Source organism: Spea bombifrons, chromosome 1 (assembly GCF_027358695.1).
Source record: "Spea bombifrons isolate aSpeBom1 chromosome 1, aSpeBom1.2.pri, whole genome shotgun sequence".
In the NCBI taxonomy this organism is placed as follows: domain Eukaryota; kingdom Metazoa; phylum Chordata; class Amphibia; order Anura; family Pelobatidae; genus Spea; species Spea bombifrons.
In genome coordinates this window covers 62,330,190-62,474,368 of record NC_071087.1, presented here as the reverse complement: position 1 = coordinate 62,474,368, position 144,179 = coordinate 62,330,190, and the positions used below count along the sequence as shown (strand labels likewise).

General features: G+C 41.3%; 6 protein-coding genes across 11 annotated transcripts in view; 3 read left to right on the top strand and 3 right to left on the bottom strand.

Annotated features, from left to right (window-relative positions):
• MOB3A (MOB kinase activator 3A) overlaps nt 1-6,703 on the bottom strand; it is a 7,344-nt gene extending 641 nt beyond the window's left edge. Inside the window, exons 1-4 of one of the 2 annotated variants that reach the window (XM_053462586.1) lie at nt 6,416-6,703; nt 2,960-3,503; nt 2,350-2,552; nt 1-1,875 (exon numbers count right to left, since the gene is read on the bottom strand). The exon at nt 1-1,875 is cut by the window's left edge and continues 641 nt beyond it. In XM_053462586.1, coding sequence (XP_053318561.1) covers nt 1,846-1,875; nt 2,350-2,552; nt 2,960-3,377 — 651 coding nt within the window. In that variant the 5' untranslated portion in view covers nt 3,378-3,503; nt 6,416-6,703 and the 3' untranslated portion in view covers nt 1-1,845. The remainder of the gene's footprint in view (nt 1,876-2,349; nt 2,553-2,959; nt 3,504-6,415) is intronic. The other variant, XM_053462576.1, reaches the window with a different exon arrangement.
• Nucleotides 6,704-12,746: 6,043 nt separating this feature from the next.
• AP3D1 (adaptor related protein complex 3 subunit delta 1) lies at nt 12,747-45,363 on the bottom strand. The gene is made up of 33 exons (XM_053462563.1): nt 45,196-45,363; nt 39,266-39,361; nt 38,379-38,459; nt 38,192-38,272; nt 36,547-36,654; nt 35,545-35,674; nt 35,307-35,446; nt 34,710-34,783; nt 33,995-34,044; nt 33,784-33,833; nt 33,652-33,700; nt 33,400-33,545; nt 31,585-31,733; nt 31,229-31,459; nt 30,240-30,471; nt 28,154-28,299; nt 27,680-27,821; nt 26,997-27,068; nt 26,804-26,879; nt 26,358-26,557; nt 25,536-25,609; nt 24,487-24,652; nt 22,694-22,822; nt 22,217-22,264; nt 21,678-21,767; nt 21,101-21,262; nt 20,623-20,670; nt 20,203-20,392; nt 18,598-18,686; nt 18,325-18,410; nt 15,358-15,479; nt 15,190-15,269; nt 12,747-14,990 (listed from the first exon to the last, which is right to left on the bottom strand). The coding sequence occupies exons 1-33, from the start codon at nt 45,289-45,291 to the stop codon at nt 14,895-14,897; spliced, it is 3,729 nt and encodes a 1,242-aa protein (XP_053318538.1). The 5' UTR covers nt 45,292-45,363; the 3' UTR covers nt 12,747-14,894.
• Nucleotides 45,364-69,039: 23,676 nt separating this feature from the next.
• Nucleotides 69,040-108,830, top strand: DOT1L (DOT1 like histone lysine methyltransferase). 3 transcript variants are annotated; one of them, XM_053462553.1, is made up of 28 exons: nt 69,040-69,282; nt 81,531-81,574; nt 83,025-83,099; nt 83,925-83,988; nt 86,772-87,000; nt 88,337-88,431; nt 88,828-88,890; nt 89,645-89,700; nt 90,069-90,148; nt 91,148-91,216; nt 92,929-93,035; nt 93,190-93,231; nt 93,670-93,753; nt 94,194-94,428; nt 95,160-95,273; nt 96,909-97,000; nt 97,558-97,659; nt 97,910-98,047; nt 98,183-98,308; nt 98,695-99,164; nt 99,360-99,492; nt 99,608-99,751; nt 100,487-100,604; nt 100,885-101,411; nt 101,715-101,920; nt 105,811-105,881; nt 105,994-106,644; nt 108,160-108,830. In XM_053462553.1, the coding sequence occupies exons 1-28, from the start codon at nt 69,202-69,204 to the stop codon at nt 108,165-108,167; spliced, it is 4,224 nt and encodes a 1,407-aa protein (XP_053318528.1). In that variant the 5' UTR covers nt 69,040-69,201; the 3' UTR covers nt 108,168-108,830. The 3 variants fall into 3 exon arrangements, with proteins under 3 accessions (XP_053318528.1, XP_053318519.1, XP_053318512.1); XM_053462544.1 differs by lacking the exons at nt 69,040-69,282; nt 81,531-81,574; nt 83,025-83,099; ... (3 more) ...; nt 88,828-88,890; nt 89,645-89,700 and having other exon boundaries at nt 89,989-90,148; nt 99,363-99,492; nt 105,808-105,881; XM_053462537.1 differs by lacking the exons at nt 69,040-69,282; nt 81,531-81,574; nt 83,025-83,099; ... (3 more) ...; nt 88,828-88,890; nt 89,645-89,700 and having other exon boundaries at nt 89,989-90,148; nt 105,808-105,881.
• A 14,572-nt stretch (nt 108,831-123,402) lies between these two features.
• PLEKHJ1 (pleckstrin homology domain containing J1) lies at nt 123,403-130,042 on the bottom strand. Of its 3 annotated transcripts, none has more exons than XM_053462507.1 (7): nt 129,970-130,042; nt 129,045-129,183; nt 125,189-125,256; nt 124,947-125,013; nt 124,005-124,095; nt 123,763-123,826; nt 123,403-123,679 (listed from the first exon to the last, which is right to left on the bottom strand). In XM_053462507.1, exons 2-7 carry the CDS (start codon nt 129,136-129,138, stop codon nt 123,614-123,616), a joined length of 450 nt encoding a protein of 149 aa, XP_053318482.1. In that variant the 5' UTR covers nt 129,139-129,183; nt 129,970-130,042; the 3' UTR covers nt 123,403-123,613. The 3 variants fall into 3 exon arrangements, with proteins under 3 accessions (XP_053318482.1, XP_053318498.1, XP_053318490.1); XM_053462523.1 differs by lacking the exon at nt 129,970-130,042 and adding an exon at nt 129,851-129,887; XM_053462515.1 differs by lacking the exon at nt 129,970-130,042 and adding an exon at nt 129,731-129,808.
• Nucleotides 130,043-130,056: 14 nt separating this feature from the next.
• On the top strand, nt 130,057-136,057 carry SF3A2 (splicing factor 3a subunit 2). Its single transcript, XM_053462495.1, has 9 exons — nt 130,057-130,140; nt 131,009-131,172; nt 132,216-132,287; nt 132,580-132,626; nt 133,321-133,430; nt 133,594-133,643; nt 133,822-133,962; nt 134,741-134,809; nt 135,410-136,057. The coding sequence occupies exons 2-9, from the start codon at nt 131,047-131,049 to the stop codon at nt 135,968-135,970; spliced, it is 1,176 nt and encodes a 391-aa protein (XP_053318470.1). The 5' UTR covers nt 130,057-130,140; nt 131,009-131,046; the 3' UTR covers nt 135,971-136,057.
• Nucleotides 136,058-137,035: 978 nt separating this feature from the next.
• Nucleotides 137,036-142,036, top strand: AMH (anti-Mullerian hormone). Its single transcript, XM_053464567.1, has 5 exons — nt 137,036-137,477; nt 138,971-139,149; nt 139,743-139,863; nt 140,760-140,922; nt 141,145-142,036. Exons 1-5 carry the CDS (start codon nt 137,036-137,038, stop codon nt 142,034-142,036), a joined length of 1,797 nt encoding a protein of 598 aa, XP_053320542.1.
• Nucleotides 142,037-144,179: the final 2,143 nt, after the last annotated feature.

Genomic DNA, 144,179 nt, shown 5'->3' with positions numbered 1-144,179 from the left:
AGCATTTTGCCTGCATATATTCTTGGACTAAATGTTATTGTTTACTAGCTCTCCAAGCTATATATACACAAGTTAATTCAAGACTATAGACATCTTATATACATTTGTAGGCCACAACAAATGAAGTGAGAAGACCAGGAAATGCTAGTATGACATCAATAAAATGTACTGTATTTGCAAGCACGTGATTTAAAAAGTAACTCATTTGAGCTAAACCACGTTCCATTAAAGGCAAATCGCTTTAATATAATGTAATAACTTTCAATGCATTACAACAGTTCTGTAGTTACAGGGATTGCACATCGTTAGGTTTTTAAGGGATCGGAAGGAATGATGCTCTGCGTTTGAAAATGCATTTTTTTTCAATCTATGCGCTAGCATTTATGAATCACAGATAAAGTATCTAAACACAAGAATGTTTTGCTGTTTCCACAAATTAGTATAAATGTATAATTGTCCCAATGAAATCTAAGGGAATAGTCGTCAGCACCCTTTTCTTTAACTGATTTTTTAAATAAAAGGATAGGAAGGATGTTATTTCAGAGATGGGATACTTAAGGAAGTTATTCGCGTGACATTGTGGAGTGCCTGGTACTCTCTCAGCTAAGGATTCCCACGCTGCTGGTGATCGTTTCTCACTGCTCCTACAAGCTTTCACGAGGACCTTAAAAGTACAAGCTATTTTTGTAAGAATTCGGACACATGAATAAAAAGCAATGCAAAATGGCGTACCGCTCTTCGGGATGCTTTTAAATAGTATTTTGTTTAGTTTCTGTACAACAGCTTTAAAAATAAAACAACCGAGATCCATGACAAGCAGTTTTAATCTGCCATAAACACCGCAAGACAGTAAAGATGACTAAAGAATCCTACAAAACCTCATATTAGCTAACCATCCAGAGGAATGTGCCTCCAATCACAAACTAGGAAAAAAGAGGAAGGAGGGAGCAGTCAGAGATGAAGCCATGTATGTGTGGTTTCCGTGACAACAGCACGAAAAGCCTACATGAAGCTCTCAGGTCACTTGGATGTACAGTGCTAAATGACTAGGAACAAAGCTTAAGGTGCTTGTTAAATGCTGCAGCAAACTTATATGCAGAGCTGCCACGGCCACTCTCTAGTGAACATCCGATGATGGTATAAAATGAATTGCAGAGCATACAATCAGTTTTTTTTTTTTATAATATCCGACGCCATTCCTCCAATCCTACACAAATATCTAAGACCTCTTTAAACTGAATCTCATAAGTTTAAACATTCATTTTTTTAACGGGTTCGTCTCACAGGAAGAACTAGGTGGCGTTGGAACTTCGCAAGCCATGGTGAAGTCGGTGGGATTAAAACATTCCACCTCACGAATAAAGGAGTAAAGTTGCTCTTCAGTGCATTAACCCTCTTTGCCAACACAAACACTGGCTGTATTATAATGAATGTACCATAGTGAACTGGAAAGAAGTACTTCTGGAATTCAGGTGCCAGATAAAAGATACAAGAAAGAGGAATTAAACAGTATTTCAAAAGGATGAATATAAGTGTAAAGCAAAGTATACTCTAAATAGAAGAGTAGACCAATGGGGGTTACCAAGTTACAAAAATATATTTAGAAACCGATACATTTTTGTAAACAGTATAGAAAAAAAAAAAGTTTTTTCTAGAAGTATCACAGCTTGGATGAAGTGCTAGCTATTCGAAAAATACATTTTAAAAATAAAACATCTATGCTTATGAAAAAACCGCAAAGTGTCTTATCCCATGTGACCTTCCTGGCATCAGGCAGGTACACATTCAGCAGTTGACCGACAGGCTCCACAGGCAAACATTAAGTGAGAGGAAGGACATCCCACCTCAGTGGCACATCTTCGATGTCATTTCTTTCTGTGAATAATACAACACAAAAGGGTGATTAATAGCGGGGGAAAAAATAGGTCAATTGTTTATTTTCAATTAAAACATTCTAGATAATACCTAAATCTGGGCTATATTAAAAACACACATTTATGATCAGGCGATGACCTGGAGCAAATTTTGAAATTCATCCTCCAAGGTCAGCACGACCAAACCCTGCACTTGAGGGTAAACACAAGGATCATTCTTCATATCAGAGAGAGGATTAAAATAGCATTGCCTTCTGACAGAAGCAACGAGATTTATCCAAAACGCGTCAAAAATCAGTCTGTGCAAAGTTAAATTAATCCCAAACGTCTACAGACCATTATTATTTTGTGGCCACCTGGAATTTGACCACTTCATGCTGTCAATACTATACCTAGATTACTTAATTTTACAGGGGAGGAAACAAGTGATCTGATTGCCACGTAATGCATTATTGTCCATATATTGCATACTCACCAATGGCTCAAGTTCCTTTGTGTCAATAAGATTAAATTCTGTGACAAAGTAATAAAAATGCTTGTAGCAGGTGTTCACGTGAGCCTCTGCTCCCATCTGGATGATTCTGTCAAAATGGTGAATGTAGACATGGACAAATACCCGGAACAGCCTGGATAGAATCTTTTTCACTACCTGCAGGAAGTTCTTTGGGAAGGGGGTACCTGTTAGGTTAAGAGAGATTTTATAAAGGTACGACCAATAAGTAACTGAGACAAGCTCGCTATAAATATATTCAATTTAGTTCTGGAATACCAAGCAACACCAATTGGGGAAAAAACTGATTTTTAATGTTAATTTATTTAGTTTGCATGTAAACTATTTCTTTGAATATAAACATATGCCAAGCTTGATAATCGTAATTCTAATCAATACTTAAGTCACAAAGGATATGAAAATTAGACAACCCCATGCAGAGGACAACAATAGGTCAGAAAGTAAAAAAAAAAAAAAAAAAATCCAGAAGGGTAACCAACAAGTGGGGCTGCAGAAACAGTAAGTTTTAAAGAGCAGGATTATTTTCCCCTCCAGTGGGACAAAATGTAGTACAAAAAAACCCCCCAAAACTCACCAACATTTGTAGGGAATATTCCTTCGTTGTTTATTTGAACTTCTATCCAGTCCATCAGAAGATTCATGTATTTCGGAGCAGACAGAGCAGTGGGTTTTCGGTACCGGTTATCGTCTTGCCATCTGTATTCATACTTTGGACCACCAGACATGACAGGACAAGATTGCTCTGTGCAACTATCACTGATTGTACCATAGATCAGATTGATGCGGTTAAAGAAGTCAACTACATGGACTGCCACCCAATCATTCTGGTCCTCCCCGTGTGGCAGCTGGACAGCCACCTTTAAATCAAGTCCAGCATTGAGGGATGCTTGAGCTTTCTTATGCAGTTCAAAGCGCTGTGTACCAGGCTCAAATTTCCGTTTTGGACGGAAGGTCCTGTCCTTGTTGAACACTTGCTTTAGTGGGTTAGACATGATGGAAGCAGAGAAAACGTACCCTTTTTTCTTTTATGTTTTGGTGAATGATAATATCCAAATTCGTTAACACTGTAATTTGAACAAGATGGAACAGTATCATGTAGACTCTAGATGGAATCAAACCTGTAATAAAAAAAAACTTGTTATATAAACGTTATATCTGTGCAAAAGTCAACAATGACACTACACAATTTAAGACAAAGAACACAAAGCTTTTTTGGTGTACAATTCAGACAGTGAAGGGAAATCTTAATGCTTCAGCATACCAATACATTCTGGACAATGCTGTGCTTCCAACTTTGTGAGAACAGTTTGGGGAAGGCCCTTTTCTATTCCAGCATGACTGTGCCGCAGTGGACAAATGAAGGTCCATAAAGACATGGTAGGATGAGTTGATGTGGAAGAACTTGACTGGCCCGCACAGAACCTCGACCTCAACCCCATCAGACGCCTTTGGGATGAACTGGAGCGGAGATCGCGAGCCGGAACTTCTCATCCAACATCAGTGCCTGACCCCACAAATGGTCTACTGGATGAAAGGGCAAAACTTCCCACAGAAACACTCTGAAGTCTTGTGGAAAGCCTTCCCAGAAGAATGGAAGTTGTAAAGGGGGGCTACATAATAATGTCTATGTATTGAGAATGCAATGTCATAAAAGTTCCTGTTGGTGTAATGGTCAGGTGGACCATATAGTGCTGGGGTCCCCAACCTCCGACCCTCCAGCTGTTGCAGGACTACGTCTTCCATTATGGGAGATGTTGTACTGCAGAAGCTGATATAGCGTGTAGAATATGGCATTTGGCAATCAAGAGATCTAGAAAGAGTGGTTGGAGTGGTGGATTAAACCCCTGTAACATACTACATGATGTTCAGAGCTTTATGCTCACATATGAACTCTACAGGTTTAAAAGCTAATATGTCACATTCCCTGTATATGGTTAAAATATATTTGCCTTTAAAAGGGCTAACAATAGCAGGTCCCTCCAGCTAGAAGGGCTGAGCTGGCCCTGTGTAACACACGATGTGAAGATTTTAGAGAAATCTTACTGATTTACCAAGTTCTTCATAATGTACAGTGACGTCAAGGAGCTGAAACCACAACTTCCCTACTAGCTCCCCAACTAGCGAATAACCCAGACGTTTTAATCTACGTTATAAAGAACTTGTAGTGCAGAGGACTGCCTCACACTCAGGCAGTCCTCGGGAACCGCTATCCATGATCCCCACGTCACACAAGACTTCCTTTATGAATGGATGCATTGCATTCTCAATTAACGCGTTGCTCCATTCATGTAAAGTGAGGGCTCCTGATTGTTCAGAGATCGAGAACAGGAGCTTCAGAAACGGCTGATCCTTGCCGTCATGCAGCGGATCAGACATTATGGCACAGCCATAAATAAAATCAATAACATTTACAAACACATAAAAATATCCCACATATTTTATTTATTTTTATAGAACAGGCTGATGCCTTTTGCTTTTCTTATGCAACTGCTTTGGTGGATTACCACTCCCATCACCATCAGCCAAGCTGATGAGCGTAATGAGATGTAGCCCACAAAAGCAAGATGCTGGAATACTATATGTAAAATATATTATTTTTCCATGGGCAAAGTGAAAGCTTCTGTCAGGAATAATGGTAAGATAAAAGGTTAAAGAATGCTAAAATGCCAGCATGGCTTAGAGGCAACCCTAGTGACTGTAGAATATGTGGATGGCAACGCTGTTGGATTTAGAACAAGCTGATATATTGTCTCCAAGGAAGACGAAATATCCCATGCAGGATGCAAAAAAGGGAAGCCAGATGACAGCCGGAAACAAGTGACAGGATATGCAGTATTAAAACTGTTCCACTGATATGCTAAAGTTACATAGTCCAGACCCACAGACCAAAAAAAAATGAAAAAAAAGCACATTTAAAGCTGGAAGCCAAAAGTAATACATTAGGATTTTTCTTACTTCACATCAAATAAAGCTCGACCGGTTTGTTTAATGTGCAACACGTTGTAGACAGAATGCACAAATTCAACTTATTTGCGCACTATATCTAGTAACGTAAGTGTTACAACGTAAAAGAAGCCATGAAAGGCGCTTTGGATTTTACTTTATAACAACCTAGAGAGTTACCGTGTACAGTATTAGTTTTCCATTGATTTATCATTTTTTGTTACTCTTATACTTGATAAGTATAGACAAATGAGCCAAAGCGCTAAGATTTTGCCCATCAGCGTAATTAATACGCAATTAGCAGCTCTATTCCTGCGCCAGCTCAAGTAAGTCAAGCGTGAATACACAAAATGACTCTGGGTATAAAGGCACGCAGCACATCTCCACCTCCTTTGCAGCTACATTATCTTTGACTATCGATCCACAACCAGATGATAATTAAATGTCGCAATTCCAACAACCGTAGTCATTGAACAGCGATACAAACCAACACACTAAGCGCAGCGTGTCACAAGCATAGTCTTCACTGAAAGCGAAAGCACAATAACTTATTAAATCTTTCCTGCGCCAAAGAACGGAAAACACCTGGAATTTGCTTCTTTATTTAAATTGACCCCACTGAATGACGGGCGGCGGAGCAAATTCTGAGCCTTTCCTACTGATTTATTAATGGCTTTGTTAGCTTGCACACAGGTATACCAGCTGCTGTCATATCATACAGGCAGCTCCTCCCTACCAGAGCATGTCAGGGGCCGGAGACTGGGGCTGCCCCCTACCCAACAGCAAGAGGGCCTGGGTCAGCCAGCAGGCAGGGGAGCGAGGTGGGGACGGGGCCCTCGCGGGAGACAGCGGAAGAAGAGTCAAGGAAACAAGCATCTTCCGGAGTACCGCAAACACATTCAAACCAGCTAACGGAACGGGCATTTCCGTGTCCCCACCCCATCCTATAGACGTATAGAGACCTAAGACGCACGCTCGGTGGATTTTAACTCGCTTCCCCATTAAACGCTCGCACTGGGTGTTTATAAAGCTCCTACCGCCGCAAATAACATGATTTAAGATGCCTTCGAACTATTGCGACACACACCGTGTGTCCTCACCTACGACTCGCCTCCCTATGTGACCGCAGCTTCCGTTTTCCAGCGCACGGATGCTTTAGTCTCTCCGCTCCGCCGCCGGCCTGGGTGTATCGCGCCCTCTCCGTGTCTGCCTTCTTGAAACGCGTTCTCCCGCCCAAAGTGTCAGGGCACGCAGTTTGCGGCTCTCGCGTATCCTGTGCTCGGGGCTCCTCCGCTGCCGGGAACTGCGAGGAGGAGACGAGTGAGGGAGGGGAGAGCGGCTTCCGCCCCGGGATCTGCCCCTTACTGATGGGAGGGCGGGGGACAGTGCCCGGTACTTCTTCCTGCTTCATCCATGTCACTTCGCCAAGTATGAAGACAGAGTCAATTGGCGATCCAGTTTAATTATGAGAGATTCTTTTTTTTTTAAATATAAAACTTAAAAAGTTTATATATAAAATTAAAAAGTTTCTTTTTATGAGCAGGCCCTAAAATTAGTGCTGTATCCTCACAAAAGTCCTGGCACGAAAAGAGTTACCTGAAGTACAATTTGTGTGAAAAAAAAACCAGACACAACAATAGTAGGGTTATTTTCATTAGCTTTTATAGATGAGTAAAAGATTTGTCAAATAGCAGTCAGAAAAAGTACTTTTTAATTTTTTTTTTTTACTATATTTAATATTTTAAGATATGACCAAAATAATAGCATCTAAAGAAAGTCATTCATGTACTGAAAAAAAGGCAATTTATAATATGGGTACATTGAATGAGAAAGAAGAACGTTACAGCTAAACACACACACAGCGGAAATGTTTAAACATTGTCCGGAATGATACAACCCTCCCCCCCAAACAAAGTGAAAATACACTTACTCCAATATGAACATATTCGGGATATGTAAAGACACAAGGTATATCACTATTCTGCATATAGCGGTTTTGATCTCATGAGTGCTAAATAGCGAACGTTTTGGCCCTTGCAAGTGAATCTTACACTGATGTCTACACGATAATTCTATATGCGTATGGTAAGCAGAAAAGTGACAAAAGTCCTCCACTGTACAGAGCACAGTAAACATAATAAAAATTAGACTTGCGCATTCGTATTTGGGAGAACATGAAAATGAACACGAATATCGAATGAACTAATATGGTGACGGGTAAACGTACATGAAGACGAAGAAGAACACAAAGAATCGTCTTCCTAAATATTTCCTAGCTAATCTCCCTGGTGCCTTCCCCCCATACAAGTCACTGCCTCTAGCCTACCTTAAGTCTTCGTAGAATCGCAGGGGTTAACGGGAATCAGTAGGATCGTGCCAGGAGTTAAAGGTCCATAAGAACGACTCTATTAGGTAGCTGCCCTTCATTGGTTGATGCCAGAAGAGGCCCCTGCCGGCAACCAATAGAGTCACTCTGGCATCATCCCACCCCACTTCCACTGCGTATGAGGAGCTGTGTGTGTTAAAGGGCCCACAATGACATCTGCTCTCACAGGTACACACTCTACTTACTGCCTCCGACTCAAAACATTTCTACTTATGGCTTTGGGAAGGCGACTTAAAGATCACCTTTCTAACAACCAATGGCGCAAGGTATTAATACTTACTGCCAGGCGTCACATGGAGATCTTATCCAAATTTGGCAGCCCCTTGCTTTCCCCATTTTAGGACAGTCCTGACAGTAGTACGACAAGTAGGTGACTCTTTAGATAACTCGCCAACCAGGATTTTACTCCACTGCACTCTATCTCTAAGTAGAAAAAATCCCTGATAATACACCTACCAAAAGCCACGAAGAATGACATACCAGTGTATTGGAAACAAAATATCATGCCTTCCTTCCAACATTGGTTAGGTACGGTTGAGTTCATTAAAAACATGGTACACACCACTCAGGGTCGAGGGGCTCAACATGAAATGAATGGTTTTACTGGAATGCCTTCATGACAACTGAGGCTCTGAAATCCATTCTATGAACATATTTTCAGAAAAAAATAATATTGCTGTGGCCTCCCCCCAGGCCAACTGAGAACTATCCAGGCCTCTAAGGCCTTATGAAGTACCCCTCAGTCTGGTGGCCTCTAACTGGTTTCATCAACATTTCCCCTCTTGCCCTTTTTTCTCCCTTATTCTTTTTTGAGTCTCCTTTTTTCTGTTTTATATAAACCAATAAACATGAGAATATAAAAAAATATATCTGGGGCTTCCTTCCTTCACATTGTTTTACCCCTAGCAATGCCTGCCATTATTATTTACAGTGAGAACAAACTGTGTAATACAACCTATGTTTCTTCATTGTTTAGTCTCAGCCACTTAGAGACACAAAATGAGGTTGATGTAATGTGATGTCACGTTTGGGGGGAGTAAATGCTATCATACATTATATGACCAAAAGCATGTGGAGACCTGACCATCATCCAGATATGAGCTTGCTGTACATCCCATTCAAAAACCATGCGCATCACTAAAGAGTTTTTCCCCACTTTGGGGCTATAGTATTCTGGGAAAATGTTCCACAAGATTTTGGAGTATGTCTGATGTTGGGTGAGAAGGTATGGCTCACAATCAGTGTTACAATTCATCCCAAATATGTACAATGGGGATAAGGTCCAGCCACTCCAGTTCCTCCACGTCAAACACGTTAAACCATGTCTTTATTTACCTTGCTTTGTGCACAGGGACACAGTTGCTGGAACAGGAAACGGCCTTCTCCAAACTGGAGCTGCAAAGTTGGAAGCATACAATTGTCTAAAATGTCTTAGTATCCTGTAGGATTAACATTACCCTTCATTAAAACAAAAGAACCAAGCCCAAACCCTGAAACACAGTCCCCAGCAATTATCTATCCTCAAAACTCTACAGTAGGCTCTATGCATTCTATTAGGTAGCATCCGGGGCATCTGTTATACCTAGCTTTGTTCATCAGACTTCCAGTGCAACATGATTCATCATGCCAGAGAACACATTTCCACTGCTCCAGAGTCCTATGGCAGTGTGTTTTTCACAACTCCAGCCGACAATTGGCATTGAGCATATTCGGCTTGTGTGCACCTGCCTGGCCATGGAAACCCATTTCATAAAGCTCCCGACGCACAGTGCTTGTAAGGGCACAGACCAGCTGTTGAAGTTAGGTGACCCCTGGGCATTTTTTGCACCAGGGCCATGTGGTTTCTTGATACACTACTGGCGCCATGAAATAACTGATGATAATAAATTGCCACAATTTGCTTCAAAATAAGAATCTAGTTGTTTATCTCTATTGTATCTGCCACAAATAACTCTCTGAAAATGGAAAATCATTTCTATTTCATGGTTATAAGCAGAAAATATGTTTCTTATGTTTATGAACTGACATAAGGTCCTTTTACAGGTTTTAAACGGAAATGTTCTGGGTGTTATCCACTGGCAGGAGTTGTGACATCATACAGAGATCTGCTAGAATTTCTACACATTGAATTCTTTCCATTAGCAAAACGTTAATTATTCATACACTATCATGTTAACTAGCCACTTCCACACTGTTTGAAAACCACAAATGAACATGTCATAGTAAACCCCTGAAGACACATGGGGGTAGGTTTGAGTTTGGGAGGGGGGCACTGATGGATTCATGGACTCCTTGCCTGCCTGCCCAGTCCCCTCTTATGTCTAAGTCACCCTGTGCTCATTGTGGGGCACAGGCAAGGAGTTTCCCCATGAATCTGTCGGAACCAGACTCTCATGGACTAGCCGGCTATGGGGGCTCTGTATGGGCAGAAACGGCTGATGTGGAACTGTACAGCGACTAGGAACCGCGGTGATGTCTGACAATTGGAACTGTGTTGATACGAACATCAGTTGTCCCACCAAAAGCAAAGTTGCACCCCCCATCTTGGTTAGCAAGATCACCCTTTACAGGCTTTGGAGCCCATCAGGACTTGTATCTCACGGCTAAGACAGCTGGGGGCATGAAATGTTTTTAACTATTTTGTTAGAGGGGATCTAAATAGATTTCCTCTAGTGTTTGCGAGTCCAAACAGGAGCTCCTCATTCCTTTTAGTGAAGATGTTCCATTAGTCCCTGCTTTTTTAACTGCACAGCAAGGTAAATTCTAAGCCTTGGTATAAATGAAAACTTATAAGTGAAAACCAAGAGGAGGGGGGGTCCGGGTAGCTGGAGCCAGAAAGTTCCCAGGTGTGATCTTATATATTGCTCCACCAATTGCTCCAGGGCCAGCGTCAGTCCTGACAGGTCCATACACCTCAACTATTCCACAAAGCGACGATGAGGTTTTGTGAGGTGCAGCAATCACCCTCCCTAACCGACACTGTGCACCTGGAAATTACTTCTCAGAGTGTAGCGTCAGTGAGGGAAGATCATTGCTGGATCCTACTCGGATCACCGCTCAGTGAAAGAGCTACAGGCTACAAGCAACATACAAGAGTTGCTGGGAGGATGCTGGGAGTGTGATGGTGTGTGTATATATATATATATATATATATATATATATATATAGATAGATATATATCTATATATCTATATATCTATATATATATATATATATACACACACTAACTGGCCACTTTATTAGCTACACCTGTTCAATTGCTTGTTAATACAAATAGCTAATCAGCCAATCAGATGGCAGCAACTCAATGCATTTAGGCATGCAGACATGGTCAAGACAACTTGCTTAAGTTCAAACCAAGCATCAGAATGGGGAAGAAAGGGGATTTAAGTGACTTTGAACGTGGCATGGTTGTTGGTGCCAGACAGGCTAATCTGAGTATTTCAGAAACCGCTGATCTACTGGAATTTTCACGCACAACCATCTCTAGGGTTTACAGAGAACGGTCAGAAAAAGAGAAAATATCTAGTCAGCAGCATTTGCGTGGACAAAAAAGCCTTGTCTATGTCTGAGGTCAGAGGAGAATGGGCAGACTGGTTCGAGATGGCAGAAAGGCAACAGCAACTCAAATAACCCCTCATTACAACCAAGGAATGCAGAACACCATCTCTGAGCGCACGTTGAACCTTGAAGCAGAAGGGCTACAGCAGCAGAAGACCACACCGGGTGCCACTCCTGTCAGCTAAGAACAGGAAACGGAGGCTACAATTCGCACAGGCTCACCAAAATTGGGCAATGGAAGACTGAAAGAACTTTGCCTGGTCTGTAGAGTCTCGATTCAGATGGAAGGGTCAGAGTTTGGCATAAACAACATGAAAGCATGGATCCATCCTGTCTATTATCAACGGTTCAGTCTGGTAGTGGTGGTGTAATGGTGTGGGGGACAGTTTCTTGGCACACTTTGGGCCCCTTAGTACTAAATGAGCATCGTTTAAACACAGCAGCCCGAGTATAGCTGCTGACCATGTCCATGTCACAAAGCTCACATGATCTCAAACTGGTTTCTTGAACATGACAATGAGTTCACTGTACTCCAATGACCTCCAGTCACCAGTTCTTAATCCAATAGAGCACCTTTGGGATGTGGTGGGATTGGAGATTCGCATCATGGATGTACAGCCGACAAATCTGCAGCAACTGCGTGATGCCATCATGTCCATATGGACCAAAATTTCTGAGGAATGTTTCCAGCACCCTGTAGAAAGTATGCCACGAGGAATGAAGGCAGTTCTGAAGGCAAAAGGGGGTCCAACCCAGTACTAGGAAGGTGTATCTAATAAAGTGGCCAGTGTGTGTGTGTGTATATATATATACACATATATACACATATTATATATCTCACACACACGTGTCTGGTCAGGCTCTGATGTTGGATGAGAGGGCTTGGCTCCAATGTAGTTGATGGGTCCGTTCCCCCCTTGGTATTGGTCTCTCAAGATTGGTTCCTTTGCACCTCATCAAATTAAGAACATGGCATGCACAGGTATTGAAACTCATTCAGTTTGTCAGATGTCTTATGCTCCTGGATTATCTGCATGCTCCTGTTACCCAGTTTGACCTGTATTTTTTGTTCTGTTTCTTGCATAACCCATCTGGATTGTTTGCTTGGACTCTGTTGATAACTGGTTCAGACCTGGCTCCTGGATTATCACTTGCCTTGGTGTTCTGGAATGGACTGACTCAAACCAATTTCTTACTTTCACTTCTGGTTTGCCAGTGCCGACCAATAACTGGATGGACCTGGTTTTAATCTGGGATAAATCCAATTTAAAATATGCTTATCAGTTGTAATGTCACAATGCCTTTATATCTTGAGACAGGAGTGGTTCTTGAGGAAATGCATTCAAGTAAATATGTGCTTAATCTCTTGACTAGATACCAATGTATCACTGGGGTTACTTTTATATATATATTTTTTTCATATAACCAATATAAAAAGGTATGCAAAATACCCATAATGAGGAAAGAAAAAAAACTTGAACATTGTGATACTTTATTGTGGATCATCTTGATACAATTACAGCAGCTTTAGTGGTACCATTTCTGTCCTTCAAGGGAATGTTGAAAACATTTTTTTTTTAAACACATACAGACTGCAAACTTCTAGTTCACCACACGGGGTTCTGGGAAAGAACATATTTTACATGCGAATGTAACCAACCAAAGAGTGGCAAAACAAAATAGACATTTTGTGACATGTTTGAAATCTAAGACAAGATAATAGAGTGGGCAAAACTAAGAAAACCATGTTACTGATGTCAGATGAAGTGTACTAGGGAGGGATACAGTATTATCTGGCCATTTTAGATGGCTTGTGTACAAGATGGATGATATATGGAGATTGCTACAATACTGAATTATATATAGCGTAGATCTATGACCCTGTTCGACCTATCAGTCCTCAGCATCTATCATTTTATGTCTATTTTACAATTTTGTCTTCAAATAAAACTCTCTCAGTAAGCAATGTAAAGCTCCAAGTCTTAATTTTTGTAAAGTTTATAGACATTAATGCTCCACCTGATGACACACCTTGAAAATGTCTAGAGAGATTAAGATACACACCTTCACAAACGTCTCCAATACACAGAGGAACTTGTTGGGTCGCCTGAAGATGCATTAGCCTTTACTGGAAAGCAGGGTTTTAGTGTTTCTAAGTATACAGTATTCCCCTTTTCTATTGCACACTGACAGATTCTCCCTGTGTCCACTGTTATGCTCAATGTGCAGTGACTGTACAGGTAAATAACCCAGGAATCAGAGCACACTTCTTTTAATCGAAGGGAACTTTTGGGACCAGCAAGCTACTCCAACTTCTATTCTTTGATGCACTGAACATGTAACATTTCCATAGCCATTTATTGTCAATAAATAATTGAATATTGGTCTCACGATCCAAGAGTGCTGTCCTTGTTGCACTTGGGTCACGCCTGGGTCACAGAACACTTGAATAAAGAATTTAATAAAGGTTACACATTACAGTAGTGCACTTAGTCCATCTGAAAAGATTAGGAGTTACATTAAGGCACCACCAGTTAGATTTCCCCAGAATTCACATGATTACTAGTTTTGCAGTTAAAAGACCTGCAACTTGCTTAAGAATGGATTGCCGAATGCCTATTTAAAAGCAAAAAAAAGTGTAGAACCATTAATTTAATGATACTTGGACTGTACAACACAGACTATAGTATTTTCCAAATATATATAGTTGGACTTAAGGAGAATAGCAAAAGTGAGAGCACACAAAAACAAAAGAACGAGAATCAACACAAAAAAAAACCAAAAACAAAATCACACAAATAAGACACTCAAAAATAACTGAGATATGGGTTTCCAGTTACTGGAGGTAAAAGTTCCCCTTAAAGGAATGTCTTGTTGACCTTCTTACTTTAGGGAGGCCATCTAATACAGAGGGAACATAGAGCACAAGAGAGGGTGCAAGGCTTGTGGCAAATAAAGGAAGGAAAATAAACAGTAACATAATGCAGTATTCTTTTTCCTACAAGCAGTTCATGTATGACACGGAAAACTGCAAGACAGGTTGAGGGAAGTTTCTTGTTGCATTGTGAACACTTCTACTGAGCTCCTCCTCAACATTGGTAGACACTTCATATATAGGTTTAAATATATGCCTTCTATCCAAACCATAGCTGCACCGTTGTTGTTTTTTTCATTCTTAAAAAAAGGATAGCAGCCTTTGCATATTGCAGGTCATCGTTTCATATGTAGGAGGGCCCAGTGAGCTTCACTGCAAGTTCACAATCCATAATAAAAGCAGAGTTAACAATTTCGGTCAAGTACAGCTCCTACACGGCAGCAAAAAAGTTAAATGAATGGGATCGTAATTAAAACAGCACCCACTAGGCACTGTGGGGTTAACATTGAGATCTTAAAAAAGGGGTAGGGGTGAGGAAAGAAAAAAAATAGAATTAGAATCCACTTTCAGGGGGACAGAATCATATTTGGGCCTCCTGCTGCATAGAGCTGCAGAGACAGAACATGCATTTGGATCAGAACAATTACATTAATATTTTTGGGTCTTTTGACTTTCTGTTCTATTGAGTGCTTCTGGCAGGAGATGCAGAGAAGAGAGGCGGTAAAACAAGAGAGATCCTTCTGTTCAAGATTCTATCAGTGTCGCTTTGATTTCGCTGAGAAGGCTGCTTAGTAGAGATGCTTCATTGCATTTCCCATCAATGGATATTGACTTCTCACCCTTTAAAGACATGAGAAAAAGTAATCAACATAAAGAAATGAGCAAACAAGGCTCGCTTGTGCTATCAGTGCAGAAAATGCAGTAAAACTGAAGTTTAATATTCAGACCTCAAAAGGACAAGGTAGGTCACATCTTAATAAACTGAAGCTGCAAGTCTCTTGTGTTATTAGTACTTAAACGTTGTATTATGACTGCTCACCTTTTTCACCAGTAGACAAACGTGGTGCCCCTGAATAGACCTGCTGTACATTGACGCACACGAGTCAACTCGCTCAATTACTAGAAAAAGAACAGTGAGATGTAACTTTGGTTAAAAACAATAAAAACATTTTGTTGGTTTTTTTTGCCAGAAACCTCTGACAGCTACCTGTGAAATGATGATAAAAGCAAATCTTTGCTAGCAGATGGTGGAAAGACAGACTAGTGGAATCAACTTGGAGAGAGTTCATCTTCAGGTCTCCTGATTCCAAAAGCTTGGCATATGCATCACTGTGGATGGAAGAGCAGGACATTTTATGACTACAAATTCCACACCCACCAGACCTAAACGTTTAGATCTATTGGCCTACACAGCTACCTAACTAAATTCAGGCCTCCACTGCCACTAGATGCATTCACCATGATCATGACTAAAGGTAATCTGCAGTCCTTTAAAAACTTGCTTACACTTCACCACATAATTTGAAGTAGGTTATTGTCATCAGCAATGCACTTGCTTATTGTTTAATGAAGGATTTTAAGTACTTTTGTTCAGAGAAAATAGGTTATGGCATTGCTGATGAGAATAACAGACTTACGGTCCCCTACTGATTCTACAATGGATTCATGCAAGATACACCTAAACCCTCATGGACAGATACTGCATTCTCTGAGGCCCTTAGTAGTGGCGACCGTGAGTTGGGTTTGACCTACTTATTTTAATCCGAGGCAGTTTCCTCAGACTTCTGGTACATGTTCTTCTTGGAATACTCCTATTACCAGGCCTATTGAGTCTATATATATATATATGTTGTACGTATCGATAGCTTTTCTATTTTTAAGGATCTCTCATATTGTCAGCTCCAAAGGTAAACAGTCTGTATAATTTAAAATTCAACCAACCCAATGATACCATTTTCTTATCCTAATAAGAGTGATTTATAGGTCTTAAAATGCTGTTGCTTAATTATGGGCTTTAAGGATATTTTCACTCTCCTGGGTCAACACTATATGATTTTTTTTTTTTTTTAACATCTGCTCTATTTTATATATTATACAGTGCCCTCCACTAATATTGGCTGCCTCGGTAAATATGTGCAAAAAAATGCAGTGAAAATGTGTCTTTGTTATTTAACAAAGATCCTCTTGCTCTCATTGATATCAAACAATTGCACACAAAACACAGGTTTTAGCAAAAATATAAAGTTAAATGTGTGGCACAATTATTGGCACCCCTAATAATTCACATGAGAAGTATATTCCCATTGATATTTTTAGTACACCTTGGTGACTAGAAACAGGAAATTGTTCAACCATGACTTCCTGTTTCACAGGGGTATAAATATTAGGTAAAATTCCCTTAGTCACAACGGGTAAGACCAAGGAACATAGCTGTGATGTCCGACAGAAGGTTGTTGAGCCTCACAGAATGGGAAGCAGCTATAAGAAAAAAATGCCCATTTCCATCAGGACAATTATTAAGAAGTTCCAGTCAAGTGGAAATGTTATGAAACAACCAGGAAGAGGACACCATGAGGCGGATGGTTCAATGGCCAAAAAATCTCCAAATATCAAGACTGAAAAATTGCTGAAGTTAGTTGCGTCTTAGGACCAGTAAGTCTTCAAAACTACAACTCGACGTCACCATCATCACCACAAGTTGTTTGGAAGAGTTTAAAGAAAAGGTATCTACTCTCATCCAAAAACCAAAAACTCAACTGTCTTTAGATTGCCAGACACTACTGGAACATCAAATGGGACCATGTTCTATGGTCAGATGGTACCAAAAAAAGCTTTTTGGCAATAAACACCAGAGGTGGGTTTGGATCACAGTAAAATAGCCATATGGAAATGTACCTTATGCCCATGGTTAAATATGGTGGTGCTTCTTTAATGTTTTGGGGCTGTTTTTCTGCCAGGGGACCTGGACATTTTCTTACGATACATAGCATCATGAACTCTACCAAATATCAACAGATATTAAATGAACACCTGACTGCCTCTTCCTCCAGGAAGCTTAAAACATGCCATGGTTGGATCTTCCAAAACAATGATCCAAAACATACATCAAAATCAACACAAAAATAAACCTGACCATAAAATCAAGGTCTTACCATGGCCATCCCACTCCCCTGACTTGAACACCACAGAAAACATGTGGGGTGAACTGGAGAGGAGAGTCCACCAGCATTGACCTCAAAATTCGAAGAATCTGGGGAGATTCTGTATGAAAAAATGGTCTTGGCTCCCTTGCCCCGTATTCTCCAATCAGGCAATATAGAAGAATACTCGGACCTGTAATCTTGGCAAAAGGGATTGGCTAAAAGGATTGACTAAAAGGGTGCCAATAATTGTGCCATGCATACATGTAACTTATTTTCCTTTTCTTTGATAAATCTGTGTGCAATTGTTTGATAATCATGGAGCAGAGTATTGTGTATTGTTTGAAGCTCAAAAGGTTAAACTTTTCACAGCATTCTTTGCTCATATTTACCAAGGGTGCCAATATTGGTATACTGGACATGGTATAGAATACCATTGGTATAGAGCTCTTGTATCAGCAGTTAATGTGGATGTGATTCCCTGTATATAAAATAACTAAGGGATTTTCTTTACTTTCTGATTACCTTGGAACCACAGCTCTAGGAATAAATTGTGCATGTGGAGTCGGTACAATTTACATTACATTATTTTGATGCATGTCTAATCATGTCTGTATGCCATCGTCATACACTTTGTGACCTATTGTTCATATTTTATTTTGTTTACTCATTATATCGCACATGTGGTTTCTCGTTGACATGAAGGACAGCGTGACGTCATAATGTGCACCTTAGTGTTGGCAGCTGCCAATCAAGATGGATTATATTTATCTGCAATACTACCTGCACTAATTATATCCTTTATTCCCTTCACAAATGCATTTTGTGCCAAAAAGTCAGGTAAAGGACTCACAGTTACAGTCTCTATTAAACTTTGTTGTGCTTATTTAGTACCTTTGTATATTATTGCTATATTCTCTCTTTACTGTTGCTGACCTCTCTCTACACCTTTGGGTCTTAAAAACACAAAATTAAATTAAAACAAAACCATGCCTTAGAGTTATTTCAGAGGTTTATGAATGTATAACACGCACCTGTAGCAAGGGGTCATAATTAGGTAAGAGGAACAGCTGAAGAGTAGCTTGAAGTCCAATTTCTCATGGGATGATCCTTCCTCATCCTGTATAAGAGGTAAGCGATTAAGATATTTCAGGGGAAAAAAAAATGTGATCCTACTTCTAGAACTATCATTACAAATAATAATAAAAAGGGGCGTGGTTAATTGAGCGCACTAATCAAATAAAGAATGGGCAGACATGCCCTATAAAAGTTTAAAAACCAGGGTTTTTAACACAAGAAAACCTCACCTTTGCTATAAAGGACAACGTTCCTTTAAGATTTTGGGGCATGATAATACTCTGGACTGTGAACACAAACTGAGCTTCATTTGAGACACCTGCAAGCAAAAACAAGAGATTCTTTCATTTCATGATTTAAAGGACAGTTTTTGTTTTTCTGCACCCTTCGTGACAATGGCTGTTTGTAACAGTGTTCGCTATTAGCTGTAATTTGTTCTCTCTAATTTACTGTACCCACCCATATATGTTTTTTTTCAGGACAAGAAGGGATTTCGTTTGATATTCTAATTTCTAATTTACTATAAAATATGGTGACTTTTTTTTTAGAAACTTATTTGAAAAACCTTTTACTCTTCTACAAAAGTTGAAGAAAAAAATATTTTACAAGATGTAGGGCAGTAAGTACAAGTAGTATTTTAATATTTATTTTTTAAATCTGGTAATTCTACCCCCATGATCTATTTGAGGCATCTTTGAAGCCGGTCAGTTAAATTTATCATATCAACAGGGCATTTCAAATGCTAGTTGTTTTAACGTTTTCCAAGTTGATGGTAGTAATTTCGTGGGGCTAAAAGGCCACATTTAAGAGGTATAAATGTACAGCTCTTGGTGTTACTGTCAAACACCACCTCCTATTTATTGGTTGGCCCGGTTGTTTGGGGCTAAAAGGCCATATTTGAGGCATGAGCAATTCAGCTTTTCATTCTGGAAATCTGGTCATCCTTCCTCTATGTCCTATTGGGGACATCTTTGAAGTTGCCCAATTCGGTTTACCCCATGAAACCATATACTTTGAAGAACTATACATATATACACAAATATATATATATATATATATTTTTTTTTTTTTTTTAAGGGGGAAGGATTTTGACATCTGGTCAGTCTGCACCCATGTGTTATTTGTGACATCTTAGACCACACATTTTTGAAAAACTAGACTTTTACATTTTAACTGCTAGTATTTCATAACTCTTTCAAAGCTAGAATTTTTGTGAAGATACAGCACTAATTTTAGAAGTTAGCTCATAAAAAAAAAAAAAATATTTTTACATTTAGTCGTAACGGGGTGGTTCCCCTGATGGCGACATCACTAGATATTTTTATACGTTACTACATTCTGATTTTATTTTAACCATTTTTTATTTTTTTTCTTATAGTTTTTTTCTATTAATTTAATTTTACTTATCACTAAGCTGGGCTCTATTGACTGGCTAAGTGAAGCGACAGGGGCCTTTGCAGCAGTTTTTGATATACATGTTTAACCCCATGACATGCCAGGCACATCAACTGTTGTTAAGGGCAAGCATTTCCGTCATGTGATTGGCATGCTAATGGTCAACAGGTTAATAAAATGATAATACAGAATGCTAACAAATTATCCATATCAAGGGTAGACTACTGACTTTTTGGCTACTGCCCAAAAGCAGTTCTCATGGGTCTCACTGGAGAGTTACAAGTTCAGAATGAGACCATTAGCACAGGGAGAAAGAAAGCTGAGGACAGACAACAGAAAGTATGTCAGTTCTAGATACGCTTAGTACGAGCCACAACCATATTTTGGGGTCATTTTAAGAAGTATAAGACTGGACTTTGCTAGCTAAGATTAAGACTCACCTGGGGGCAGTTGGAATGGCACAGGGATCCCATCATGAACATTGGTTCCCTCTGGCCTTAGCATTTTGGTATTTAGAGAGTCTAGAACATTAATTTCCATGTTCTTTAGGAAGCTCTGACTTTGATTTTCCAGAATGATGGAAACTGTGACCTGGCTCTGCTTCTGTAGATCTGCTTGAACATCATACATCTGAAACAGGAGAAGTGAAATTTCTTGACACTGATATTTCAGGACATTTTAGGAATATTCTATATTTCTGCTGGTTCTGTGTCATTATACTTTAATGTATGAAATGTCACAATAAGCCATATAGTAATGTCTACAGACTGACATTTTATTATACTCTAAACTACGATGATATGTACTGGTACACCTGTTAGTCCTTAATAAATATATACATACATACAAGTACCACTCACCATCTTGATGTATGAGTTTTCAGCCAAAATTCTATAACTGGACATTGGCTAAAAGACAATAAAAACATCAAATGTTGGTTGTGCAAACTGAATAGAGGCAATGGATTCCTATATAGGTTATGTCAATGACAAAAAATGGCACCCTGGAAATTTAAAAAAGTAACAGCTCTTATTAATTGCATGAGTTTACATTTTACCCCAACTTCCACTCTATATGTGTGGGGTGGTAAACAGGAAAAATAGATATTGCCATATTAGAAATGGAGAAAATGGAGACTGTCATTTTTTGTATTAGCTCAGTAAATGTATGTTAAGTTATATAAGCTTTCGGGCCCTCAGAGGTCTCTTCTTCAGATGGAATTATGGTGCTTAACAGATAATATCTGTGGCTCCACACCAGTATTTATTCTTTCCTTTCAAAGTACAATTATAGCGACCCCCCCCCTCCTTTAAGTAGTTGATCCCCGACTTCTCTTACCGGCAGAGGCTCCTCTTCATCCAGGGTTCCATTTTGCACCGACTCTGTCTGCTCTTCCTGAGAATGGCGGTGATGATGATGGTGCTTCTTCTTGCGAGCTTTCTTATCCTCCTTCACCTCATCTTTCTCCTTCTTATGCTTCTTCTTGTGTCGGTGGGATTTCTGCAAGAATGAGATTGTGTAGCACAGGAACATACATAGTACACATCTTAGGACCCAACTTCACAGTGTTTAACAAATTAATGTATGAACTGCATACAGTGTGGTTCAGTTTGGTAGCAGCTGGTGAAGTCTATGAAACTCAGAAGTTCAGTTTTCTTATATTTTAGTAATAAAGGTCAATGATATCTTGGTTCACACACGTCTCATGTATTAGTGGGATGATCCCAAAACGAATTGAACTATAAATGTTATTCTCCAATGGTTCTCACGCTACTAATCATGGGAATAATATTGTTGCTATGGTTCAGTTTTCTGACCTAATGCAGCCATATCATGCTTGTAAGAAATGCGGCTTATGTGTGTAAGTAACATCAAGAAAAATATGATCAAGGATAATGTGGGGAGCGCAAGTTACCTTTTCTTTTTCCTGTTCCTCTTCGTTTGCTTCACCTACTTGCTCTTCATGTTGGGGTTCCTCTATCTTGGAATTGATGGCAGAAGGAGGCTGTAAATGAAGACTTACAATATAACCTGACCCTAGAAAAGTACACCCAGGACCCCCAGAGCTAGACCATATCTAATGTTACTGCAGCTTAAATATACAATGCATTAGAGCAGCTGGAATATTATATTATTTACATACATCAGAGTACAAATAAAATACCCAGTGTACAGACAAGGAGTGCTTAATATTTATACAACTGTGAAATTGCTACAGAGCTTTTGTCATTTTTACCATGTTTGCTAAACCACATAATCTGGCTCTCTATTCTTCTCCTCCATGCTGCCAGAAGATGTCAGCATTGACACCTGCCGGAAGGGAATGCCCAGGCAATTAGGCATTCAAAATAGTAATTGTTACACCATTGGAGAGTCTAGGTCTGTCATTCATACTAATATATCTTAAGAGTGATACCTTGATACTAATATCTACAGATGACTCTACCTACTAACCTGAGCCTGTGCAGGTGTCTGGGTGTCAGCAAGCCAGAAATCCATGTCCTGAAAGGCAAAGACAGATCTGAGGAATGGGTTGACTGCATACAGAAGGAAGTTGTAGTCAGACAGTGCAAAGAAACAGACGATGACAGCAGAAATTTTTTTTTTAAATTTAATGGCCAATGTGACTCCCTTGGTCATGCCATATGTTCAGGATGGATCACCCTACTTATGCGACACCCCCTCAACAAAATATCGAAATCTCTGATGTTTACATTGCAGTTTTCAACAGCCTCCCGTACATTCATATTCCACTGAGAAACCAACCTGAGCAAACAGCTTGCAGGAAGCATAACACAGCATTATACCAACACCTGAGAGAAGCGTCCAGAAACCTAGGGCAGATACCTTACTGCCAACAAACTGCATTTCACTAACCAATTGTTATCGTCTGACATTTTTAAAAAGACCATATAAGTTTCAGTATCTTACATTAGACGGGTCCTCTGCTGTTTTCTTCTCCTCTATGGCCTCGTCTTCCCTCACAATGACCTCATCTTCCTTGGCTTTGCTAGGGACAGATTTCTTGCGTTTGATTTTCTCTTCTTTCTCTTTGCTTTTCTGCTTTGACACACACACACACACGGGAGAACGCAAGGGAAAAAACTTCAGTTAGGAGTGGAAAAAAAAAGAAATCAACATTTAACTTTGTGATGGTGGGAATCAGAGATGAAGACTATGCAGCCGCAACTTGTAAGAGACAGGATTGGGACAGTAATGTTGTGATGAATATTATTGTTGATGGATGCATGCCTCAAAACGCTTAACTATAACGTTCAAGCAGTTTTTCAAATAACATGCATTGCCGGTTCTGCTGAGCTAGACACCAAATTCGGACTAAAATCAAATTGTGGTCTTGGTCAATCCACAAGAACAAAAAGCCAATAGTCACTGGCACACTCCAAGAGTTACAGATCATCTCAGCAGGGTACACAGCTGTATGATAGAGATGTTGTATCCACTATGACAGGGCTTGACAAATTTGTTGTGAATCTAGGCGCCAAGTAAAAAAGTTAGGAGCCAGGATTTTTTTAAACTAACACTTGGTCAGGAGGGATCCGATCATCATCAGCCCACTTACTAAACTCACAGCGCTTGACCTGGAAGCACCCTGGACTTTCAGGTCAGTGCTGGGATTTTTCATTAATTTTTTAATTTTATTTTTTAACTCTTTCGATGCTGATGTTCCATTGGAGCACAGCATTGATTGATATTTAGTCCCCACAAGCTTGTGGGGACAAATGTTAACCTCTGCAATGCCACAAATGTGTCATACACAATTGTGGCATTGAAGGGGTTAACGCTGCACTGTCGCTCTCATGGAGCGATCAGGCAGCAGGGGGGTGTTGAGGCTGGTGTCCACACTCATGTGGAGACCAAAGAACCCTCTCCCCCTGTCCCTGAAGCTGCCTCTGGCAGCTGGGACTCAATTGCTGGTCTATGGACCAGCCATTGCAGGGAGGGGAGTCTTTGATGACTGCTGTAGGCTTCCATGCCTACAGGAATCATCAAAGGGCTTGTGGGGGCTCGTTTTTGCTGTTGCTGGTCTGCCTGGGCTTCCAGGCAGACCACCAGCAGCAGAGTCCCGTACAAAACGGGAATTAACCCCTAAATGCTGCGATCGCGGCACTGAAGGGGTTAACGCTGCACTGTCGCTCTCATGGAGCGATCAGGCAGCTGGGGGGTGTTGGGTCCGGTCCCCACACTTGTGTGGGGACCCAATCAACACACAACCCCCTTCCCTGAAGCTGCCTGTGGCAGCTGAAAACACGATTGCTGGTTTTGCAGCAACCGCGTTTTCAGCCTACAGGCTCACTCCGTGGGAGTGATCTCAGGCTCGGGGGCGGGCTCTGAGTGGCTGTGCTGTCTGCCCAGACTCCTGGGCAGACAGCAGCAGCGCCCCCGTGTGGTGACTCAGCCTCTTACATCCACAATTTTTTCTGGATGTAAGAGGCTGACAAAACCTAGGCGCCAGGACAAAATTCTCTGTCGCCATGGCGACCTGGCGCCTGGGATTTGTCGAGCCCTGCACTATGAAATACACAAAATTTAGAATTTCTTTAATGGCTTTACCAGAAAAAAAGTAGGATACACAAATATTACTGCTTGCTTTCACAATCTTGAGCAAGCATATTAATAATGCATTATTGCATACATACTTAACACTTTATTAATGTATTATATAAAATTATATTTCTCAGCACAGTTGTGTATCGCAGACTTACTTTCTTTTCTTTTTTCTTCACTTTGTCTGTTTCTGACTGCTTTTTCTCCTTCCTGTTGGATTTCTTTGTTTTTTGGTCTAACACATTGGTTTCATTTTCTGGTGACTTGAGACTTTCTGCATTTCTGTGTCTTTGAACCGGAAGCTTCTCTGTGTCTGCTAGAGGCCTGAGAGGTAGTATAACAAAAATTAGCATCCCAAAAGCTAGCAAAAGTTGAAATCGAAATTTGTCTTTTGTAGACTTGGAAGATCACAATTTCGGAGTCCTTGTTTGCACAATATATACATTTCCATTGATTCAGCATTGTTTCCGGCTGATGGTATGTAAGCCCATTCAGCAGAATTACACTGGTACCAACGGCTACCATCAATGTTAAGTACCTCACAAAGAACACACACACACATAATATATATATATATATATATATATATATATATATATATATATATATATATATATATATATATATATATATATACACACACACGAAAATATAAGAAATAGGTATCCGAGATCCCTGATGTTTCTGTGAATAAATAAAATGTTGGGGGGGTAGTTTTTCCCTCCATTTACAGATATTTATGTGCACATTTAGCATTCATATGTAGCATTACCCTTATGTAGGGCAAGCATAACTTTTCGTTCCCATATTTCTTAGGGTTCTGCCAAGCACAGTGGATTGTGTCATAAGCTTCATAAAACCTCGCAATAATGATCAGGGGTTAACAAGAATATTTAATACCAATGTTTCAAAGTCATAAAAGTGGGTCATGCATATGATTTTTATTTAATTGGAAGATTTGCAGGCCAATCCTTTGTAACTATTATAAAAAAAATAAGAAGCTAAAGAGGTGCAGATCATTTCTTCAATTAAAAAAAAAAAAAAAAAATGCATGACAAATCTGTAGGCATTCACTGGGAAAATAGAAAACCAGGCAAAATATTATATTATAAACGCATTTGGAGACAGGTTTTGATTTTCCAACCGTAACAGGGATGATTATGTAAAAGAAAAAGAAACATAACATTAATGTAATTTGGGTACTTACTTATCCAAATCTATATCTAGAGCTCTATAAGGGTCATTTGGGTCCTTATCATCATCATCACTGGGCAAGGCATTCTGAAACGATAGAATGATAAATATTCAGCTGCTGAACAGAAAAAAATGTCGTGATTACGCAGACGTCTATGGAAGACAATTAAAAAAATTAAAATGTAGAATACAAGAACATAAACTGAAATAAATCATCTAGACTAGAGTGCATGTTACTACACACTCATAATTTGATGCACACCGCATTTAGTAAAACTAAAACAAAACAATACCTTGTTCCATAATCACTCAAGTTAAATTGATTTCAAGTTAAGTTGTGGTACTGTAGACAATATTTTAACCTTTTTCAAGAGGTCATGTAAAACGGTAATACACCTCTCATGGATTTTTAGCCAATAAATACATGAACTGCCCCCGCCAAAAAAAATCCCCCCCAAAACCACAACAAACTTCAGATGTCATACTCATACAGATAATGGTGTGTCTGGTAAATTGGTATCCATATTTATTCTATTGATTTCAGATAACAGGATACAATTTCTACAAATGACTTCCCCATTCCACTTAAGAGCATACATATTTTTTTGGAATTCTCCAATAAAACGTTCCCACACTTTGCTGTCGTAAGCAACGATCTAGTGTACAGAATGTGTCTCATGTCCCAAGCTAAAGTCATTCAGTCTTCATGTAGCTTAAAGAAAATCACATTAAAGTTCAATATAATTTACATAAACTATGGGGTGGCTTGGAAAAGTTTGCGCTTACACAGTTCCCACCACATTGTAATTGGGAAAAGCAGCAGATAAATTCTGACCTCTGGCATCTCCTCAGTTAGGATGTCCACATGATGGGCAGGGGTGATATCCTCATCACTTTCTGTATGCAGTGAGCGATGTCTCCTTGTCTTCCCTCCTTTCTTTTCTTTTTCTTTCTTGCGTTTCTTATCCTTCTCTTGACGTTGCTTGCTCCGCCGCTCCTCTTCCAGTTTCACATACTGATCAGACATTGGGAGTCCTGTCCAAGAAAAGTAAGAGGCGTTACAAGCATATGACCAGTCAGGTGACTGATGTCCAGCAGCCATCCTTAAAATAAAAATACCAAGGATCATCAGAATGGAGCCAGATTAAAGCGCCACCTGGCAATAGTCAAGGTTCACAAATACACCACTAGATTGGTGTGTGTAGACAGTATGCATACCCATGTAACAAATACTGTGGTGGTAGTTTAGATGGCTTTGTAGACAGTCTACTTTTTACAAACCTGGGACTTTGAGGGGCACAGTGAGATCTATCTGTACCACGGGGATGTGATCAACACCAGGAGATTCTTGATAAAGCTGAGAAATGGAAGAACAATATGATCTTGAAATATCACTTGAGGTTGTTTGCTTAATTAAGCATAGGTAAGAAATCTCTACAATACACATAAAATGTTTATATATAAATCAAACTACCTTGTGTTGGGACGGAGAACTCTTGATGTAAAATGGATTATTGGCTTGTTCTTCCTTACGGACTGCTCGTCTCTACAGGGGGGGAAAATTCTTGCCTTTACAAAATTCGTATGTTATATATTACTATACACTTTAGAAGAAACTACATGATCATAGCTTGTTTTCTACTTTTCAGAAAAATTATTTTTGTGATTTTTCACACAATTAGGATTACCTCTTTTGTTAGAGAAAATTACAGAACACGATGATTACCTGGTAATATTTGCCCAACAACAAATCACTTGGCATATGAGACTCAACAACTAAACTGATATTTGTTTCCTCATTAGCATTAATCGGTGTAGAATTTATAATGGATAAAAAAAAAAAAAAACGTTCCCAATATTTCTGCGATAAGATCCAATACATAGTTAACATATGGATATGGTTTCAAAATAAAACCCTTTGTTCAAAAAGATTGAACAAAGACAGAAAAATTGCTGCAGATGCTTCCTTATGTGTAGATTAGGATTATTGTGGCTACATACACCATCTATTTGGCACGTTAGGCATTTCTACCTGAACACTGCCAAAACATAAATGTAACCTGAAAAATTTAGATTAACCCCTTAAGGACAATGGGCGGTCCCTAAACCCATTGAAAACAATGCATTTTACTCCACGAATACTCCACGAATCCATACCCGTGCCAGCTCCTCCTCATCTACTTCTGGCCGAGTTGACCTTCCATGTGTTTGCTTTTCCTCATGGAAGATGGCCTTGGGTTTTTCATCTTCAGATTCACTATCAGATGGTGGTTCATTGATCCACGCGTCCAGGTCTAGGCTGAGGAACAATAATAAGTAAATATCTAACATTTAAAGACGTTCACTCAGAGAAGCCATAATCTCTTGCACGCTACAAGTCTAGTGAGTGCAACCAGTATTTCAGGCTACAAAAATATCCTAGCGTTTTGTCTGTAAGACGATTCTTTTTTTGAAGTACGGGATGGATTAGTCTGAATATTTTTTTTTCTAGCTGGTGTGTTTTGTATTCTGAAAACAAATCATGGCCTGTTCTTTACATTAAAAAAAAATACTTCCATGTATCACAGGTTTGATCATCTAAACAGTTGCCCAAATCCCTAAAGCAAACTGGTATTAAGTAAATCTACATACCCCTCTGGAACTGGGACCTTTTTCTGGGCTTTGGGGGCAACAGGATTTAACTCTCCTTCAAACAAAGCCATCACCTCCTCTGCAACTGGGACCTCCTTGGCCTGAAGCTTCTGGATATATTTGATAAGTTGCAATATACATGAAGCCTGTAATAATAAAAATAACAGGTTATGTACAGCAGTCTGTAGGAAAGACATTTAAGTTGTTTTGGTAGTTTATAGACAGGGGCAATTGTAACTTCAACCAACATTTTCAAAGTTCTGCTTACAGTTACACAAGGAGGTGCTTACAGCATTCAACTACCATATTTGCTCGATTATAAGACGACCCTGATTATAAGACGAACCCCCAAATCTTAATATTAATTTAGGAAAAAAAGAAAAAGCCTGAATATAAGACGACCCTATAGGAAAAGAGTTTTACCAGTAAATGTTAATTCATTTAAACACTTTTTTTAATAAAAGGTATGCTTGAGAAAATTTTTTTTTTTTTATTTCCTTCTATTTTCCAACCTGCCCCCCAGTTATGCACATCTGCCCCAGAAGTGCCTTTTACCCCCTATATGCCACTGTGCCCCATGATATGCCTTTTAACCCTCTAAATGCCACAGTGCCCCATGATATGCCTTTTAACCCTATATGCCACTGTGCCCCATGATATGCCTTTTAACCCTATCTGGCACTTAGAGGGTTAAAAGGCATATTATGGGGAAGAGTGGCATATAGGGAGGTTTAAGGCATTTCAGGAGGCAGAGTGGCATTAAAGGGGTTAAAAGGCATTTCAAAGAGCACTCTGCCTCCAGAAATGCCTTACACCCCCCATTTAACACTCCCCCTCCCTCCTCCAAACTTACCGGTGCTTCTGAGTTGGGGGGGGCGCATAACACAGGAGGGTCCAGGTCCCCTGCATCTGAGCCCCAGGTGCTTAGTCCGGGCAGCATGTAGAGCTCCACGCGAATCGCGTAGAGCTCTACACGCTGCCCGGACTAAGCACCGGGGACTCAGAAGCACCGGTAAGTTGGAGGGGGCATAACACAGGAGGATGCAGGTCCCCTGCATCCTCTTGTGTTATGCCCCCCTCCCCTCCAGCTTACCGGTGCTTCTGAGTCCCCAGTGCTTAGTCCGGGCAGCGTGTAGAGCTCTACGCGATTGTATCGTGTAGAGCTCTACGCGATTATATCGCGTAGAGCTCTACACGCAGCCCGGACTAAGCACCGGGGACTCAGATGCACCGGTAAATTGGAGGGGGCATAACACAGGAGGATGCAGGTCCCCTGCATCCTCCTGTGTTATGCCCCCCCTCCCCTCCAGCTTACCGGTGCTTCTGAGTCCCCAGTGCTTAGTCTGGGCAGCGTGTAGAGCTCTACGCGATTGTATCGTGTAGAGCTCTACGCGCAGCCCGGACTAAGCACTGGGGACTCAGATGCACCGGTAAGTTGGGTCGGGGGTTAACACAGGAGGATCCAGGTCCCCTGCATCTGGGTCCCCAGTGCTTAGTCCGGGAAGCGTGTAGAGCTCTACGCGATTGTATCGGGGGGGGAGGGGGTTAACAGAGGAGGATCCAGGTCCTCTGCATCGCTGCGGGGGATCTGGATCTTAGTCTCATAATCAGACCTATTTGAGGTCTGATTATAAGACGACCCTGATTATAAGACGAGGGGTATTTTTCAGAGCATTTGCTCTGGAAAAAACCTCGTCTTATAATCGAGCAAATACGGTATTTATCAAGTCTGGTTTAAAACCAAGCATTTGATTTTTTTTCCTTTTATCATACACATTTTGTATAAAATGTTCTAAAAACTGAACCATTAATAACCAAAAATTTCTTTGTGTTCAGTACGATGGCTTACAGTAAAAGTGATGAAGACAGACTACATGGTGGCGGGACAAACTCTGCATTTCAGTTATTAGAACAAATTTATAGGAGGTATACATGTCTGGCAGATGGTTTGGAAAATACCAATCTGTACCAATACCTATACAGGGACAATGTCTTTATAATACAGTTTTATTAGTCTAACTCCCTCATAAAATTTTATATCTAAAATGCACTTTGCATAGCCCGCCAAAAGAAAAATCTGTATTACCCTCTCCTGAACTTCAAGGTCTGCATTCTGCACAAACTGAGGGAGACGCTCAATCATAAGCTGTGTGATCTCTTGGGCGCCTTCGTGGTCTCCTTCATGCTCTTTGCGCTGTAGGATACAGGAATACAGCTTCACCACATTCTGCACATACACTGCCTGGATGTGTCCTGGCAGAGTAGTGACCTTCGGCCTCAGCATGGCCTCCAGCGTCTGTTGTGGTTCAGCCAGGTGTCTGAAGGAGGAGATGCAGGAAATATATTTAAGAAACTACCAATTTAGCAGCATGAATCGTTTATTACTATCCACTAGTGATGCAGCGAAATGAAAGTTCTGGACCGAAACCGAAAATTCAGCATTCACTTTGCCGAAATGACCCCCCCTTAACAAAAAACCCAACACACTTTTATTAAAAGTAAGCACACCAAAATTGTACCATAAAACATTCAAAAAAAAAAAAATATATATATATATATATATATATATATATATATATATATATATATAATATAATTGCTAAAAGCAATCACACTTCTATAATGCTGGAACCTGGGCATGATAGGAGTGTGATTACAGCCTAATCACGCATACTTGCTCATACAACCTCCCCCACCCCCTTACCTGAACTGCAGATCTCTCATTGGCAGACTTCTGCAGGGGCCCTGCTGTTTCCCATTGTGTTTCTCGTACTCAGTATGAACAACTTCTCTTTTCCCGCATAGGGGAAGAAGGAACGGAACAGAGTTATGGGTTCCTGCTTCTCCTGGCAGGTACAAGGTACACACAGCTAAGCAGCAGGGCCCCTGCAGACGACTATTTTTGGCCTTTTGCCGATAATGCCCTTTTTGGCAGATACATTTCACAGATAAAATGTGCTATTTTAATTTTACTGGCTGATAGCTAACATACCAGTGATAAACCCAGCAAACATATGAATGTGCCGATTTCAACTCAATTCGTTGTAAACTACTTGTAAATTAGTAAAGTCTTACTCTGCAAACTCTCCACAGATCCAAGCAGCAGCATAGAGGACCTCACAAATTCCATTCCGCTGGGTGTTACTGGCCAGCAGATGTGCGTTGTCCAGGAGTGTTGCCATCTGAGATACAGCAAACATGCGAATGGCCTTCACTCTGATGGCCACATCAAGCATCTGAGCTGCAATCAAATGGCCATGACGAGTGCCTTCCAGGCGAGTGAGCTCAACAAGGATGCTAATATACCTATAAAATAATAGTCAGACATTAAGTCTTTTCTAAAACATCAAACATCCATGTCAACTGTTCTATATGTACTGACAAACCACAAACAAAAGCATAAAAACAAACAACCAGAGAAAAGTACTAACCACTCAAAGTTAGTGATATACTGATAGTTGGACTGGCTACAGATATCAATGATTTTGGTCAATAGCTCATCCCTGTATGCAGTGCCTTCTGCTTTGTCAACATGAATCATTAGCTTCTTGACTATCTCCATCAGGTTCTTTTTGGACACCTATATGTAGAAACATGGAAGAATCAAGCAATGAGCGAAAGCACAGTGTAAAAAGTATTACAAAATACTAAAATTGTCAATTGGTTGGAAATATTTTACAGTACCGATAAGCAGAATACTGTGAATAAATCAATTATAGGCAACAAATGCACAACATCTAACTGTAAAACAAACACAATGGTGTTTTGAGTAGGCTTCTCTAAATGTGTCAACCAGCCAAGATGGGTCCATACTGTCTGCCATATTGGCAACATGACAAACTTTGGTCTGCAGCACAAGTATGAACCGTATAAAAATAGAACAATATCCAATAAGTGTTGGTGTTGTATAAAGGTCTACAGAATCACCATGTTTACAGCCAGTAAACTAGAAAACAGATTTTTTTTTTTATTTTTTATCTTGTAGCGATACAGATGATTTAACTACTAAATTAAGAGACAGTTCTCTAATCCAGACACATTTATGAAATGCAACATTAGTATTAGCCTAGTTAAAAACTCCATGCAGGCAGACCCCACATTAACCTACACAAGTGTCAGGAGGAGCATGTATGTAAAATGAAAATGTAGAAAACAAAAGAAAAAACTTTCATTATAAAGACCTGTAATTTTGTATATTTATATTTAACTTGACGGAAGCGGCTTCTGGAATACTGTTTAGATCTCTCTTCCAACATGCCACAAAAGCCATTTCAATGATTACAAGACTGCTCTATTGTAAACAATACAAACCAGGGTATAAATCAACAGCATCTGTTTGGCCAGAATGGAAAAAAAGTCTTGCAGAACTATGAAGCCACCTTAATTTTCTTGGAGCTTGACTTCTGTTGGGGTTTACTTACAAAAGGTAGGAATTTGTTTCAGCTCATCAATTTCACTATGGATTATGAAGGGCTGCCTCCTGTGAGCTTATACTAAATTATTATTATTATCTTTTATTTATATAGCACCAACAGGTTACGCAGCGCTTAATACAATACATAAGTTCAAGGGGTATGACAAGACAAGAATTGACAGACTAAGACAAACCGATACATTTGGTGGAGAGAGCCCTGCTCGCAAGCTTACAGTCTTGAGGGAATGGGGTGACAAACATAAGGCACAGAAAAAGGGTGAAAGGTAGTGTGGTGGTTGTATCAATGACAAGGATGTTCTAGCAGCTAAGATGGTATGCTTCTCTGAAGAAGTGGGTTTTTAGATGTTTCTTGAATGTTGGGAAGGAGGGTGAATGCTGAAGGTTGGTTGGGAGTAGATTGCAGAGATATTGGGCAGCTTGAATGAAATCTTGTAGACCGGAAAAGGAAGAGGTGATAAGTGAGGAGGAAAGCCTTAACCCATGGGAAGAACGGAGGGATCGAGTAGGAGAGTATTTGCTTACTAAAAGCTGGTCCTGCACATGTATAAAGCCTTTTTGGAAGAGACAAGTGCCAGGTTTTGGCCATTCATAATGTATAATAAATTTGGTGAAATCTAATTAAAATTCTCCCGGAAACTCCCACGTTAGTGAACAAATCCAACTGATTTTTGTAAGTACTAAGATGTACTTTACAGCACAAGAAAGCAGACTGATATATAAGCAACAATGAAATACAACCAAAAAATGAATCACTGAAGTACTCCATATTTCATAATATGCAAGCACATAAAATAACGTTAGTTCATCGTACCATTCCGTACAGCAGATCAAGTGCTCTAAGTCGGATTGACTCGTCCTTGTCATCCAAACACTGTAGGATTAGATCCTTGTGGGACTGAACAGATTTGGGATGAGTCTTCAGAATCTTTGACATGGCTAGTAAGCCAAGGTACTTCACTAAGGAAAGAAAACTATGGTCAAACAAAGAAAGAACAAAAATACAGCCGATTTAGTCCCACCCAAAACAAGTGTCATACTGGGATGTGCTTCAAAATTCACTCACAGTTCTGATCAGAATCTTCAATCAGAATTCTTAACTTCTGCACACAGAGCTATAAGAGAGTGAAGCAAATAAATTAGCTTTTATCTCTCTAGTGGTATAGTTGAAATTGGGAATAAAATATTAAGAATATACCTGTATACTAGCGCTGTGGTTGGGCATTCCCGATGAGAGAGATATCAAAACTTAAAAAAAAAGAAAGAATATTTTAAGTATATAGTACATAACACATACACAGTTACATGGTCAGGCCTTGCTGCACAGAGAAGGATAAGGAAGGAATATCCCATGTCAAACACAAAAGTGACACTATTCAAACAGGTCTGCTGGATCCAAAGTTTCTTACCTACTATGACAGTGTTCACACATTCATACAGAAGAGACATCGCAGATGTGCTGTAAAAGGAGATATAATGATTAAAAGATATATATATATATAGGGAAAAGTGAAATACCGAAAGGATGCCTGGGGCGTCATTAGAAGAAACATTGAGAGCCAAGCTGTCGATGCCCCTCTTCCCTTTCATTACTTTAACGGCAGGTCACATTTGTTGTGAACCCAAGATAAGTAAGAATTCTGCAGCTTTGGGCAGCTCAGTGTTGGACTTTTAACACAGAGAATTAGACTCCGAGCTTGGCAAGTTTATTGTAGATGCATCACAAAGTTTAAGGGCAATACACAGAGGTCTGAATGATATGCAGGCCAGGACTGGCCATCCAGCACACTTAGCAAACAGCCAGCGCCCTACAAGCTCACTCGCCATCAATACTGCACGTCTACATCCAGTAAGGGTATGATATGAAAGAGCGGCGTGCAGTTGTGCGTATCGAGCATGGGACAACTTTTGGCTACATGCACACAATGAGGAGGGAATGAAGCACCCATACATTAGCTGTGTAACCAGGCTGAAGCGAGAGTGGGTGCCCAAGCCCAACAATTAACAGTAATAGTGAAGTGTAAAATATCACTTTTATTCCAAAGAGAAACTTTGGTTACAGTCTAGTCCCCGATTATCTGTATCACACAGAAAAATAAGAGTAAATGTACAAGGACAATTCACCTGTGTATTAGGTTCGTGAGTGGTTCAATCAGTTTCTTCCCCAGCCTTGGCTCCAAAGGAGTTAGTGCACCAAACTAACGCAAGGGAAAAGGTAAGGTCAGACATCAGGAAAAAAATGTTATTTTTATAAAATTAATAAATAAAACTTAGTAATAGTGTCTTATTTATAGATGTAACAATATCTTTACCAAGAGGTTAAATTCTTTTAAAATGTATTATTACAGTGCTGTGGAGCTGCAAGTTCACAGGGGATTCTTGGCCTTTTATCAAGAGCTTGTCTGATTTGGCCAAGGGTACAACATGAAGAACGACCGGTGACGTGTTGCAACTAAACAGCGGTTCAATGCACAAAATGATTAACTGGCAACCATTGCACCCAAGAAAAATTACCTTGGTGGATCCATGCTAAAAAGTTTGGCTTTTGTGTGTGGCCAGCTTTAGCAAATTGGTTAAAAGCAAGCTAAATGCTAATCTAAGACATAGAAACACTCTACGTGTGGTTCTTATTTCTGTCTCACTTTTGATGCAATGTGTGAATATAACACCTTGCAGTGAAACTGTTAATTAGGAACAAGACAAGTATGCCACTGTGCTTACCAGCTTTATTATTTTAATAAGAACCCAGTTGTTGGTAGAAGAAGTCATCAACTTAAAGAACAGAGGCGCCAAGGACAGGTAGTTTTTAGGGTTTCGGCGTGCAAGTTCACATATTACATTAACAGCAGCAGACTGGACACCTAGAAGACAGGAGTGAAACATTTTACAGAATTCAACCTTTGTTAAACAGAAATGACTAAAAGGTTACGGGGTTCTGGATGAGACTTGTGATGCCCACCTGGGTCAGGGTCTTCTAGCTTCTCCTTAAGGCGAGGGAAAGCGGGACGTAGGGACTCTGGGTACTTCAGAAACACTTTGTACATTATCAGAACTGATTTCTTCCTTATATAAGGCTTAGTGTGGGACATCTGAAAGGCACAAAACAGTAGCTAGGTAGAGAGATATCCAAAATTTACTAATATTGGTCAAGGCTTGGTAGATATAAAGGGTTTGATAAGTAATCTAGCCTCTGTAAAGAACTGGGTCCACACCAATTACACTCTCCTTGAAAGGTTGTAGGTGCTATACAATTCTGATGTATAACCCACGTTTTATGATGTCTTTGAGCTAGAACTTATTTGTTTTAATTGCTTTAGTAAAAATTAATGTGCATAAAAATAAAAATCCATGTAAAAAATGTCAGCTAAACACTTATAAACCACTTTAGCTATAATGATGCTACAGCCCCCTTTTAGATATGCACTGTACCTGGAATTAAGCAGCAAACAATACTGCACTTAATAAGTTACTTCATAAAGAAATATCAAAACACTAAACTGAACTAAAACAAAAAAAACCCTCAATGGTTTCCTATACATTCTGACAAATTTTGAAAATGTCAAACGACTATTATATGAAATTACCATAAAACAGCATGTGAAAGATGCAATTTATTGTTTCAGCGTATTTATTATGGAAGATACCGAAGAAATCCAAAAACTTACTAGCTAAATTTTAGTAGCCAGATAATAAGATAGGGGAGGCGGGGGACAGCCATGCTGCAGTTGGGGGCTCCCCTACCTACCTCCCCTAGGCGCAAGGAAGCAAGGTAGCTAGCCCTCAGGCAACTCTTCTGGAACAACCAGTGTTCCTTAGTTGCGATATTTAGCTAATCACACATTTTTTAGGGTGATTTCTAAGAGTTATAGGGGTTTTAGTTTCAGAACAGTTTGAGAGCCGCTTGCAGTGATTCAGTATATAGTTTTAACAGTCATATTTGTTTGAATATCTTTACACTTACCAACGTCATGATGTCGTTAGCCAAATCCCTGGCCAGATCAGGAGTGACAAAGCATGACAAACCAGTAAGGGCAACTCCCGTATCATACTGATTTGGGCTGCTCAGATCCTGGAACGAAAGGATGAAGTTTAGCACAGACACAGAACCATTTAACAGCATCATATCGTCCGCTCCACATCAAAGCCAGGTGGCGCCAGGCACAATCTACTACATGCCAGTTGTGGCAATCAGAGATGTCACTTCTAAGTGGTACCTTGAGCAGCACACAGTGATCATGATCACCCACAAGGGCAATTTGGCCCCTTGTTTTGTAGACAAGGACCTGCCTCTGTGTAAGTCAGTATTCTCAACTTGGACAGAGAGGTTCTATGTTATGGCCATTCAACTTGGAGCACTAGTGAGAACTGAGTAGGTCAGACTGACAATGCTACATCTGATGCCTCTGTGTGGTAGAACACTGCACACGGTGCCAGTCCAGCCCAGGTCAGAAGGAAAACTGCTATTTGCCAGTAGGAAACACCAATGAATTACCGTATATTCCGGCGTATAAGACGACTTTTTAACCCCCAAAAATCTTCTTAAAAGTGGGGGGTCGTCTTATACGCCGGGTACTTACCAAGCCGGAGGTTCCCACGAAGCCACCAATCTCTCTAATCACTACGCGCCGGCTATTGATCCCGAGCGCAGGGATGCCGTCATGTCCCGGCGCCCGGCATCAATTGCCGGCGCGTAGTGATGAGGGAGCAGGGAAGCCCGAGGTCTGGCACTTGAGACCTCGGCTTCCCTGCTCTCTAATCACTAGGCGCCGGCTATTGATGTCGAGCGCAGGGATGACGTCATGTCCCGGCGCCCGGCATCAATAGCCGGCGCGTAGTGATTAGAGAGCAGGGAAGCCGAGGTCTGAAGTGCCAGACATCGGGCTCCCACAACTGGATGGAAGAAAGAAGATAAGGTAAGAGATGGGGAGAAAGGGACAAAGGGGGGAGAAATATATATATATATATATATATATATATATATATATATATATATATATATATATATATATATATATATATATATATATATATATATATATACATATATACATACACACACACACACACTGGTGTGTATATATATATATATATATATATATATATATATATATATATATATATATATACACACACACACACACACACACACACACACGTGTGTGTGTGTATATATAAATATATACATACGTGTGTGTGTGTGTGTATATATATATATACATATACATATACATATACATGTGTGTGTAAAGGCAGGGGTGTGTGGTGAGGGCAGTGTATAAATGTGTATGTATGGACAGGCATATGTGTAGATATATATATATATATAGATATATATATTATATATATGTGTGTGTGTGTGTGTAAGGGCAGTGCATGTATGTATATGTCAGCAAATCAACCAGCAAATCACCGCTTGCCGTGATTGGCCTGTTTGTTGTACGCTGGGTAGAGGGGTAGTCTTATACGGTGAGTATAGTCCAAACTCTATATTTGGACTGTAAAAGTTGGGGGTCGTCTTATACGCCCAGTCGTCTTATACGCCGGAATATACGGTAGTCATTTATTTAGCCCAGACAAACTGTGTATGTGTTAGCTGGAGCAATCACCTTCCTAATCTGGTTTGTGGTCAGCATGATCACATCTGTCCCCTCGTGAAAGCACTGTGAGGCAGCAAGGTATCCGATCCTCTGTCAAAACAGGAATATATACAGTCAGGACCATAGAACCCTTACTATATAGTAATAAGGCAGTGTCACATGGACAAATATATGAAAAAATCTATTGGTTACTTACCTTAAATGTAAACTTCGATGCACTCATCACTTCGATGATATTGAAGGCAGCCCAGCTGATGTCATAGCCCAGCATTTGTAACTGTTAAAACACAAAATATTCCCCAGAGGCATACAAATTAGCAAGCAACTGATTTGCACCTCCCAACTCTTCTCGTGATTATATTTCCTGCAAAAGCAATTTACACTTTTCAAAAGACGGGAACAAGGCTGAGGACAGAGACATACAAAGGGGAGAAAAATACAGACGGAAAGGCGGCTGTTTAATCTTAATAAATATTGTAAGCTTTTTACACACACATTTTTTTATTATATATATATATATATATATATATATATATATATATATATATATATATATATATATATATATATATATATATATATATATATATATAAAAATTAAGGGGTAGGTAACTCTAAAGTTTTAGTTCTCCATTACATGACTCCAACAGAGAAACAGAACAGGATTTTGGAGACACCCAAATAAGAACAAGTGTTACGCTCATAAATAACATTTCTTCTTACCCACTTTTGGCACCGAAACTTAAGTGTAGACATTTTTTTCTCGAATTTCATCTCACTCCTATAACAATACATGATGCAGGGCCAACAGCTCATCGTGCAGGGGAAGCTCAGTGTAGTTGATCAACAATACGCTTCACCTTACTGCTACCTGCTCATGGTTTAGTGAATAAAGCCTACTGTGCTCTAAAAGTTGAATATTTTTTTTTATAAAACGATTCAAATGTTTCATTGATATTCGATACATGGCAACAGAACATGAAAGAAACAGATTAGCAAACCTATATAAACCTTTCCTGCCAATACGTCACAGTAACGACGACGATCCTGACGAGAAAATGAATACAAATAAGAAATACTCACATATGTAAGCTTGCAGACGGCATTGGCTTTCACGGCGATGTTGTCCTGCTTAAGCTCCTGTTTGATTTCATCGATACAATGCGATATATATTTTGCCTGACAGAATAAAAAAAAACGGAATCATTGATAAATATATACATTCTTTCACTGACCAAAGACAAAAGACCATTGCTTAAACTGACATTCCAGTAAAGATAAATTAGAATCATCACATGTCCTGCTTCCCTGACCCTCCTCCAACAAAAGTCTTATTACACAGAATAAGATTATGAATGCACAATAACATTTGGACCAAAAATACAAAAAAGGGACAAATATTCTGTACATGCACATAAACACATCCCAAGACTAAATGTCATTAAACAATGAAGGTACAAGAGCAAAAGGAAATACTTCTTGAAACACTTATATAAAGTTTTTGTTCTTCATTTTTAACCTAGGCGAATAAGTAGAAGAAGGAATCTGATCTGCATGTGTGAGATTGGGTGACATTTGTTCTCTTGGCAACATTCAGCTGTCATGAAATATTCACACCAACTCTCATCTGTTCAGGAAGAAAACCGAGTGCCAGATCGGGACAGGGGTCTCACAGCGAAGGAAGGATTTTTGTTCCTCACTGCTGGAAAAACATCGATAAAGTCATTACCAATGCCAAAACACTGGCAATGTCACCATTTGGGCTAGAAGAAGGTCTTATGTCATCAATGACTCTAGCCATCATATGAACTACTGCATATGATAGCTGAGCGGTCTCTTCAAATGTTCATAATGTTGCCAAATGGAGGGTTGGGGTTAGTCTGCAGAATTTGAACCTTTTGTATTTGCCCACATCCACTCCCCATATCAATTTGCTGCCAATTATAACAAACTCTAGTTACAATATTATCACCAGGTGGTTAACTTAAAAATTGGCACGTCACAAAATACATTTTCATAAACATAGCTGACAAGTGATTAAAGTAGGAACTTAACTTAATTATCTGGAGCTCGTGTTTTTTCTTTTCTATTTTCGTTATTTTTTTTTAAGCGACCCCCATAGGCTCCAGTAAAGCCCTAAGGCACCCAGCGAGGTCAGGTAGTGTGCATTATGAGACAACAAGGTAGAAGACATGTGTTACAGGTCTGCTTGAGGTGAAAAGAGGATGGAAAATAGTGCATGTGTGTATACACTGTAGTGTCAGAGTCAGTGTCTGTATGTGTATATGTATAGTGATGCAGCGTGTCTACCGTATTCTGGTTCCAAATTCAGTAGTGTTAAAGTCTGTGTGTTTTATATATGTATAGTGCTAGTGTGTGTATGTGGATAAGTGTTGTCTTGGCGTAGATGGTGATGTGTGTGTTATCATAAGGCATTGGCATATGTGTATGTTGGCATACGGTGTGTGTCACCACATGGTGTTAGAATGTGTAAGTATGTGTTAGTGTATGGCGTTAGTGTTAGGTCCGTACAGAATGTGTGTGGATGTCAGTGCATGGTATTATCGTAAGTAAGCAGTGGCCCTGGGAGATGGAGAACAGTTGCGCAATATACGTGGTCACGCAGCATCACGTGACGCAGGCAAGCATGAAGGATACACAGTATAGCGAGCTGCATTCCCAAAAAAATCATATTGCTTCATTTATGTTATACTAATTATATACTAATGCAATTATCAATTGTATCTGATGATCGATTAACCACCAATTATTTCATGTAATATTTTTAAATTCTTAACTTGATTTACCAATAATTTAATGTATTAGTTTATCAGCTTATTAAATAGATTGTTTAAACCAACATATATTTGCAAAATGTTTAATGTATTGATCAATACATGAGACCTGGACATAAAAAAAATTATATATTTTATATATTATATTAAATATATATTATATATATTTATATTATATATTAAAAGAAATTTAAAAGAAATTTGATGGTGGGGTTTCACCTTAGAGAGAAAGGAGGGGGAGATATGATCGAAACTTACATTCACCTGCCTTAAATATAACAATATGGAAAATGTGACTTTAATAGTCTTTTAGGTTCTTCCAAATGGTGTTCTTTCACCACAAATCACCATAATTAGGAAACAAATGATAGGGTCTTTCCTTTTAATGAGAGGCCAAACATCTCTGGAAAACTTTACATGGTTCAAACTCGAGACCGCGGGCACGGAAGAGTGACCACTGAAGAAACCTAGTAATTTTGTTAAACAGTAGACAGCTCAGAAGCAGAGAAAAATACACAGGCAGCAACCGGTACTAGAGTCGTAGCCAGCAAAGCAATTATGTATTACTATTATCAACGATCCAAGGACTAAACAAAATAAAAAAAAAAAAATTACAACAAATGCACTCATCGCTGCCATCAACATACAGCGAAAAAGTCAACAGAACACACAGCTTTCTACAACACGGTTATCTCCCACAATTACATTAGTGAAACCGACGGCTGATGGTTCACCTTAAGGAACTGAACATTAAACGCCCACGGCAGGGACATTGTAACCCGGGGGTTAACCGGGCTATGTATGCTGAACGTCTCTGTTCTGACCATTAAAATAATTCAATTAGTCTAATTAAAATCATCTTAAACCCAGCCAAAACATAATTCTATCCCTGAGTTCTCATTAGGGCAGCAAAAACTAAAGATTATATAGTTTATATGGGGTAGAAAAATAACAGTGGTGCTAGACAACCATATTTGTAGAAAAAAAAAAATACTATAAATTTATTAGACTATACAGAGCTATATAGATTGGCGACACGGAGAATTGGAATCATTTAAAGACAGGAACTAGAAGAAAAGATGAAATTGGAATACAGAAAAAAAATGTTAAATTGCGGGTGTTGCGAAAAAATACGCATCGCTGACTGTTTAAAATAAAAAAGTCATATTTCAAAGAGCGTGAACTCGCTCCTATTGTATGAACACCCTTTGAACTTATTCTATGAAACACACAACTATACTTATCACTTGGTGTATTATACTGTTGTATTTGTAAAGCTGACTATATCCATTAGCATAATAAACCTAAAATTCATTTATATGACTCCGTAAGTACTTTCTTATGGGCATAGTGGACCCTGTCACTCTGAATAGCACACCGTCCATGGAGATAAACATTATTCTAAAATGCTTCTTAGAGTTACCGGTGGCTTTATTTCTATCTTAAGGACAGAAATCATTTAATTAAAAAATAGATAAAAGCAGGAATGTACAGATTAGCACCTAATTTCCATGAAAATATAACTTAATGACTGTTTAAAGGGGCGACATAGGCCTTGTTTCCCCTTCAGACATTGTACCCAAATGGAAACTAAATGTGTATGTTCTGACAGCCGCCACCTGACTGTGGCAGCCGTCAGCTGTGGCAGGCTAGACAAACCAAAAGGTAAATCTTTTTATGCATATGGCTCTTTATCACAAACCAGATTCATTGTAAGCTGTAGGTGTGAGAGAAAAAAAAAAGAGTAATAATTCAAATTATTATAAGAACATATGGGTTTGGGAATTAGTCGCGTACACACAGACACACACACTAACACCTAATTTTAGAAATATACGGTAATAAACTATTTTTTTTTTTATTAAACAGAAAAAAGGGCCAGAAGTTACATTAGCGGACCACTTGACTCTGGTATTGTCAAGTCACATACTTCCAAACTGTCAGCACACGAGAGTTGATTGGGAAGGTGGGTTTTTCTGTGAAGAAGTACACCAAGAAATTGTCACTGAGCTTCCAGGACATACTAAGCAAGAGTACTCTTGGAGCGGAGAACCTGTCTAAATCTGTCAGAAAGCGGACAATACCATAAAAACCTGAAATTGTACAAATGCTGTTCAAACAATACATACATTCTTCAACTGTGTTGGTTTAGCCACGTCAGCCATCACTATAAAGAGAATTTCCGCTGTCACTATAAGTAGACTATTGCATGGCTGGGCCATTTAAATGGCGCACGATTACAAAGAAACCAGTCTAATGACTGCTGCAACTAGAAGCCGGACACTGTTAAAGAGGTGTATCCAACTGTTGCCTGCAGGCAAACGATACAAAATATAGTGTGTATTTTTATGACGGGTGCCATTTGCTAACAAAATATATATTAAACTCAAAAAACCCAAATAAAACCTAAATTTGTAGTAAGCAGTTTATGACCAGTTTCAATAATCACAGCTCTCAAAAGTGGATTTTTTAAAGGTCTAAATATCAAAATTTACGATAATCTCTCATTCTTTTACTACTAGTATCAGACTAAAAATATATGTTTGAAAATATTGTTTGTGTGTCTTTTTTTTTTTTTTTTAACGAATTAAAAAAAAAAAAAAAAAAAGAGAAAGAAAGGAAACGTCTTAGGAATGAAACCTTTGTCCTCATGTTTGTTACTCCATGGGGGTTTTGGAAAGCCTGATGCTGGCTCTGATAGCATTAGAATACAAGTAAGGAAATAGGGAGGCAGGATCAGGACCGGGATACATTTAATTACGCAGGTTTTTCCACTAAATGAAACTGAACCCCGCTGCCGTAGTATTTTTAATGATACGTCTCCAGCAATTACATTAACAGCGACATAATATCCACAGGCCATTATTATTTCTAATAAAATGGATTAGCGATGCTTAAACATTGTCTAGGTGGCAGGTGTGTTTATGAGCTACCTAGCAGTATAAACAAAGGCTGATTGTGTGTGTGAACATTTCACACATATTATATTATATATATATATATATATATATTTTATTTTTTTTTTTTTAAACTCAAATTCCGTTTATTGATGGTACATTTTTTTATTTTTTTTTGCAGTACTTAGCAGGAATTTTTTTTTACTTGTTAAGAAATGGATGACGCTATAAGACCTACTTTAGGTTTCAACGAGAATTACAGGCTAACAAATTAAAACATGCAAGATTTTGGATTATTGCATGATGACAGTATCGAGCAGGTGTAATGTGAAGAGCACAGAACGGATTATACTAGAAGAAAGGTAGAAAGAAAGATTATTCTGCATATGATTTGCACTATATTAGTTTGGAAACATAAATCAGACAGGAGATAGTGTGTGAACTATATGACACATGGGTTATCCGGATACGGAATGTAATAATACGTCCAGCAAAAGAAAAAAAGATGTAATGATCGGAGGGTAAACATTGATATTGTAGTAACTGGGGATATGCCAATGGAATTACGGGTGTCGTACAACTCCTTTGAGTACTGCAAGTAAAAACATTACATTTTTGGATTTCAACCGGAAAAAAGTACAAAAGGCCCAATTTCGGACAAATAAAAAACAGAATAAAATATACACTCAGCAGAATATACCGTATGGAGTGAATAGCCAAGCACTGCTGACTTACTGTAGCCATCTAAAGGCACTAATTGCGTGCCATATGTAGCCTTCCCTGCAAATTAGTGGCATCAAGTAAATAACTGGGTGTTAATGGTCCCATATCAATGTGCATTTTCAGAATTATTATAATATCTGGCCAACTGCGTGTGTGTGTGTGTTTGTGTGTGTGTGGCCTGCCTGCAGATCTTCATTCAATTCTTCCAATAGGGTGTCTTGCATTAAGACCAGAAACAAGCCCCTATAGTCTATCCTACACAGAGACTGCAGCCACATCTTACAAGCCACCCTTCTGTATGTAACACTTTTAGGACCGATCGCAGTATTAATACTCCCCAGAAACAATTCGTTCTGCACGTAAGACATCCCCACACTCTACCAGCCTTTCCATCTAATCTGATGCCTTTTCGCCTCCACCTTACTTCCCCTACAGACAGATGCGGTGTGCAGACTGCCGCTCCGTCCTCTCCCAGCATTACCTGGTACCTGCACACCCTCACACCCCACCTGTCAGATCTATCAGCCCAAACTGCACTCAGATCTGCCCATTTCCCCACCGAAGCCCATCATTCCCTACCCACTCTCCCTTCACTCACTTCATCCTCCTTGTGATTTCTGATCCCCCGCACCAAGTCCTGCAGGTTCTTATCGAACATGCGATCAATGCTACCCTTCACAATGCGGAGAGCCATGTCCGATTAACGGGCCGAACCCCGCCGGATGCTGCTGTCACCGGACACGGACGCACAAAATGGCCGCCACTCAGCTGACTGTGCGCCACGCCCCCAGAACCACGTGACTGTCAGCGATTGGGCGGAGCTTCTAGAACGGGCGGCGTGTCTAACATTCGCCGACTTCTGAAAGCCTGGGGAATGTCGTGACGTCATGAAGGCAGATTAAACAACGGACGGTGGATGATGGAGAACATTCGAAGCAGGTTGGGTGCGAAAATGGGCCACGTTAATCAATCCGGAGCTGTTAAGTTTTGAATTGAATATAAAGATTGTAGTAAGGGTGGTGTCATTGTTTATGTTTTCTAAGAAGGCCAGTCAAAAACGTATATGGCTAATAATAATTCTGGAGTTCGCAAACAATGACGTGGGGGGGGTCCCAATTTGGCGCCTTGGTATTACACAAAGAGGAGTCTGGTTCTGGTAAGGTACCTGCCGTTTTTCGATTATTAACCTAATTAAAAGGACACTGCAGCCATTATATACAGTATGACAGCTGAGTGGTCCCTTTCAATTTCCTCATCATGGAGGGGCTTTGGCTTGCAGGAGATGCTTTTGGTCCTGCAGAGCTTCTGCCGCATGGGATAAATAACTGCCGGTCAGTACCACCAGTCCCTACCTATATGCAGAAAGTGCTCCCATTGCTTGTAATGGAAGCATTTTCACGCCACCGAAGATTTCAGTCAGTGGAATGACAATTCGGACTGGGTGGTGGTGTTCCGCTGCAGCTTCTGATACAGGTTTATTCATTTTTTCCAGGGGTAAGGGTGCAACATGTGTAACCCCTTAAGGACCAGGTTGTTTTTTTACCTTTTGTACCCTTTGGAGCCGAGGCTGTATTCACACCTTTGCAGTGCTCGTGTTTAGATGTAATTTTCTCCTCACCTATTTAGGGTACCCACACATCTAATTTGCCATAAAAAAATTGGAAAAAAAAATGTCCTCATTTTTTCCTGAAAAATCTTTTACTCAGCCAAAAAAGCTAATGAAAAAACCTGCTAAGTAGAGTCTGCTATTTGTCCTGAATTTAGAAATACCCAATGTTTTTATGTTTTTTTGCTTTTTTCTGCAAGTTATTGGGCAATAAGTACAAGTAGCGTTTTGCCATTTCAAAACCATTTTTTTCCCAAAGCTGGTCATTCTGCCCCATGTGCCATTTCGGGTATCTTTGAAGCCGGCCAATGCAATTTACCACCTCGAACCATATATTTTTTAAAACTAGACACCTCAAGGTATTTCAGATGCTGGTATTTTAACTCTTTCTATGCATGAGATTCTACCACCAGCCTTTGCCAAAGTTTGTGGTAGTAATTTTTTTTTGCATTTTTTTTTCACACAAATTGTACTTCAGGTATAAATTTATAGCTCCAGGTATATGTCACTGTCAAACAACACCCCAATATGTGTTCAGCAACATCTCCCGAGTACAGTGATACCACCCATGCATGGGTTTTTCGTGTTGTTTGGGAGGTAAAACGCTACATTTGGGAAGTGCATGTATTCAACCTGCAAGTGGAGCCAGAGTTCTCTAGATGGTCTGGAGACCCTCTGGCGAACTTTTCCTGTTTTTTTTTTATTTTATTTTTTTTACAGGACGCGCCAAAAGTGGCAAAATCACTCACAGTGGTGGTTGTGACCGCTCTCCTGGGATGAGTCTTCGGTGTTGTTGAATGCCTTGTGTTCGAGGCATTTCAGCAACACCGTTGACGTTTAGGAGGCAATCGTTGATCGCCTCCTAAACTCTTTTAAAACGGGTGTATGGCGCGATGTTGGCGCCCCGGGGAGGATCGAGGCATTACATCATTACCGTTTAAGCGAAGAAAGTGATCATAGATCATTGTACATGAGACAAGAACAATAGTACAGTTGCCGGCATTGTCAATACCCGTCTGGATCCGTGACACACAGAAAGTTGGTGACAAAGGTGTTACTGTTGCTATTCAGCTAATGACTGTATATGCTTTAGTTTTAATAGATGTGTTAAATGTGTTTTTACAATAAATAACTAAAACATTTGATGTCTATTTCACAGTAACACCAAATTTAAATGACATAAAATCAAATTGCTAGTCCAAAAATAAGGTTCATTAGCTCATTATTGCAGACTTTTTGGAATAATACCATTTTAACTTAATGGACGTTAAGGGGTTAACTATGCATTCTCGAGGATCCGGCCTGGGAAGCTTGAAGTGTCACTTTAAAAGCTTTGGTAAATGTATCTTTTGAGAAATGCATCCTTTTATATCAGTGAAATGTATCTCTCAGGTGTCCTTCCCTTCTACCTCTTTCCTCCCCTGAGGTCCCTCTATTCTAGAAGATCAGATTGTTTGTTGAGTGTATAACAGTTCCACAGCTCAAGAAACACAATAATGTGTGTAAAGGAGGAGAAACATGTTTATTAATGAAATAGTGTAAAAAAAAAACCAAAAAAAGTACATTGTCTTCTAAAATCCTTTATATTGTAACAAATTTTTTTACTAGTGGGCTACAAAGTTACATTTTTAAGATCTGCTCCTTTAACCCTCTGGCCATTCTAACTGTTGGGTGGTATGGCTAATTACACTCTAATATTACCAATATATATAATCTTCATGTTTACATCAGTTTAGTTTCCAGGAAATGATGATTGAAGTTGAGTCTGATTTTTACTTAAAAATTAGACTCCAACCTAAGGCTTAATACAGGGCTAGGCACAGACATAGACTCAGGAAATGATGGATAGAAACCTATAATTTTTTTGAAAAAAAATTGAAAACAATACTAAATATTTTCCTCTAGGTTGAAAATGTGCTAGGATAAATCATTCAATAGACTGTGGTAAAGTGTATGGGAGCGTGGTTGATGGTATATATATCTCACCTGGTTACCTCTGCCAGGCATGGTAGCAAACCCAGGTGCTCTCAGGTGAGGCTTCCTAAGCTCGTTACTGGGGAGGAAGCCTTAAAAGAGAGGGCTGTTAAGTTTGCAGGTGAGAGGAGAAACTGGGGGAAGGAGCAGCTACAGCCAGCGCTGCAGCTCACCAGGTATGAAGCTTTACCCCATACAAAACTGGTTACTTTGCTTTGCGTCAGACCTTAGGCTGCTAGAGAGGTATCCTGCTGTTTAGTTAGAGCCGGACAGGCTTATAGTTTGTTTTGTTTACAAGGTGCTCTGTGACTACAACATCTAAATAAACGCGCTTTTACGTTGGAAACCTGTGTGAAACTGTCATTGCCGCCCCATGCGTGAGCTGTCCCCTACAATTGGTGGAGAATGCGGGCACAGTGGTGCTAGGAGCAACGGCAGGACAAAACACAGCATCTGAATTTTGTGGACATTTAAAGGGCCGGAAGCATATGTCCTGAGTGAAGGCTGCAGCACTGTAAGGCCCATCCGGCACAATGGAGGAAGTGATAAAGCAGCTGATACAGGCTAACCTGAGACATGAGCAGGCCTTGGAACAGCAACGGAAGTTTCATGCAGAGGCTTTTCACGCCCAGCAACATGCGCAACAGCAGACTATGGCCCAACAACAGGAAACGAATCGCCTGTTAATGGAGCAGATTGCTGCGCTCAGAGAGACTGTTGTGGCTCAGCCCCAACAAGTGGAGGCAAGCCCACTTGAGACTGTTAACGTGAGGAGGGCCGTTCAGCGGGGCTTACAAAAAATGACACCCGACGACGACGTTGAGGCATACCTCACCGTATTTGAGAGAGTGGCGGAGAGAGAGAGACTGCCAGTTGCAGAGTGGGCAGAAGTGATTGCACCCTTCCTGACTGGTGAACCGCAAAAGGCCTACTATGACCTCGGGGAGCAGGATGTCCGGGACTTTACAAAACTAAAAATGGAGATCCTTGCTCGCCTGGGTGTTACGCCCGCTGTTCGGGCCAAGAGAGTCCACTGTTGGAAATACACCATGGACAAGCCTGCCAGGTCCCAGATGTATGATCTGATTCATCTTGTACGCAAGTGGCTGGAACCAGAATCCACTACACCAGCCCAGATTGTGGAAAAGGTGGTAGTGGACCACTACCTCCGCGCCCTCCCGGCGGAGCTACAACGGTGGGTTGGGCATGGAGACCCCAGAACTGCTGAGCAGCTTGTCAACATGGTGGAAAGGTTCATAGCAACCGAGGACTTCCTCCGTGAGGTCCCTGCGGCACCAACACCTTCCAAGACTGTCAGACCCGCGACATCTTTGGGTAAGAGAGTTCCAGCTGGAGGTGTATGGAAAAATGTGAGAGAGAGCAGGGCTCTAGAGTTTGGGCAAGGGCAAAAGACTGATCCTGAACCCCTGGGACCCCACAATCCTAGAAAGGGCTCCCTACTAAGGAGGCCAGGGACCCCCCAGTGCTGGAGGTGCCATGAGTGGGGACACATAGCCGCCTATTGCCCTCTTAACTCAGAGCCCATGGTGTGTGACGCTAGTCGGCGTCAGTCCCTGTTTGCAGAACCTGTTTGTGCAGCCATTCCAGAATCAGAGACTGAGCCGCATTTTTGTATGGTGAAGATAGGTGACTGCTCCGTGAAGGCACTTTTGGACTCGGGTAGCCTGGTGACTTTGGTTCGGGCTGGCCTTGTGACTATGGACTACGTGCCGAACAAGCACATAAGAGTGCTATGCATCCACGGGGATATTGTAGCTTACCCTGTGGCCCCCATTAAGTTGGTGACCCCATCTGGAACTGTGACCTACGAAGTCGGAGTTGTAAAAAGACTTATGCATGCGGTTATTTTAGGCCGCGATTTCCCCTTGTTCTGGGAGTTGTGGAGAAGGGGGAACGTTTCTGCAGCTGGGGAACAAACTCCGGCAGAGTCTGTACCCCTCCCTGTAAATAATGGGTCAGGTGAGACGGCCATTGGGAACAATGATACCAGTAAGGGGCATGATGAAAAGGATCTAGGCCCACCTGAAATGTATAGTGAAGATTCTTTCCCCTTGCAGGTGTTAGCTGGGGAGGAAGAAGAAGAAACTTCCCTACCCGGCCAACAGGTCTTAGATTTAGAAATGTCTCGGGGTAACTTCGGGACCGAGCAAGTGAGAGACCCCACTCTGGGAACTGCACGGGCAAATGTCACGGTAGTAAATGGGGTACCACAGGAACCCGAAGCTGACCAGAAATTTCCGCATTTTGCCATGAATGGGGATCTAGTGTACCGGGTCACCAAAGTTAACAAGGAAATTGTGGAACAGCTTCTGGTGCCAAAACCATACCGACACCTGGTGCTGGACATAGCCCATAACCATGTGTTTGGGGGGCACTTGGGGACTAATAAAACACAAGAGAGGGTCCTCCAAAGGTTTTATTGGCCTGGGGTATATGAAGAAGTAAAAAGGTATTGTGAGTCATGCCCCACATGCCAGAAGAGTGCCCCAACACCACACTTCCGTAGCCCCTTGGTGCCACTTCCCATCATTGAAGTACCATTTGAGAGAGTTGCCATGGATTTGGTAGGGCCCATTGTCAAATCTGCTAGGGGACACCAATACATTTTGGTTGTCTTGGATTATGCTACCCGGTACCCAGAGGCGGTACCCTTAAGAAACATGGCCTCCAAAAATATTGCTAGGGAGTTGTTTTACATGTTCTCTCGCACGGGGATCCCTAAAGAAATTCTTACTGACCAGGGTACGCCCTTTATGTCACGGGTCATGAAAGACCTGTGTAAGTTGTTTAAAATCACTCACCTCCGTACCTCAGTGTACCACCCTCAAACAGACGGGTTAGTGGAGAGGTTTAACAAAACCCTAAAGCATATGCTAAAAAAGGTGGTAGAAAGGGATGGTCGGGATTGGGACTGTCTATTACCCTACCTCATGTTCTCTATCCGGGAGGTGCCCCAAGCGTCTACAGGGTTTTCCCCCTTTGAGTTAGTGTATGGCCGACATCCACGGGGTTTGTTAGATATTGCCAAAGAAACTTGGGAGGCCGAGGCCACCCCATATAAGAGTGTTATTGAACATGTGGCTCAGATGCAGGAGCGAATAGCGACGGTGATGCCTATAGTTAAAACGCATCTGCAAAGAGCGCAGGAGGCCCAGAGCAGAATTTATAACAGATCTGCCAGGTTGAGGGCCTTTAATCCTGGGGACAGGGTCCTGGTTTTAGTGCCCACCGTTGAAAGTAAGTTTTTAGCCAAGTGGCAGGGTCCCTATGAGGTTGTAGAGAAGATGAGTGAGGTGAACTACAAGGTCCATCAACCGGGCAGGAGAAAACCCTTCCAGGTTTACCACGTAAACCTGATCAAGCCGTGGAAAGAGCGGGAGTCTTTGGGGGCGACCCAGGCAGGGGTCAAAGAAGTGGGGCAACCAGTTCCCCCAGTAACAATAGGAGAGGCACTGTCAGTGCCCCAGAAGCAGGAGGTGAGGGAGTTCCTGCAGGAAAACAGACGAAAGTTTTCGGACCTACCTGGCCGTACCCACCTCATAAAACACCATATTAAAACTGAGCCTCACAGTAAAGTGAACCTGAAGCCATACAGGATACCAGAAGCCCGTAGAGAGGCGGTATCCACGGAGGTCAGGCGCATGCTTGAATTAGGTGTTATTGAGGAATCTACTAGTGAGTGGTCAAGCCCCATAGTGCTAATCCCAAAGCCCAACGGGACGTGGAGGTTCTGTAATGACTTCAGGAGATTAAATGAGGTCTCAAAGTTTGATGCGTACCCCATGCCCCGAGTGGATGAACTGGTTGAGAGGCTTGGGAAGGCAAGGTACATTACAACACTTGACCTTACAAAGGGCTATTGGCAGATACCGTTAACTGAGGAGGCTAAAGAGAAGACTGCCTTTTCCACTCCAGAGGGCCTGTTCCAGTATGTTGTGATGCCATTTGGGTTACATGGGGCCCCTGCTACCTTTCAGAGGCTGATGGATCTGATTTTGAGACCACATCGTGATTATGCCGCTGCTTACCTGGACGATGTGGTAATTTTTTCGTCTGACTGGAAAAGTCACCTCGGTAAGGTACAGGGCGTGTTAGACTCCATTAGTGATGCAGGCCTAACCATAAACCCTGAAAAATGTGCAGTGGGTCTGGAGGAAGCAAGATACCTGGGTTATATCATTGGTAGGGGGCTGGTTAAACCCCAGATCAATAAGATTGAGGCGATACAGAACTGGCCTAGGCCAGTAACAAAGAAACAAGTGAGGGCTTTCCTTGGCATAACCGGGTACTACCGTCGGTTCGTGCCCAATTTTGCCTCCATGGCCACACCATTGACAGACTTAACAAAGGGTGGTAAGTCAGTGATGGTAAAGTGGAACCCCGAGGCAGAAAGGGCTTTTCAGAGTCTGAAGTCTGTCCTGTGTGACCAGCCAGTGCTCGTTTCCCCTGATTTTAGGAAACCATTTCTGGTTCAGACAGACGCGTCTGCTAGAGGTTTGGGGGCAGTTTTGTCACAAGTGGTTAATGGGGAAGAACACCCAGTGCTGTACCTGAGTAGGAAACTGACCCCAGCAGAGGCAAATTATGCCATAGTGGAAAGGGAGTGTCTCGCCATCAAGTGGGCGTTGGAGTCCCTGAGATATTATCTCCTGGGCAGGGAATTCGTGTTGGTGACTGACCATGCTCCTCTGGCATGGATGAAACAGAATAAGGAGAGGAATGCAAGAGTGACCAGATGGTTTCTCTCCTTGCACAATTTTAGATTTACAGTGGAGCATAGACCAGGGAAGTTACATGGGAATGCGGATGCGTTGTCCAGGGTGTACTGTATGGTTGCTGACGCTGTCCAGACCTCTGGTCTGGAGTCGACGGGGGGGATATGTGGTAAAGTGTATGGGAGCGTGGTTGATGGTATATATATCTCACCTGGTTACCTCTGCCAGGCATGGTAGCAAACCCAGGTGCTCTCAGGTGAGGCTTCCTAAGCTCGTTACTGGGGAGGAAGCCTTAAAAGAGAGGGCTGTTAAGTTTGCAGGTGAGAGGAGAAACTGGGGGAAGGAGCAGCTACAGCCAGCGCTGCAGCTCACCAGGTATGAAGCTTTACCCCATACAAAACTGGTTACTTTGCTTTGCGTCAGACCTTAGGCTGCTAGAGAGGTATCCTGCTGTTTAGTTAGAGCCGGACAGGCTTATAGTTTGTTTTGTTTACAAGGTGCTCTGTGACTACAACATCTAAATAAACGCGCTTTTACGTTGGAAACCTGTGTGAAACTGTCATTGCCGCCCCATGCGTGAGCTGTCCCCTACAAGACTCAAAGCAAAAATAGCAATGGATAGACTGTCAGGACACACACATATACAGTTAGGTCTGGAAATATTTGGACACTGACACAATTTTCATAATTTTGGCTCCACAGATTAGAAATGAAACAACCGAGATGCAATAGAACTACAGCCTTTCAGCTTTAATTCAAGAGGCTGAACAAAAATATTGTTTGAGACGTTTAGGAATTGTAAACATTTCCATACGCAGTCCCCTTATTTTGGCGGCTCAAATGTAATTGGAAAAATGAAGACAATGGTAGTCCTAGGGTAGGAACCTATCCTGGCTCTCAGCATCATCTGCCAGTACACAACACGAAGGAACACTGAAACAGTGCTCTATAGGAACAGAACTCACACCCCCTTTATTATGAGCCAGTTAGGTAAATTATGATCTCCTCATCTGGCCCTACTCCTCCAGCGGCTGAAGATTTAGTAACGGATACCTTGCTGACCCCTGGTTTGTAACAATATTTATTTAGCAGAAAGACCAGGTATACGATGTTTAATCTGTTATAATAAATGCATAAATGTTATGCAGTACAGAATAAACCATTTAAGACATCCAGCTATATCTTAACCTGGCCGTTCCTTTGTTGTAAAGTGTTTCTATGTAAAATGTTTTCTGCTGTATGAAGACTTTGTAGTGTAAATTGGCGACATCTGACAAGGTGCAGATTAGGCCACAGAGTAAACACCTTTGGAAGTAAATGGAAGCCTAACTACTACGAAGAGACATGTAGCTCAGAAGTCCTTGTAGAAGATAATGCTGCCCCTGGTATTGATCATAAGACAAAGCCTTACATGGCCTGTTTAATGCCTTTAACACCAGAAGAAGGCTCCTGTAAAAGAAGATTGAGCTTGAAGTCTGACCTTAGTCAAAAATCTCATCACTAAACTGTCTAGGGGCCGTATAGCTGGAAGAGCTGAAATCTGGATATTTAGGTTATTCACGCTGAGACTTTTATCTGGTCCAGGCTGCAAAAACTACCGAACAGCTTGAATAGATGGAGACAAAAAGTTACACTTTGCCAGTGCAAAGAATGTCTAGTAGTAGAATTAACACCACAGCATCCAAAGCACCCTATGTCAACTAGAGCTTTCAGCTTAACATCTGTGCAATCAAATGTAAATCTTGAGGCACTTATTGAAATACAAGACCTTATGGAAACAGGTGAAGATTATCCTGTTGCTTCCATGGAGGTTCCTTGGAGAGACTGATAATTTCAAAATGTTCACTTACTTTTTCTTACCACTGTATTGGTCAGATTGATCTGATCTTAAACTAAGTCACAACAATAGGCAAATGTAAACTGCTTCAATTAATAAACAATTACATGTTTTATTGAACATACTATGTAAACATGTACAGTGCAATGTGGGAAAAGTAGGTTGAGTCTTTGGCAGCATTAACCCTAACCAAACAGTTCCTGTAGTTGTGGATCACACCCGAAGAACGATCAGGAGGAATTTTGGACCTCCTTACAGCATCTGGTGTGACTCTCTCTCTCTCACTTGAGGTCATGCCACAGCATCTCAGCTGGGTTAAAATCAGGGCTCCGACTGAGTCACTCCAGAAGGTGTATTTATCTTCGGTTGAAACCGTTCTGTTATTGATTTAGTCCTGTGTGTCATTGTTCTGTTGAGGTTCAATTGGCAGACATGTGGCCTTAAATTCTTCTGAAGAATGTTGTGATGAACTTGGGAATTCATTTTCCGTCGGTGATGCAAGCTGTGTAGGGTCTGAGGCAGCAAAGCTGCCCCCTTCACTTTAAAGATGAGGTTTCGACATTGATGCTTTCTGCACACAGGTTTTTTTCCTTCCAAACAACTCCGGTTTGGTTTAATCTGTCCACAGAATATTATGTCAGTAATGGAACATCCAGGTCCTCTTTTGCAAATTTAAGACATCCAACAATGTTTTTAAAAAGATAACAGGTCAATATCCATAAACATCCTGTTCTGGAATTCCTTCTTCTGGAGAAAGTGAAATACTTAATTGTAAGCAAACTAAAAATAAAAAAAAAAAAAATAAGAAAACAAGGGTTAACACAACAACCAGAATTGGAAAGAATAGAAATCATACTCTCACCCAAAATATAAAATACATGATGTAAAGCAAACCATCATAAAAAGACAAGATGGGAAGGGCATGCAAATTAAGTAGAGTCTGTTCAGTCAAGTAACTTTTAACTTGTTTGAACATTTGACATCTTAGTCTTAATAGACCAAAAAATGACCATACTTGAATAAGCCATGTAAGGAATCTTGTAAAGGCGCATTTCTGCAAGGTGCATTTATGCCCCAATATCAGTAGATGGCACTGTGAAATAATATATCAGCCAGAGAAAATACACAGTTACCATTAACAACTTCATGACTGTAATGTTTCAAGTGAACCAGAGGTTATCTCAAAACATTTTATGTCTTAATTTCACTTCCTTCTCAGAGATATGCTTTTCATGCTAGATGTGCTTAGTTTATCATAGGAAATATTAAGCTAAGTTGTGTAGAAGTAGACAAGAACTTGGTGTACATTTTTTCTTCTAAAAATATATTTTAAGGATATACACATTAATCCAAGGACCCTCCCTGCTTTCCCCCTTCACCGATCACACTGTGATCTCTATGCAAGTCCCCACGTATAGGATCATGCGATCGGGCATTTAAAACTGTAATCATTTTCCGGCGCTCGCACAGAAGCTGTTACAGGAGATCAGGCAGCAGAAAACCAGCAATGCTGGCTTCTGCTGACAGGGGAGAGTCCAGGCTGTCAAACAACAGCCTGATCTCCCGTGTAGAATGTACCTGTACGTCCATATGTGTTTCTTGAGATGCGTTTTATGTATGTATCAGTACGTCTATAGGGGACTAAAGGGGTGAAAGAAACCTTTCCTACATACTACATACCCATTTGACTACATTACATTTAATTACCGTATTGGCTCGGATATAGGCCGCCCCCGTATATAGGCCGCACCCTAAAAGTTTGGTGCTTTTTTAAAGAAAAAGTTTTTTTTCTTTAAAAAAGCACCAAAAAAACATGCTGCCACTCTGCCCCCCCCCGAGATATGCTGCCACTGTCCTCCCTCCCCGAGATACGCTGCCACTGTCCTCCCTCCCCGAGATACGCTGCCGCTGTCCTCCCTCCCCGCGATACGCTGCCGCTGTCCTCCCTCCCCGCGATCCGCTGCCGCTGTCCTCCCTCCCCGAGATCCGCTGCCGCTGTCCTCCCTCCCCGCGATACGCTGCCGCTGTCCTCCCTCCCCGCGATACGCTGCCGCTGTCCTCCCTCCCCGCGATACGCTGCCGGTGTCGCTGTCCTCCTCTGCCCCCCCCTCCTCGACTTACCGGAGCAGACTCCCGGGTGTCTTGCGGGGCCGGCGAGGGACATCTACGCAATACGCGTATGCAACTTCCGGTACCGGAAGTTGCATGCGCGTATTGCGTAAATGTCTCCCGCCGGCCCCGCAAGACACCCGGGAGTCTGCTCCGGTAAGTCGGGGGTGGGCAGAGGTAAAACGCTTAGATAACCTCCCGTGCCGGCACCCCCCCCCGTGGGAAGTGCTGGCAGGGGAGGCTGTCTGAGCGTATCGGGGAGAAGGATGCAGGTCCCCTGCACCGCTGCGGGGGATCTGTATCTTAACCCCGCTGCCTGCCCGGCGCCCGGGACTGCATGTCCCGGGCGTCGGGCGCTAGAGCCCGAATATAGAGCTCTATTATAGCAAAAAAGTGCGGCCTATATTCGAGCCAATACGGTATATACTGCTCTAATATAGAGCTCTAATATAGCAAAAAAGTGCGGCCTATATTCGAGCCAATACGGTATATACTGTCATCAGATTCTGTAGCACATTACAATATGAGACAGTGAACATATTTAACAATGACAATAATAATTGACAACCACATTAACATACATTAAGACATACTGGTACAGTGTGCTCTTGAAAGCTTATAATACATTTGGAGAATAAGCGGGAATGACATTGAAATAAAGGGACTGCTTGGGTGAGGATTATTTTATTGTAGTGAGGGTACAGGCCACGTTCCATCTGCGTGCCACTTTCCATCAATTTTTTACTAAGTGCCACTATGTGGGAGTTGACCAAGAGAGTTAATTTACTAGTGTGGCTGGTCCATCCCTTACTATGGCACTTTTACCTATTGTGTAACACACCCTAAAGCCCTCCTCACCTGTTGTCTCTGTTAGTCAATTTGTTATGTTACATGCTACTTTAGACACTTAATTTACCATTGTTTTCCTGACCTTTCACCCTCTCTTCTAAATTGTCTCTCTGAAATTACATCCTGGATAGCATCCCAGTACGTCACACTTAACATCAGTATTGAGAATACTACAATTTACCCACCAGCCAAAGTTTGCCTGACTGACCATCCTGAGTGTGCACCCTTAAAGTTTGTCCCTGGTCTTGGAGGATCGTTATATTAGCCACGGCAGGTCAAACCCAAAAGGCTCAACACGGGGGGAACCGGTTGGAGTGTAAAGATCTCTTCTGAGACCGATGGGCTTTCTCCTGTGTGGGCACAGTGTCCTACCCTGCACCAGCATCTCCTCTGGTACGTTGGTTGGGACAAAATCAGATGGCTATCATGGGACCCACATCGGTAGGATAGTAGGTGATGATGTGCAAAGCATGCATCAAGGAAATGAACAATCTGATGAAGCAATGCACCAAACCAGTGCAGCAGGCATCACAACCTCCAGTAGTACCTGTCCCACTTCCTGTGGCTTATCTAACTATCCATCTGCGTTCTCAGTACAGTAGTGACCCCATGGCTTGTCGAGGTTCTCTGAATCAGTGTGACATCCATTTCAAGTTGACACTGACAGTGTTTGGTACTGTACGTGCCAAACCGGGTTACGTCATTTCCCTCCTCACAGACAAGCCATTGGCTTTGGCTTCCTGTCTCTGGGAAAGAAATACTCGACCTGTTCTGTTGTTATGCTGGGTTTGTGGCTGCCATGTGCTCTGACTTTGATCTCCCACAATGAAAGACAACTGCCTCGTTGCTCGACATTCCACAGGGGTCCCGAACAGTCCTAGACTATGCCAAGAGTCGGACCCTCATGGCTGATATCAACTGAGCCAGCAAGGTACTCATGGCAGCCATCGTTAATGGCCTCTCTGACCGCCTGAAGGATGAGATCACAGCCCACAACCTGCCCAGAGGTCTGGGGGTGTCATCACCTATGTGGTGCAGATGGATCTCAGGCTCTAAGCACATCAAGGAGAGAGAAGAGAGAGGACGCCACCCAGCCATACGGTTGGCTCATTCATTGATTCAACTCCACAGGCCCCTCCTGAGGAGCCAATGCAGCTCGGGACCGCTCACCTGAAGAAACCGGATCGATTGAGAAGAATGACAGCAGGGCCTATGTCTCTATTGCGATCTGACAGGTTATATTGTGAGATCCTGTCCTGCCAAGACAGGAAATTCCCACATCTAAGCAGGATCAGGGGGCCTGCTATAGGTGTATTGGATTTATCCCCTGTCCTCGCAGTGACCCGCATGACTGTTCCAGTCCGTCTGACCTGGATTCCGGAGCAGCTGGGAATTTCGTACCCCTACCTACACAACCCAGGGTGACTGCCCTGCCTGTGGAGGCCATTGACAGGAGGCCATTGTAGCCGACCACTAAGCCTCGTATCCTCTCAGTAGGCCTTCATGGGGAACAGGTGGTTTTTCATGTGATCTGTACTTCATTAATTCTGATTATGCTAGGCTTTCCGTGGTTGCAGCCTTGCAATCCCATCTTAAATAAGATCCTGAGGACCTAACTGTGCCAGACCCTTGTATTGTGGCTACCTTAGCACTGGCAGCATTTCCTTCAGTTGTTCTGCCCGACAGTACACAGATGTAGTCGACAAGAAGGAGTCAGGGAGACCTCACACACCCTACAACTATCCCCATAGACTTATTCTCTAGGACCATGCCACCCACGGGACGCATCTACCCATTATCCATCCCTGAGATGCAGGCGATGTTGGTGTATATTGAGAAGAACCTCAGAAGGGGGTTCTTCTCTGTTAGGAAGAGGGAAGGTGATCTATGTCCCTGTATAGATTATAGGGGACTCAACAAGATTACTCGGTGAAACACCTACCTCATCCCCTTGTTGGACAGGTTGCAAGGACTAAGATCTTCAGCGCTCGATCTTCATGGGGCTTACAACCTCGTCACAAAATGGTCAGAGGACTAGTGGAAGACTGCCTTCAACCCTTGGGCAGGCCATTGGAGAAATGCATTTTCAAGGTAGAAAAATTGGCGTTCCTAGGGTACATCATAACCCCTGAAGGGTTCGAAATGGATGCAGCCAAACCCCAGGCCATCATAGACTGCCCACAACCTATTGGAATGATATCCTTACATCGGTTCCTTGGCTTTGTGAACTACTACAGAATGCCGCTCCCTTCACAGCCCTAACCAGAAAAGGGAGTGATGCCAAGTCATGGACACCAAAAGCTGTTACAAAAGTGTTAAGCCCCCAAATCTCCAACAACCCTTTGTTCTTAGGTGGATGCTTCCGAAAGTGAGGTTGGAGCCATCGTGTCCCAGATGTCCTCCTACAGTTGACCCCTACATGCATGTGGGTTGTTTTCAGGTTGTTTTATGCCTGAAAAAAAAGTACACTGTAGGCAATAAGGAGCTCCTATCACTGGAACTTCTATATCTACATTTCCGATATCTATGTTTGCCTGTGCCACAGAACATAAAAATGTATTAGCAAATGAAATTAAATCATACAAAGATAACCACCAAATCTATAAGCACCATGATGCTCAAGCCAAATAACAATAGATTTCAGACACTTGGGGGCAGAAGTGGGCCCAAAAATGGTGGATTTAATTTTAAATGTTTTCTACTGGTCACCCCTTCAATTTCTCCCTGCATGTGATCTGAAAACCCTAGACCGCATTCAAAACAAGATGGCTTTGCTGCTAAAGAGTAAGCCCTGCAAGCTTTGTATTTGAACAGGAATTTGGACTGATACTTGAAATGTCTTTTTGGGATAGTCTATTCTTTTTTAGATTATAGCTCATACTTTTTAGGGGTGTGGTGAAGAGTAAGGCTAGGTGACAGGGCTTTACCAAGGCTTTTATGTTACTGACTTTTTCATGTACATGTATGTAACTGAATAAGGCATTTCTGAGAAGAATAGTGTATTTTATTTACACATTTCATTTTTCTTAAACTATTTTAGATGTTATATGAGAAAAAGAAAGAACAATGTCACTGTGTTCTAGATGTACATAAAAATATGTTGAACACAGTATAAAACAATAAAATAAAAATGAGCATAATTAAACAATATGGTAATGTGTTAACATTTTGAAACAGAAAAACTGCTGTTGAGACCGCAGCAATATACCGACATATAGAAAGTACAGGACAACCAATCTCACATGTCTCCTACCAGATCCACGTAGGAGACATGTGAAAGGCTTTTGTGGTGGCGAGTGGACCACTTCTGTCACGAGGCCCACATGTATATTATCAGATGACAATAAAATGAAATAAGATAAAATTAAAGACCACCTGTGCACCCCAACACCCTTGAATCCGCTACCTCGTCCCAACCACGGGTCCCGAGCAGTCAGTCTATCCATTTCTTTTCTCCTAATTATCTGGAGGGGACATCAGGAGTTTTCCATTTGTGGGCTATTGCCCTCCTGGCTTCTAAAGGCAATACGGGACACTAGTTTGGTCTCATGGTTTGTGAAAGTGAGGGATGGTTTAGATAATAGGTATAGCCATGGATCTAATGTGATTGGCTTATTCAGTACACACATGATCAGAGAATTTAACTGAACCTACAGATCATACACATTTGGATCTCAGAGATGGAGTGTCCTTTCTATAAAGGGAAACATTGGATATCTTTTCTTATGAAAGCAGTTGTACGATCCAGTGAAAAGCATACCATCTTTCTAAAATGTCTGCAATAGAATATGTGTCCTCTGTATTCCTTGCAAAACTTACAGCCGATCAAATGCTGGGGCCACCTGAACATAGGAACCCCCATGGTTAAATAAGGTTGGCTTTTCAGGATTTTTGATGCATTTTTTTTCTGTACTCATGTAAAAATCATAGCTAAAATATCCATTGCCATAAGAGCGTATCTCCAGAAATATATCACAAACCAAAAATAATGAACACTGCAAACACAAACATAGTGTAAACAGGTACATGCACGCTAATGAGTGAATGCATCAGACAGCACCTCTTTCTTTTCCGTTTGGGAGGAAGACTTGTGTCCCATGTGAACAGGAGTACAATCACATGCAAAGGTAAGTAGGATAACTAGTGAGTATAAATATGCTGTTTTATGTAAATATCCATTTAAAAAAATCTCACCCTGTGATGCTTGTCCAAAAATTTTTTTTGCAGCAAAAAACTTTCATGAGTTGAATAAGAGTCCAATTTACTCTAGCGTCCATGCAAAATGGAGTCCAAAATACAGTTGGCTTGAAGCGGAGGCATAGCCTGAATGTATCACATACATAATATAAAGTCAAATGTTTGAGGTCACTTAGCTGTGTTCATGGAAAACAAGGATATTAGTAGCTGTGCTAACATAATTGCAAAATAGTTTTTGCCTTTTAACCTTAAACTTGGATTAGCGAACACAACATACCATTAGAACTCAGGAGTGATGGTTGCTGATAAAGGGCCTCTGAAGATTTCCATTGAAATCAGCTGTTTCCAGCTTCAATAGTCATTTACATTAACAATTTCTAGACTGTATTTCTGATCCGTTTGATGTTATTTTAATGGACAAAATTTGCTTTTCTTTCAAAACCAAGGAGAACCCAAAGTGACCCCAAACTTTTGAACTGTAGTTTATATAGCAGTTTTTTTTTGTATTGGTTATGTGAATAGATTTATCATGGCCTTGTGGGAGACATTATACTACACATAAGTTACATGCTAGATTTTAAGCTGGTTTGAGCAGAGACCCTCTTCGCCTGTTTCATTAAGCAATTGTCATGTCGTGTTTACCCATTGTACAGCACTGAGGAATATGATGGCGCTATATAAAACAGTAAATAATAATTATGAGATTTGTGTAATAGCTGTATTAAGTATTCTGCCCTCACTCATTTGCACAAAAGAAAAATGGTATACCACCAACCATGCAACCTAGAATTGGGCAGAAGGTTATTTTTCCCCCCAGATATTCACATATTCTCATTCGCAAATATTCCCTCATTCAGATATTCATTCACTCATATTCACAAATATTAATTTACTCATTCATTCCCACACAAATATTCCCTTATTCAGATCCTCAATCATTCACTAAATTCACTAAATTCACCTCCACCCCCTTACCTGAACTGCAGATCTCTTTGTGCTGCTTGCAGACTTCCGTAGGGTCCCGCTACTTCTCTATGTGTTGCTCACACTCTGTGAGAACAACTTCTCTTTTACTGCCCAGTGGAAGCAGGAATGCATGTGATGTAACGTGACTCCGCTTGGTGTTACAAAAGATGCACAGGTAAGCAGCGGGCCCCTGTGGAAGTGATCCCGGTCACAGGTGGGGCGACCGCGCTTGCTGCCCCCTTTTGCCACGCGAGCCGGACCAAATCATTTGGACATTCCCCACCCCTACTTTAGACTGTCCCAGGAAGTGGGTCACCATCAAGTTAAGGATATGTGTGAAACACAGTACATGCGCCTTGTTACTCAACCTCAAAATGACATTATCTGCACATGGCTTTTGTGGGCCATACATATTATATGACCTGCTGCAGTTAGGCAAAAGCATTATATGAATAAGGTAGCATAATGTCTTTGTGGCAGCTCACTTTGCTACAGGCAAGCACAATGGAACCTCCTCTTACAAGGTTACAACTATTATATGGATATTATTTACACCAGTATCGATATTTAGAATTGTATTTTGTGCTTGTGGGGCAATATGCAAAAACTGTAAAGGTTTTCTACAGCTTCCTGTATACCACAAGTAGAAACACGGGCAAACTCCACCTTTGCGCCAGGAGGAACCTTTGGCACCAAGATACACTAACAAAAACTTTTGCCCGGGGTACACAATGAGAGGACCACACCTTTCGCTGTTAGAGGGCAAAATGCACAAATTCAAAATGCCTAGTGCATTTTAGATAAGAAACACATGAAGTGTGTTGTCTGTCATATTAGTGCCTACATCCATATCCTGCTCAAAGGAAATCAAGAACATGGTATCAAACCTCCCAACAGTCCCATTTTGTTGTGAAACCGTCCAGATCATTACGTGTTCAACCAAATCCAAAAAAACATCTCTGGAATACAAAAGAAAATATAGCCCTAGATGTGGTTAGTGGCACATTCATTTACTAATTCATCTTCAGTTAATTATCAAACAATTATATGGTATAAAATGTTCTAAAGCATTCTTCCATCCTCATGCTGTAAGTCGTATGGTTTTATATTTGTAATGTGGAAGTCACCATCATCAACAAATGTCATGTTGCATTTGTTCATGTTGCTACATATTATGGGTACTAGTGGTTCTGGACTTTTCCTTTTTTTCTCTTCGACGTGTTGTCTACTTGTACGCACTGAAGCAGAAGGAGGAGCAGCACCAGTGATATTTGAGGCTTCCCCTCATGGAATGTCAAGTTTCAACATATCAAGGTTAGGAACACTTAAGCTATGACTAATATCATCACAGTCAGATACAGCACATGCGTCAGCTGATTTAGCAGCTGCGATCTTCTTTCCAACATTTCGAACGTTCTTTTCCATGGTTCCTGTACATTGTGTTGTTGCACTTTTGCTGTCTACACTAATATTGGTGCAAACTGTAATTATATATGGTTGCTGAACTTTGGAAAGGAGGTGTAACAAGTCAAATGATACTGGCTATTGATGCCAGATTATAATGGTTCTCAACTGATGGTGACAGATCCACAATTTTCCTTGTCTTTTATATTGTACAAGTAGTCATAGGAAATAAATTGGATGGCTCTAGTAACACTACTAGCCTTGATTCTAAGGCTTAAGGGGTTATTTCATAGTGAGGGTTGTTTTGGGGTTGGCACCAATATTGTTATGCCAGGTCTATTACCGTCGGATAAGGAGTCCAGATGCAGGAGACGGTCCGCACACACGTGCAAATGAAAACACAGAACACAATTATTGGAGATAGGTACAACAAATGGGACAGTGAATTCACAGAGCACAAACTGACTAGTAAGTGGAGTATTTATAGGCAGTTGGGGATTAACTTTTGATACAGACTAAGTCCTAAATGAGTGAATTGTTGTCCTACTGCCAGAGGAAATGTGTTTGTCTTTTGTACTCCTCTAAGGAGGCAGGATAGGCAGAGTTGTGCCCACCCTTTTGGATTCAGCAATGGACTAGCATCCGCCATCTTGGATTCAGTAAGAACGCCTAGGGGGAACCCCGTGGGAGTAGGCAGCAATGTTTAGAATGGAACAGGCTAGGTAAAATTTCCAGATCAGTCAGTAAAAACCTTACCTTACCTCCTTGTTTTTGGATTCAAACAGAATGCTAGAATAGTCTAGCATGTTTCCACGCCAACATTTTCCAAAGTTTTTTTCAGATCTAACAGTCTTAATTTCCTTAGACTGTATATGTTAGGAAAATCTATTAACTTGCCCTCAGCAACATCCCCTGAGTACAGAAATATCCAATATGCGTATGCCAGGTTTTTTGGGACATCATTCAGTGAAGCATGCGCATTTCAGGTTTCAAGCTTGGAATGATGGTTCCAAGTCTCATTTGAGGCAGCATAGTGGTTCTACTGCAGATTTTAACACTGGTTGCTGTGGCATTTGGAGGAAAGAAAAATTGTTATAGTAAATAAACTAGAAGTATCAATCAGTAATGTAAACACTGCAATCTGGCCATTTCCACATACTTGAGCATACCCTGTCTTTTTGCAAGGGTTAACAAAGCTTTTAAATGGAAAATTGCCTGTGGTTATGACTTCACTTGGACACTCTGGGAACAAGACTTAAATATTGTCTTGTTGTAAATTATTGTCAAAAGACAGACATGTTTTTACCGCCAGCAGCTTATGTTGGGAACATTACATATTCAAGCTTTTTGAAGCCCTCCTCACCTGTTGTCTTTGTAAGTCAAATTGTTATGTTACAAACTGCTTGTCTTGTCCTGTCCACCCATTGTGGCCTATTTCAATTAGGATTCAACAAGACAAACTTCTTCTTGGGGAAGGTGTAACTTGATTTACAAACCTTTATGCAATTTGTTATAGCTGGTCTCTTACATAGGCAAGACACAGCAGCATTTTATATCTCTTTTTAGGCATTATTTAGGAAAAAACAGGTGGCAAAAACTGGATTCTGGATCCAAAACAACTTTATTGTAGGCCACAATTTTGTAAATCCATCTATGTCAGTAGGGTGTCAGGTTTGCGATCTGGTATTGGGAAGCAAATTGGTTTGAGGCCAGTGGACAGAGTATGCCTGTTTTGGCTTGCGTGGTGCAAGTATACCTGCAGGGGTGAAGGTTGTGCGCAGCAAGGATACCAGCAGTGGTGCTATTATTTGGAAGTGTGAGTAAACGTCTACCGGGTGTGTGTGAGGAGCAAACATGCTTGCAGGTAGGGTGAGGGATTGGCGGTGGAGACAGCAGGCCTGCAGAGAAGAGCTTGGTGTTCTGCTTTGCTAGTATGGAATGCTGAAATACTAAGCAGTTATGAATATCAAATTACATATAAGTGTCAATTATTAAAGCTTTTTATTTTATTTTAGTGGTGACCAACTTCATTCATTCATATGTTTTGTTGTTTAAGTCACTGGTGCCATTGTCCAAAATCCAGTCCACATATTATGATATAGGTTTCCATGATTTTCTTTTTTATTATACAGCTTATTAAATTAATATCATGCCAAACGGCTCCAGCTTGATCATAACAACAACACGAATGCATGTTTTCATATGGGAAAGCTACATCAAATTTATTACTTTTGTCTTTTTTCAGGGGGCCTTGGAAGATAAAAGCTAAAAGTAGGGCTGCAACAACTAATCGATAAAATCGATAATAATCGATAATGAAAATCGTTGACAACGATTTTTACTATCGATTAGTCGAATCGATTTTTATCGATTATAAAAAGAGTTTTTTTTCCAGAGCAAATGCTCTGAAAAACTCCTCTCCTTATATAATCCGACCTCAAACAGAGATCGGATTATAACACTAGAATCCAGATCGCCCTGCAATGCTGCAGGGGACCTGGATTCCCCTCACTGTCAGCCAGTGGGTGTCCGTGAGATGCACACAGACAACTTCCGCCTCTCCCCTCCACTTCCGCTGGGGCTTCTATGATGCAGCGCCAGCATCACCTGATGTAGAAGCCCCAGTGGAAGTGAAGGGGAGTAACGGAGGCTGTCTGCGCACATCGTGCAGACCCCCACCGGCTGACAGAGAATCGAGGTCTCCTGCAGAGGATCATCCTCTCTGTCAGCTGGTGGGGGTCTGCGCGATGCGCACAGACAGCCTCCGTTACTCCCCTTCACTTCCGCTGGGGATTCTATTAAGCTGCAGTGAAAGTGCCTGTCAGCAACGGAGGTTCACAAAACACCAGGGAGTCGGGAGAGAGGCAGAGTGCTGTATGGGAGGGGGAGGAGGCAGAGTGATTTATGGGAGCCACCCTCCCATACACCACTCTGCCTCCCCGCCCCCCATACATCACTCTGCCTCCCCGCCCCCCATACACCACTCTGCCTCCCCGCCCCCCATACACCACTCTGCCTCTCTACCCGACACCCTGGTGTCTTGTGAACCTCTGTTGCTGACAGGAGGCAGAGTGGTGTATGGGAGGGGGGAGAGAGGCAGAGTGCTATATGGGGGGGGGGGCAGAGTGGTGTATGGGGGGAGGCAGAGTGGTGTATGGGGGTATAATGAATTTCAGAGTGGTATATCTGGGGGAGGCAGAGTGGTGAATCAGGGAGTATAATGGATTTCAGGGTGGTGCAGGGCATTTATGGGGGCGGAGTGGCATATAGGGAGGTATAAGGCATAAATGGGGGCGAGTGGCATATTGGAAGTTATAAGGCACATCAGGGGGCACAGTGGCATATAGGGGGTATAGGGCATATCGATATTAGGCATATCTGGGGGTAAAAGGTATATCGGGGGCTCAGTTGCATATCACTGGCATATAAGGAGTATAAGGCATATCGGGGGCACTTGGAATCTCTGGCATGTAGGAGGTATAAGACATATCAGAGTGGCAAGCTGGGGGTCAGATGTGCATAACTGGGGGCAGTTTGGTAAATAAAAGAAAATATAAACAAGGCTTTTTTCATAGTTTTTATTAAATATGAAAAATAGGTAACATATGAATTAATATTTACAAATAACTTTGTATTAAAACCTAGTTTAAGAAACACTGTTTGGGTTCTTGTAGCTTTTATTATTATGTCAGTAAAATAAGAAGGTGAATAGAGAAATGCTATTGTGATAAAGAGATGAAAGTGTAAATTGTACGTTTTTTATTACATTATTTTAAATAAAAAATTTCATTTTTTTTATCCAATTAATTCGAAAAAATAATCAGCCAACTAATCGATTATTAAAATAATCGTTAGTTGCAACCCTAGCTAAAAGGCTCCCACTGTAGTACTGTACAATATGCTATTATCTTATTTATATAGCGCCAACACTTTATACAGCGCTTTTTACAATACATATATTCAAGGGGTATGACAAGACTAGAATTGACAGACTAAGATACATTAAGCCGATACATTAAGTGGCGAGAGTCCTGCTTGCAAGCTTACAGTCTTGAGGGTGTGGGTTGAGGATTATATATACATATATACATATATATTATTCAGGAGGGGCGTTACTTAATATATAGAATTTCTACTCAATGTAAAATCGAACGTTAAAGGGTTAACACATTCTTGCAAAAGCACAGGGTTCCCCCATACTGCACGCATTGCACGTTCTGGGTGTCAGCTGTATCCCCCGCCCCCCTCTGTCTAGCATTTGGAACATCTCTCCATTGATCATATAGAACATTCTCCTCCCTTCCCCATCGTACTACAACTCTAAATCACACCGACAGTCTTCCTTGCAGGCATACAGGTCACCCACTGCCACACCCACTCATTTCCATACCTTTCTCTAAAACAAACAACTAAAGCAAAACGCGGTTTTTGCTATTGAAGTCCGTTCCCCCCCCGCTATTACAAGAATTTGGTAGACCCCTGTGACCGTCCGGGTACAATGTGTCACCGGTGCCAGAACACTGGGGGTTTACATCCTTAATCCACCGCCCTTAGGAGCAACCATCACCTAGTAGCTACAGGAGGCTTCGATAATATGATAAACACGTCCTCACGGCTTTCGCAGCTACTAAACCCCAGACTTCAGGCTACGAGGCCATGTGAGGACACCCCGCGGGATTATTTATTTAATTCTCTCACTGGAAGGCGAAGCAGTTGAGGCTCCACCTACCACCCCTCCCCGAGCACATTGGTTTGTTCCGACCCTCGGCTCATTGTTGCTTGGCGCCGGGTCCAAGATGGCGCCGTGGAGCCGCCGATTGTAAAGTGAAGTGAGACCCGGGGACCGGCAGTGGGAGGAACGTTTCGAGCGCAAACAGACCTCCTCTTGTGACCGTTGGCGCTTTTGGATTAGTATGCTCTCAGGACATGGGCGAAAAGCTGGAACTACGGCTCAAGTCCCCTGTGGGAGCCGAGCCTGCTATCTACCCTTGGCCGCTGCCTGTTTACGTGAGTCCGGGGATTTTTGAAAGATGTAGGCCTCTATGAGGGAATGTTTTTTTTCTTTAATATCTATATACTTAAATGTGTAGAACATAAATGATGTTTGTTATATATAAGAAATATCATGGATATTTTCTATAATTAATATGTTATGGAATACATATACATTTATTTTTTTATAAATATATATGTGTGTGTACACCCCCTCGTATGTTATAATTAGAGCGAGTCAGGCTTTTGGGCAGATGTGAGTGGCCCTGTATGGCACTGTCTATGTACACACATGATGGCAGGCATTAACTTACTCTTTTTGTGCACATAGGGTACATTTGAATTTGTTTGAACCTTGATTGTGTGTACGTCACCCGATACTGGAGGGTGTGTTCCTTTCTGTTTGTTTTTATTTCAGGGTGTGTGCACAGGGACGATTTCATGTGCGTTTTGCGTGTGATGTAGAGATGTGCTCCTTTCCTCATGTTTATGTGAAATGCTTGCATCAATTGCATGGCTGTGCTAATATTTTTGGATTGCGAGGGTGCTGTCAGAATGCTACGGGGCACATTGCATGGAATTGTCGCCCTAAATCCGGCTTCTGTGTTGGGGAATCCAAACGTTTTGTCTTTTAACTTGCAAACCTGTTATTTCACCGCCCGTGTACGGATTTCACTTTTACTTCAACGTGCTATCCAGTCTGCTTTCAACCTTTGCTCCTTTTGGTTACCTCGAGCACTCCGGCCCTTATTAAAGACTGCAGTACAATGGGGTCCAGCAGGAGGGCATTCAGCGCTAATCCGTTAACGCTGCTGGCAGGTCTGTGGCTCTGGATAAAGCTGCAGAACCTAATCAGCATTTTGCCCTATAACCCTTTCACCTTCTCAACTTCAATGCGCTACGTCTGGCTTTCCGCGCAGTCTTTCTCCACGCGCAATAATGTATATCGACCCTAACTTATCTCCAGCGTGCAGGCTTTCCCCTTCCAATTTTTGGGTGTGTTCTGCAAATACTCTATTTATTTTTGTAGCTGCTTCAGGCAAGCTGGCACTCAGTTTCTATTTGGTGGCAGAAAGAGTTATTCTTTCTAATTGTCAGTTTTTAATTAAGTTGGGGAAACCTACAATGTTACAAAGACACGGCTAAATGTTTTATGATACTCCAGCTAAACCACAATACATACTGTATAACTCTATGAATGGATACACCTAAATAGACTATAGGTTGGTACAGTGTATGTTTGTTTCATCTTGTCAGAGCTGTACAGCTGTCCCCCCCCCCATCTCTTGTGATAGTGTGTAGATCTTAACTAAAAAGTGTTGGATAAAAACATTTTAGTCTACTTCTTTTCTTTTAGGTTTATGTTCTACTCTTAACAGCGGTTTCTCTGCTTCTCTAATTTTAATCTGCTCCCGCCTCCGGCTCTCATACGGTTAATAGAACCCTGGACGTCAATTGGCTGTGGTGGAGCCACACAGCGTTTACCCGCTTGATAGCAACGGTTCCCTTCCTTCCCACAGGCCCTGTGCGCGGTAATGTTTTTAAAGAGCCACAAGCAAGCAAAGGATTTTGTAATGATTTAGCTAAACGTATCCATGGTGCAAGATCCTCTTTATAATTGAGTTTTTTGCAGTTACCTTTTGTGTGGTCGTACTCCAACAGGAAGCAACAGACGCGCTCTTGTGACAGCGGAGGACGTGTAGTTTTTCCTTTCTGTAAGCGTGAGGTTTCTGTGGCCGGGTGCAGTATGGGTTAGATGGGTGTATATATTGTAGTTGCCATGGTGTGTCTGTCAACATGATTACTTTGTTGGACTTGCAGATGGTGTTGGCTTTTAGTTTTTTTTTCATTTTTTTTTTTCTCATTTCATGAATTCGGTTTTGGACTTCAGGCTTGTATGTGTGGTTGATGTAATATGTTAATGGGTCAGTCAGCAGAACTAGCTATGTAGAGAAATGGTTAAACCTCTTCCAGCTCAACACAGATCCCTGTAGGAGGCTGGTCAGACAGGATAAGGAACGCCTAATGAGTCATCTGTCTCTGACGCAGGCCCAGCACCCGTCACCCACATGGCTGCTCTGTCATTTTAACGTGATGCTGCTTGTGCAAATGCCTTTCGTTTGCCCCCGACATCGTGATGTGGGGGACTACAATCGGTTTGTGTGACACAGATGTTCATTTGGAGATGATCTCATCTCAAATGTCCTGGTGCCTATCATGAGGGGTTTCATTCTGTCACCTTGACTCATTTGTATGATTCATAAAGTGCCCACAAACGTAAAGATAATAGCTGAATGCTCTTATTTGTGCATTATGGGTATATTTTCATCAAGTGTCTTCCTCTAAACAACTAACTCCTAAATTATGTTAACATTTATTAGACCTTGCTATACTTACTGAATCAGCAACTAGTCTCAGCTGTGATTGTAACCGATGGCTACTAATACAGTGCTTTAAAAACACTAAGAAAAAAAACTGTAAGCCTGGGGGTGGGTATTGGGTTAAGGATTATTTTTGTGTCCCTTAACCTGGCAGTCCATCGCAAAACATCCTTACTGAAATAATTTGTATTAAGTATTATTTTGCTAATCCAAAACATTGAATTCTTCTAGGAATATTTCATGAGTTATTACTATCCAAGTGGTGTTGTCTTAAAGCAGAGAGATAGATAGATAGATAGATAGATAGATAGATAGATAGATAATCTTGCTATTGTCCCTTTACTTCTGTATATCTGACCAGGTTGAACTCTCCACATATATTACATGAAAGCATCTTAAACTGGACTTTTTTTTTTTTTTTTTTTTTTAATACTGGTAACAAATTAATATGCTTTCCAAAATATTATACTGTTTTTTTGTTTTGTTTTTGTTTACATGTTTTCAGGCAGATGCATATTGGCAGTTAGCATGTGCTCTAGCTCAGTTATCTTAGCCCAGGCTACTGGTAAACACTAGGGCTACAACTAACGATTATTTTCATAATCGATTAGTTGGCCGATTATTTTTTCAATTAATCGGATAAAAAAAAAATATGCAAATTTTGGGTTTATTTAAAATAAAAATGTATAATTTACATTAAGATGTCATTAATAAAGCTATATTTTAAAGGAACCCAAACACACTATTTCTCTAACTATGAGAAAAATGCCTCTTGTTTGTATTTTCTTTTATTTACCAACCCCCCCCCAGTTATGCACATCTCACTCCTAGCTTGAAACTCTGCCCCATATATGCCTTATACCTCCTATGTACCAGAGATGCCACTGTGCCCCCCAATATGCCTTATACCTCCTATATGCCCCCCTGATATGCCGCTCGGCCCCCCTGATATGCCTTATAGCCCCATTATGCCGCTCTGCCCCCCTGATATAAGAAAAACTGACAACGCTAAAATAGGCATAAAATATATGCTTTAATAATTATAGACAAAAAAGAATAGATAATACACAATACAATATAAATATATGGACAATACAAATAATAAGTCATATATTACAACAATCAAAAAATAAAAAACAATCTAAAGAATGCACATAATTAATAGATCCCGAAAAAATTCCACCTGCCCCACCAGGGGTTAATATATCAACAAAAGAAACACAAGGCAAATAAGCATAAAAATAAAGATAATACTCCAGGCTTACCTTACCCAGTGGTGCTTACTTGTTCCGTTTTTCTTCTGTTGCTATATTAACCCCTGGTGGGGCAGGTAGACGTGAAGGGAAGTAGCGGAGGTTGCGCACATCGCGCACTAAAAATCCAAATCCCCTGCAGTGCTGCAGGGGACCTGGATCCTCTCCAGCAGCCCGTGGGGGTCTGTTCTATGCGCGCAGACAGCCTCCGCTTCTCCCCTCCACTTCCGTTGGGGCTACCATGATGAAAGCCGCACCGGAAGCTCGCGTGACGCCTGCGTTCAGTAATAGAAGCCGAAGCGGAGGATGTCTGCGCGTTTTGCACAGTCCCTCACCGGGTGGCAGAGCGGGGGATGTCTGCGCGTTTTGCACAGTCCCTCACCGGGTGGCAGAGCGGGGAATGTCTGCGCGTTTTGCACAGTCCCTCACCGGGTGGCAGAGCGGAGGATGTCTGCGCGTTTTGCACAGTCCCTCACCGGGTGGCAGAGCGGGGGATGTCTGCGCGTTTTGCACAGTCCCTCACCGGGTGGCAGAGCGGGGGATGTCTGCGCGTTTTGCACAGTCCCTCACCGGGTGGCAGAGCGGGGGATGTCTGCGCGTTTTGCACAGTCCCTCACCGGGTGGCAGAGCGGGGGATGTCTGCGCGTTTTGCACAGTCCCTCACCGGGTGGCAGAGCGGAGGATGTCTGCGCGTTTTGCACAGTCCCTCACCGGGTGGCAGAGCGGGGGATGTCTGCGCGTTTTGCACAGTCCCTCACCGGGTGGCAGAGCGGGGGATGTCTGCGCGTTTTGCACAGTCCCTCACCGGGTGGCAGAGCGGGGGATGTCTGCGCGTTTTGCACAGTCCCTCACCGGGTGGCAGAGCGGAGGATGTCTGCGCGTTTTGCACAGTCCCTCACCGGGTGGCAGAGCGGAGGATGTCTGCGCGTTTTGCACAGTCCCTCGCCGGGTGGCAGAGCGGAGGATGTCTGCGCGTTTTGCACAGTCCCTCGCCGGGTGGCAGAGCGGAGGATGTCTGCGCGTTTTGCACAGTCCCTCGCCGGGTGGCAGAGCGGAGGATGTCTGCGCGTTTTGCACAGTCCCTCGCCGGGTGGCAGAGCGGGGGATGTCTGCGCGTTTTGCACAGTCCCTCACCGGGTGGCAGAGCGGAGGATGTCTGCGCGTTTTGCACAGTCCCTCACTGGGTGGCAGAGCGGGGGATGTCTGCGCGTTTTGCACAGTCCCTCGCCGGGTGGCAGAGCGGAGGATGTCTGCGCGTTTTGCACAGTCCCTCACCGGGTGGCAGAGCGGGGGATGTCTGCGCGTTTTGCACAGTCCCTCACCGGGTGGCAGAGCGGAGGATGTCTGCGCGTTTTGCACAGTCCCTCACCGGGTGGCAGAGCGGGGGATGTCTGCGCGTTTTGCACAGTCCCTCACCGGGTGGCAGAGCGGAGGATGTCTGCGCGTTTTGCACAGTCCCTCACCGGGTGGCAGAGCGGGGGATGTCTGCGCGTTTTGCACAGTCCCTCACCGGGTGGCAGAGCGGGGGATGTCTGCGCGTTTTGCACAGTCCCTCACCGGGTGGCAGAGCGGAGGATGTCTGCGCGTTTTGCACAGTCCCTCACCGGGTGGCAGAGCGGGGGATGTCTGCGCGTTTTGCACAGTCCCTCACCGGGTGGCAGAGCGGGGGATGTCTGCGCGTTTTGCACAGTCCCTCACCGGGTGGCAGAGCGGGGGATGTCTGCGCGTTTTGCACAGTCCCTCACCGGGTGGCAGAGCGGGGGATGTCTGCGCGTTTTGCACAGTCCCTCACCGGGTGGCAGAGCGGGGGATGTCTGCGCGTTTTGCACAGTCCCTCACCGGGTGGCAGAGCGGAGGATGTCTGCGCGTTTTGCACAGTCCCTCACCGGGTGGCAGAGCGGAGGATGTCTGCGCGTTTTGCACAGTCCCTCGCCGGGTGGCAGAGCGGAGGATGTCTGCGCGTTTTGCACAGTCCCTCACCGGGTGGCAGAGCGGAGGATGTCTGCGCGTTTTGCACAGTCCCTCACCGGGTGGCAGAGCGGGGGATGTCTGCGCGTTTTGCACAGTCCCTCACCGGGTGGCAGAGCGGGGGATGTCTGCGCGTTTTGCACAGTCCCTCACCGGGTGGCAGAGCGGAGGATGTCTGCGCGTTTTGCACAGTCCCTCACCGGGTGGCAGAGCGGAGGATGTCTGCGCGTTTTGCACAGTCCCTCGCCGGGTGGCAGAGCGGAGGATGTCTGCGCGTTTTGCACAGTCCCTCACCGGGTGGCAGAGCGGAGGATGTCTGCGCGTTTTGCACAGTCCCTCACCGGGTGGCAGAGCGGAGGATGTCTGCGCGTTTTGCACAGTCCCTCGCCGGGTGGCAGAGCGGAGGATGTCTGCGCGTTTTGCACAGTCCCTCACCGGGTGGCAGAGCGGAGGATGTCTGCGCGTTTTGCACAGTCCCTCGCCGGGTGGCAGAGCGGAGGATGTCTGCGCGTTTTGCACAGTCCCTCACCGGGTGGCAGAGCGGGGGATGTCTGCGCGTTTTGCACAGTCCCTCACCGGGTGGCAGAGCGGAGGATGTCTGCGCGTTTTGCACAGTCCCTCACCGGGTGGCAGAGCGGGGGATGTCTGCGCGTTTTGCACAGTCCCTCGCCGGGTGGCAGAGCGGAGGATGTCTGCGCGTTTTGCACAGTCCCTCACCGGGTGGCAGAGCGGGGGATGTCTGCGCGTTTTGCACAGTCCCTCACCGGGTGGCAGAGCGGAGGATGTCTGCGCGTTTTGCACAGTCCCTCACCGGGTGGCAGAGCGGGGGATGTCTGCGCGTTTTGCACAGTCCCTCACCGGGTGGCAGAGCGGAGGATGTCTGCGCGTTTTGCACAGTCCCTCACCGGGTGGCAGAGCGGGGGATGTCTGCGCGTTTTGCACAGTCCCTCACCGGGTGGCAGAGCGGGGGATGTCTGCGCGTTTTGCACAGTCCCTCGCCGGGTGGCAGAGCGGAGGATGTCTGCGCGTTTTGCACAGTCCCTCACCGGGTGGCAGAGCGGGGGATGTCTGCGCGTTTTGCACAGTCCCTCACCGGGTGGCAGAGCGGAGGATGTCTGCGCGTTTTGCACAGTCCCTCACCGGGTGGCAGAGCGGGGGATGTCTGCGCGTTTTGCACAGTCCCTCACCGGGTGGCAGAGCGGGGGATGTCTGCGCGTTTTGCACAGTCCCTCACCGGGTGGCAGAGCGGGGGATGTCTGCGCGTTTTGCACAGTCCCTCACCGGGTGGCAGAGCGGGGGATGTCTGCGCGTTTTGCACAGTCCCTCACCGGGTGGCAGAGCGGAGGATGTCTGCGCGTTTTGCACAGTCCCTCACCGGGTGGCAGAGCGGAGGATGTCTGCGCGTTTTGAACAGTCCCTCACCGGGTGGCAGAGAGGATCCAGGTCTCCTGCAGCTTTGCGGGGGATCTGCATTCTACTGTTATAATCCGATCTCTATTTGAGGTCGGATTATAGAAGGAGGGGAGTTTTTCAGAGCATTTGCTCTAAAAACAAATCATTTTATAAATCGATTCAACTAATCGATTATGAGAATCGTTGACAACGAATTTCATAATTTGTTGTTTCAGCCCTAGTAAACACCCTGGCATCTCTTTATCGTACAGCCATGCGTTAAGCAGTAGACTAATGAAAGTCCAGCATTTCCATAAAGTATAAGCTGAGTGTGGTGTCCTGCGCAGGTGAAAGACGCTCAAAATATTACATGGCTGACAATCGCAGCCTCCAAGTCTGCAGATAAAGGAAGTTTATTGGATCAAAATGAGGCAAAACCAGGCCTTTGGCAATACTAACATTACTATATTCAGAGCTACATGCTTCCCTTTGAAGGAGCCGGTGCCCAAGTGTCTCAAATTAAACAAAAAGTGGTCAGTTGCAGGAAAGGTTGGACCACAGAAGAAGAGAGATTCTACATCAACAGGACTGCAAGAAGGCATATGTAACTAATAACAGAGGAGTTTAATATACCCCTGGGGTATCAGTGACATTAAACTGTCCCTTTAGAGATAGATATATAGATAGACAGGTGTGTGTGTATTATGCTTCTTTTACTTTTAGTTCACTGCAGTGGATACACATGTAATGGGGTTTTATATGTGTTAGAAGCGCACCTTATGTTTATTCCCCTTTGGTGCAGTCCTCTGTTAGAGTGCTATAAGGAAAAGTAAGTTGGGGTTTTTTTAGGATAGGGAAATCCTGAACTTCTATCTTTTGACTCAATCTCATAACTTTCCACAAGTAAAACGAATCTGTTCATTTTAAACCAGATGTCTCCCAAACTATTTTACTGATTTTAGAAACCAAAAGTAAAAGTGATAGGTTTGCTTGGTTAGTTACGTTTGTGTGATTTTTAGGGCTTGGCACTAGTGAAAATGGAAACGAGTTGCCATGGAGCTCAGCTATGCCCAAGTGAAATGTAGGTATTTTCAATAAATACACTTAATGATCTCTACTGAAAAGCCACTCATGCAGCTTACAATATTGGGTCGTGAAGGAAGGTGGAATGACTTGCATTCTGATTCTGTAGTATGCCATGCGATAGTCATGTATGTTATGAGTGTCAGAATTTGCTCTTTGAAACACTGCTCCTTAATATCTAGAATGCATTTCTTGTTGAATCCGATTCACTGAAATGCCTCTGTGATGACTGCCTTTCTGTCCGCTTGCTTGTTGCCCTGGTTTGAACTTCCCTCCTTTGCCAGTGCTGAGCCTCACAGCTCTGCTATTCCAGCAATGTATGACGCCGACGAGCTGTTTATACATTCCCTTCTCACAGGGGGAACTGAAACATTGACAGTACTACTGTGTAATCTTATTGGCTGCCATTTCTGCCTCACTTTCCTCTAAGGCTTAAAATAGTCCGGCTCTTGCTTTCCTTATTTGGGGAAAAAGACAATTTTCAAATGTCATAGTCTGTTATACATTTCAATGCATTTGTGTGTTTTTTTTGTTTGTTTGGTTATCCGTATGAAGCGCAATCTTTCCTATCTGGAGTCGTTTACTTTGATGTGCACTGTGCAGTCCCATCAGCTGCAAAAATGATTGATCAAAACAAATGTATAATTTTTGAGCCTTTGAGATCAATAGTGTCTTTGATGTTGTTCCTTTTTGGGTGCCAGGGTTTGGGACGCCATTTTCTCCATGGGAAACGAGGTCCCCTTGGATGATCCAGGTCTCTGTAGCGCTGCAGGGGATCCTCCTCTCTGGCAGCCGGTGAACGTCTGCTTGATGTGCGCAGACAACCTCCGCTGCTGCCCACTGCTTCCGCTTGGGCTTCTATGGCGGATCACAGGGAGATCACGACACCGGCGCTCGGTCATAGAAGCCCCAGCAGAAGTGCTGCAGGGGACCTGGATCATCTGCTGCTGCCCGGCGCTTCTATGACCGAGTGTCGATGTGTCGTGTCCTTCCAGTGCAGCAGCAGAGGATCCAGGTCCCTGCAGCGCTGTGGGGATCCTCCTTTCTGGCAGCTGGTGAACGTATGCACGCCGCACAGACGTTCACCGGCTGCCAGAAAGGAGGATCCCCGCAGCGGTGCAGGGACCTGGATCCTCTGCTGCACTGGAAGGACATGGCACACCGGCACTCGGTCATAGAAGCGCCGGGGAGCAGCGGATGATCCAGGTCCCCTGCAGCACTGCGGGGGATCTTGTTCTTTGTCTTACAGTCAGACCTCTATTTCAGGCTGGATTATGAGACGATCTCGAAAATAAGACGAGGGGTATTTTTTCATACAGAAAACCTTGTCTGATATTCTAGCAAATACGGTAGTTTGTTTTTTTTCTGGCACAATTAAAGCTGTTAATAGATCATGCATATTATATAATTACTATTTTCTTATGTAAGCCAAACCAAAAATGTAAAACCAAATACAATATTATTGCGCATACACATAGATTAGTAGATGTTTCTAATATGGAAGCCTAATGGTTAATCTTGTCCAAACCGTCTGGTCTTTATGAGAAAATCAAGTTGACGTCCAATTACCTGCCTCTGTGAAAGGACTTATTTGCTTCGATTTGTGGGATAGTTTATGGTTTGATTTTTCTGATGGTTGAAGCCCCGGCTGTTAGTCACCCACACAAATGAAAGGCAGACGCCTTGTATGTTACTCCATAACACGAGCGGTCTCAGAGCAGATGCTTTATTGACCAGACCTGCTGCCCAGCCACGTGGATGCACATTTATAAAATGATACAATATCCTTTTTTTTGTTTGTTTGTCTGCATTTAAAAGGAAAGAAGTGTTGCGAGCCAGAGCCCCCCCCCCCCCCCTTTTCACTATTGATTACCTGTTACACAGTCGTCTTTTGTCGCTTGGCTCTCTTGGGATTATAACATATCTGTACCTTGCTGAACAGTTATTTGAACAAAGATTGAGCTGGTGTGTTACCATTTCTTTCTTTATTACATCATCTTACCTGTGTTTTTCTTCCCTCTTCCTCTCCCATGGCATGGTACAATACAGTTTGGCATCCTTCTTCCATGGATTTGTTTTGATTCTTGTCTTCCTATGTCACTTCCATGGTAATAATGGTGGGCAGCAAGCTTCCTGAGTACAGCACCAATACCTAGCAATTACATTTATTTATAGAGCGCCATTAGAGCTATAGCAATAGTGGGGCAGTGCAAATTAACAAAATACAATGCCCTGTGTCATCATATTGCCTGTGGAAGACTATACAGCGGCTCATTGTTTAATCAACCAGCTGGACACTCTGAAATTGCCATCAAAAATCGCCTCATTGTGGTTTATGAGCAGTGAAAGTCACAAATCGCATAACTGACAACAATGGAATAACCTTCTTTGCAATGTCTGCATTTGCTGAAGAGAGATGCCTAACAAAATTATACATGTTTTTCCTTACAAAATCTGTTTGGAGAGGCCTCTGCTCTTTTTGCCATAGAAGTTGCCGCTGACCTAGTCGAGGATGTTCTTAATCCTTGAGAGGGGTTTTCTTCCCATTGCTATGAGCTTCAGTGCCTGCCTAAACAATCAACCAGGCAATAGCACCTGGGCACTTTCTATTGCTTGGTGGGTTGTTCAGGTGCGTTTATTCTACTTTGGTAACTTATGTTACCACGTTAACCAGAACTTATTGTTCCAGCAAAGACTTTAGCTCTGGCCCAAAGATCTCTTTGCCCAAGAAAGTCATAATTCCAGCACAATCAGAGCAGAGGACCTGGCCGCCGTTGTACAGCTACATCACAGAGAAAATCTACAACACATTTCAACTTCTTTCTTAAGCTCCTGCGCTCAGGATCCCCAGCAACTTCTTCGTCCAAGTCTTGACTGACCTGGCCACCAAGTGAACGTTCCACTTTCCTGTCCGCAGGGTCAGAAAATGGTCAGCGTCCTCGACTGGAAGGACAGTTCCATCCTGGATGCTTCCGTTGTTCCTTGATAATTTTTGCCGGGGTCTCATGCACTGGAAAAGACATTGACTTCCTGGAATAATCCTGAAAAAGGGTTATACTTTGCTTTTGGCTTGTTCCCCAATAATTTTCAAGGCCAAGTCCAACTTGCTCACCTCTACCGCTGGAAAAAATAAGTAAGATTCTTCAATTTCTTCTTCAGAAGAAAGGTCCAGTGAGGAAAATAACTTATGCTCAGAAGTTGAAGATTGCTCCCCTCCGTAGGCCTCAAAATCCTGGCAAGCGGATGAGTGCCTTACTTCTGGAATAGGAGGCTAAATATCTAAGCAGAAACAACTTACCCTATGTTTCAGACCTCATCCAGTCCATAAATTCCTTCCTCTCATCTGCAGCCTCTTTAGTCCTCATACATGAGGATCAGCGTGATCTCTTAGGGTCTTGTACGGTCTGCTTACATGTTGAACAAGCTGCATGCTTAGTTGTAGCAAAAATATATATATTTTTTTGGTATGTCAACTGAAGGACCCTCTGGGGTCTTCTGGTCGGTGGACATCCTGGAAAAAATAATCACTTTCTAAAGTAAGTAGATAGCAAAACCGTCTGCTACAATACCCCATACAAACAAAAGATTCTAACTTACTTGGCTACCAGCAGAAAAACATTCCTGTTTTGCTAGCATATGTGCAATTGGCTGCTTCTTCAGAGACTTCAGTTGGAGAACTACTGAGCGTGTTCAATTAGTTCGAACGCTTTCAGGAAAATGTTCAATAATGCATGTTCTAGTTTGAATGCAGAAATAAAAATGCATTGGAGTTCATGCAAAATGGGCCCAGTATGCATTAAAAATGGGAACACAACCGTTTTTAAATTGGTGCCAAAGTCTAAAGTGCAGCAAGCCTATGTGGATGTGTACGTACTGCCAGGGAAATCTGCTTAAGGGTATCTAAAACCCAGAGACAATCTACTTGGTATTAGTGCTGCTGAACTTGTGATTGACAGCATCAGCTAATACATACACTTGTGTACATGGAGCATCCATTGGCCCTTATACCGTTATTACATTTAATAAACCCGTGTTATGGTATGATTAACATAATCAATATGTGTTGTGGTACAAACCATCTTAAATTAATGGGGAGGAGTAGCAATGCCATAGTTATCGAAATCAACAGTGATTACAAAAATTATTTGTCTAATAAAATCAGTAAATATTTTTTTTCCTTCTCCAGGATAAGCATCACGATGCCGCACATGAAATTATTGAGACTATCAGGTGAGTGTTGAACTTCGCTGTTGTCGTTTTTTTCTACATGCTTAGCATAACCTTTTTAAATGCTGGTGAAACTTTCAGATGACTGTTTTCCCCTCTGTAATCCTACTGCTAATTACTTACATTAAGATTTAAGAACGCCCCACTGTTCCAGACAGCCTGCTGGAAATGTGCATAATAAAACTTTGTAAATGCGAAAAAATAAAATGCCTTTAGAATGAAATTGCAGGAGAACCTGGCCTTGTGAGTGCTGTCGGTAAAATACATGCCCGCAGACTTGTACCTCTGGTGCCACTAATTTGTTGCTTATGGTCTCATACTGATCCACATCATAGTTCTGTCACTAGGGTTATCGGTCGTCCACAACAGCTCGAGAGCTTGTTCTTTACCTCGTACGCTTATACAGTAACTTGCATTAGTATCACCCATTCCTAATTTTATTGTCACCACCTCAGTAATATAAAATAACTTTGTCATAAACGCTACTGAAAATAAATAAGAATACACACTTGTGCTGTTACTGTATTCATCATCAAATCGGCTATTTTCAAGTTATGCCATGGAATCTAAATCCTGCCCTTTAAGAAAAAACACTAATATGTTTCCCCAAAGGAATGCCCTATCTGCAAATATACGGCATGTGTGACTTTGCTAGTGTTTGGGTACCGTATGTCACTGCAGTTGATACAGTAGCAGTTCCAAATAGTGCCATAGAAAGTGTAGTGTATTATTGCCGATGAGTTATTTCCTCGTGATTATATTGACAGAACTTAAAAGAACATTGTTGAGCTTTCGTAATAATAAAAACTTGCAAAGTCCGCATATATTCATTGGATATAGGCCACTCGTAAACACTGTATGCAACTTTTTTTTTCTTCTTGGCTTTAGTTTGTGGTCAGAATGTCAATGAATTAACAAAATACACTAATATTTAACATTATATAAAATGTGATATGCAGACTCTTCTGAACGGGTGAGCGTTTAATATTTATTTTTCTTTATGGGCAAGTCTTCATTGTAAGGATTGTGGACATTTAGTTTTCATTTTATAACTTCTGTATTGCTGTACTTTGTAACTTACTTTGTCTGTTTTGTGAATGGTAGCATTATAATCTGTTTACGTTTGCCTGTCCATCTTCAAACACCTATCGCTTATAAATGGACAACATTTTGTATGTTATCTTCATCAAACCATTGCCCCCCTTGGGTGTTGGTTAAAAAGGAAAAGTGAGGAAAGAACTGCTTTCAGTGCATCGCTGAAGCGGATAAAGGCTGTTGCTAAGTGGAGTAGACGTAAAGCAAGTGTATTGGCATTCATATCACTGGGGACTATGCTGAATTTAAGATTTCAAAGTGATTAGTCTAGATAGTATAAATGAAAGCCTTAGTCTATTATATGTTATGATTCTATTTCACATTTCCAAACAATGCATTTATTTCTTGTTTCTTTTAGATGGGTTTGTGAAGAAATTCCAGACCTCAAACTGGCCATGGAGAACTATGTGCTCATAGACTATGATACGAAAAGGTGAGTGTTACCAGAACGCTGAGATGAGTATAATCCTGTGGTTTAAGTTGTCTAGAGTGAGTTGCAATGACCTAGAACATCTTAACTCTCATAAGGTTTATTCACTAAAGGGAGAGTTTGCAGGAGAGTTGTCTTCGCTTCCTCACTGTTTATTATGAATGGCCAACACTGGTAGGCTTTTTTAGTCAAGACGACCTGAGCTGGCCCTGCATAATTCAGCGGGTGATGATACTTGAAGAAACCAAGCTCATCCTCCATCAAAAGAGAAATGGCTTTGGTCCTTGATAAAGGGAGAGTTGTGGCTTTCCCCGCTTTCTCACCGCTAATTATGAAGGACCAACACTATCTACACCTAATCTATAGCTGGCCCTGCATAATACAAGGTTATTCATAGACTGTCTAGAAAGTTTAGCTAAATTCTACTTTCATCTGGGGCCAACTGTGTAGGCTGTTTGATAGGTGAAAACACTTGCTGCGAGCAGCCCTTCCAAATGGTCATTTAGAATGAAATGTCCCAGCTCACTGGAACTTGCATATGATGAGTGCGCTCCAAAGGTCTTAGTGTCTTTTTTGATATATATATATAGATATATATATATATCTCTCTCTATTGGTAGTCACCCCCTGATAAGTTGCGTTGCACTGCCATTTATATACCACCTTGACTAAACTTGGTGAGACGTTGGAGCTGTGCCTTTTTTTTTCTATTCTGTTTTGCTTCCCTGTATTGGCGTTTTTTGTATATCTCCCTGGTTTCCTCATCCTCTCCCTCCCTGCCAAATGTGTGGTCATGTATCTCTCATTACCCCTCTGTCTCTATTTCAGCTTTGAGAGCATGCAGAGACTGTGTGAGAAGTACAACCGTGCCATTGACAGCATCCATCAGCTGGTAGGACTGCCTTTGCTTTTGTTCTCTTACCCACCCCCTCCTCCCTGATGCAATCATCCGCCTTGCACAGCATTATTTTTTCTTCTTCATCTCGTAGCTTTTACCCTTCAGTTAGAGGTGAGAGTGCAGCGCATGTAGAGAGACCCGTAGAACAGATCATTTGGCTAGTTACAAACCTAAGATTAATTAGTTGAGTATCGATTCTTGGACGTGCCCAGGTTTGTAGACGCGCTTCTTATACACTTGTGCATAGGCACGGCAGTGTTTAGGTAACTAAATGGGTAACCATAAAAATATCTATCTCTGAAAATAGAGGGTTCAAAATTTGTTTGCATACTGCCCAAAATGACACCTGCAGCTGTGATTCCACTTGAATTAAAAAAGCCCTTTTTAACCCCTTAACGACAATCCCCGTACATGTACGGGGTTGCCGTGCAACGGGTTAACGACAATGCCCGTTGCGTTTTCGCCGCGATCGGCGGCTTTGCAGCATCCACGGAAGCCTCACAAGTGAGGCTGACCGTGGATCCGGGGAGGGCAGCCCTCGGCAGCCCTCCCCGGAAGAAAAATGGCCGCCGCCGCACCGATCATCAAAGATCGCGGCGGCGCCCGGCTAAAACCGGCTATAAACTGTGTTGCTGACATGCCTCAGTATCGAGGCATGTAGCAACACAACCCCCCGACCCCCGATCGCCTTGTGATTGCTCCGAGGAGCAACCACAAGTGCCATCCTGTGAATGACGTTGCCGTCATTCACAGGATGGCATTAACAATAGATATGAGTTCACAGAGGGTCTATCCAGACCCTCTTGAGAACTCTCGAGCTCCTCCTGCAGGTTGAATGCAGGTACTGCATCCAACCATGCAAGGTCAATGGAGCCCAGCTCACTAATGAGAGTGACTAGTAAAAAAAAAAAAAAAATTAAAAAAAAAAATTAAAAAATGTTTCAAAAAAATGTCAAAAATATGGTAACATGTAAAAATCCCCACTGTCACCAAAAAAAAAAAAGTTTTTAATAAGCAAGTCCTAAAATTTTTTATCTTTACAAAAATTACATTATGGAAAGAGTTAAAATATTGGCATTACAAATGCCCATAGGGTGTCTAGTATTAAAAAATATATGATTTGATGGGGTAAATTGAATTGGCCGGGTTCAAAGATGTCCCAAATATGGGACATGGGGCAGATGTCTAAATGGCAAAAAAATACACACCTCACAAAGGCGGCCTTTTACCTCCCAAATAACCCTACAAACCCATGCATGGGGGGTATCGCTGCGCTCAGGAGATGTTACTGAACACATATTGGGGTGTTGTGTGACACGGACATATACCAGGAGCAATAAATTTATACAACATGTGTGAAAAAAATATTTACTACCATAAAGTTTCACAAAGGGTAGTGGTAAAATTAGTGCATTGAAAGGGTTAAAATACCAGCATTTCAAATACCTTGGGGTGTCTAGTTTTTAAAAATATATGATTTGATGGGGTAAATTGCACTGGCCGGCTTCAAAGATACCCGAAATGGCACATGGGGGAAGAATTACCAGATTTGGAAAAAAAGGTTTTGAAATAGCAAAACGCTACCTGTACTTATTGCCCGGTAACGTGCAGAGAAAAGCAAAAAAACATAAAAACATTGGGTATTTCTAAACTCAGGACAAATAGTAGAATCAATTTAGCAGGTTTTTTCATTAGTTTTTGCAGATGAGTAAAAGTTTTCTGTTTAAAAAGTGAGAAAAAGTAATTTTTTAACAAAAAATCCCCATATTTTACCATTTTTTTTTATAGTAAATTAGATGATATGATAAAATGAATGGTATCTAAAGAAAGCCCTGTTTGTCCTGAAAAAAACAATATATAATATGTGTGGAAGCACGAAATGAGAGAGAAGAAAATCACAGCTAAACAGCAACACTGAAAAACGTTAAAAGAGCCATTGTCCCACAATATACTACGAGTAAAAACCCCTATTGTCCTTAAGGGGTTAATACACCTGGCCAATCATGAGTAGTTGACATGGCATCCCTTAAATGGACAGTCTAATACACATTCATCCATGGTAGTAGTCAGTACTTTGTGAGTCCCTTTAATATGGATTCTTCTAAAACGAAAAAGTGCAGAATTTTCGGCCATGCTACCAAATGTTTTTCTTCCATAATACATTTTTTGTCTGAGTGCTTTCCTGCTTCCCGACTTCTGGACGCGAGTAACATCAGAATAACAGAAGTTCGAGCAGTGTCTGCGCACTGTTTCATTAAAAATGAAATGATATTCGGAGGGTCTATCCAGCCATGGAGCCCTGCTTACTGATCACTCTCTGGTTTCAAGAGAGTTATCTGAGGTCTTTAAAGACCTCAAAAGGTTCTCCAGTCAGTGTGAACATTTTACATGTTTAGATTTTATAAGCTAGCACAGCTCAAACCCTCTACTCCTATAAAAAAAATTGGCTGATTTTATATCCATAAATTATGTTTATAAAGCACGACCTGCCTTTTTTTGTAAAAGTAAGATGAATCAAATAGGGTTTTTTTTGTTTGAAATCATACCACTTTCCCTAATGTACAGACACACTTAGCTTTAAAGACTTTCATTCTGAGAACATGAAACCAAAATTGAGCCCAGTTATAGAGCCGTAGTCTGTTTTCCTTACTGGCATGTTTGATTCAATGGACCTGGGGTATGTGGTGTGGAAATGTTGTTCACAGGATTACTGCGCAGAACCTTTAGCACAATATTTCATCTTTCGTCATTTCACTTTTTTTTTTCTCTATCTCCAGTGGAAAGGCACCACTCAACCAATGAAGCTAAACACGCGACCATCCACAGGTCTTCTACGGCATATTCTGCAACAGGTCTACAATCACTCTGTTACTGACCCTGAAAAACTCAACAACTATGAGCCTTTTTCCCCAGAGGTGTATGGGGAGACCTCCTTTGACCTAGTGGCCCAAATGATTGATGAAATAAAGATGACTGAAGATGACCTCTTTGTGGACTTGGGGAGTGGTGAGTCGGGCAGGATGATTCTAAACTCACTTCTACAAACCTAAAATGCTTACGTTAAATACGTCTGTTCTGAGCCAAGAGAAGGTGTGCTTAGATATGTCATATCCTGGCTCTCAGCGTTGAGGAAGTTGACCATAAAGGAAGTGGCTGTGGGCCATGTCCTGGGTCAGGCTTAGGTTAGCGCTAAGTTGATAGGTCACCTGATGCCGAATGTTACTTTTGCAGTGGTATTATATGGTATGCTTGAAGCTATATGAAGGAAACTTAACTATTTCCGTTGACTTTTGTAGAATAGATATTATGAAAAAATCTTTGGTTTTATGACTATTTAGGACCGCAATTTTGGTTAGCTGACACAGGGTAGGAAGCAGATATTGAAAATAGGTCAACCAGCGGTTACTGTTAGGTCCTTGGTATTGGTTTTTATACTAATCATATACAATATAGAAGTGCGTTTTGAAAATAGAACTCGTCCTTTAAACGGTAAAAAAAAAAAAAAAAATTAACAGAAAGCTAAATTCACTTTGGCTTGCCTGTTACATTGAGAACATTTTAATCTCAATAGTAGGGAAGTTTCAATATAGGTAAGGTAGGTTGTAAATACACATGATGGCAATGGTACACAATGTCATGTACCAGCTCCAGGAAGAAACAAAATACTTTGCATTAAAAAACACATTGATGTAATAATGGGAGATGGTTAATATGATGAATCTATACAAATGGCTTGTGCCTTCACTTAAACACGCGCTTCATATTCACCGGTTTGTCAGGAAGACTGCAAAGAACCACCAAGTTAATAGAGAATGACGTGATTAGTCATGTTTAACCTGGACTTAGGGGACCCTTTACAACCATAAATAAAAGCTGGCCTCGCCACGGTGTACAGATACACTTAAGGTCTGTCAGGCCCCTTTAGGAGAAATCTTTTCCCCAGGAGCAAAACGGAGAATAAGGCGGCCCAAGGTTGTTATAGGTTTCATTCAGAGACGGGCATTGTTCACCATAAGAGCTGTAAAGCTCCCCATTGGATGGCTTGTGGAAGCATTATTTCCACTTACTAGCATGTTAATCTAATAAAACTCTAACACATTTTTTTCTTTTAAAACACATGCACCTAACTTGATGAGAACCTTATGTATTTTGTTTTCCAATGTAATCTGTAATAAAATGCTCATAGTTACTAGGAGCCTACATCGTAGTTACAAGAATTCCTTAGATTGTAAGCTTGTCAGCAAAGCCCTTTTTACTATGTATTTGTTCGTCTTAGTCTGTCAAGTTTAATGTCGTAGTTTGCAGGTAGCGTAACAAATGCTTCTTCTCTTACTTATTTTAGGTGTTGGGCAGGTTGTTCTACAGGTAGCCGCTGCAACCGGATGCAAACATCACTATGGTGTAGAGAAGGCGGATATCCCGGCCACATACGCAGAGGTGAGTTTGACAGTGTTAAAGACGGACACGTCTAGTGGTTGTGTTCTACAGTGTGGCTTTTATTGAAAAGTTCATCTAACTTTTTCTTACTTCATTCTGTGTTTGGGTAAGACTGCAAATCACAGGGGAGTAATTGAATGTCAAGCTGATAATGGCGCTAACACTGTAATTTATCATAATTCTAGGAAATTGTTTTGAACGTTGCGCAGTTTCCAAGGTACTGATACTACCAGAAGAACAAACTGATTTGCATTTGCTTCATGCCAAACTAGCCATAAAGTTTAAATTAAGGGTTTAATGCCAGGAAATAAGGCTTTAGAATAGTTTTATTTCTAATAGTGTGGTGGCTTTTTTTGTTTGTTTTTGTTTTTTGACCGACTTTGTACCATGTTGTAGACCATGGACAAAGAGTTCAGAAAGTGGATGAAGTGGTATGGGAAGAAGCATGCAGAATACACAGTGAGTATATACAAGAATGTCTGATGTTTAGGATCACCTCCCATGGTAGTTCTGTTTAGTTAATGAACCACTTTTTCTGGGACATTTGTGATCTCGTTAAATTAGTTACAAATGTGCATCTTTAATAATTTAGGAAACAATCTTGTATATTATATGTAAATTGGGATAGGATTATGAGAAGGGGAAGAATTTTGGGGCATGATTTTTTTTTTTTTTTAAATCTTTTTTTTTTTTTTTTTTTTTTTACTTTTGTTTCCCCCCCTTTAATTTCGCAACATAACAAAATCAAAAAACACTATCTTGTACTCCCAGTGTTTTTTCTTTTTTTCTTTCTTCAGGCTAGTATATGGAAATGACAGGTCTCTGCTGCTTTTTGTCCTTAACAAAGCAGCTATGTATTACAATGCAGTAGGTAAATGTGAACGCTCCAGGCTGTTCAAGTTGGATATAGTAGAGCAGCATTTCTTTGGCTAATGCTACTTTTTACTGCATTCCGAAATTGTTTTGTATGCAATTGTATTTAAGATTGAACTCTGCAGCGACCTGTTGTACCTTTTTGGTATGAATCACATGGAGAAGGTCAATCAGCCATGCAACAGGCTTCCGATAGTTACATCGCATGGATGCCGGGTTATTTTCTTTCTAGCTGCTGTTTTCCTTCAGTGTAGTGTACACCATTAGCTTTTTATTTGGGGACATATGCATCATGTAGTAATGCACTTATTTTAATCTATAATTCTGTTTTTAATTGAAGCTTGAGCGCGGAGACTTCCTCTCAGAGGAGTGGAGGGAAAGGATAGCCAGCACAAGGTGGGCATCAGTTTACACACATTGTCTGTTTACTACGTCCTTAATCCCTAACACAGATCATAAAATGCCTGCCATTCTACTACCTAACTTACTTCCTCCTCTTACTGTGTTTGGTGCCCTTAAACAGCAGTTACCTGGAGCAACATCCTATTCCTTATTTCCATCCTCTTATTCAAGTCCATGTCCCATGCCTATTATTATTTTTCTTGCAGGAAACCGCTGCTTCCAGTTTATAAAAGGGTTACGGTCCTACATTAAAACATCTTTATCATAGTTCTATGTAAAAAAAAAAAAAAAAAAAAATGAAATTCATTATTTATCTAAATCGCATTGACTGTTCCAGAAATAACAATACTATTATCTTGCAGTGTAATTTTTGTGAATAATTTTGCCTTTGGTCCTGAGGTTGACCACCAGCTAAAGGAGAGATTTGCCAACATGAAGGAAGGTAATGCAACAATTGCTTAAAGATTGAAAAAAATGATGTATTTCAGTTAAGCAAAGCTTTAAAAGGCTGTGTGGAACAAACTTTTTATTTGCTGTCTCATTGTCTATATCGTTAGTTCAACCTACGTTGCTTGTCTGAGTCATGAGATGACATTTACGGTGCTGATGGTCAGAGTGGGCAGCTGTAAGGTATGAGTGGGTTTTGGCAGACTCCCACTTCTATTGATGAAATCAGCGTGAGCATTCCTGAGTCATGGTACTCTGAGTTGGCAAATAACCTGATTCTTTGGCAAACAGCTGTAATACTGACTTTTTTTCAGCAGTTTTTACCATTTTCAACCAGGCCTTAACCATTTCAGTAGCACATTTCTTTTTTTAAAAGTCTTGCTTTTTTTTTTTTTTTTTTTTTTTTAAGATGAACAGCTTTAGGGATCTTCAGATTTAGCCTTTGCTGTAGATTAGATTTACCACAAGCTCTTGTAGTATTTTTTCTTCATTATCTGACATCAGATGAGAACTGTTAGGCCCATTTTCTTTCTACCCTAAAAACCTCTGTCTTATGTTCATTGTAGCCTTACCCCATGTATGTTTTACATTCCCTCACTTTGGCCTCTACCGCTTCTTCTAGAAATTCCATATACTTTTCATCCTTTTTTTTTTTTTTTTTTTGACAAGACACACAGGGAGTGGCAGCAGCCTAGCCAGACCTATGCTCTGTGCTGGCTCACAAGGCCGGCTCATAAGCTTAGGCAGCTAGGTTTCTGCAGATTCAGGTCTAAGTGGGTATGTAGAAGGCCTTCACTAGAACTCCTAGCTGGAATGGGAGGAAGAATTTTTAAGCAGCATCTGGTTGTGACATTTTACTCCTGCTCATGTTGAGCCAGGTTTCGAGCTTAAACCAGCACTGGGACTCATAGCCTTACCTGTACACTTCTGCAGGGACTGCCCGCCCCCTTTCTTTGTTTCTGCATTTTCTTATTTTGTATTATTACTCACTCAGGTGGTAGAATTGTATCCTCCAAACCATTTGCACCTCTGAACTTCCGAATAAACAGCCGAAACTTGAGTGGTGAGTAGACATTGAGAGTTGCTGTATTATATTATTCATCAACCATTAGTATGTTGGTTGGGTCATGCTCTTACTTTTGATCAACATTGAATTAGTGTTGACCACTTCCGTTTTGATGATATCTTTTGTGTATCTTTAGTACTGACTCATCAAGTAAGTGTTAAACCACTTAAATGGAAATAAGTTCTTACTTACATTTCATTGTGTGTACATTCCTTGCTTTTGTAAGGAGGAAGATTTTATCCTGCCTTCTGTTAGTAGTATATTTAAGCAGATCTCTATTGGGAAAAGCATACAGAATGCATAATTACTGTGTGTGCCATGCTGTTGTGAATTACCTGACTTATTCCTTTTAAATTATGCTGACTTCATAGTCTGTTTCACAGATGACACTGTAAATGGACATACAGTCCTACCTTTCTAAAATCCTTTGTTGACCTTACAAAGAAAGGAGGTGGTCGCTCTTTGATGTAGGTCAGCTCTTTATTATCATGCTTTTGTTCTTGGAGAAGCCCTACTTTAATACAAGTACCTTCTTTAGTGTATTGGAGACATAAGTCTCTCTTCACGTTGCACTGGAGTGGCGTGAAGCACATCACCACCGGACTCTGGAGCAGTGTAAACGCTCTTTGGAGCAGTGTAAACGCTCTCTGGCTTGATGAATCACACTTCACTAGCTCCAAAACTGACAGACGAATCTGGGTGTGGTGTATGCTAGAACGCTACCTTCTGGAATGCATAATGTCTACTCTAAAATTTGGTAAAGTGAGGCTATCCAGAAAAGGCCGACCCCAGTAGATGGCTAAAGAAGCCCTTAGGAAGCAACCAAGGATGTCTTCCTTAACTCGGATCTGTGTTGCTGAAAGGGCTTGATATCGAGGCATTCAGCATCACACAAAAAACCCAGAGTGCCCTATGATTGCTCTGGAGGTAGACCACAAAAAAGTGAAAACAATGTTTTATTGAGCAAATTGGTGCTGTCTTCCCAAAAATTACAGCATGAAAAGAGTTAAAATACCAGCATTTGAAATACCCTGGGATGTCTAGTTTTCAAAATTAGATGGTTTGAAATCAGCCAAATCAATTTACCCCATCAAAGATATCTCAAAATGGGAATGGGGCAAGGTGACAAGATGTCAAAATTCAAATTTGATGTGCATGTCCCAAATATGGCCTTTCAGTCGCAAAAAACCCGTTTGCAGTTTTTTTTTTTTTGTTAGGTGTTGTAGATGTAGATTTTTCAAATAACAGCAGAAAGTTTTGTTTTTTCTTTGTTTTTTTTCCATCCCCACCATATTTTCTCATAGACCATGAACAATATCAATAACGGAATCTAAAGAAAGCCCTTGTCCTGAAAAAAATACATATATATGTAATATATGTACAAATATACAGCTAAACGGCAACATTGCAAAAAATGTTACAAACATTGTCGCTGTACTAAAAAGAAAAAACCTAATATATAATCTTACCACTAAGGGGCTTAACCTCCATTACCTTCCCATATGCCCACAGCAAATACCCCTAACCCTATGCTAGCTACTAACCGATGCTCTTGTTTACATGCACTTTCATGCCCTTATTAAAGCTGCTATACAGCCTCAAATCATCCTTTGGTTATTTAGACTGCATAGACTATATCTCATAAAGTAAGGCAACTGCTAGCATCCATATCTAAAGGCACTTACAACATGGACTTTGTACCATTTCAGATATTGGCACCATAATGAGAGTCGTGGAGCTATCACCGCTCAAAGGGTCTGTTTCCTGGACTGGCAAGCCTGTCTCCTACTACCTGCACACTATTGACCGGACCTTAGTGAGTAACCTTAACGGTTCTTTGTAAAATCCTTGCTTAGGACTGATCACTCCGCCTGTCATTCTCTTATATTCCCCAAACAGTGTTTCTAGTCTCTCAAACTGCATAACTTCATTTCTTGACCTGTCTTACAATTATTATTTTTTTCTTTCAGCTTGAAAATTATTTTTCTAGTCTGAAAAATCCAAAACTCAGGGTGAGTCTTGCTATTCTAAAAGCACTTGCTCTATATGGTATTGCTATTCATATATATATATATATATATATATATATATATATATATATATATATATATATATATATATATATATATATATAGCAGACACAAACACATATCACAGTAAATGTGTTGGCTGAGTGTGTTTTTGCCTTTTACATGCTCAGTGCGTGCGTTTTAGTTATAAAGTTTATTTCTATAAGATCAGGATTGGAGGCGATTTTATATTCATGGCAGTATAAGTATGTTTGTCTAGAAGATTGGGCAAAGAAGGCAGAACTAGAGCACCTAGACTTAAATGGAGCTGAATATCAGAATTGTTTTGAAGCACAATTTTTAGAAACTTTAAAAGTGATACTAGTAATGGGTGAAAAAAGTGGTGTGTTCCCATTTAAATCCAACCATTATGTGTGGCAGGAGGAACAAGAAGCGGCACGACGGAAACAGCAGAGAGAAGGAAAAAGCAATAACACCACGCCCACTAAAATTCAGGAACCTAAGGTGGGTATACCAGAATGCATTCTTTGGGTTCAGCATTTTAACATTGACACTACATAACTCGCAAATATCACTATTGTCATTACTGCTACGTATCCTGCAGGGGAGATCATATACGTCTCATCAAACCAGCAATGTGGTTCTGTTTCCCAATTGCATCATTTCAGTAGTGGTCCTCAAATAAAGCAGCATTTGAACACATAGATTGTGTATGTGTTTTATATGTTGGAGTAATTTGGAATGGTCTTCATGGATATCCTGATTCTCAGTGTTTAGATGCAGTGGTTGGCAAAGGAAACTTAGTAATATCTTTTCATGATGTTCCTGGTACGTCATTGGTCTTGATGGAGTGAAAGAGCTGCTGTTGACCTAATGATTTAGACTACTAATGGTAACAACAATAAATTCCTAGAATCTTAGGATACATATCATATGCGTTTTAGGATGCTGCAGCAGAGGAGGAGAAAACTGCTGCTCTAAAGAAGGCTTCACCAGCCAAGGCCCGCCGAAAGCTTACAAAGAAAGGGAGGAAGATGGCAGGGCGGAAAAGAGGACGTCCCAAGAAACTACTTCCTGCTGCAGGGGAGCGCAAGCCCTCTAAGCCTCAAACTGCACTGGAAACCATTCATCCACAAAATGTCCCTACCCCTCAATCCCCAAAACAGCCGACCCCTCAGGGTAAGTGGAATCATGTTAATGTTTAAGTTTGCACGCTGCATCTTCCATCCACGCCTTTGTGACTTTTTTTCGACTTTTTTCGACTTTTTTCTGTGCAGTCCGTGGGCTCAGCTTTCTAATCGCGGACATATCTGTAAACCTAAAGTTGTTAAAGCATTTTGAGTGTTTGATGGTTTAGTCTGCTGTAAGACGATTTTGTCAGTTTCAAGAGCTCACTTTTGATTAGATGAGGAAAAGGAACTAAGTTTTACCGTGTTAAATGTAAATACAGCACGACCAGTATGACGCTTCAAAACATAAAAACTCCAAAAAGAGAAGTTATGATTCTTGCGCTAATTGAAAGTGTATAAATTTCCAATAGGCAAAGGTCTAAGGTCGTGCACGGTTTGAGATCATTGATATTGCTAAATATCTAGGAAATCTTGCCTAAATCATAAATAAATGCCAGGCAAAGTTTGTTTTTTTTTTATCCCTTTTTTTTTTAATGCTGAGAAGTACAGGGTATTGTAAGCTAGGCTACCTCAGCAGTTCACTGTAAACTAGGACCACTGGTTGTTAAATGATCCTGAGGTTGCTAACTTTTAATATATATATGGAAAGTAAAGTAATAGAATCAAGTTGAAGTGCATACTAACTATAATTACTTTATTGCTTGGTTTTCCACGGTAGTGTTTTGGCTGTAACATTTTAAAGGCATTTATTGTTATGTTTCCCTATCTTGAATTTTGCAGACACATACAAGTCACCTCACAGCCCCTATTACCAGCTACCTCCAAAAGTGCAACGCCAGCCTTCCAACCCGCTCCTGTCATCTCCCACACCCCCAGCATTGCAGAAGCTGCTTGGTAAGAATCTGACAATTAGGGCAGTACTGGGCACCCTCGGATACCCCATCCAGGAAATTTGCTCCAGCGAGGTCAGAAAAGAGCTTCCTCTGGGATTACAGAGCTGCAAGGTGCTCTTCTGGTGGGGTGGGAGGGTAGGTGGGTTCAAGGATGGGTCTGTGTGTTTCTGCAGGTGATATTAACCGGAAGAGATTTATCATTGGAAAATGAATGAATGCTGACTTGGGCCTGAGAAACAAAGTAAGAGAGGCAGAGACATGAAACGTGTCTCACCCCCACGATGCCTTAAAATGCCCCAGCGAATACTCATGACTCATGCCTTCTGCAGGGTCACAGTTATGCACTAGTTTTTATAACAATCCGACTGTCTTCGGCGTTGGGCAAATGGGTTTGCATCCCTCTGATTCATATCTGTCGTTTCAAGCTGGGCAAATATCTTTGCAAACTTGTACTTGGACAGTTATTACAGAACTCTAGATCAGGGCTATGTACAAACTGTATGTCCCTTTGTCTGATACTCTGCCTCTCTCTAGCAGCTGTTTTCGGCGTTGAAATCACCTGCCCGTTTAGCAGTTGCTTCCCGCGGCACAGCAGCTCAGGTGTTCGTGGTTAGCCTCCCTCCACCAGGCCGGAGCAAAGCTCTCTGCCATGGAGTCTTCCTGTTACTCTGTCTTCACCTTCTTTCAATCTGCTATTCATTCTATTATTTTAATATCCTTCTTCTAATTTTCTTTGTCCCTTTCTGGCTCCACTCATCTTTCCACCCACTTTTTTCATGGTTCTCTTTTTCTTACTCCCTTCTTTCCCCCTCGGATGGAATAAGGTTGGTCTTCCAGGTTCTACATAAGGTCGGGGTGGGGTGGGTGTAGGCATTGTAATGTGTGTAACCAAGTTCCACGTTAGCCTGATCAAGAAAACATGATGTGATGTCTGTACTTGCAGCACGTCTGCATGGTAGTTGACTACTCTGCTGCAAAATGATTTCTATAGTTAAAAGCATTAAGGTCGTAAAAGACAGTATAGTGTCATGTCGTCCCATATCTGGATATATCTACTGTGATCTTATTTCACTGTTGAATTGAATGTATGTCCCGCGCTTATATGTATTGTACCCTCATCAACTACCTCCCGGTTCTTAAATGCACTCATTGCCGCAATATTTCATCCCTTTTTCATGCTGTATTGTATGCCGCTGTCTTTTTGATGTTTCCAAATAGCATTTATTTGACTCATTTCTACTCGTCTAGCCTAAATCCTAAGCAGTTGTGCGCAATTCTGTCGCTTCTTTAAGAATTACACCCCACAGCTGCTACACACTTCCCAGCGGCACAAATAGGCTACTGCTTTATTTATTGACAAGTCGGTTTGCTAGGGAGGAAACTCTGGAAGTTCAGTATGTGAAAGCATGCTCTCCGTGACACCCTACCAAGCCGTGAAGTCCCTGAGGCCAGATTAATGACAGCTTGCTTCAAAAAATGTGTAAATCCTTCTGTTTGTCTTTTGCCACATATTTTCAATGCTTTTCACCATCATTGAAGTATGCGATTAGTACGATTCAGAAATATTTCTGCCTGCTATATGGCGATGGGGATATCTTTTATGTGCCTGTTTAGCTTGGTTTTTCTTCTGTTCCAGATTCGTTTCGGATTCAGTACCTGCAGCTTATGTCTTACATGAAGACCCATCAGTACAAAGCTGGGTTACAACAGCTGTTGGAACATGAGAAGGTACTAGCCCCTCCAATCAAAGCGTCAGTCACTCATGTTCAGTATTCATATTTCTTAGTTGCATGCTTCCCAAGTGTCACTATTTAGGACTGAAATAATACTATTGTGCGGCTTTAAAATTGGCAATAATGTGGGATGTGGGGGCGGGCAGGCCATGTTTTGTTAAATTGTGAAAATGTATTCTTCTAAAATAGCTGTGACAGGTTTACAGTGTAATTTCCGTGTAAAGCTTCTTGGTAAAACTGCCTCTCTAACTGTGCTTCCTCTTTGGATGTGTAATTTCAGTCTTTTCTTCTAAATTCAGTAATATGGCATGCCTTCAAACCGGTTTGCAATTTGTGTAATCTGGATCCAAAGTGGTGTTAAAAAGTTAACAAGCAGCCCCCACACTTGAAGGGTCATGAACTATGCATACTATGAGTGCTGTTCTATAATCTCCCCTGCGGACGAGATTGAGGGAGTTGGAACAGACCCTGCATGTGTAATTCCTTTGGACATTGCTTGTCTTCGACATTACTAATTTTAGAATGATTGCTATGTTTTTGTTTGTTTTATAGGAGAAGAATTCCCAGCTCCTTGGAACTGCTCAGCAACTACTATCTCACTGCCAGGTTCAGAAAGAGGAAATCAAAAAGTTGTTCCAGCAGAAGTTGGATGAGGTATTTGCGTTTCCTAGCTGCTGAGAGGCCTACATAATGTGGGCTTCTCTGATGACTGTGGATATAATTAAACATGATTCATGCTGTCAGTATATTAGTGTAATAGCTTAATGAGCTGTATGACTTATCTGACCGTGGTGGTATGAGTGGGGTGTGCAGCACAGAAGTCTAGGGTTGTTGCAAGGTTTTAAAAGATGTCCTCTATTGGCACTGTTGTCTTGCCAATCGTGCATGTTCACCTACCTTTCAGCTTGGAGTCAAGGCCCTAACTTACAGTGACCTCATCCAGGCCCAGAAGGAGATTTCTGCTCACAACCTGCAGTTGAAAGAACAGAGCAGACAGTTGGAACAAGAGAATGGAGAACTGAGGAACCGAAGCCTGCAACTGGTAAGTGCCATAAGTGTGGCTAAGTGAGTGCATTGTATGTGATGTGGTAAAAAGTGTGATATTGTCATATTACGTTTTACGAATAGACCAGCAAACATCTACCAGTGCTCTTACTTTCCACTACTTGTCTTTTAGTTGAAGGCACGCTGTGAGGAGTTAAAGCTGGACTGGAACACTTTGTCGCTGGACAATCTGATGAAGGAAAAATTAGCCCTGAAGAACCAGATATCCGAGAAGCAGAAACACTGTTTGGAGCTGCAGGTGTGGTATTTCTGTTCTGCAACTTCTTTCACATTTATTTATCACTTAGCTGGCACCATTTGGTTTAGTGTAAGGGCAAATTTGATTTAATTAAATCAGTGGTCCTATTGAATATTGTACAGCTGAGCTTTTGGCCAGTGAAGCCAATTGAAGGAGCCTTTATGTTGAAATGTTTAATTCTGTGCTATAACGGCTGTCTCCGTAAAGCATTAATGAGTCTAGTGATATAGAATACATCTGGCTTCATTCCCCCTTATTACATGTCCTCACTGACTCTATGAGGTGTAAATTTATAAGGTTTTTGCTTAACAAATCTAAAACGAAAAGACTTTCATTATGGTTTTGCTTTTCTGGCTTTCTCACATTGTTTTGCATGACTATTTTAGATTAGCATTGTGGAACTAGAAAAGTTTCAAAGACAGCACGAACTTCTCCAACTGAAGTCTTCCATTTTGTCGGATGATCCCGCACCGAACCACAGACGTTCCAAGGGTACATTCAATACCCGTTTCCCTTCAGACCCCGCTGCACCATGTTCTGTACCGCCTTCAACTTCCCACACCAATGGTCTGGTACCAGAAGTATCCATGAATGGTCATTCTTCCCATTATGAGCTGTACAATTCCTGCCGTGTTGGGGGAAGCAGACCCTGTTCTAAGGAGAGCACGCCTTCTCACTCGGAGCATCCTGACATGATGCCCAGCAATCAAAACCATTTGGTGCGGTACAAAGGGGACAAGGCTAACGGGCAGTCCCAACCAGACTACACACGCTACTCACCTGCCAAAATTGCCATGCGACGCCATCTTAATCAGGAACCAACTGTTAATGGACGAGGCTCTGAAATGAATCATAGGTAAATCGCTGACATTTTGATTACATGTTGGCTAAATTACTCTGTTACCAACATGCTGAAATGTTTAAACATCTTGTATTTAGATGTATTTTGTATGTGTATATTTATAAATGTGTGTGTTTGAAACTAATCTGTTCTGCTCTAATATAAGTCAACACACATTTATTCAGGGGTTAACGATACTTCTTTTTGCAGAAGTGATGTGAAAGAGAGCAGCTTTACATCCCACAGTCCTGGGATCCCAAATGATTCCTCTTTCAGTCCTCATGAATCGCACCCTTCATCTCCTGAAAGAGGGAGTCCATTGGGGGAGAGGCCCACAGACAAGGTCAGTAACCTTTTTAATTATTTATTTATTTTTTTACAGGCTTCAAGATGCAGCTCTAATCATGACTTTGTAGTGTGTTCTAGTTTTTTTTACGACTGGCGTTTTTCTGTTGTAGATGTTGCAAGATCGCTGTTCCCCCTCTAACCCAGAGACCATCACCAGTCTGCCCATTAGCATTCCCCTGAGCACTGTTCAACCTAACAAGCTGCCTGTCAGTATCCCACTGGCCAGCGTTGTCCTGCCTAGCCGCGTGGAGAAGGTATTGCACTTTATGTAGTACTTGCTACAGCTACTATGTGTATTTCTTTTCGTAAATCAGTGAGGCATTGTTACTTTTTGATGTCGCAATATGTTCCAGATTTAAAACTTTCATTTGTAATTGTGATGCTCTAGTTCTACATAGAGAGGTAGATATAACACGGAGGCAAGGCAAAACAGAGACAAAAGCCAAGTCACATTAGAGACTGAGAAATGGGCAGCTCAGTACACTGAGCACTAGGTGCAGCAAAATGCTTGTGGTGATTCCTCCCCACCATTACCTTCTGCCTTAAGTTCTGATTGTGATGCTTGCAGCCTTTGTAAGAACATTGTGAGCAAAAGACAGCGAAGGCCCAGGCGGGAAATCAAAAAGATGACACCGACACAGGCTGCATTTCTATGAAGTTAATGTTTAATTTGGGATACATTAGTAAATAAAGACTACTTTGTTGCTGTTAGGTATGGCTTTAAATAAATTACTGAACCCCCCCCCCCGTAAATATATATATTCAATAAAGCCTGGGCATCACTTTAGGCAATTCTACCTCACGTGTGACCCGTCGTAAACTGTAAGCGTTCCTTCACAACCAGCCAAAAGAAATCATGGTGTAACAGGCACATGCAAGTGCCTGTTTTTCTTTTTACTGCTCATACATGACTGGTTTGACAACCAGTTATGTTTCTAGTACTGTTTATTGACTAATTTGTCATCTATTTTTTATTTTGTCTTTCCCAGAGAAATAGTCCCAGTCCTGGATGTCATAACAGAGAGGGCTGTATCTTGGATAATCAGTTTGGTGCTACGTCTAACAGCCTAAGTTATGCTGCTGTTTCCAAGCCGCTGGCTAACTCAGGCGAGTACATAACCTTATAACTATCATCCTTTCTTTCTCTTCTATTGCTAGAATAGGTTTATTTGTGTATCGTGCACATCTGTAACAATTCTAAATGCCTCATCACCCTAAAATGCTGCACCGCCAGTAGAAAACATTTTAATTGCCACTATACACATTTCCATTTGGTAATTCTCGATACAGGTACTGTTGTATCATGCTGTATGTTTTCATTTTGTGTTTTGTAATGTTTTACTCGCCACAAATAACTTTTGGCTGTCCTTATATATCTCATGTTTAGGTTATTTCTACTCAACATGGCCTTCTTCTCTGAATGGGCCAGTTCTTAACAGCCACGGATCAGAGACTGACTGTATGGATGATTCTTCAAACTCAGGCACCCTTTCAAACTCTGGAGGGTCCCGAAGCTCTACCCCTTCACATCACCAGCAGACATTTCAGCGTTCACCTACCCAACTTCCCTCTACCAGTCCCCGCATGTTCCAAGATCTTGGTAAAGTTTCTGGTGAGGGAGAGGTGGATACTAGCGATACAGACATAGAAGCCAAGAGGAGGATAATCTTCACCATCACAAGTGGGGCTGCAGGCTCGAATGGCAGGTCACCATCAAGCAAGCACAGCCCACTGACTGCCACCATTCGTATGGAATGTGGTACGGGGCAAGATGGCAGGCGGAGAGGGAGCAGGCGTAAAAGGTCCTCAACAAGTAGCCACAGTTTCGGGGTATCCCCAAAACGCAAGTCCCTTCCAACATCTCTTGGGCTGACTGGCTATACTTCAGGTTCTCCGCTGAGCATCAGCTCTATGGTACACAATTTTATTGATGTGACTCTTAAATAACAAATACATATGTGTGAACCTTTTGAGTGCCTAATGATTAATAATGATCAATGGTCTTGGCTTTTATCCATTATCACGATCCTAAACTGTTAACCATGTATACAATGGGAAATCTACCATGTAACATTTTGTTACACTTGTAGTATAGCTGAAAGTTTTACAAATACAAAGTTGTGATTTAATAGCAACATTTCAAGGCTACTTTTTCTAGGGCATGCCCGTTACATTTTTGCCATTTTTTTCATTCCTTCATCTTGTTTTTCACCTCAGGTAAATAACATCAACCAGCCTTTGGAAATCACAGCCATCTCATCCCCAGAGAATTCATTGAAAAATTCCCCTGCCCCTTATCAGGATCATGAGCTACCCCCAGTGCTAAAGAAAGAGAAACCACTTCCTGCATCTAATGGGATGCACTACTCTCCCCTTACATCTGAAGATGAAATTGAATCGGAAGACGAATCCTTTGCTGCAAGGCAAGTACTGAATAGAGGACAATTCCACTACTAACGGTGAAACAGTCATGTCCTTTGTTTCAGACATCTGATGACCTTCATTCTATGCAAAGCTACATGCCTCCTTTTTTTGTGTACATAAGGATTGCTGGAAAATTTTCTGCCAGGTAGAAGGTTGAAGATGCGTATAATCTACCTTTGGCTAGCATTCTAGTTTTAAGGGGGCAGAAAAAGCTATTTTGCACAATACGCTGCAAGGAATGGAGAGAGCGGCGTAAAAAAAAATATTGTTTAAGCATAATACCTTACCGTATAGCACCAATGGGAATGTGAAGAAACCATGTGTCCCCTTTTATTGTTGAGGGTATATGTAACATTGATGACCCCAAGACTAGTGTTTATTTTACTATTGCTTTATTTCTTTGAGTTATTTCTTTGTAGTAATTTGTTAGATTTTTGTGTTGTACACAAAACTAAGCCTCTTAATATTTTGCTACTAAAGAGTAAGTAATGGTATACTCCAGCCATTAAATGTACTGTAGTACATATGATGGCAATTTTTAACCCACGCAATTAATACATCATTTTGTTCGAGAAGTGGGGCCTTCTTTTAAAATCCTAGAAATACACAAAACATGGTATTTTGAAACGCCTATAGTAACAAATTACATAAATGTTTTTCTGCACTGGAAGTCCACAACTGAACACTAACCCAATTTAGTCCCACGCTGGCTTCGGCTCACAGGGGGGAGTCCAGGCTGTTGACAACTTTAGCAAAATACCATATTTGCTTGATTTATAAGACTCCTTATATTCAAGATCGTCTTATAATCAGACTTTAAAAGAGGTCTGACTACAAGACTGTGATCCAGATCCCCCGCAGCGCTGCAGGGGACCTGGATCCTCCTCTCTGGCAGCCGGTGGACGTCTGTGCGAGGCGCGCAGACGACCTCTGCTGCCAGCACTTCCTCTGGGGCTTCTGTGACGGAGCTCCAGCGTCGCATGACCTTCCGGTGCTCTGTCATAGAAGCCCCGGCAGAAGTGCCGGTAGCAGCGGAGGTTGTCTGCGCACCTTGCACCGCCGTCCCCCGGTGGCGCTGCAGGAGACCTGGATCCTCCTCTCTGGCAGCTGGTGAACATCTGCACGATGCGCACAGACAATCTCCACTACTGCCTACATTTCCGCTGGGCTTCTATGACCGAGCACCGGCGTGACATGACCTTCCGGTGCTCAGACATAGAAGCCCAGGCGGAACTAACTGGCAGCAGCGGAGGTATATCGGAGTCAATTAAGGCATATCTGAGGGGCAGGTTGGCAAATTTAAAAGGAAATTAAAACAAAAAAATATTTTTTCTCAATCACTATTAGTTTACATGTGTAATATTTACTAGTAAAACATTTTTCCCATAGGGTAGTCTTGTATTCAGGCTTTTTCTTCTTTTTTTTTTTTCTAAATTAATATGCAAATTTTGAGGGTTGTCTTATAATTGAGCAAATATGGTAATAATGTAAAATTCACACTAAATGTTGAACTATACATCTTAACATAGTATCAAAAGGATGTCCGATCTGTTCTGGGGGGGCTATTTGTGTGGACACGGTAAAAAAAAAAAGTTGTAGGATCGTCGGATAGACATTGTAAACGTGTGGAGAATGACATATAAAGCAAAACCTGCAAGTACTTTAGTTTCCATTCATTTTCTGTGGAGCTGTTTGAAACAGTAGGCTTTTTCTTTAATATTATGTGCTCTAGGGCAGGCATGTCGAAAGTCCGGCCCGCGGGCCAATTGCGGCCCGCGTTCCGGACTGATACGGCCCCCCAAGTGAGCCACGGGACTTGGCGTCATCAGCCGGCGCAGGGAGAAGGAAAGCGCGAGATTTGGGCTTTCCTTCTCCCTGCGCCGGCACACACAGCCACAAGGGCATCTGATGAAGAAATTGTGTAGGGGAGGGTTAGATTTCAACCCTCATCTACAGTAACTTTAAACAGGGTTCATGTTTGACTGTAGACGAGGGTTAAAATCTAACCCTCCCCTACACAATTTCTTCATCAGATGCCCTTGTGGCTGTGTGTGCCGGCGCAGGGAGAAGGAAAGCCCAAATCTTGCGATCTCGGACGTCGCTAGATTTGGGCTTTCCTTCTCCCTGCGCCGGCACACACAGCCACAAGGGCATCTGATGAAGAAATTGTAGGCAGTGGCAGAACTACCGGGGTCGCGACTGCGACCGGGCCCTGGAGTTCTGCCAGTCGGGGGCCCAAGGGGTGCCGAGCGGTTGCTGAAAACGACCGCTCGGCACCTCTTGGGCCCCCCTGACTGACAGAAATCCAGGACTCCTCTGCTCGCTGCTGCCGCCTGCCTCTGCGCTGCGAGTGCAGTGTTGGAAGCGTGAGGCGTTTGTCTCGGGTGCCAGCGCGTCACGCTGAACGCCGGCACCCGAGACAAACGCCTCACGCTCCCAACACAGGAGTTGACGGTAAGTGACCTACAAAGGGGAGTAGGGAGGGAGTGGGTAGATCGTGAGAAGGGGGGGGGTAGATCGTTAGAAGGGGGTAGGGATGGAGAGGGGAGATCGTTAGAAGGGGGGTAGGGAGGGAGAGGGGAGATTGTGAGAAGGGGGGGTAGAGAGGGGAGAGGGGAGATTGTGAGAAGGGGGGGTAGGGAGGGAGAGGGGAGATTGTGAGAAGGGGGGTAGGGAGGGAGAGGGGAGATTGTGAGAAGGGGGAATAGGGACGGTGAGGGGAGAAAGGGATAGATGTGGTATGCCGTTTTCAATAAACTTTGCATAAAATAGTTAATTTGCATTTAATTTTAATGGTTCAGAAAATGTCAGGCAATATGGTCGGCCCTCGCACATGTTCACTTCATCAAATCTGGCACTCTTTGAAAAAAGTTTGGACATGCCTGCTCTAGGGTAATAGTGCAACAAAAGTATTCGGATGCAGATGCTGAAATACACTGGTGTTGTCCCTGGCTTCCAAATTCCCACACACTTCCACACGAGGAACTCTCATTCTTACAGTGACGTATTCCGTCTTAGGCCAGTAGGTCCAAGGGACCAGCAGTCCCTCTGCTGCCTAGCCTACCTAGACTGTTTTAGAAGTAACTGTGCCTTTACGACATGGAGCGCTGGGGTATGACTTCATATCCTGGTGCTCCGTGTCTTGAAGGTACAGTGTAGAGGACAGCACTGGGAGGTGCAAAAAACCTTGCGGGCGGTCTTGCTGGGGCTGCGGGCGGGAGCGGGCGGTCAGGCACTGTACCTGCGGGTCCCGGTAATCCCGCGCAGTCCAGCAAGGCTGCCTTCTTGCTGCTCCCTTACAGTTTCTCCTAGCTTGCTCCGCCCAGGAACAAAACGGAGTCACGTGATGTGATGTCACTTCCTGTGACTCCGCCTTGTTCCTGGGCGGAGCAAGAGAAGAGACGCCGTGAGGGAACAACTTGAGGGCAGCTGCGCGGGAAATCAGGTGAGGAGGCGGGCATGATTGGCCACAAATGTGGCGGGAGCGGAACACCCACATTGCGGGAGCGGGATTAAAAAAGTAGTCCCGCGCAGGGCTCTAGTACAGTGTGCCTTTTACTGCAGGCAACACGCTGGCCACGGAGGGGGTGGCTGGGGCCAATGTCCTAGGTCTGGCCTATGGCAGCGCAGAAGGTAAATACATCTCTGCATTCTTAATCAATTCTCCGTTTATTGTAACAATAGAGAAACATATTATAAGACAATTGTACATTGTAGGTGTCAAGGTACAGCATTTTTCGCTGTTAATATTATACCATGGTATCCACTTACCGTTAACAAGAAGGTTTTGTAAAAATGGTATTTGTGTGTGATTATATTAATATTTTGTTCTAGCTGAAGAGTTCAAAAATAGGGATCTGTGCTTATATCTCTCTTTCCATGTTAGCAGAAATGAGAGGAAGAATTCCAGTCTGTCCTTTGAGAACAAAGAATCGCCACAGAGAAGTGAGGGAGAAAGAGGTATGCATGGATGTTGTATTCTTCATAGCTTTATTTCATTATGAACCTCTCTATCTATCCCTTCTTCCCTCCCACCCATTTCTGATCCTCACTCTCCCCTCCACCACTTCAGGTCTCCCGTACCCTGGCAGGAAATCCTCTTGCGAGAGCATAGGCAAATGGAAATCTACCTTCTCCCCGATCTCAGACACAGCTCCCAGCCGCGCTCCTGAAAGCCCTTCCTCACCCCCCCGCCACAGTACCCACTATCCCTCTGGTGATGGTGCACGACGAGGGACAGGGGGTATGAGCCCAGGGTCGGCTAGCAGCATCAGTGACCATACCAGGGCAGAAATGAAAAGGGCAGCAGCAGAGTGCAACTTATTCCTGAATAAAAAGTTGGCTTCTGAAGGTGCTAAGAGAGAGGACAGGGTCCCAGCGGCGAGAGTGGACCGCTCCAGTAGTAGAGCCCCTCGTAGCCGAGAGAGGGATGGCGAGGGAAGGTTGCCTGGCAACTTATTCATGACACAGGGATCTGGAGCCCTTCTAAATGGGAAGGTTTCGAGCCCAGCCCCACTCCACCCACACCATTTCCTGAGCAGCTTGGCAGCTGGCTCTCAGCTTGCCCTTCAGGGCAGCCTCAGTTCAGTGGCCAGCAATTCTGTGTTACAGTCCATCTTCAGTTCCATGCCTGTACATGTGACTGGACCGGCAGGCCGTCTGGCCAACTCCCATGGCATGGCTGGTTTCACTACTCCTGGAGTGACTGGCGGAACTGTAGGAGGTGAGTGATCCACATCCCCGACTTTCTCTTTGTGTGTGCGTTTTGCAGTCATTTATTAAAGTGCTACTAAACAGTAGCATCTTATGGCCTCCTAGGTATAGAACCAAAAGTTATGTAAAAGTATGAGATTAATTTGAGGCAGCCTGTAGATATGCCCCTTTTTAAATGTTGCTATGGTATGAAGGCAATGAATTTTCTTTTAGAAAGTAGCCCATATTCTAGCATTCTGAGGATGCAGCGGCTTATGATCAAATTGTTTAATAAAACTGCCTGGTAGAGATTTTTGGGAAGGAACATCTTTGGGAGTCCAAAGTGCAACAGCCTACTGGACGATATTGTCATCGTTTTTAGCGTGAAAAATATGGGAAATTTAAATGTCTCCTTAATGACTGCTATGTTTGACGTCCATATCCTATAGTTTACTGTATTTCTTAAACCCAACCTAAAATGGCTTTTCAACTTCATTTGGTTTAATAAGTACATGATTCTTCTGTGTAGTAAGAATTCATGGGACTCCGTAATAAATAGCAACATTCATTGTTCTCGGTTTTTTTTGGACCAGAAACTGAGACCAATGTTTTCTAAGGAGAAATTGGGTCAACAAATCAGAGACTGTCTGTACCATTAAAATAAAGCTGCCAGGTTCCCAAATCCTACATTTATCACGCCAAAAAATCAACTTGTGCTCCTTAGGATATGAACAAATGTGTCAATGCCTGTTTTGTGGGGATTACCCTCTCATTACCATAGAGATCCCTGAGCTGTGCAGTGATCCCAAGGGATCGTGGCAAAAATGTTGCTGTCTCTGAAAACTGTTAAAGCTACAGTCCTACATATTAAAACTGAAAAAGTCGCAGTTCTCTATCCAGAATTATACTGTAAATGCCAAGGATTGCTGAAAATCCATACACAACACAAGTAAATGAATATATAGGGTTTTTGTGTTGCGACAGCTATGATCAAAAAAAAGTAGGGTTTCCCTCCATCGTTCTAACAATGTATTTTTTAGTTCTAATAAATATTGTTATGTATGAATATGGTTTTAAAACAAAGAAATTATTTTTTCGGTAATCCAAAGGTGGGAAGGCCAAACTGTTCTGGCAAAGGCGTAGCGATAACACTAAAAATGCTTGTCATTAATTGTAAGTTAAAAAAAAAAAAAAAAACTTGTACGACAGCCTCTTTTCCTTAGGGAGTTAACAAGGCTAAATTTAAGTGTTTACATTTTCTTTGTGGAACGCCTTCATTAAGACTTGTTTTTAAGTATTGAGTGCTGTTTGCCTCCTCATTGAGCGAAAGCAGATAGATGGGGCCACTTTACAAACATCTGCTCACCTTATTTTCAACAAGTTCTAATTGGAAAATATATACTACTGAAGTAAAAAAAAAAAAAAAAACTTCAAATGTGAATGTTTTACTCCCCGTATAGAATTTATAATCATTCTATTTGTAATCATTAAGTGTGTTTTTTGTTATTACTTTAATTCAAAATCCAACTTTTTTTCTTCCCTTCAGGTATCTAAAATGTCTACCTCGCTCCGAATGACCTATGCAAAGACAGACCTGCTAATTTTGTCTATTTGGTTTTTACCACCTTCCTCCAAAAGGTGCTGTACACAATTTTTGGAGGAAGGGGAGACTGCGTCACTCATCCCCCGTAGTAACCACTGGTTAACTTTACAATCACGTCATATTTTGTTTGTGTTTTTTTTTTTTTTTTTTTTTTCCGCAGAGAAGGACACATTATTCCACTGTGAATGGAAATGATGGCAACAAACTGTGGGGATTTTTTTTTTTTTTTTTTAAAAATGTAATTTATGAAACTTTGATTTGTGGAGGATTTGTTTGGGCATGTGTGTGGGAATATATATATATATATATTACACACGTACACCCCTATCCACATGGGTGGTGGAGGACGTAGCTCAAAACACGAGCAGAAAAGTGATATGGTGTATGGCTTTGGGATTTATTGGGGATTGGGCATCACATGTGCCGTTATCCCCGATCAGAGATTAAACTGGTGCTACGCATACAAGATTGTGCCTCCGAAAATTGGTGCTTTGAAGTTGCGGTGCTCTTCAGATATACACTGGGACTCTGGGTCCATTGCTCGATATTATGCGTACTTATTTATTGATTTCTGTCCCTGTGTAACCAAAGTACATTTTGCTATGTTCCTACCATATTGACTTATTTTTCTTTTGGTCTGCTCAGATGATTGAACTATCCTCCTTGTGTCTTTTTTTATGTTTTTGGATGATATGGCAGCTAATCATGAGTGTATGTGTGAGGTAAGGCAGCAGAAATTGTTTTCTCGCAGGTTATTAAGGCATGGTAGTGGTCAATCTCAGAGCCGTCACTTCCTTTGCTGGAACTGAGTTGGATACAACCCAAACTAGGACTGTTAAGTTATTTTCTAAGTAACTTATTCCCTGTTCATTTTTTGAACATATTTAAACTATAATGCATATGTGCGTGTGTAAATGTAAATACTAAATTTGTGTATAGGTACATATATTTATATGTATATAGGCTCTTCATTTATATAAATATATTTTATGTGGTCTTGTAAATATAAGCACCTCTCTGGAGTCCTAAATGGGAATAAACGTCATCTATTGAGCACACTGCTTTTTTTCCCTGGACAAATACTGCTCACACAGAGTGCCAGTCTTTATGGGCGCATACCATTTCGCTATATTGCTTAATTTGGTGGCAGAGAATTGAGAAGCAGCAAACCACTGAAATCAGTGGATAAAAGACCAGATTGGGCCGATAAGCTAATGTAATTGGAAGTTTTCTTTTTGGGGTGGGGGGTCCCCCATACCAGGGAGAGCCACTGTGTATTGCAGAGGATTTTTTTTTAAAGAAATTTCAGTTTTTGGGGAGGGGGGGCTGACCGTTACCCTGACCTGAGATTTGTTCCAGAAATGCCTCAACTTAGAGACTGAACTGATGCGTGTGGACAGTTCCAAAGATATTCAGATGAATCCCATGTTACTAGCAATGTTGTTCAGCAATGGTTACTTCACACCGTCCCTCAAAACATTTTTTTTTTCTTACCTAAATGGTAGGTAATTTTTTTATTTTTTTTACGGTATCCCTCTAATTTCATCCACATCTAGTTTTTAACCATTCTGAATTCTCTATTTCGTGCTCAGAGCGAGACATCTCTGCATTGAGGGGGGGGTATTGTTTCATGGAGTTGTACTGCTTTACTTGCCTTAATAACCTGTATGAAGCAAAAGCTAAATCTGTTCCATGGAAAGAGTAACAAGAAAATTTAAAAAAAAAATCTTTCTCTAAATATTTGTGCTTGGCAGTTTATGTTCTAAATTCATTTTGGTCTACTCCTGTACTTTTGTTTTTCTTTTGTATTAGTGGGTAAGTAAGGTTAAAAGGCATTGATTCTCAGTATCCCTTCAAATTCTTTAGACATTTAATACTTGTGCTTACTTTGTGGGGAAAAGGAAAAAAGTGGGCCTTCATCCTACCACCATTATTCCTATTCCCTTATCTATATTTTTGGAAAACTTTACTTTAGATTGCTTATTTATATGGGGTACACTGATCGCTCTGTCTGCGCCAATCCATTTTTTAATCAGCCTGTCAAACAGAATTGGTTTTTATCTTTTGTAGAGGGGACTATGAAGAGCCCATTTTAAAATTTTGGCTTTCTTTCTCAAGAAAGAAAACTACGCAAAACATGGCAATACCTTTTTTCTGTGAGGACTGTTTTAGTTAGAAATGGGAGTTGTTCAGTATGTTAATGAATTTGTTTGAAATGAATCAAAGCCTCTAAAACTGCTGAACATTTGAATATCTTGGACTTCTTGTTAATAAACTTTTTTATTATCTGTATTGTTTGTCTTGGTTTATTAAAGGTCTTTGTGTAATAATGTACCTGTGATTTAAACACTCGTTCCGAAGCATTTAGAATATTGAGCCATACACTTCAAACATGGGGAAAATAGCATGGCAGAATTATGTATTTTTTTTTTTTTATAATACGTCTTTATTTATTTTTTTTCCAATATAAAAGACAAGAATATACCATTCATACATAAATATTAATACAATACAATATAAAAACACAAAAAAGAGAGGAAAAAAAAAAAAAAAAAAAAGCTGCATTTGGAAATATGGAGACTAATGATCCCCTCCTGTTCATATTCCAGTTATCACTTCATCTTAGTTGGAATGAACACGGGCAGTCAGCACACTCAGGCTCTATCACATGTTTTCCTCTAATCTAGTTAGCCATGATCCCCATATCTTAGCTTTTTTTTCAGAAATAAAGTATGATTTATAAAGCTGTCTTTCCATTTTTATTTGGAATTTCAGCTGAGAGATTACCAAATTCCATGGGATTGTGAGATTTTGTTTCCATAGACGAGCGATCGTAATTTTCACAGCTATTAGACAATGAATAATAAGTTGTTTTTCTTTGACGTTACACTTTGGCCATTCTAGATGTAGTAGCGCCGTTACAGGAGATCGATTAAGATTTTTTGTTGTTAGTGCAAATATTAAGTCATACATCTTAAACCATATCTTTTTCACACATGCACAATTCCACCAAATATGGACAAAATTTCCCTTATCTGCTTTACATCTCCAACATAAATCTGAACAATTGGGATACATTTTATGTAATCTCGTCGGGACCAAGTACCATCTATTCATTATTTTAAACTGAGTTTCAGCTAATGTTAATGAGTGTATGGAAACCTTAATATCATATAGAGATCTAGCCCAATTATCCTGATTAATCTCAATATTTAATTCTTGTTCCCATACGTTAATAGCTGGAGAAGTATACTCCAACATAACATGATTTATTAAATCAAAACACTTAGATAGTACCGTATTGGCTCGGATATAGGCCGCCCCCGTATATAGGCCGCACCCTAAAAGTTTGGTGCTTTTTTAAAGAAAAAGTTTTTTTTCTTTAAAAAAGCACCAAAAAAAACATGTTGCCACTCTGTCCCCCCCCCCGAGATATGCTGCCACTGTCCTCCCTCCCCGAGATACGCTGCCACTGTCCTCCCTCCCCGAGATACGCTGCCACTGTCCTCCCTCCCCGAGATACGCTGCCGCTGTCCTCCCTCCCCGCGATCCGCTGCCGCTGTCCTCCCTCCCCGCGATCCGCTGCCGCTGTCCTCCCTCCCCGCGATCCGCTGCCGCTGTCCTCCCTCCCCGCGATCCGCTGCCGCTGTCCTCCCTCCCCGCGATCCGCTGCCGCTGTCCTCCCTCCCCGCGATCCACTGCCGCTGTCCTCCTCTGCCCCCCCCTCCTCGACTTACCGGAGCAGACTCCCGGTGTCTTGCGGGGCCGGCGAGGGACATCTACGCAATACGCGTATGCAACTTCCGGTACCGGAAGTTGCATGCGCGTATTGCGTAAATGTCTCCCGCCGGCCCCGCAAGACACCCGGGAGTCTGCTCCGGTAAGTCGGGGGTGGGCAGAGGTAAAGCGCTTAGATAACCTCCCGTGCCGGCACCCCCCCCCCCGTGGGAAGTGCTGGCAGGGGAGGCTGTCTGAGCGTATCGGGGAGAAGGATGCAGGTCCCCTGCACCGCTGCGGGGGACCTGTATCTTAACCCCGCTGCCTGCCCGGCGCCCGGGACTGCATGTCCCGGGCGTCGGGCGCTAGAGCCCGAATATAGGCCGCACCCCCACTTTAAAAACTTAAAGTGGGGGAAAAAAGTGCGGCCTATATTCGAGCCAATACGGTACTTTATCTACTTCATACCCAGTAAAAATTTTCTTAATTCGAGTTAATATCTCCCGACTAGGTTTCCAAAGTTCTTTCATCAAAAAATTTTTTGTTCTCAAATATTTAAATATGTCAGCACTAGATAGCTCATATTCTTTTATCAATTGAGAGAAGGATTTAGGTCCTGTTGGGGTCAAAAGTTGGTCTAAGGTTAATATACCTTTGATTTTCCAATCGTCAAAATTTATATCCGAGATACACATTTCAATAGTTTTAAGTTTAGAAAAGGTCGGGATCCCTTTAATGTTCAATTTTTTCTTGATATACTCCCAGATTGGGCTAATCTGTCCCAAAATAAAATTAAGACTTTTTATTTTTAGAAAATGTTTTGAGGTGGGGGGACACCATATAATATCATCTAGGTTTTCCAAACCACCTGTCTCCAGTTCGATCGCATGCCATCCTTCATTTAAAAAATTCTCTGATTGCATTCTATATATATGAACTATTGTATTTGCCAAATAAATATTTTTCAGAATAGGGAAACCCAAGCCTCCATCAATCGGTTTACGTGCCATTACGGCAGCTTTTAATCTAGGTTTTTTTGCCTTCCATATAAAACATTCGAAACTCGTCTGTACCATTCTTATCCAAGGGTCGGGCATACTTAGTGGCAACATAGAGAACAAATATGACCATTTAGGTACTATGTAAGAATTTAATATATTAATCCTTCCCCACCAGGAGAATTCTTTACTTCTCCATTCTTTTAACCAAATATTAGTTAGTTTTAATAGTCTTAAAAAATTGGTCTCTAGAATTAAAGAGATAGATTTTGTTACGTATATACCTAAATATATAAAATCAGATTTAGCCCATACAAAATCATAATCTCTTTTAATCTGGTCAATTAGAGAGTTTTCTAAATTTATTTCTAATAATGTTGTTTTATTTGTATTCATTTTATAGTTCGATACTTTACTATATTGTTCAAATTCCATCATAAGAAAACTTAAAGAGACCTGTGGGTCTGTGATAGAGATTAATATATCGTCTGCATATAAATTAATTTTTAGATTTAAATCTCTAGTACGAAAACCTTGAATTTCACAATTATCTCGAATACATATAGCTAAAGGCTCAGCAGATAAAATATATAACAATGGGGACAGAGGGCAGCCCTGTCTTGTTCCATTTTTTAGGCAAAACCAATCTGAACATATATTTGGTCCAACTGTCCTTGCGACCGGATTAGAATAGAGAGCCATAATTGCCATATGCATCCAACCCGTTATTCCAAATTTATCCAAGACTTTACTCATAAAATCCCAATTTACCCGGTCGAAAGCCTTCTCGGCATCGACTGACATTATTATAATAGGAATATTCTTCCTCTCTACCTGATCTATAATATTAATGATTCTTCTAATATGATTACATGATGATCTACCCGGAATAAAACCGACTTGATCTGAATTAATAATGGTATTAAGGATAGATTTTAATCTGTTAGCAAGGATGGAAGAGTATAATTTCACATCAACGTTAATTAGAGAAATTGGCCTATAACTAGCCGGATCTGTCGGGTTTTTACCTTGTTTAAAAATGGGAAGTATATTAGCTCTAGACAATTCAATGGAAAGCTTACCACAGTTAGCAATAGAATTGAAAGTAAGAACTAAAGAATCTAGAATTTGCTTACTGAATGTTTTAAAGAATAGATTAGTAAACCCGTCTGGTCCTGGTGTTTTGTATTTATTTAATTTAGATATGGCTACACTAATTTCAGCTGGTGTTATTTCAGTGTTTAGAGTAGCTCTCTGCTCTGTAGATATCTGGAGAAAGTTTATTTTATCGAGATAATTATCAATTTCTTCTATTGAAACTTTATTATTCAAATTATATAATTTCTCGTAATATTGATTAAATTTTTCTCCGATTGATTCTGGTGTATAATATGTCTTATTATCTATTATTAGTCTATGGACCCGGTTATTACTTTTTAATTTCTTTAGTCTGTTCGTCATCATTTTGTCTACTCTATTACTACCACAGTAGTATCTAGTTTTTAATTTCTCCATATTATGAACTGTTCTCTCCATCAATTTATCATTAATACGAGCTTGAATTTGTTTGATTTTTTGAATCTTATCTATAGTAGGATTTTTTTTATTCTCAGTAACTTCCTGATTATATTGTAAGTATAACTCCGCAAGATTTTTCCCTTGTTTCCTCCTAATTGTACTTTTAAGCTTAATTAAGTATCCTCTTAACACTGTTTTAAATGCACACCAATTATTTTCTGGAGACGTATCTACCGGATTGTTCTCTTTAAAAAATAAATCTATTAATTCTGATAAGTGTTTCACGTTGTCTTTATTCGAGAGCATAGAGTCATCTAATTTCCAGGTGGATCGTACATTCTTATTAATATTATTTCTTATTTCCATCATAATAATATTATGATCCGACCAAGTATTATTTCTAATTTCTATTTTTTGAATCCTTTTAATAAGTGGAGGAGAGCTTAATATGTAGTCGATACGAGAATATGATAAATGGACATGGGAAAAATGAGTAAAATCTTTTTCGAGTGGATGCAAAACTCTCCAAGTATCCATAAGTTCATATTTATTAAGAGAATTATTAAAAGCTCTTGCTTGGGATTTTATTTTTTCTTCATTGAGTCTTTTTTTAGGCGTTTTAGTATCTAATTCACTGTCTAAGACACAATTAAAGTCACCTGCTATAATGCAGCAACCTATCTTGATATTATCGACTCGCTCCAATATCTTATTCAGGAGACATACTGGAGCAACATTAGGTAAATAGACGTTAACCAAAGTAAACCATTCTTCATCTAATTTACAAACTATAATTATATATCTACCTTCTGGATCGTGAAATTCATACTTAATTTCTATTTGGAGTGTAGCAGAAAAAATTATTGCTACCCCTCTCTTCTTTTTAGTTTCATTTGAAGCATGAACCAAAACCGGGTATTTCTTCCCACCCCATTTATTACTGTCTGTTCTCCTCCAATGGGTCTCCTGAAAAAAGCCCACATCTATATGCTCTCTACATAAAAAATTATACACGATAGACCGCTTATGTGGCGAATTTAAGCCTTGAGTGTTAACTGAACACACCTTTATCATTCCAACATTCTAGGGATCACACGTCTACACTTCCCTATGCAGCTTATAACAAACCATATAACAGAAAAGGAAAAAACATATAAAGAAAACCTATCATACTTCCATTCATCTCGCTCCACTTTCGGCGCTGAAGGGCCGCAAGAGGAGGAAATGAAAACACCAAGAAAAAATACAATCTCATTGGTCCACACAGAATCTGTGGCCAAGAACTCATTCATCAAAGGACATAAAACAAAACTGTGGGGAGCATTAGATATACATCCTATGTCTCCCCCCATGAGGGGTCTCAAAACTGACACACCTCCTATGTCTAATTTAAGACATATAGTAGAGATAACACCGCTCACTGACTTTAAATATGTTATTCCAGTTATAATATTAAGGAGGCTAAGAAGACAATAATCTGAATTAACTCCTATAAAGAAATATTCCTAAACCGTAATTCTCTGTAAAGTCATATTTCTGTTAAGCCATTTTTTATAATAATATAAGGAAAAAAAAAAAAAAAAAAAAAAAAAAAAAAAAAACTTAGTGACTTCAGCATATCCATATCAAAACTTTACTCTATTAGTTTTGTGCATAACATTCAATCGTTCTTCTTCAATTTTCCTTATCATACCATTAAACACCTTCATTAATGTTTATTATGTATTATACATTAGTGTATTATAACTATATACAGTAGGTACTTTAAAAGAAAATACACACACCCTCTCCCTTACCCATACATTTACACTTGCCATACAAACACACACCCTCTCCCTTACCCGTACATATACACTAGTCATACAAACACACACACACACACACTCACTTCTGCCTCCAGCTTTGCCTTCAACTAAATGCCCCCAAGTCACTTTTCCACAGCCCCTTATTCCTACCTTGGAGCAGCTTCTGTTGGATGGCAGTGTGACTTCATGTGTGCAACATGAAGTAGAAGCCAGATAATCATTTATTGATGGCTGTTTGGTCCTTAAAGGAAACTCATCAGCATGAACTTAGGGAGGTACTGCTGAGGTCCACAGTAGTGGACTGCACTGGGAGGCGGGTCCCGCGGGACCCGCCAAAAAACTTGCGGGCGGGCGGTCAGGCACTGTACCTGCGTAACCTGTCCCGGTAATCCCGCGCAGTCCCGCAAGGCTGCCTTCTTGCTGCTCCCTTACAGTGTCTCCTAGCTTGCTCCGCCCAGGAACAAACCCGAGTCACGTGATGTGACGTCACTTCCTGTGACTCCGCCTTGTTCCTGGGCGGAGCAAGAGAAGAGACACCGTGAGGGAACAACTCGAAGGCAGCCGCGCGGGACTGCGCGGGAAATCAGGTAAGGAGGCGGGCATGATTGGCCACAAAAGTGGCGGGAGCGGAACACCCACATTGCGGGAGCGGGATTAAAAAAGTAGTCCCGCGCAGGGCTCTAGTCCACAGGCTTCTCATGTATTGTGGGTGCGGAATGAGGAGACCTCTGGATCTAGTGGGAGACTGCACACACCTGGGACCTCCTTAGTGGGATATGTCTTGAAATTTAGGGACACAATGCAGACACTGACAGGATTGGTACAACCCACAGGCAGCAAAATCTAGGCAGAAACACTGTTATGATTGCACTGCTTGGGACCAGGTTTATGAGGTGGGGGCACAGAATTTTGGCTCTCATACCCATCAGGCAGAATAAATTGAAGGCTGCTTAGGAGGGCTTGTTTATCATCCTCCAGCGAGTAGAAACCATTACTTATGTCAGGGGTTCTCAAACTGCGGCCCTCCAGCTGCTGCAGGACTACATTTCCCATACTCCTCAGCCAGCCCCTTAGCTGAAGGAGCATTATGGGAGATGTAGTCCTGCAGCAGCTGGAGGGCCGCAGTTTGAGAACCCCTGACTTATGTGATAGCTCTGAAAGAGAAAGGTAAGAAATATCATTAACCTGCTGAAAGCCTAACATGGCCCTGAGACTTTGGTACTAAGTGCTTGCAGTTCACCACAAGAAAAGCTAGATGGGGATCCTTTGCTAGACTCTAAGCGAAGCTAGGAACCAGGGATAGTTGCAAGAGGCCCAAATCAGTCTGCAGCTCTATGCTGAACAGAGGTTCCAGCTGCAACAGGTGCTAACCTCCTATGAAGGGATTTTTACTGGGAAGCCAGGGTAAACCACCTTAGCTAACCATCATGTAAATATCAGGGACCAACTGCCCCTAAGAAAGGTAGTTTACCGGGTATCCTCTGAGGTAGAGGCGCATATTCAGTGGGGAATTGAGGAAATGTGTAACCTAACGACAATTACCAAGTTCAAAAGCTCTTCGGCTGCCCCTGTGGTTATGATGCCAAAGAAAGATAAATCTGCAAGGCTCTGTGTGGATTACTGTAGATAGACTATAACCACAATTTTGATGCCTATCCTATGCCTAGAATAGATGAGTTGCTGGATCAGGTAGCAGGTATTTGACAATTATGAATTTACGCAGTGGATACTGGCAAATACCTATAACCCCAGAAGCCTGCACTTATCACTCTATTTGGGTTGTATGAGTTTTGTGTGATGCCTTTTAGGACAAAAAATGCTCCTGCTACTATTTAGAGAGTGGTCAACCAGCTGCCAGGAGAAATATGCAGTGGCATATATAGATTATATTGCCATATTCAGTAACACTTGGTACACAGAGTGTGAGGGACTGCATAGCAAGTACAGGGCTTACTATCAAACCAGGTGTGTATGACTGAGGTTCAGTACTTGGGACATAAGGCAGGAGGGGGCCTTGCATCTTGAACCATGTGAAGTAGTAGCCATCAATGCCTGGCATATGTCTAAGATGAAAAAAACCAATGATATAAATTCTGGGGACCCTGCAGGGTACTGTTTTCAGTGTCTGACAGTTTAAAAAAAAAAAAAAAAAAAAAGCCACATACAGACCTGACCATTTACCCAAACAAGTGCACTGCACCCTATGCTGGGATGAGGCCTTTATTAAGCTTAAGGCAGCCCTTTGTAACGCTCCTGATTTCAGTAGGAGGTTTGTGATGCCGACAGACGCATTTAATTTGGGCTGGGAGCTATCCTTGGCAGATTAATCCCCAAGTTGGGGAGCACCCAATAATGTACCTGAGCAGGGAACTGGCCTATGCAATGCTGAAAAAGGAGTGTTTAGCTGAGGTCTAGGTGTTACCACGGGAGAGACTTTAGTGTCGTTACTGATCACGATCAGGGAACAACTAGTGGCCTAATGCTAATTTTAAAGGGGGAGGTGTCATTCCATGAGTTGACATGCTTGGCACAGAATGGGTTAATGGATTTGACTGCATGGCTCAGGTAGACTAAAATTTGTTCACACTTTTCCCAAAATATAAAACTCAATTACCCAAGCTGTTGGCTTTGAAAGGAATATATTACCAGTGGAAGGATGAAGGGCCACACACCCCGAATGCATCTCCCTAGGGGGTGAAGAGGTCACTCAATGGGCATCAATGGTGAATTTATGAAATGCATAATCCAAAATATGAGTGGATAATTTTTGGGCCCCAGTATACATGACATCACTATGCCTGTGATGTGGTTTCAGGGAGACCAAATATGCCATGCAGAGATGAACCTAAACAGGGGTTATGCTTACATATCCCCTTAATGACCAATGACTTGCCAGACATGTCACGTAAAAATGGTCAGTTAATGCCTGAAGATGCGCCTGGCACATCATGACATTACATAAGCTTAGAAAGTGATCCAAGAAAAAAATAAATATAATAATATTGGATATTACGAAGCCCAAGACAAATATTAGAATCTTTTTAGCAGGTTTTTCATTAGCCATTTTGATGAGTTAACATTTTACCATATTTTATTATTTTTTTAGGAAATTAGATGATATGATCAAAAAAGGGTATCTAAAGAAGGCCCTTCTTGTTCTTGGGAAAAAAAACAAACCCCCAAAACAATATATAACTTGTGTGGGTACACTATGAATTCATAGGGGTGCCAATAATTGTGCCACTCAGCAGGGGGTGCCACATATCCCAGGAAACTGAACGGCTAGTCACACAGTGTTTCTTCACACAGTGTGTGCGAGCCATAGCTGTAAGCTTAGGGGGGTGCAGGTTTGTATGAGTGAATCTTAAGTGTTTAGGTGCAGCTACTGAAGGGGGAGAGGCCTACCACGTCAATCTCTGGCTTAGCATATAGTGATGGGGGTTATACTACACTACCATCAATGTCTGGCTCAGGTGTTTCAGTCATACCCTTTACTAACAGGCGTATAAAACCAATCACATAGACAGCAATCTCCATACACCAACATTGGCAGTGGAATGGGTCGTACTGAAGAGATGACTTTAAATGGGTACAGAAAGCGATCTACGTTCGCTTTCTGCACCCAGTGTTGCTGTAATGCCTCGACATCGAGGCATTCAGCAACACTGTGATCGGCATCAGGGGCCATCTCTGGCCCCTCCCTGGGGCGTCGTCAACCGTCACTGCGAGTGTTTTCGCCAACCGCAAGATGGCGGCCATCCTGTGAAAAAAAAACAACAAAGTTGGAAAAGTTCACCAGAGGGTCTCCAGACCCGCTAGAGAAGTCTGGCTCCACTTGCAGATTGAATACAGGTACTGCATTCAACCATGCAAGTCATTGGAGCCCAGCTTTCTAATCAGAGTGTGATTAGTAAAAATAAATAAAAAAAAAATATAAAACAGTAAAATGTAAAGATAATTTCCCACTGATGTCAGGCAAAAAAAAAAAAAAATACCGTATTTGCTCGATTATAAGACGACCCTGATTATAAGACGACCCCCCAAAATCAAAATATTAATTTAGGAAAAAAAACAAAAGCCTGAATAGAAGACTAGCCTATAGGAAAAGATTTTTACTAGTAAATATTAATTCATGTAAACTAATTTTCATATTTAATAAAAGCTATGATTGAGAAAAATTTTATTTGCCAACCTGCCCCCCCCAGTTATGCACATCTGCCCCGAGGCTTGCCACTCTGCCCCCAGAAATGCCTTATACCCCCCTATTTGCCACTCTGCCCCATGATGTGCCTTTTAACCCTCTATATGTCACTCTGCCTCCAGAAATGTCTTATACCCTCCTATATGCCACTGTGCCCCATGATATGCCTTTTAACCCCCTATATGCCCCTCTGCCCCATGATATGCCTTATACCCCTATATGCCACTCTGGCATATAGGGGGTTAAAAGGCATATCATGGGGCTGAGTGGCATATAGGGGGTTAAAATGCATTTCTGGATTATATATATATATATATATATATATATATATACTGCTAACAGCAATCACACTCCTATCAAGCCAAGGCAGCTAGTACATGCTGGAACCTGGGGATGTTAGACGTGTGATTACAGCCTCCCTATGCCATGCTACCACCCCCACCCCCCTTACACATCCATACTAACACACACACACACTCATTCCCAAACATTTAAATACTTATTCATTCCATTAATCACACATACACACACACGCTCAAACCCCCCACCCTCTTACCTGAACTGCAGATCTCCTACTCGCAGACTTCAGCAGGGGCCCGGCTGTGCGAGCAACTTCTCTGGCCCCGCCCCCAGAGGAAGGAGGGGGGAGGTAGAGTTATGTGAGGACTGTGCTAGCTTCCTGTTCTCCTGCTGCTAATAGCAGAGACGCTGCTCGCGATCAAAGCACGATAAGCAGCACAGCCCCAGCAGAATGAGGTCTGATTAGAAGACGACCTCGATTATAAGAAGAGGGGTATTTTTCAGAGCATTTGCTCTGGAAAAAACCTCGTCTTATAATCGAGCAAATACGGTATATATATATATATACATATACATATATATATATATATACATAAAAATAAAAAAAATAAAAAAATTAGGACATTAGCTTAAAACAATTCTCGCATGGAAAGAGTTAAAAAATTCTATGACCACGTTTAAAGTCACTGAGCTCTTCAGTACGACCCGTTCTACTGCCGATGTTTGTCTATGGTGCTGGCTGCCTAGGTGATGGATTTCATACATCTGTTAGCAATGGGTGTGACTGAAACACCTAAACGCAATATTAGGAGGATATCCACATACTTTTGATCAGAGTGTATATACATATGTGCAGCTTTAATTCCCATAGAGACAAGTTTGCATTTTATTTAAGCAGACTCCATGTTATTGCTTTCTGAAGTTAATTCTTGGAGGTTTTTATCACAATTATCAAACTGATTCACTTGTAGCTGGTGTAGGGGTAAGAGCCAATTATTTTCTCTCTATCTTGCCCACATAATGTTTGTTAGAAATAAGTGTGCTACCCTACCCTTCCTTTACATGCAGGAATTCATAAAACATTTAGCAAAGGCACTAAGTGAACAAGGCTGCATTACACTGCATTAAATTAAATTGTCCACAGCCCATTAAAACCCATAATCCTCCTTTGAAGCCCAATCATCCCAAAACACATCGAGCATACATGTGGTAGATAATTTATTACTCTACAAGGTTCAATATTGTCAATATTACAGGCTACATTTTCATTACAGGAAGAGATCAAGGGTCACAAATAAACAGCAGGGTTTATATTTTCATCGGTTGCGATGTTTATTACAGTACATCAAACTTCAACATTATTTACACAATCACCAACCACACTTTTGAATCTTAGGGGTTACAGATTAACTATAATGTATGCCATGTGACTATATACTTCCTAACTTTCCCAGTCCAGTAGTGCAGCCTCAGAGCGTGTCTGTAGCCAGTGGCACCTCTAAATTATATTAGGGGGTGTGTGTGTGTGTGTGTGTATAACACACGTGACAAGTTAAAGGATTTTATTTTCTTTCGTGGGCTAATATACATATTTCACATGTTGATGACCAGAATATACGTGGTACCAATTTAAGTCTGTTTTATTGGTATATGGCTTATACACAGACAAGGTTGTTTCTAAAATTACTAAGGTGGACATAAAAAGGACACAAATAGCAGTTAAAACAAGGGATCAAATAAAATGTTTGTCTCACATGACATCTTCTGACCGGACTTTTGCTATAGACGGCAGCCTGGCATCGGAGCTCACCACTTATCAAACAGTGGAGGAGGTTGTTGCTGCCAGCGTAAAGCACCGAGGGTGGATGCGCCATGCTTCAGTTATATATGTTATTTCGGGGATTGAAGTTGTTGTATACTTCATCTGGCAAAATCACCAGAGATAAACAGCAGTGTAATACAAATGTACTGCAAGATAAACAACTATTCAGAGAGAATCAGCATTAGGTTTTATCAAACTTTACAGGGTCCTACTGAAGTTTAACAACAACTGGTGCAACAGTAAATTATAACTGTGAATTACTGAAGAAACTGATTGGTCCATCAGAATAACCATTTAACCGGGATTGATGCATGTCACAGACTAGAATGTATTTATTATTCTTTTAATGGCAATGGATGTTCTGTTTCTATACCCCATAGATTACCGTATTTGCTCGATCCCCAGAAATTAATTTAGGAAAAAAAGAAAAAGCCTGAATGTAAGACTACCCTATAAAAAAAAGTTTATTAGATATATTTAAATATTAATTCACATGTAAATTCTTTTTTCATATTTAGTAAAAACTATGATTGAGAAAAATGCATTTCTTGTTTTTATTTCCTTTTATATGCCAACCTGCCCCCCCCCCCGACTTACCAATGCATCCCTATACTTGCCCCTAAGCTCCAGACTCCCTACGGGGGCAGCCAGTGGACATCTGCGCGATACGCGTAGACAACCTCTGCTGCGGCACGGCACGGCACTTCCGCCGGGGCTTCTACGATGGAGTTGAAAATGTTTTGCCCTATTGGCAACAAAAGGTTTAGTGATGCTTTGAGGCACTAGTGGGTCAATTATTAAACATGAAATGGGCAATATTCAACGCATAGTGATTAATGTTTGTATTTCCTGAGTTCTTCATATAATAATGGCACTCTAAAACTGGCATAGTACCGATGGCACAAACAGTCATTTTCACTACTGATGAGGTCAGGGGCCTCAGTTCATTAAAGAAACACCATGATAGTGAAGTATCAGGTGTGAGGAACATACAGCCAAAGAGAAGAACTGGGGAAGACAAAATGGCTGCAATGGCTCAGACGGCTGCAGGTTCTATCTGCAAACGAGACTCTTCTGAAATCCCGTACTGCTCCAAAGGGTCCTGCACCCAAAGGAGAGAAAATATTAGGCAAGGGAAGAAAAAAGAAACATTTGACAAAGGACGTCGCAAAAGCAGTTACTCACCTTCCCGGTCATCCTGAGTATTTCATTCCGATAAAACATGAGACTTCTCCTCATAAACTCGTAACTAAAAACAACAATTTTTGTGCTTTGAGGATGTTTCTTTTGCAAGCATTGCAACAAAAAAAATCGCGATAGCCATTGCATCTAAGCGGAAAGTCAGGGAAGTTCACCAAAATGAAAGCCTATCCTCCACAATAACAAGTTTCTATAGACATTTTGTAGGACTTCTCTTTGGCACCCACCTTGCATTGGTCAGCGCTTCTACCCATTCGTCACGCTGCTCTGAGCTCGCACACTCAAAAGTGTATTTTCTGTCTGGCTCATCAATGAAGTCTGTAAAAGCAAGAAGTTTACAAATGCTTATCTTACCCATTCAACATTTTCTCTTTAAGATCGAGTACAGTTGTGATTTTTTTTCTTCCTACAGACTTGCTTTGGTTGGTTTCTTGGGTGTTTAATAGCTATTTTCTATCTTTTTTTTTCTTCTATATTGTTTGTGATTGTGTTTGTTTTTCACACGTTTGGCACATTTTTCCCCCTGTAAAAAAACAAACTATCCCATTGTAAAGGTCTGGAATCAAGGTCAGTAGCAACCACGGGCGACCTCTTCATCCCACAGACCAATATTGCAGAGGCCTTTAGGAGGGGACTGGATACATTCCAGACAAAGACATTCATGGACACAGTATTTGAAATTCATTGTGGATGAAGCTGTGATTAAAGGAACAGTCATGCTAAATTTGTTTCAATGTCCCAGTAAGGCAAGAGCAGTATTTTAGCAAGAAATGATGCTCTATTACTAATATTGCGCTGCCCTGTCTGTTTCTGGTGAACACTAGGATAAGAATGTGAGTGAAGGTTTAGCAGGCATGCAGAGTGATTCTCCTTGAAACACAGGTAGACTGGTGACGCTTCAAATATTTTTAAACAAAAATCCCTCAAAAAAATGTGATAGACATTCACTCAAACTCATTTTATAAAATAACTATGATGTTATATTATTATTAATAATATTTTATAGAAGTTCCCTCTGGCTTCCAGTGCCATGCATAGTGTTGAAGGCTCAATCTCTCTCTGTAACCATATTTCTTGTGGTGATTTATTAGACTCCTGCAATTCTACCTTAAAACATGTGCCCCGTGTATTAGTGTGCCTTAGCGTCCCTCTCTCCTCTTTATACTCACATATGGAGAACATTGTTCCCACGTCCTTTATCACTTTGCAGTGTTCTAGCAGCATTGCTCCTATGGGCTAAGAAGAAGAGTAAAAAAAAAAAGAAGCAAGATAATTTAGTCACAGGCATAACATTAATAATATACCTGCATATTCAAATGTCATCTTGGATAAAACAAAAGGAACAGAGGGGCAGCGATCACATAAACTCTTACAGGATATTGGTGGACTTTGTAAAGAGGGATTTTCTTACCTCTTCTTCATCCGTCCTGAAGTAAAAGAGAAAATTGGCTACCAATTTCACTAGTCGCTTCTTCAGGGCTGGATGAAGGGATGAGACATTTTGTGTAAGACGTGGGTTGTGTGTTGGGACAAGTGTGATGCAATCATTCAAACACCAAAATAGATGTGTGCATTCCTATAAACAACATATTTTTAAGTGATACCATAATGCTACAACAACTAAGAGCATATTTAGGGCTTGTATTAATCACATTACCTTTCTTAATGTTCATTAGTGGTTGTTTTATTTACTTTTATTACTTGATGAAATATTAAAATAACAGATGTGATATTATTATTATTGTTTTATATAGCGCCATTAAATTCCGTAGCGCTGTACAATGGGCAGACAGGACATAACAAGTAGTATGTAACATAACAAATTGACAGAGACAACAGGTGAGGAGGGCCCTGCTCAAATGAGCTTACAGTCTAGAGGATCTTTATAAATGATTAAAAAATTGAAATGATTTTAGGTACTATCCACAAAAAAGGACAAGATGACAAAGGATAACTAGACCAATGCATCACTTAAAAATAATGCACTTACTACTATATTTGCATCAGTCGTGGTGTTAGTTACATTACCATAAATTATAGAAACAGGGTGTCAAACCTGATCCTTTCTTACTGCAGCATTTGCCCACAGCTCAATGATATACATATGCTATGATATACATATGCTATGTATCATCCTGGAAACATTGATATCTTTCCAGGGCTGGTTAACCAATTCTCAAGAATGCATTATTGGACCCAACTTTTGAAATGATAGCCCACCATGATTGTAACTGAGCAAACCTCGGGTAAGGGGATAAAGGATGTGTTTTGATTGACACAACTAACTTTAATACGGTACTAGAAATATATAAGATGTGTGTGTGTGTGTGTGTTCGTATATATAATATTTTGCAGCATTCATTCCGACCTGATCTATTAAGACTATGTTTACTGCATATTTGTTATTTGAATTTGGATGCTTTGAAGTAATTTAATATTTCTACAGACTGTAAAACATTTTCTAAATAAAAAAAACAAACACATAAAACAATGTTTGTGGATGGAATAAAAACTGCCACTGCTTCTTTTGGAAGAGAAAAGCCAAAGATAATTGCGGCTGAGCTAGAAGTTAAATGTCATCAGGTAGGTATATAGGGTTCTGTGTCTGGTATACATTCTTTGATTTATGGCATAAAACTGTAGCAACTTGCAATGGAAGACATATACACACAAGGCCCTCAACTAATATTGGCATTGGCACTCTTGGTAAAAATTGTTACATTACATTTATTTATAAAGCGCCGGCAGATTCCGCAGCGCTGTTACAGTCAGTAGAACAATTTAGAAACACATACAATAACAAACTGGTGCAAAGGAGAAGAGGGCCCTGCTCTTGTGAGCTTACAATCTAGTCGGTGGTTGAGGGGGAAGTGAGACAATATGAGAGGACGGCTCGGATGGGGATGAGTTGATCTGGTTCCGATAATGTGTTGAAGCTGTTTGTTCTGATGGCTTTGATTAGGATGATGGTTGGGAGTAATGGGAAGGAATGTTGTACGCTTCCCTGAACAGGTGGATTTTCAGAGAGGTTTTAAAAGTCGTGTACGAGGCAGAAAGTCTGATCGAACGGGGAAGGGAATTCCACAGGAGGGGAGCGGCACGGTTGAAATCCTGAATACAGGAGTGAGAAGAGGTAACAACAGTAGAAGATGGCTGCAGGTCGTGAGAGGAGCGAAAGGGACGGGTAGGGGTGTATTTGGATAGGAGGATAGATAATGTAAGGGGGTGCAGAGTTGTTGAGGGCTCTTTAGGCCAGGGTCAGAAGTTTAAATTTGATTGTGAAGGGTATGGGGAGCCAATGAAGTGATTGGCATAGCGGGGCAGCAGAAGAGGAGCAGCGGCAGAGAAAAATTAATCTAGCTGCAGTGTTGAGGATGGATTGAAGCGTTGAAAGGCGGGAGAGGGGGAGACCGGTTAGTAGGGAGTTACAGTAATCCAGGCGGGATATCACAAGGGAGTGGATTAGTAACTTGGTGGTTTCTTGTGTGAGGAAAGGGCGGATTCGAGAGATATTTTGCAGGTGGAGGTGGCAGGATTTGGTGAGGGACTGGATGTGAGGGATGAAGGAGGAGAGAGCAGAGTCAAGGGTGACACCAAGGCAGCGAACCTGGTCTGTTGGTTGGATAGCGTGGATATATGTGTGTCACAATTATGGCACCCTTACAAATTCATATGAGAAAAATATATTTGAAGTATATTCCCAGTGATATTTTTCTAGTCATATTTCCTAGTCATTCACCACAATTGGTAAGAGCAAGAAATATAGCTGTGATGTGCACCAAAAGCTGTTGAGATTCACAAAATAGGAAGTGGCTATAAGAAAATAGCAAAAGTATTGAAAATACCCACTTCCACCATCAGCGCAATAATTAGGAAGTCCCAGTCAACTGGAAATGTTATGAATCAACCTGGAAGAGGACGTGTGTCTATATTGTCTCACTGCACTGTGAAGAGGATGGTTCGAGTGGTCAAAAAAATCTCCAAAGATCACAGCTGGAGAATTACAGTTGTTAGTTGTGTCTTGGGGTCAGAAAGTCTCCAAAACTTCAATCTAACGTCACCTACTTCCCAAGTTGTTTGGAATGGTTTCAAGAAAAAAAGTACACTACTGGTGCTTCAAATGGGATTAGGTTCTAGGCTCAGATAAAACCAAAATAGAGGGTTTTGGCAAAAAACACCAAAGTGAGTTTGGCACACACAGAGATATAGCAATATGGAGTAAGTACCTCATGGGACTATAAAATATGGTGGTGGCTCTTCAGTGTTTTGGGGTTGGTTTTCTGCCAGAAGACCTGGACATTTTGTTAGGATACATGCACCCTACCAAATATCAACAGATGTTAAATGAACACCTGACTGCCTCTGGCAGAAAGCTTAAAATGAGCCGTGGTTGGATCTTCCAGCAGGGCAATGATCCAAAACATACATCAAAATCAACACAAAAAATGGTACTGACCACAAAATCAAGGTCCTACCATGGCCATCAAAGTCCCCTGACTTGAACCCAATTGAAAGCTTGTGGGCTTAGGGGAGTCCACCTGCTTTGACCTTGAAATTTGAAGGATTTAGAGAGGAGGAATGGTCTCAGATCCCAATGTATTCTCCAACCTCATCAGGCATTATAGGAGAAGACTCGGAGCTGGCAAAGGGAGGTCTAGTATTGACTATAAGGGTGCCAAAATTTTGCCACGCTTACATTCATTTATTTGTTTTAGACCTGTGTTGCGTTTGGAATGGTTTGATATCTACAAGATCAGAGTATTTTTTAAAGAAAAGAACAAAAGGTTAAACAATAAAGACAATTTTCACAGCCTCCTTTGCTCATATTTGCCAAGATCTATTGTACTTATATTGAGAATATTCTTTATTATATTCTGTATATATGAATATGATAATATAATACAGAATAGTATATTCTGGATTATGAACAGTGTTCAGCAAATGGTGATTATATTAAATCCTACGTGATAATTGCTGACAACCATGTGTGCATTTCAGCTGGTGGCTAGACGGGTATGGTAGGTAGGTGTTTTCACCCTTGTCACCCTACCATGTCCCCTAACAATGGTGCACAAATCTGATCATCTGAAATCTTTGGGAGAGGTATGTTAAGTGGAATGAATAAAGATGCAGATCCTGAAAAAAGTTTGTCTCTTGGGTTTGTATTAGTTATATACGGCTCATTTCAATCGGTAAACATATTGGAAAAGTTACGCATCTAGTCATAAGATTGGTGATGACACATTGTATTTTGGGGATACACTTACCACACCCTTTCTTTGGGCCCTTCATATTCAGTTCATCTGCTTTCTCAGCCCTCTGCCTGGAGAGGGACAGCAGCTCCTTCTCATTATAACGCATCCTGATCCAGCAGCATGACCTGGGGACACCACCAGAACTCTTGGACTGGAAAACAAAGTAACATACCGTATTTGCTCGATTATAAGACGACCCTGATTATAAGACGACCCCCCAAAATCAAAATATTAATTTAGGAAAAAAACAAAAAGCCTGAATATAAGACTACCCTATAGGAAAAAAGTTTTACTAGTAAATATTAATTCATGTAATCAAAGCTATGATTGAGAAAAATATATTTTTTATTTCCTTTTATTTGCCAACCTGCCCCCCCCAGTTATGCACATCTGCCCCCAGGCATGCCACTCTGCCCCCAGAAATGCCTTATACCCCCTATTTGCCACTCTGCCCCATGATGTGCCTTTTATCCCCCTATATGCCCCTCTGCCCCATGATATGCCTTATACCCCTATATGCCACTCCGGTAAGCAGCACGGCCGAAGCAGAATGAGGTCTGATTAGAAGACGACCTCGATTACAAGACGAGGGGTATTTTTCAAAGCATTTGCTCTGGAAAAAACCTCGTCTTATAATCGAGCAAATACGGTATATTCACTAATACTGGGGAGGGGACACAACACACACCAACACACACAAACTGTGCCCCAGAAATGAGACAATCACATCTGTAACAGGCTTTATAGCTTATCAGGGAAACCAACCCCACCACCTTTGCAAAATGCTGTTAATAGATTGTTTCTTCAATTCCACATACAGATACTTCCTATAGTTTGAATAAACACCCTGTACCACCCAACAATCCAGCAAACAAGGAAGGACGTTTACACACCTACGCAAATCACACGAAGTCCATTCAAATATTTGTATACATACCCACTATGAATCCTCCACACCCGGAAATAAGCCTTGTGTTCGCCTGAGTAAAGTTGTTGTTGTTGAGACGGTTCGTCACGTCCGATTTTTTTTTTGTCCCTGCACTCACTTCCGGATCCGCTATCGGCACGTAGTAAGCTGTGCAGAGGTGGGAAACGGTGGGGAGAGGAGGTAAGTGCAGATAAAACAAAGATTAGGGTGGCGAACGACATATTGGGGCTTTACAGAGCGGCCCTGTACACACGTTGGAAAGCGATACGCGGTATTAGTGACCAAAGCATCAAAACCGGAAGGGGTAAAAGCCCGACTCCCACATGGGCCCTAATGCGGCTAAACTCTGTTTCCTTGCGTGTGTCGTTGTTTTAAAATATCTGCTCACTATGACCCACTTCTATATCCAGGCCGTAGGGTTTATTTTCGGCGAATAAAGTAACACTCCAGCCATCATATGCGCTTCGTTGAATATGATGGCATACAAGTCCCATTTGCGAACGCATGGGGGTAATTTTACATTCGCCAGCTATTTTCCGTGCAGAGGACGTTCACTCGAACGCATCTCCTTGCACTTGATATCTAGCTAGTTACCCCTAGTGCTGGCTCTGTTTTGATCCCTATGCAGGAAGAGCAACAATCGTGGAGGAGCTCTGCAGCTTCCCCTAAGGTGAAATGTTACAGTTTATATGAAAGTACTTAAAGGGGCTTTCATATTCATTGTTTTTAATTTTTTCCTATAAATGACTGCATTGTTTCCAATATTAACAGCATGCTGCTATGAAGACGGTACTCTGATGTTGCTTTAATCGAACTGGGCACGAAGCAGTGGCTTCCATAGTATTAACATGAGATCACTTTTAAAAAGGCGGCACATTATAACCAGGGTTAGTGGCAGATCAAATCATGTATAATCAAGCCTGTCTGTATTGTTGTAAATACTCCACTTTGCAGAGGGTTGTAATGAAGCTCCTAATTCCAGAAGTCATATGGGAAAAAATAAAAACGTAAGCAAATATTACTAACAATATATATATATATTTTTAAGGTTTTTGATCCTGCTCGGCTATCAAAAACATCCCAATCATGGATTTCCAACACCGAGCTGGTGGTAAGACCGGCAGCGGAGGGGTGGCATCCGCCTCTGAAAGCAACAGGGACCGGAGGGAACGTCTCAGACAGCTAGCTTTGGAAACGATTGATATCAATAAGGTACCCGGATGTTTGTTTGCTTATCCAAAAGTATTTTGAAATGCTACATAACGCTTGCCTTTCCTGTATTCTACCAAATGTTTCTATAATAAAAACTTTAAACCTAATATTATAGTGTTTGGGAGTACAACTTGTGTGTGTTAGAACAAATTGGTTAACAACCAAGACTTTTTCCCCCCACAAATGTTCATTATAATAATTATAACACAAAATTAAAGTGTGTTTTATTTAATTGTTTTCAGGCATTTTTTTAACACCATCATCAGTAGAGCAGATATGCACATTTAGTTAACATATTGCCAAGTTAACGTACTCAAAAATAATTTCTGAGAACTCTTTGCAAAACACATACAGAGGATCGTTATGAAAATCTGTTGATCATTTATTTAATGTTTAAAAGCTGATCCATAAGTGGGCAGTGAATCGACCGTGAGGTACCCCATGTCAAAAATTAAAGCAGAAGTGTGAGCATGCATAGCAAGAAAATGTTATTTCTATTAGCAGAGCCGTTCTTAAGTGGTACTTCTACTTTTGAAACGCTTTGTATCACTACTACGTAGTCTGGATGAGATGTAAGTGCATAAACACAAATTTTAACGAAATGACAATTTACCAATTACTTGAGGTATTGCATTTAATACTCATAATTCATCTAAAAATCACATTGTACATGAACATATACAGCCATCCAAATATATATATATGTAAAAATTGTGCACCCTGCTGTGTGTAATGGGTGTAATTTTCTTTATACCCCCTCAGTATTGCTCAGTATTGCTAAATTGTCTCTCTGTAAAGAGTTGCTGTAGATCAGATATAGTAAACCACTTTCATATCTATCAAGTAAGTACTGGGTTAATGGAATATCTCCAGCCCTGTCTATACATAGATGTTGTCTGTATATAAATATTTTATACGCATAAAATACAACTAATCTATTTTCTTTTTTTGAGTAAGCACATAGCTCTTTTTTTTGGAAGAACTGTACTGCAAATCAAGTGAAATGTTTTATAATTCATATGCCTGTTTGCTTTTTTTTAAAGGATCCTTACTTTATGAAGAATCACTTGGGTTCTTATGAATGCAAACTTTGTCTTACCCTTCACAATAATGAGGTGAGTGGAATTCTTGCATTTAAACATTTATGCCTAAAATTTGCTGGAGTTTGGGGTTTTAAAGATGAGGCTCTGAGAAATTGTTGCTGAAACTCCTAGGAAGCGGAGGTGGGTTTATTGTATGAGAAAACCGTGTTTGCTTTTATCTGATGTTTAAAAAACAAAAACAAAACAAAAAAAAACGTTTTGCCAAAACATGCGTTTCCATTTTTTAAAGTTTCTTAATTTATTGTAATTAGAAATTGTCTTTGCAATATCACTGACTCGATATCTGTCTCTAATCTGTCTACAGGGCAGCTACCTTGCTCACACCCAAGGAAAGAAGCACCAGACCAATTTGTAAGTTACCTTCTGAAATCTTTTGTAATCTGCACATATGGCATCACCTTACTGGGTTCAGTAATGAAATCTGCTTGGACCGGCAGGGTTTACCTAATAATAGTAGCGACTAGTAAGAGCAGGGTTGAGGTGACAACTGTTAAACATACTGAAGTCTGTGTTGACTCCGTCCTCGACTTGATTATTGACTATGTGCTGAAAATGAAGGGGGGGGGGGGCATTTAATGCTTGGCATACCGTTGTGTCTGTAGATTTGTTTCCTCCTTCAGTTTTTACAATTGGCTTATTCCTGCTGTTTCATACTGAAAAATCAACCTGTTGTGATGTATGGTTTGCATTACCTGAAAAATATATTGAATCTTTAAGTTCGAAGTGATTCCTTTTATTAGGCTAATATTGATAAAAATAGAGTCTCTGTATTTAGGCCCGATATACATGCCTATATTGTTACCTCTTAGATGAGAATTTTATGGTTAATCTGTTGCAGGCATTTTGGCCGCCAAGCCTTGTAAAACAAATTACCTCATTGCATATAATATATATCATATAACTACAACACAACTTGAAATTGGAGATGAGCAGGGTTATCTCCATTAGCTGTACAAAGCCTTCCTCATAGCACACATTACCTCCCTCACAGCAGATTCTGAATCTACTTTACCAACACTTCTAAACGCTTTTCTATTTTTAAAAGGGCACGACGAGCAGCAAAAGAAGCTAAAGAGGCTCCTGCGCAACCTGCCCCAGAGAAAGTGAAAGTTGAAGTAAAGAAATTTGTAAAGATTGGTCGGCCTGGATATAAAGGTTAGCTTTTTTCATTAATTTTAACTAGTTTCAGTGTCAAATGTTACATTGTGTGAAAGGAAGAAGTGCGACCTTTGAAGTCGTTGGCCAAGGTGTCGTAATAGGGGTGTGGGATTCAATGAAAAGTTCGTATTTATTTCCGTTCTTTCCGATCCTTTCTTAGTTACGAAGCAGAGAGATGCGGAGTCAGGACAACAGTCCCTACTGTTCCAGGTAAGAAGTCTTTTTGTCGCCATAGCTCACACACAAATCTCTTTCACAGTTGATTTGCGCTCCCTTTATTCTTTGACAGCTTTTAATGGATTCAGGATTCCAAAATCATTTGTCTTACACCTTGGAGAAATATGCGACATTCGTTTCCTCAATACTATTTTCTTTGGCTTTTGTTCAGATTGACTATCCAGAAATAGCAGAAAGTATCTTTCCCAGACACCGCTTCATGTCTGCATATGAACAGAGGATTGAGCCCCCAGATCGGCGTTGGCAGTACCTTCTGATGGCGGCAGAACCCTATGAGACGATTGCATTTAAGGTGTGTGTGTGTGTATATATATGTATATTTGCTGCTGTAATATATCAACAGAATTAGCCCAAAGTGGCAGTACGTGGTACATAATAAGATGAGCTGCTCCACCATAAAAATATACCAAAAATACTTTTATTCCCAGTATATATATATCAAAACCTATATAGTCCAATAACTTAATTGCCTACAGGTCTCAATTGACCAATCAATATAATGCAAAAACAGAATATACAGTCAAAAAGTTACTTACACAATAGAGACAAGGGCATATAAAAAAAAAACAGGGCAACCCTCAATGTTTTGACTAAAAGCCTTTTCATGGTGGTGTCCTAATGATGGACTAAGGAGCAGGACCTTAAATAACCCTAAAGTAAAAAAAAAAAAAATTTGCAGCCGCCACATACCTCCGTGGCAGCGTGGGAGATCATCTTTATGCTACAGAAACCAAATGAATGGTTGAATACTATATGTAGAAAGGAAAAAATCCCTACTGACGCATAGATACAGCCCGAGAGACTGCCCAAACCTAGTGATTAAGTGGAGCAACTCGTAATAGGATGAGAAATTAAGGAAAAAATAAAGCGGGCAATAGAATTTATTTTGTTACTGATTTTACAGTTGTTGGGGAAAGGCTAGAGAGCTAGCACCCTTTTCCTTTTGTACATCTGTGTTGGGATTGCTTTACTGTTGTTGATAGATAAGACTGCCTTTAAAACTGCACATGAATTGCACTTCATGCTTACCATAAAACGTATTCTCATTGTTCGCCTGCCCGCTATTCCAGGTCCCCAGCAGGGAAATTGATAAAGTGGAAGGGAAGTTCTGGACTCATTGGAACAGGGAAACCAAACAGGTAACAAACCACTCACTGCAATGTGTCTGACAGTCAAATGCTTTGCCTTCAAATAAACTGCTTCTGTGTTTCCTGTAGCCTATGAACCAAATGAAAACCTTTGTTTTTAAGTAACTGAGTTTTAGGCACAAATGAAAGCAGTGACTAAATCTGATAAATAATGATTAAGGAGGTTGGGAAGTTGAACCCTGTAAACCACAGGGTTCAACTTCCCAACCTTCTTAATCATTATGGCACAACACCTTTAATTTGATATTGTTCATAATAGGGATTTATTGAAAGACATCTCTCTGGTTTAAATCTGCTTTATACAGGGCCACCCAGACATTGCTTTGGGGAAGAAGCTCACTGTAGTTGACCTTTCGAATAACATATTTCTGTTTATTATGTGCATTACAGAAATTATATTAACTTGAAAACACAGATCTGTAGAACTCTTTAAAATTATGAACATGCCTCATTGGCCTTTATTATTTGTTAGTTTAATGGGAAGTTCTTATAGAATACATTCCCCTTTTGCATACATGTTTGAGTGAAATGATTGTTCGGCTGGTTATTAACCAATATCTGCAGTAACTCATTTTCTTTTTCGTATATCAGTTCTTTTTGCAGTTCCACTTTAAGATGGAAAAGCCTCCACCGGTGCCCAGCTTACCTCCAGCACCTCCTGGTGTTAAACGACCACCTCCACCCCCATTGCTAAATGGAATGCCACCGCGTCCTCCTCTGCCAGAAACCATGCCCCCACCTCCTCCTGGGGGAATGCCATTGCCTCCAATGCCTCCTGGTGCACCAGCTCCCCCTGGTCCTCCCCCACAACTTCCACCTACACCAGTAGTGCCTCCTCCTGGAGTACCACCCCCTGGACCACCTCCGTCATTGCCTCCCCCAGGTGTTCCACCTCCTGGAGTTCCACCACCACCTCCTCCTAATCCTTCTGTCCCTCCACCTGGGGTTCCTCCTCCCGGCATACCGCCGCCAGGTATCCCTCCACCTGGAGTCCCCCCACCTCCTGCTCCTGGCGTGCCGCCCCCACCAGCTCCTGGCGTGCCACCCCCTGCTCCTGGCGTTCTACCTCCAGGACCTATGCCACCCATGTTAAGACCACCCTTACCTAGTGAAGGACCTTCAAACATCCCACCACCGCCTCCCACCAACTGATTCTCTCTAGTCTAAAGAATATTTTGTACAATGGTTTTGTTAATTTTGTTTTTGTTTTGAATCATTTAATAAAGTGCATTACTTGAATAGATTCTGGGCTGCTGTTTCTCTGAAATGAATGGCTTGGTTGAAAATATGGAATCCACAGTCAAGATAAATAGAAGTATAGGTCGTGTTTTGAAAATAAGAGTTTCTGAGTGACTGTCCTGGGAAGGAAAACAAAGGTGGCTGTGTAGAGTTGGTCATTTTTGTTAAAGTGTCAACGCACCGTGAGCCTTAAAACTTAAGTGTTTCAAAGTCATTTGTTTTCTGATGCTTTTTGCCAATATGGAATTTCACTTAATCGACGGAAAACATGATAGGTAGAAAATGACTACACTGATAATGCAAAGCAGCATGCACACTGAGATGAAATTCAAATCCTGATGCATAGATTTAAGTTATTTGGGGACTTTTAAAAACAAACTGGTATATATTTTTCGAATGGACTTGATCATGTTGAAGTCTGTATTCACGTGCCCTGGAATTGTGGGAAATAACATCCTTTCATCAGATTGTTTCAATACTTGCTGTTTCGTGTACTAGAGGGTTCTATGATAATTCAAATATGAAGCCCGTTTCTTTCAATAGAGGTATTGTTACCCTGTCTGTGTTCAAGGACAAGGTACCAAGGAATCTTTCACAGGAGCTGCGTTCTAAAAATAAACTGAGGGATGCCGTTCCATCTGCAAATATAAATAAATAAATAAACGGGACAACTTAGATTGGGAATACGCATCCCACAAGGAGCTCAAGGTCTCTACATTGCCCAAAACGCGGGAACGTCCCTCCCTGTAACGCAAAGTTTGGCAGCATCTCCTCATCTCGTAACAAAAGCATCACTGATGTGACAACACCCCTTGCTCTCCAAGGTGCAGCCTTTCTGTTTCCAGAAGGTAAACTGCCTGGTTTGCAAGATGCCACAGTGTCTTATGGTGCTTTTCAACAAATAGACTTTACTTTGCTACAGCTGAGACGGCCATTGGTTTTGTCTTTTTTTTTTTTTTTTTTCTCCCTGTTAAGGTAATGGGGATGCTAAGTGTAAGCTGGTGGTTGCTGTCACTGCCCCTTTTATGCCAAACTTTGCCAAGCAAAGTTGGGGATAGGGATCTAGAATGGGCAGGAGAGGATAGGATAGAAGAACCCAGTCTTCAGCAAGTAGTGTTAAACGAAACCGGGAATCCCGATGACGCACAAGATGCTTTGCAGAACCTTGAATGTGGGCTGAAAGAGAGTCAAGAATCTGGACCTGGCTGGGGCAATCTGGAGACACATGGAGTTTTCAGAAACCTTGAGAATGTGTTCCTGGATGGAGTCAAACAAGAATCATGGGAAACGGGAAACCTGGACAAGTTTGGGATGTGCACAGATGATAAGCCATTAGCCACGCTAACAACAATGAAACACCTTGCAAATGTTCTCACAGAGCCTCAAGGGAAGCATTTGGTGGTCCTTCACCTGGACAAATGTAAGTTGGCCTTCTACCTGTTCGCATGTTTAACTTTATCCATATATAAAACTAGCTGCAACCCATGTATCTTTCTTTTCACGGCCACAAGTGCTGATCTATTTCTTCTATGCCTAAATTACTTCCCCTTTCCTAATCTGTTTAACAATATATTATTGATATTGCTTTGAATGAAGAGGCAGCGAGACCAGTACATTGTGCATCTTTACAATACAAAGAGGGACCACTGAGGTTTTGACAAACCATCTGTTTCAGGAAAATTGCTGTTCCTCTTGACAATAGATCAACTGGGATCTTTAGCAATTTCATCACATAAAACCAGTTTCTATAGCTACAGTCTGTGAATGCCTTTGTCTTTTGATAATTCTGCATTCTTTGAAAAAATATCAACGAGGCTACATTTTTCATGATTGGTGAAGTTATTTCCAAAAAGAAATTAGTTATTTGTGCGTTAAGTTACAAAAGTGTTAGATTTTGCAAAGCAGAGAAAATCCCAATATGTTCACCCAACAAAGCCTATCAACATTTGACGACTCTTGGCTATAGTGAGTGCCTCCTGCAAGAAGGTTTGAGGTGGTCCTGCATAATGCGTAGATAATGGAATTTCATGCATTCAGTGACCAAGCTATGCATTATGCAGGGCTTTCTCCACTTTCGAGCTGACCCTGTATAATGCATAATCTAACGGGTAAGGAGACTTTCGAAAAAAAAAAAATATTGTACAGGGCCAGCTCTTTCTGCAGCAGAAGCTCACGGGGGTTGAGCCGTCATGATGAATGGTGAAGGTAAACAGCTGCAACACGACTCCTGTGAACTCTCTTTAGTAAATAAACGCCTTTGTGTCTTTGTAAACGCACAATATTTCATTCAACCAGTAATATAGAAATCCGTTGATGTTTTAAGCTCTTCCCGCAGTTATCTGCAACATGCACCCATGCGCCTACACAATATTTCCCTTCTCTTTCAGACCGTTTGCAATTTTACTTACTGTCTATAATATTGTAGATAGCATATTAATTACAGCAACATTCAGTACATTTCTCTATGCACTGCAGTGTATTTTTAAGACTACACATCTTTCTTTTTATTGATTTGTAGATTAATATACATCTCTCCCCATTTTGGTGTATAGTTCTGTTCTGCCCCCAAATAAAAATGAAGCGCTCATTCAGCCACTACTTCCCTGCCACTAACCCTCAAATATTCAATCCAGTCATTGAATATTTACAGACACTTATAATTTTCAACTTTGTTTGTCAGAACACTTGTGTGGTTTCATGAGTTAACATATACTTTGCCTTATAGATTATACCTTCAATCTAAAAAAATTCTATATCTGTTTAGCGCTAAACATTTATGTGTCAACATATATCTTATTTATTTTATACTGTCTACACATAATACTGTATTGCTGTTCTGTACATTTTCATGAACTGTCACTTATATGCATTTGGCTTGCAATAACTCAATGTGCTTATTGTTCTCACCCCTAGTGGAGTGGGAGCCCAGCACCAGCCTGCAGTTTATGGGTACAGTACAAGAACACATCTTACCCTTGATACAACATTCTCACATGTTGATGCTTGTCTTTTACCTGGACACACAAAAGCGCAATGCCAAGAGCCACACATCCAAAATTCTTGTATCGGTGGAAGGTGATCCACATGGCCAGGTAAGAAACAGCCATTTAACAATATGACTTACGCTGTATTCATCATTTTTAAACAATCACAATAACATTTTCTTTAAATATGGTGTAGTTACTATGATCATTTCTTCATGTTGCACCATGAATATACATACTGATACATACTGCCCGGGGTATGACACCCAGTTCCTATATACAAAGTAAAGAGCAGAGAAGGGCTGGGTAGGGGGACGAGTGACCTCCGGTTGCCCTTCTCCATACGTCGTGGGTCTTTGATGCAAGCTTTTTTTTGAGTGCTTGAATTCCTTTATTTATTTATTTTTACACATAGGCACCTTGGTGGTTGTATCAACAAGATTTTTCCTGTGCTTCTTTTGTGGGGTTTTGTATTTGCCTATTTGGACAGGACTGAATTGTGCACATTGATGGCACTGTCAGATATGTTTGGGGTGCTTTATTACTGGATAACGTGGCTGGACATGCCCCCTGGTCTAAATTTTGAGGTTTTGAAGTTGAACACTTATTGAGTACAGAGGTTACTGACTGTGGAAAGGAGCGTTCAGTGGAACATTGTAAAAGGGGTCAGCCTCTAATGCACTATGACCCATTGTCTGTAGGTTGTCTGCATGTCGTCGGACACTCACTATCTCATCCTAAGAGTCAGAGAGAATGTGAGGAATATCATTTCTCAGGATCTGCAAATACGCCTATGTGTTCATATGAAAGATCATTCAAACGGTAAGTAACGTGATGGAGGAGAAAAGCAAAAAAAAAAAAAAAAAGAAAAAATATGGTATTTATTAAGTTTATGAGTTTTGTTGGTTAAACTTAAACAGTTACACTTCAATATATATGTAAGTTGAACATTTTCAAAGCAATGACTACAATAAAATAACAACAGAAAGGAGAGTTAAAATGTGCGGGCAGAAGACCTGTATAGGACGCATAAGTTATTTGAAGGATACATGCTACATACTAACTGAAAAGAACAGATGTAACTGAAACAGATTCCCTATGGGTAGCATATCACATTCCCCTTGAGCCACTAGGCCAAATAAATGTAACAGTTATGGAGCTTTGCATTTATTGGTGTTCACAGCATGCGTAATTACTGACTGGCATTTACAATGGTAAAATAATTACAGATTATAGGTCAGAAGTTCAAGTAGCATCCCCTGCCTCTAACACACAAACTTATTGGTGCAATTAAGACAACATAGGAAAATCCAATAACATTCATATACATTGAGTTTAGGCACAACTTGTACATTTACTGTAGTCCGTGTATTCTTCTTACCTACTTGTCATGTCTACCTAACCAAGCAGCTAATAAATTCCAGTCATTAATTACTGATCTCCACTGTAAATGATTTATCCCACATCTTGTGTTCTTATCCCTATTAATATTTTGAGTAAAAACAGTCAATGTTGGAAAGGAGTGCACAACTTGAGGCAGAGAGTATGAACACTGGAGGGTTGTTGATGTTCTAAAGGGTAGCTTATCGACCCTAAGATGCTCACTTATGGGATATGTTTTAAAAGTCCATGTTTTGACATTAGTGAATTATTAACTCTTTCATGTTTCACAGCAATAAGATAAGTTCTCATTTATGTCTCGTTTCTGTCGTTGTCAGGACTTGCATTATCAAAAACTGAAGCTCAGAGGCTTTTCTTCGGTACAGACAAGTGTCTCACCAAGATGTATCCAGCTTTATTCATGGTTGTAGGACACAAGCACCAAGCAGCAGCTTCCCTCTCAGTCCCTGGTGGTGCTGACCATGGGAACATTGATATCAGGTGTGGGGTTATATCTGACATATCTATATCTTTCTGCTGGTGATATCCAAAAATTAATTTGTGATTTCGCCCAAGTTCTAAATATATATGGATCTATATATAGAAATATAAACAATATATATAAGTTGTTTCTAAGCTGAGTGTGTTGCAAAGTTATTCTGACATACCACTTATCTAGGGTCCATCATTTAGATATTCTCATTCATATATGTTTGTTTTTAGTTTGCAAGGAAGCATGGCAACTGTTCCTGCTGTTGAGAAAGATGAATTTTTGGAGACCCTGTCCCACTTTTCATCAATAATGCTGAGGTCTAAAGGTAAAGCTGCATCCACTATCCACCTTCCACTTGACCCTACCGATCACAGCCTTGGAGACTTGCGTCCTCATCTCTTCAACGTTACAGAGGTTGAAGCATTGGAGTGGTTGGTTGAGTCTCAAGAGCCATTGGTTTTTCTCTTTCTACCAGGGAGTAAATGTCTGTTGGCCACTAGATTCCAAGAGAAATTGGATGGGGCATTGCTAGAGAGAATGACAGTGAAAATTCAGAATATCTTGGAAGAATTAGAAGAGCTCTTATCCGGAGGAGAACATGTCCAAATTCTTCAACATCTTTTAAGTTTTTGCCATGGCACCTTTAACATTAGTTATTTGTCCACAGAAGAGAATTTGCCCCAGTTGGGGAAAGGCCAGCACAGGAAGCTTCATTCACTGATGCTTCTCAAAGCCTTGCAGACCATACGTTCTTATTGGCAAGACCGCACAAAGTTATCCAGGCAACACCGGGGGGCTGGAGTCAAACCTCACTGTCGCCTCCAGGAATTAATCATCAACCTTAGACCATATGCAGAATATAAGAACATTCACCACCCAGATAAAATAAACATAAACAATTGTGTGGGACCTTGCCATTTCCCACAAACGACCCAGAGTGATTACCAGGCCCATGTTGTTCTGCTAATCCAGCTCCAGGAGAGAAGGCAATTGGATCTTAGTAGACCCCCCTGCTGTGTACCTGTGAAATACCAAGGACAATGGCTTATGGTAGCAGATGAAAACGGCCTTAGGCTTCAACTTTATCCTAACATGGTTGCCAAAGAATGTGGCTGCCGATAAGTGCATGAAGTCCTACGCTCTTGTCAACTGGTTTTAGGATGCTGAATGCCTTGTTTGAAGATGTTAGTGTGAAATATACTTCTACAAAAAAATGAACTGTACTTTTTGTTCATGTACTAACAGCTTTTTTTTAATTTAGAGACTACCTTTGTTTCTAATAGTCTGTGCTTTACATGTATTTAACAGGTTAATAGAGCATTAGCAGTTTCTTCAATAGCTTCATTTTTTTAGCTTTTTTGTGAATATCCAGAAAATGATCAAATGCATTATTTAAATGGGGCTACTGGAAAATAATTTCCCACAAATCTACTGGGCTCTGCAGTATCTGCAACCAAGTTAATAGTTTCCAGAATACAATATAATGCATATTTACATTAACTGATAGAGTATTAAAATCCATCTCCTGTTACCTTGGATTTGTCTTGTACTTGAGTCTTGTCCATTATTTTGCCAACAATATCGTATGCTTCTAGTGGGGCAGAAGTGACAAAAGCCCTCCAGTGTATGGAGCACGGCCAGTAAAATAAAATACATGTATGCAAATATGGACATGTCTGAGTATGAAACATGAACACAAAGATTTGGTTACTATGGTTGCATGGCCTCCCTCTTTTGATCTTTTAGACACAGTATAGTGTTGATCGGTGCATTCCTCCTATACAGCCTTTTACAAGAACTCTGGCTCGTACAAATTATTCTGAGCACAGTACATCCGACCTAATCTTTGTTATATATTTTTGATCTTACTAATGTAGGGCCCAAAATGTAGTGCTTTAACCAAAAAAAAATCAGCACTGGGTTCTGGTACCAAATGTGCAGAACCCTAATATAGGTATATGATCTTGCAATATACTAGCTGAGGAACATGACAGTATTTGTTCAAATCATTTTGTGAACTACCTGTTAAATCCCAAATGTGAATGGTACTTCTATATTAGATGTTGCATGGTGTAAGGTAAGACAACAATTTGTGCTTGTATACCACTTACCATCTGTGGTTTTTTTTTCCTACTACAATATTTGCCACTTCTATTTGTGACAGAGTAGTATAACTAACAGCTCAATAAATTCCTGATACCTGTGTCTGCCATCACATTGGGCTACATTTATACATGTAAACATACTAAAATAAGGAAAATAATTCAATTTTAGATATATATGGGATTTTAAACCAAGTTGTATGAATGTGACTTTCATCAAATCATTTAATAATAATCATTGCAATAATTATGTAACTAGGAGAGCTATGGTTTGATGTTCTCAAATTGTAGTGAAGTTCACATTAGATATACATCTAAAGGAATGTAAGAACAGTTTATACATTTTATGGTCTAAGTAGGTTTAACATAGGGTCAATTATAATAACTCGCCTATACAAAAATGAACTACAGCTAAGGACAATAATCACTGCCTTTCAGAAACCAAGTGCGATCAATTGAAAAATGTCCCTTTTGTTGACAGACTGTTTGACCATCTGGTTTCATATGATACTGCTTGTGGTAAACCGATCATATTTGGTCTTCAGTCTCACATACCCAGCTTTGCTAACACCTCATACAGATTTAAATCTCCTCTTTGCATAATCTATACAATACAATCTATAATCTTTATTTGGAGTAATTCTAAGTAGCATAGCATACTTACCCCCAGATATGTCACTTCTAGTTTTAGACTATGACACGGTTTCCTTTCATTTGTATTTCAAACATTCTATCCTCTTTCAGTCTATTTAATCTGTATTCTCATGTATTTTCATGTTTGTATATCTCCCTCCATCTTGTCGTTCACTATTGTGTTCTCTCCCTTAATGACACGGGCCATTTTTCAATGGGTTTAGGGACCGCTCATTGTCCTTAAGGGGTTAATATTCTCAGTAACCACATGCTGGAATTGCTTCAAGTAAACTAGGTCTTCCTGGGGAGTTTTTCACTAAAGAGGAAATTTCATCTCACAGACTTCACTGTGCATTAGAAAGGGCCAACTAGGCCCTGTAGGATACAAGATAACTTGTCTAGGCCCCCGGTTGTTCCATTTTCAGTTTATCCCCCCCTGAGCACATCCATTCAGCCTTTCTGACAAATCCTCCTGTTTTATAGTCTAAACATAAGTGAGGATACCTTGAAAACCTGAATAACTGCATTGT

Bases quoted from the DNA above. Each gene is read 5' to 3' on its own strand.
- PLEKHJ1 (XM_053462507.1), bottom strand. From the start codon at position 129,138: ATGCGTTATAATGAGAAGGAGCTGCTGTCCCTCTCCAGGCAGAGGGCT. The intron at 125,257-129,044 runs GTAAGTGTATCC...CCCTTCATCCAG, and splicing joins GGGCCCAAAGAAAGGGTGTG to CCCTGAAGAAGCGACTAGTG. The intron at 124,096-124,946 runs GTGAGTATAAAG...TTGCTTTTACAG, and splicing joins GGGAACAATGTTCTCCATAT to ACTTCATTGATGAGCCAGAC.
- AMH (XM_053464567.1), top strand. From the start codon at position 137,036: ATGGGGATGCTAAGTGTAAGCTGGTGGTTGCTGTCACTGCCCCTTTTA. The intron at 137,478-138,970 runs GTAAGTTGGCCT...TCTCACCCCTAG, and splicing joins GGTCCTTCACCTGGACAAAT to TGGAGTGGGAGCCCAGCACC. The intron at 139,150-139,742 runs GTAAGAAACAGC...CATTGTCTGTAG, and splicing joins AAGGTGATCCACATGGCCAG to GTTGTCTGCATGTCGTCGGA.
- DOT1L (XM_053462553.1), top strand. From the start codon at position 69,202: ATGGGCGAAAAGCTGGAACTACGGCTCAAGTCCCCTGTGGGAGCCGAG. The intron at 87,001-88,336 runs GTGAGTCGGGCA...TACTTATTTTAG, and splicing joins CTTTGTGGACTTGGGGAGTG to GTGTTGGGCAGGTTGTTCTA. The intron at 88,432-88,827 runs GTGAGTTTGACA...ACCATGTTGTAG, and splicing joins TCCCGGCCACATACGCAGAG to ACCATGGACAAAGAGTTCAG.
- AP3D1 (XM_053462563.1), bottom strand. From the start codon at position 45,291: ATGGCTCTCCGCATTGTGAAGGGTAGCATTGATCGCATGTTCGATAAG. The intron at 24,653-25,535 runs GTAAGTACCCAA...ACTACCTCTCAG, and splicing joins CTAGATATAGATTTGGATAA to GCCTCTAGCAGACACAGAGA. The intron at 15,480-18,324 runs GTGCGTGTTATA...TTCCATCCACAG, and splicing joins ATTATGACCCCTTGCTACAG to TGATGCATATGCCAAGCTTT.
- SF3A2 (XM_053462495.1), top strand. From the start codon at position 131,047: ATGGATTTCCAACACCGAGCTGGTGGTAAGACCGGCAGCGGAGGGGTG. The intron at 132,627-133,320 runs GTAAGTTACCTT...TATTTTTAAAAG, and splicing joins AAGAAGCACCAGACCAATTT to GGCACGACGAGCAGCAAAAG. The intron at 133,644-133,821 runs GTAAGAAGTCTT...GCTTTTGTTCAG, and splicing joins AACAGTCCCTACTGTTCCAG to ATTGACTATCCAGAAATAGC.